This window comes from Scyliorhinus torazame, chromosome 19 (assembly GCF_047496885.1).
Source record: "Scyliorhinus torazame isolate Kashiwa2021f chromosome 19, sScyTor2.1, whole genome shotgun sequence".
NCBI classification, from domain to species: domain Eukaryota; kingdom Metazoa; phylum Chordata; class Chondrichthyes; order Carcharhiniformes; family Scyliorhinidae; genus Scyliorhinus; species Scyliorhinus torazame.
In genome coordinates, this window is record NC_092725.1 from 112,098,667 (window position 1) to 112,242,845 (window position 144,179).

A 144,179-nucleotide genomic window follows, 5' to 3' on the forward strand; every position below is an offset into this window, starting at 1 on the left:
GTTCCTGGCATATCTCAAATTACCCGGGAAAGACCAATATGGCTGGATTCTATGGTTCTCCAGCTGCATGTTTCTCGGTGGTATGCCGTTCGCTGGCTGCAGGATTCTCTCTTCCCGCCGCTTTCCCATTGAAGCCACCCCAAGCCATCGGGAACTCCGCGAGCGTGTTTTGTTATGCTCTTGACGTAGCATAAGCTGCTTCCTTGATGTGCACTCTGACAAAGGGAGGTTCAGACTTGGAGATAGCTTTAACACGTTTATTAAACTATCAACAATTCTCTAACTTGGATTCAACTCTACTGTTAATCCTTTTATAGCTACTCAGACTGACGAACCAGTCTGCTACAATCCACGTGGTGCGAGTGATGTTCAATCAATCTTGTGTCTGTACTCACTGAGTGTCTCCACTGGAAAAAGACTGAGCATGTGTGATATGTCCTTTTATATGGGTTGGGGTAATGCCCTCCTGTGGTAGTGTCACCTCTGTGTGTATCGTGACTGCCCATTGGTCGTGTCCTATCTTACTGACCTATTGGTTGACTGCATGTGTGTCATGTCTCTGGTGTTCCCTCTAGTGTCTAGCTAGGTGTAGTGAATGTACATTAACCATTTGTGTACTTACAGTGATGTATATCACCACCTCCCCCTTTTTTCGTGTTACATATTTTCTGTACAGTGTTAAAGAAAATTGAACAAACTAGGTAGATAAGTGATACTCTGTACAAGTTATGATAACAGTGATCATTAAACAATAAGTCCAAATCATATGCATGAGTCCAAAGTTCATTAATTATTATGGTCGAGTGGCTTTCTTGTTTGGCTGGTGAGTTGGTGATGTTGATGGTGGCATTGCATTGTCAGCACCATCAGAGTCCCTGTGCTGAAGGAACCAAGAAGTGGTCAAATCACTTCGTTGTCGGATTTGGACTCTTTTTTTCTTCTTTCGATGCTTGTGGTAGTAACTCTTGATGGCATCTGTCCTGAAAGCCAGGTTGCCTGTTGTTAGTGCAGCAAACGTGAATTGGTAAGATGCATCATCCTGCCATGGCATGTCATTGTAGTGAGCTGAGCAGTAACAATGTCCCTCATTTGCACAGTTGTACCATGTCGTACCAGTCGTTGTTCCAGTGGCATTGTGCTTGTCGTGCTTGTTGTCGACGTTGTTGCCTTTGGTACGCTTCTTGCTATTGTCTTTGATGTTGTTGTTGTGTTGGTTGGTTTTGTTGTCGTGTTTGCTGTGCTCAAGGACCACACTCTGTGTATAATATGAGTCCTTCACACAGTTACTCGTGTCAGCGTCCTTTGTGGCATCTGCTGTCTCCTTGAGCGTGCCGTCACTGAGTCTGCGGCACTCCCCGTCTGGAGTCATGTCCGGCTTACTTGAATCAGCTTTGGCTTGTGGATGCTCCCCATCTGGAGACTGGGCTGTTTCACCTAAGTCAGTTTTGGCTTGTCGATGCTCCCCGTCTGGAGTCTGGTCTGTTTCACCTGAGTCAGTTTTGTCTTCTTGTTGCTCCCCGTCCGGAGTCATTTCAGGTTCACTTGCATCTTCTGAGGTCTCTTGATGCTCCACGTCCAGAATCATTTTAGGTTCACTTGAATCGTCTGACGTTTCGCGATGCTCCCCGTCCGGGGTTAAAACAGTCAGGAATGCATTGCTTGTGGAGAGGCTCGAGCGAGTGAGGTTTGAAGTAATGTGGTGTCACCGGAGTCACCAGTAGTCTCACTGTGATTGTCGAGGGCCTCTGTACATTCTAGCTGAGGTCTGTCACGTTGCACATCTGGTATGGGAAGTGGGATGCCGTCGTCACTGGTTGCACATACAGTGGGTCGAGCCTCAGTGTGTTCTTGTCGTTCACTTGAGCTGGGTAGACTGGAGAGCCTTCTTCTTGTTCACTGGAGCATGGTAGACTGTCATAGTTTGCTTGCTGTACACTTGAGCATGGCAGACTGTCATAGTCTTTCTGTTGTTCACTTAAGTGTGGCAGACTTGCATTGTCTGCTGCTGGTTGCTCAGAAGAGGTTGATAGACCCTCATGGTCTTGTTCATGCAAGGACTGTGCTTTGGAGTCTTGCATTGCTTCTATCGTGGAGTCTGTCCACAATCTCTCTGTGGGGGCTTGTGTCACTCAAGTCACTTCTTGTTCATGCAAGGACTGCGCTGTGGAGTCTTGCGTTGCTTCTATCGTGGAGTCTGTCCATGAGCTCGCTGTGGAGTCTTTCATCGCTCTCTGTGTGGAGGCTGGGACTCTTTGTGATGCGTGGACCACTCTCTGTGTGGAGTTGGGGACCCTTCGCGGTGTGTGGACCACTCTCTGTGTGGCAGCAGGCTGCTCTCTGTGGGCTTGTACCGCTCTCTGTCTCTTGGTGTCAGGCCGCAGCATAATCCTGCACTCACGAGTCGGGATGTCATATATGCTGGGCTGAAGATTCCCCAATCCGAAGAACTCGTCATCGGTGTCGTCAATGTAAAACACTTCTAGTTGCGGATCGGATTTGGTACTGGGGTAGCCTCCCAAGGTGAAAGCTTCGTCTGAGTCATTGTCTTCCAAGACCATATCATCACGTTTTGTGTTGGTGCTGGCATTGGGCTCGCCATGTCCAAAGAAGAATTCAAGGTCTGAGTCACAGTCTTCAAGGACTATATCATCTCTTTGGGAGGTGCTAACTGCTTGTTGCAAGGTTCTGCTGAGGTTACCTTCAGCTACTGGTCGAATTTCAGGCATTGTGCTGTCGTTTCAGGTGAAAGAATCTGGTTTTGAGGCTTTAAATTATTTTTTCCGTGTTTTGGGACATTTCTCCTTTAAATGGGTGTGGTCCGGGGCCTCTGACATCATGACGCATGTGATGTAGTGCGTAGGAAGTGATTGCGCATGAGCAGATTGCTGTTCCTTTACTTGGGGCCTTGTTCTCAATTGGCATGCGTGGCTTCTCGCGCATGCGCAAACGGACCTTCCCGTTCTGTGCGCTCTTTGCGCAACTGTGCGTATGCAGCACCTTTTCCAAGATGGCTGCAATTCAAAACTGCCGTTCCCTGCTGCAAGCCTACCTCGCTGTGAGTTTTGGCGCTTCTTTTACCTTTTCTTCTTGTATGTTCCTCGCAGACGTCCAGGACTGCCTGGAATTCGCTCTTGTTTTGCCCCTTTGAGTATTTGTAGGTCTGGAAGATTTCAGCTGCTTCTGGACCCGCGATGGTAAGTAGAAGCTTTATTTTCTCTGCATCCGCCACGCCTTCTAGGTCGGACACCACCAGGAGATCTCGAATCTCTGCCCGAACCAACACCAGTTTTCACTGAGATTGCCTTGGTACCTGAGCTGCTGTGGAACTGGAATCTCAAACATCATCTTGCCTGGCTGCTGTTGCTGGTAGTCACTGTTTGCTGAGTTTTAACTATATGGATTGAAACAATTCACTCCTGGAACCATGTTTTGTTATGCTCTTGACGTAGCATAAGCTGCTTCCTTGATGTGCACTCTGACAAAGGAAGGTTCAGACTTGGAGATAGTTTTAACACGTTTATTAAACTATTAACATCATGCAAGCTTGCAAATGGACCAGAGACGCCACTTTCAGGCCCAAAATGTCCCTGGCATATCTCAGATTACCCGGGAAAGACCAATATGGCTGGATTCTCTGGTTATCCAGCTGCATGTTTCTCGGTGGTATGCCGTTCGCTGGCAACAGGATTCTCTCTTCCAACGCTTTCCCATTGAAGCCACCCCAAGCTATCGGGAATTCCGCGGGCGAGGTTGCACCATCAGCGGGAATAGAGAATCCTGACAGCCTGAGGATTCCAGACGTATCTAAAAAAAAATCAACAGCTTATGCAAACTATTTCATGCTACTAAGCAACGGCTGCATGCGTAGTATTTTGAATTACCAGATGTTTCCATCAGTCCAAAAAAAGAGTCTGCCTACCACACAATTGAGCAATGTTGTGTATGAATGTCAGGGCTAGTGTGATGCCAGGTGCACAGGTTGTACATCCCAGCGATTGGCTAATTCAATCAACCACCATGGGCTGGATTCTCCATTTCAGCGGCTACGTGCCGGCTCAAATGGAGAATTTGCTGGCATTCTACGACACCAAAATCGGTGCCAAACCCTCACCGATTCCGGGACTGGTGAAGGGCTAGCAGCAACACTGGGTGAAACTCCCAGCTCCCGCAGCGAAGCCAGCCAGAGAATGGCCAGGTCTCTGGCCGTGCCTGCAGATGGCGACAGCGCGCAGACGTTGCATCATACAACATGGTGCCGGCTGTGCGCGCACCTGACCTGCCATCCGCGGCCCCACAGGCCATTCCCTGGTCACCCTGCACCAGTTCCCCGAGCCCTTGCAGAAGCCCCCCCCCCCCACCAAGTCTGCAGCATGGATCCTGGCCGAGTGTGGCGCTGCTGGACACAGTCCACAACCGCCACATCGGATTCCCAACCGCTGAGAACACACATCAACCGTACAGTCGGGAACTCGGCCCATCAGGGGGGGGAGGCATCACGGGAGGGCCTTCTGATGACGCGCCAATGCCGTTGCAATGGCATGCGGCATGCAACGCGATTATGCCACTTCCGTGGGCCGAAGAATGGCTGACCAGCGTCAAACCGGCACCGGCCCCGATTTGGGTGTCGGAGCCCATTCTGCGCCCGATCACCTATTACGATATCGGTGTCGGGCCACGGAGAATAACGGCCAATGTTCATTTGGTTGTTTGTAATGTGCGAAAGCACAAATCGTACTCAACCAGCTGACTTTCAAAAGCATAAACAAAATGTCTGCTGTTACAGGTGATCCCAAGATTGGGCAGTATTGCTGAACAATCCAGAGTGCACCAACAGCTACACTAGTAACCAATTTAAGATAATCAATCAAGCTTGTAACACGGCTCATTTACGCTTGCTAGAAGCAGCATACATTCATGCACAGGGACATGTTCTCTGTGAATAAAAGGAAGGTGTTGCACCCTTTTGAACTATGCCAGAGCCTCATGTTCTCTGTTGCCTTCTCCATTGCGATTTGGCATGAAATCGGTGCTTGCCTTGATTTTGGCGTTGAAAACAAATCGCGTTTTTGCCATTCCGGCCTTGGCCGGCAGAGAATCCCGCCCCATGGTTTTGAGAGTACAGAATAAAATCCCCTATTTTTCAGTGAATTTTGTTAGATAAGCATATCCTTAAGATATAAACAATGACCTTATCATAGTCCCAATGACTAACTATAAAGGTGCTTAGTTTGCACATGCACTGCAGCTCAATGATAATGGCCCGTCTAATAATAATAATCGCTTATTGTCACAAGTAGGCGTCAATGAAGTTCCTGTGAGAAGCCTCTAGTCGCCACATTCCGGCGCCTGTTTGGGGAGGCCGGTACGGGAATTGAACCCGTGCTGCTGGCATTGTTCTGCATTACAAACCAGCTATTTACCCCACTGTGCTAAACCAGTCTCTATGCTGCCCCTCTGTGCTAGAGAAATACTGCATGAAAATGTGTACAAACTAACTGGAAACCCATGAAAGAGAATAAAGCAGAATAGCACATACCGAATTTTAGGAAGGAGGTGATCATATTTATACTTTAAAAAAAAAAATTTGCTCCTTTCCTGTCCAACAGTGAAATGAATTATAAGATGCATGCAACTCTATTAATAACTTACATACATTTCAAGAAATATTAATAATAAGTTACATGTTCTACCGTCTAACATGTTAAGTAGCCACTGATTACAATGTAATAGAGATATATAAGGTAACGCAATTGCTTAATGCAGTAATCGATCAAAAACTGATTGGAAAATACACTTTCATATTCTTGTATTTCTTTGAATTGTACATTTATGCGGTCATGAATAATATTACCTATTACATAAACTTCTCATGCAGCAGACTTGGTAATGCGTTCATCCACATATGTGGTTAAATTCTTTATGTTTCCGCCACATATGCAGTTAAATTGTTTAATTTTTTGGCTCTGCATAAGGTAAAAAAATTCCAAATGTAACTTTTATGAAGTAGAATCCCTGCAGTGAGGAAGGAGGCCATTCGGCCCATCGAGTCTACACCGACCCCTTGGAAGAGCACTCTACCTAGGTCTACTCTCCCGTCCACACAACCCTATCCCCTGCAACCTAACCTGCACAGCCCTGGACACTAAGGGGCAATTTAGCATAGCCAATCCACCAAATCGGCACATCTTTGGGCTGAAGGAGGAAACCGGAACAGCTAGAGGGACCCCATGCAGACATGGGGACAACGTGCAAACTCCACACAGTCACCCAAGGTCGGAATTGAACCCGGGTCCCTGGCGCCGAATAAATTGAAAATTGGCTAATAACAGTATTAATACTAGGGAAAAGAGTTGTTCCCTTCAAGTTGGTTCTTTTTTCCGATAGGTCTATAACTATTGATTCACTATTTCTATAAAGTATAAATTCTTGAAAGTTGATCCGCTAGTTTTATAATTTCTTTTCTCAGCCTCTCTTCGCTCCAAATGACAGCTGTTTATGCTGGAGCATCTTCACATGCATCAACAATCCTTGGTCATTCTTCTTTGGTGTTGCTTTAGACTGTGTGGGGGTATAGGCCATTTGATCTTGTGCAATATCACATCCAAGTGAGATTTCCTGGCTCAGTAAACACACACTGGGATACAATTGTTCATTGAGCTGTCTGAACATTCGAGCTACACTTTGAAAAGGAGCAACATAATGACTGTTTAAGTTTAGAACAACATGAATAAGCAAATAGCAGTTTGTTTGGATTGGCACAGTAGAGCTGAGCTGCTGATTGGCTGTTGCAGGGGAAATTTGCATACGCCGTTGTGCTCACCCTACCTTGAAGGTGTACCTGAGCAAGAGACCCTAGCTGTTCAAGTGAAGACAAGCATCCAGCAGAGGGCAGTAGAGCAGATGTTGATTGGCTGTTGAGGGGTAAATTTGCATACACCGTTAAGCTCACCCTAACTTGAAGGTGTACCTGAGCAAGAGATCCAAGCTGTTCAAGTGAAGACAAGCATCCAGCAGAGGGCAGTAGAGTGGAGCTGCTGATTGGCTGTTGCGGGGGAAATTTGCATACGTCATTGTGCTCACCCTAACTTGAAGGTGTACCTGAGCAAGAGATTCCGGGCGGAATTCTCTCCCCCCCCCCACATCAGGTGGGAGAATCGCCTGGGTGCTGCACGAGTCCCGCCACGCCGTCACGACACCCGCACGCGATTCTCCTACCCCCCTCCCAAACCAGCGCGGCGCGAATCACGGCTGGCTGCTGGGAGAATCGGCGCTTGCCGTTGGTAATGGCGAGCGGCAATTCTCTGGCCCGGATGGGCCGAGCAGTCTGCCCAACATGACAGGTTCCCGCCGGCGCCATCCACACCTGGTCGCTGCCGGGGGGAACAGCGCGGGAACGCTGGGGGGGGGGCCTGTGGGGGGGGGGTGAGGGGGGGGTTCCTGCACCAGGGCGGGGGCTCAAAAGGGAACTGGCCAGTGATCGGTGCCCACTGATTGGCGGGCCGGCCTCTCTGAAGGAGGACCTCCTTTCCCCCGCTGCCCCGCAAGATTGATCCGCCATCTTCTTGCGGGGCGGCCGGCAACCACGCATACGCGGGTGATGTCATTTACGCGGCGCCGGTCGCGTCATTTATGTGGCGACGATTTTACACGGCGCCAAGGCCCGGTGCGCGTAAATGACACGGCGCCGCTCCTAGCACGCCGTGGGCGGGAGAATAGGGGGCTGGGAATGGCCTCCGACGCCAGAGTGAAACACTCCGGTTTTCACTCCGGCGTCGGAACTTAAGTCTCCCGATGGGAGAATTGCACCCCCTAGCTGTTCAAGTGAAGGCAAGCATCCAGCAGAGGGCAGTAGAGTGGAGCTGCTGATTGGCTGTCGCAGGGAAATCTACATACGCCGTTGTGCTCACCCTAACTTGAAGGTGGTTTGTGGAGGAGCTGTTGTCAAGTGACACTTAAACCCGAAACACTTCTTCAGTGTTTCCCTCCCTACCTCCTCCTCTAAAAAAACAACCGCTGTAAAGATCAAGAGGAAGGCTCGAGGGCAGGTAGTAGAAAGAAGTTGAACTGTGACGTCACGGCCTGCAGGTAAGGGATTGGCTGGTGACTGGTAGTTAGTTTTTCTTTTATTTCCCCTCAGGTGTTATCGTGCGGGGCGCAGAGGTTGCTGAGTGAGTGCTTGCTGAGAAGGGGAGTGAATAACAGGTAAGCTCTTTCTTTCTTGTTTTATCTAGAGGGGATGGCAGGGAAGGTAGTGCAATGTTCCTCCTGTAGAATGTTTGAGGTGAGGGATGCCGTCAGTGTCCCTGCTGAATTCATCTATGGGAAGTGCACCCATCTCCAGCTCCTCAGAAACAGTGTTAAGGAACTGGAGCTGGACGAACTTCCGATCATTTGGGAGGCAGAGGTGGTCATAGATAGAAGCTTCAGGGATGTAGTTACGCCGAAGAATAAAGATAGATGGGCGATGGTGAGGGGGCCTGGCAGGAAGCAGTCAGTACAGGGATCCCCTGTGGTCATTCCCCTTAGTAACAAGTATACTGCTTTGGATACTGTTGGGGGAGGGGGGGGGGGGGACTTACCAGGGCTAAGCCATGGGTTACAGGTCTCTGGCACAAAGTCTGTCCCTGTTGCTCAGAAGGGGGGGGGGGGGGAGAAAAGAGAGGAGAAGAGCATTAGTCATTGGAGACTCCATAGTTAGGGGGATAGACAGGAGAATCTGTGGGAACGAGACTCACGGTTGGTGTGTTGTCTCCCAGGTGCCAGGGTGTGTGATGTCTCAGATCGTGTTTTCGGGATCCTCAAGCGGGAGGGGGAGCAGCCCCAAGTCGTGGTCCATATAGGTACCAACGACATAGGTAGGAAAAGGGATAGGGATGTAAGGCAGGAATTCAGGGAGCTAGGGTGGAAACTTAGATCTAGGACTGAGTTATCTCTGGGTTGTTACCCGTGCCACGCGACAGCGAGATGAGGAATAGGGAGAGAGGAGTTGAACACGTGGCTACTGGGAAGGTTTCAGATTTCTGGATAATTGGGGCTCAATCTGGGGTCGGTGGGACCTCTACAAACAGGATGATCTACACCTGGACCAGGGGGGTACCAATATCCTGGGGGGGGGGGGGGGGGGGAATTTGCTAATGCTCTTCGGGAGGGTTTAAACTAGTTCAGCAGGGGCTTGGGAACCTGAATTGTAGCTATAGTATACAGGAGGTTGAGAGTAGTGAGATCATGAGTAAGGTTTCAAAGTTGCAGGAGTGTACCAGCAGGCAGGAAGGTGGTTTAAAGTGTGTCTTCTTCAATGCCAGGAGCATCCGGAATAAGGTGGGTGAACTTGCGGCATGGGTTGGTATCTGGGACTTCGATGTTGTGGCCATTTCAGAGACATGGATAGAGCAGGGACAGGAATAGTTGTTGCAGGTGCCGGGGTTTAGATATTTCAGTAAGCTCAAGGAAGGTGGTAAAAGAGGGGGAGGGGTGGCATCGTTAGTCAAGGACAGTATTACGGTGGCAGAAAGGACTTTTGATGATGACTTGTCTACTGAGGTAGTATGGGCTGAGGTTAGAAACAGGAAAGGAGAGGTCACCTTGTTAGGGGTTTTCTTTAGGCCTCCGAAAAGTTCCACAGATGTAGAGAAAAGGATTGCAAAGATGATTCTGGCTAGGAGAGAAATATGGGCGACTTTAACTTTCTAAATATTGACTGGAAACGCTATCGTTCGAGTACTTTAAATGGGTCCATTTTTCTCCAATGTGTGCAGGAGGGTTTCCTGACACAGTATGTAGATGGGCAACGAGAGACGAGGCCATATTGGATTTGGTACTGGGTAATGAACCAGGACAGGTGTTAGATTTGGAGGTAGGTGAGCACTTTGGTGATAGTGACCACAATTTGATTAAGTTTTCTTTAGTGATGGAAAGGGATAGGTATATACCGCAGGGCAAGAGTTATATCTGGGGGAAAGGCAATTATGATGCGATGAGGCAAGACTTAGGATGCATCGGGTGGAGAGGAAAACTGCAGGGGGTGGGCACAATGGAAATCTGGAGCTTGTTCAAGGAACAGCTACTGCGTGTCCTTGATAAGTATGTACCTGTCAGGCAGGGAGGAAGTGGTCGAGCAAGGGAACCGTGGTTTACTAAAGCAGTCGAAACACTTGTCAAGAGGAAGAAGGAGGCTTATGTAAAGATGAGACATGAAGGTTCAGTTAGGGCACTCGAGAGTTACAAGTTAGCAAGGAAGGTCTTAAAGAGAGAGTTAAGAAGAGCCAGGAGGGGACATGAGAAGTCTTTGGCAGGTAGGACCAAGGATAACCCTAAAGCTTTCTATAGATATGTCAGGAATAAACGAATGACATGGGTAAGAGTAGGGCCAGTTAAAGACAATAGTGGGAAGTTGTGCTTTGAGACCGAGGAGAAAGGAGAGGTGCTAAATGAATATTTTTCGTCAGTATTCACACAGAATAAGACAATGTTGTCGAGGAGAACACAGAGATTTAGGCTACTAGACTAGAAGGGCTTGAGGTTCATAAGGAGGTGTTGGCAATTCTGGAAAGTGTGAAAATAGATAAGTCCCCTGGGCTGGATGGGATTTATCCTAGGATTCTCTGGGAAGCTAGGGAGGAGATTGCTGAGCCTTTGATATTTAAGTCATCTTTGTCTGCAGGTTTAGTGCCAGAAGACTGGAGGATAGCAAATGTTGTCCCCTTGTTCAAGGAGAGTAGAGACAACCCCGGTAACTATAGATCAGTGAGCCTTACTTCTGTTGTGGGCAAAATCTTGGAAAGGTTTATAAGAGATACGATGTATAATCATCTGGAAAGGAATAATTTGATTAGTGATAGTCAACACGGTTTTGTGAAGGGTAGGTCGTGCCTCACAAACCTTATTGAGTTCTTTGAGAAGGTGACCAAACAGGTGGATGAGGGTAAAGCAGTTGATGCGGTGTATATGGATTTCAGTAAAGCATTTGATAAGGTTCCCCATGGTAGGCTACTGCAGAAAATACGGAGGCATGGGATTCAGGGTGATTTCGCAGTTTGGATCAGAAATTGGCTAGCTGGAAGAAGACAAAGGGTGGTGGTTGATGGGAAATGATCAGACTGGAGTCCAGTTACTAGTGGTGTACCACAAGGATCTGTTTTGGGGCCACTGATGTTTGTCATTTTTATAAACGACCTGGAGGAGGGCGTAGAAGGATGGGTGAGTAAATTTGCAGATGACACTAAAGTCGGTGGAGTTGTGGACAGGGCGGATGGATGTTACAAGTTACAGAGGGACATAGATGAGCTGCAGCGCTGGGCTGAAAGGTGGCAAATGGAGTTTAATGCAGAAAAGTGTGAGATGATTCATTTTGGAAGGAATAACAGGAAGACAGAGTACTGGACTAATGGTAAGATTCTTGGCAGTGTGGATGAGCAGAGATCTCGGTGTTCATGTACATAGATCCCTGAAAGTTGCCACCCAGGTTGAGAGGGTTGTTAAGAAGGCGTACGGTGTGTTAGCTTTTATTGGTAGAGGGATTGAGTTTCGGGGCCATGAGGTCATGTTGCAGCTGTACAAAACTATGCTGCGGCCGCATTTGGAGTATTGCGTGCAATTCTGGTCGCCGCATCATAGGAAGGATGTGGAAGCATTGGAAAGGGTGCAGAGGAGGTTTACCAGAATGTTGCCTGGTATGGAGGGAAGATCGTATGAGGAAAGGCTGAGGGACGTGAAGCTGTTTTCGTGAGAGAGAAGGTTAAGAGGTGACTTAATTGAGGCATACAAGATGATCAGAGGATTGGATAGGGTGGACAGAGCCTTTTTCCTCGGATGGTGATGTCTAGCACGAGGGGACATAGCTTTAAATTGAGGGGAGATAGATATAAGACAGATATCAGAGGTAGGTTCTTTACTCAGAGAGTAGTAAGGGCATGGAATGCCCTGCCTGCAACAGTAGTGGACTCACCAACACTAAGGGCATTCAAATGGTCATTGGATAGACATAGGGACGATAAGGGAATAGTGTAGATGGGCTTTAGAGTGGTTTCACAGGTCGGCGCAACATTGAGGGCCGAAGGGCCTGTACTGCGCTGTAATGTTCTATGTTCTATGGAACTGAAACAATGCAAATCCTCTGAAATCACTTTCAATCATATTACACTAATTTATCTACAATTTAGATTTTATATAATACAATAATAATAATCTTTATTGTCACAAGTAGGCTTACATTAACACGCAATGAAGTTATTGTGAAAAGCCCCTAGTCGCCACATTCCAATGCCTGTTTGAGTACACAGAGGGAGAATTCAGAATGTCCAAATTACCTAATAGCATGTCTTTCAGGTCTTGTTGGAGGAAACCGGAGCACCCGGAGGAAACCCACGCAGACACGGGGAGAACGTGCAGACTCCTCACAGTGACCCAAGCCAAGAATCGAACCTGGGACTCTGGCGCTGTGAAGCAACAGTGCTAACCACTGTGCTACCGTGCCACCCGGTAATTATAATAATTTATTATAATTATAGCAGTTATATGCAAATTGCATCTGAACGTCACAACATGAGTAAAATTCACAGATTAACAAAAATTTGACAAGGGCAAAACAAACTGTAAATGATTTATATTTTTCTATTAATGGTTGACTGAAAAGTTATTCGTTAAAAATCTCATTTATAAAACACAATAATAGTGGATTCTTTGCAACTAGGACTTGTATAATAATGTTAATAAATCTTCTTTACAAATTAATTGTCACAGTTATTAGGAGGTCTGGCATTTTCTCAGAGATTTGAATAATATCGATTCCGGTTTTGAAAATCTCTGTATGCGTATTTTGCATCCTTTCTATTGTGTGGAATTCTTCCAAAAGGTTCATGATCATTAAAGCAGGTATTGAAAACTGCATCAACCGCTTTTTCTGCAGTTTCTTTATTGACATTGCGAACAGCTAGTATGGAACGAAGGGCTCGTTCTCGCACGCATTTCTGTGTGGAAAAGCAGAGACTAATTTTAGAGTCTTATTCTAAACCAAGTCTGTGATAATTACGCAGCAAATTTAAGAAAATACTATTCATAAACTGAATCTCTTTTCTTAGCGACTAAATTAACTGTTTGGTATTATGTTAGAAGGTATTGCACCTCTCTTTAAACAACTTAAAGGTTTGTGGATTCATGTTCCGTCCGCTCTGAACACGTTGCAATTTGTACAATGGTAATGCTCACTCTTTATAGCACCAAACTTTCCTTGACCCAGAGAAACTGACCAGCATACAGAACGCTTTTCTACCCAACACTCAGTGTACAAGAGTGGCCAAGAGTGACAAAGCTCAAACCCTTTGCTCCATCAGAGAGCAAGCAGCCAAGCCTCTTGACACCACTTTTCTAATTAGGCTACATAATATCCACAATGTTGTGCCAGCATTATTTTGAAATACAGGTATATATAAAACTATTATATGTAAAATATTGATTCTCCCTCCTCCCGAGTTCTATGTTATGGCACATAACAGTCTAACACGTGGATCAAACATATTTTGTTACCAGGTGAAGAGCCAAAAGTGGACAGGAGTGTTTCTCTTTCCTCTTGCCACAATCCAAATACATACGGTAGAAGAAGAGCATTCTAAATGTAGTTGTTAAATAGAGTTGCACTGAATCATTGAATCCCTACCGTGCAGGAGGCCATTCAGCTCATCGAGTCTGCACCGATCCTCTGAAAAAGTACCCTACCTAGGACCACAGCCCCACCCTATCCCCACCTAACCTGCACATCTTTGGACACTAAGGGGTAATTTAGAATGGGCAGTCCACCTCAGCTGCACATCTTTGGACTGTGGGAGGAAACCGGAGCACCCGGACGAAACCCACATAGACACGGGGCGACCATGCAAACTCCACACAGACAGTCACCCAAGGCTGGAATTGAACCCGGGTCCCTGGCGCGGTGAGGAATCAGTGCTAACCACTGTGCCACCAATACTCATGAGAATGTATACAATTAATCCCTTGCAAATGTTTCATCACTTGGGGTGATTTTGCGCCTGTGACTGCCGTCAGTAAGAACGGCGATGCGATTGCAAAATCTCCCGAGATTTGGGAAACGAGATTCTCGTCGGTGACATAACTAGTTTCTCACCCACAAATAGAACCCGATTTTAATAGTCGTACATGAATTTAATCTAATTACCAAGCTCCCTGCCACATTATTCCCCCTCACTGAATATTCAAGCCTCATCGACATGATGGTCTACAAGTTTGGAAAAACGGGAGACATCGAGGGGATCCCCCTTGGGGTTGCAAAGGTAAGTATAGACCCCGCGCCGGGGGGGGGGGGGAAATGGACATGCCTGGGCAGTTCAGTTCCACCCTGGTAGTGCACCTTTGTGCTGGAGGAAATGCCAGGACGGACCCTCTGGGGAGCCTGATGCTGGTGGTTGGGGGGAGATGGGTTTGAGAGCCCCTGATGTTTGTATGCGGAGTTATTTTCTGTGTTGACTAGCCTTTCCGGCTCTATTAGGCCCCATCCCGCCAGTGACAACATGAACGATGCCCGCTAAATCCCCCCCCGCTCAGAGTGACTCAAAATCAAGATTGAAAGCTTGGCTGTGCAGCTGGAGAGCTACACACTGGGTTCAGAGCCTGACACTCGAACAAATATGGGAAAATTCCATTCACTGAGTGCAAGCATCTTTAAAGACTAGATGTCAGGGATTATATTTAAATATCAACATGATTCCATGGGGATTTTCCCGACTGGCCATCACAACCATAATATCGGCAGACAAGTGAGCTTCTGTCAAAGTTACAATGCTCAACTGGAAAAATCCTTGCTGAAATTCTTAGCGAAGTGCTATACAGGGAAAATCCATGATGAAATTCCTAACAAAGTGGTATACTTTATTTTCATACTCACTTGATGGTGTTGCTTTAGACCAAAGTTAAATCTACACACTTCATTCACAAAAGCACATTCACCACTGAGATTAGCAGCTCGTATCTGTTGAAAATGTAAAGGTCAATCCATTTGAACATCCAGATAATAGAAGTCTATCACCAAGCATGCCTGTCATTCGCTAAAATATCACATCTGCAAAGTGTATTTCACATCTGCACATGTTCAGTGCAGACATACTTAAAACAGCAGATAAGGAAGCTTAGCATCTAACAAGTAAATGGTTTTTTTAAAAAATCCATTCTCACTGTTCCTTTTCCGCTTTAGTAATCTGTTCTCTCACAGAAGGAGTAGCAATCTAGTAATTTTGAATCTAGAGCATCAAGAAACCAAGAATCATTTCCTTCTTTTCAATATCTGGAGGAAGGCTAGCATGGCTTGGTCACATTTTATTTCAGACAAACTTTCCTAGTCAAAAGTAATTCACCTCTAATTAATCTTAAGATGTGCAGATGTGCCTTTTGGAGAATTGCTGAAAAAAATACCTTTCGCCGAAGCTTTCCATCTTTCACTTATCAGGACACACGCAAGAATACCAATTGCAGGGAAAACAACTTTGACAATCCGCTACAAGATTGGTCCTATCGGCAACCTTGTAAATAGGGCCCAAGCCATTTTCTCATCATGCAATCTTGATTCTGAAATAGGGAGCATCAAAGATATCCTGTGGGAGAATGGCTACCCTATTCAGATCATTTTGAGCTGTAAATAATGTAAATTCATGAAGGGGTTCCAACATCATCACTTTTGGCCCTGAAAATGCCCAGTCTACCTCAGATGACCTGGAAGGGCACAGTAGCACAAACATTTGTGTAACAGGTGATGCTAGCTGTTACACGCTGGTACTAGGCAGTGGTATTCGCCACTAACAGGATGCTGCCATCCAATCATATACATTCTGCCTGGCACACAAATTAGTAATGTGGGATATGAATTTCAGTGTCCGTGAGATGCTTGGTATGTAGACCGGAAGTCTCACAGACTGGTGGATCGTATTAATTAGCCTGTGCCTTCCGCGGTTTGCAATGGGAAAGGTACAGACTGTACTCAAAGAGCCCATGCCTGTTAAACTCAAAGCACAGTGTCCAACATTAGATGTGATTCTGCGATTGGGCAACATTTGCTAAATTATCCTTACTGCGCTAAGAATTACACTGACAACCAATTTAAGATTGTCAGTTTGGCTCGCAGTGTGGCACATTAGCGCGTACTGGAAGCTATAGATTAATACACAAACAATTAATTGCAGACAAAAGAACATGTGTACACATTGCGCATGTTTCAGCTAAACAAAATAAGTGATAGCCATTCACTGGTTCATTCTACAGGGCAATGCCTTGACCAGAGTCAAGCAGCCTTGTGCAAATTGTTAAACAATGCTTGGCAGTTAACTGTTAAGTCACCATGAAGTGGTGAATAATCCATGGCACCACCTCCACCAATCAGTGTCCATCTGTCAACCAATCAGCACTCTCTCCTCATACAGTATAAAGGGTTTCCCCTGACATTGGTATTCTTGTGCTTGTCCTGATGAGTGCAAATCAAAAACTTTGGCAAAATGTCTTCCTCAGCAATACTCAAGTTCTGCACTGCTAAATGAATATTTAACCCATTGCTGCCAGTTCAGCAGGTAAATCAAATTTCTGTTGTATTGTGGGTTGGTCAGTTAAGAGAAACTAAATGTCCCCTTTGAAACGGTTGCCACTAATAGTCCACAATACACACAAAAAACAAGACTTTAAAGGAAAATCACACAAATTAAAATGACGTTTAAACATTTATTTATTTTTCTTTTTAAAGAGTTCCCAATTCATTTTTCCAATAAAGGGCCAATTCACCTACCTGGAGATCTTTGGGTTGTGGGCGCGAAACCCACAGAGAATGTGCAAACTACATACGGACAGTAGCCCAGAGCCGGGATCGAACCTGGGACCGTGGCGCCATGAGGCAGAAATGCAGACCACTGTGCCACCGTGCTGCCTAAAGTTACATTTCTGATGGTATGTTTCAGTCCCATATTCCTCCCATTCATGGAAGGCAGATTCAGGAGCCATGTGCTGAACCTTGCCTACCTGCGTGAGCAGCCTCTGAAATCAGGCAGGTTCACTCACCCGTACGGGCTTTCAACCTCACCTTAAGGTCTCTGATTAACGCCCTCTCACAACCCCATTCCCCCCTCAGCCTCTGATTCTCCCAAACCCCGATCGCTCATCACCACCTCCAACTCGCTCTCCCCCCCCTCCCCGCTACAGGCACAAGGCCTTTGAGCCTCTAATCTCTGTTCTTCTCCATCAATTCCTTTCCCCAGGCCCCCAATACACCCAACTCCAAATTTGGTAATCCACCCATCACACTATCTCCTCTCATATACATTGAATTGTGAATGTGAATCAGCCCCATTGCCTGGTTGGGCCTTAGCTCCCCAACTTCCAATCCACCCCCTTTTCCGCCATTGATAAACTCCTCTTCCAGTGCCCATGTGGCCATCGCCAACCAACTCAACATCTGATCCAAGCAAGCCTATCAACTAAAGAGGTCTCTGGGCAGAGAACAGCTTGATGCCATGGACACCCTTGGAGGAATCCAGAATTCTATTTCCCCGCCACCTTTTGACTCACCAGCTCCTTGCAGGTCAGATAAATAAAAATTCAGCCCCAAGATAAATCTGGTTTAATGAGATACCATTCATAATAGATATATTTTTATCCTGCCCTCCCCAGGGATATCTTACCTCCGAGCAGGCCAGGTGTTTTATATTGCGGAACCAATCAACGTGTGCCCGGCAATGATCAAATGTGTGTATTAACTCGTGGGTCACCACCCGATTCATGTGCTGTTGCTGGTGGATATTGTTCTGGCATAAAACAATCTGGAATTCAAAAACACAAGACAGATTAGATACAAAGCACAATAATACCACAAAATGGTGATATAACTTGTTGAATTATTGGTTATGAATTTTTGAATTTGTTACATGACGTACAACATCCAGGACTTTTGAAATGTAATCCATGACAATATTGCTGTGCTTCAAAAATGTGAAAAGTTAACACAAAGTTTCAAGGTACAAAAATAAGTTGCAAATCTTTAAGGTTATGTGCATTGGAATTATTACAATTAAGACCCAAGTTACATACAAACATAAGAATTAAGAGCACGAGCAGGCTACTCGAGCCTGCTCCACCATTCAATAAGAACAAAGAAAGAAGAAAAATTACAGCACAGGAACAGGCCCTTCGGCCCTCCAAGCACTGATCCAGATCCTCTATCTAAAACTGTCGCCTATTTTCTAAGGATCTGTATCCCTCTGCTCCCTGCCCATTCATGATACATCTTAAATGACGCTATCGTGCCCGCCTCTACCACCTCCGCCAGCAATGCGTTCCAGGCACCCACCACTCTCTGCATAAAGAACTCATATCTCCATTAAACTTTTCCCCTCACCTTGAACTCGTGACCCCTAGTAATTGAGTCCCCCACTCTGGGAAAATGCTTCTTGCTATCCACCCGGTCTATATGTCTCATGATTTTGTAGACGTCAATGGAGGTCCCCCTCAACCTCCGTCTTTCTAATGAAAATAATCCTAATCTACTCAACCTCTCTTCATAGCTAGCGCCCTCCATACCAGGCAACATCCTGGTGAACCTCCTCTGCACCTTCTCCAAAGCATCCACATCCTTTTGGCAATGTGGCGACCAGAACTGTACGCAGTATTCCAAATGTGGCCGAACCAAAGTCTTATACAACTGTAACATGACCTGCCAACTCTTCTACTCAATACCCCTTCCGATGAAGGAAAGCATGCCGTATGCCTTCTTGACCACTATCAACCTGCGCAGCCACCTTCAGGGTACAATGGACCTAAACACCCAGATCTCTCTGTACATCAATTTTCCCCAGGGCTTTTTCATTTACCGTATAGTTCGCTCTTGAACTGGTTCTTCCAAATGCACCACCTCGCATTTGCCCGGATTGAACTCCATCTGCCATTTCTCTGCCCAACTCTCCAATCTATCTATATTCTATGTATTCTCTGACTATCCCCTTCACTATCTGCTACTCCACCAATCTTCGAGTCATCTGCAAACTTGCTAATCAGACCACCTCTACCTTCCTCCAGATCATTTATGTATATCACAAACAACAGTGGTCCCAGCGCGGATCCCGGTGGAACACCACTGGTCACAGTTCTCCATTTTGAGAAACTCCCTTCCACTACTACTCTCTGTCTCCTGTTGCCCAGCCAGTTGTTTATCCATCTAGCTAGTACACCCTGGACCCCATGAGACTTCACTTTCTCCATCAGCCTACCATGGGGAACCTTCTCAAATGCCTCACTGAAGTCCATGTATATGACATCTACAGCCCTTCCCTCATCAATCAACTTTGTCACTTCCTCAAAGAATTCTATTATGTTGGTAAGACATGACCTTCCCTGCACAAAACCATGCTGCCTATCACTGATAAGCCCATTTTCTTCCAAATGGGAATGGATCCTATCCCTCAGTATCTTCTCCAGCAGCTTCCCTACCACTGACGTCAGGCTCACCAGTCTATAATTAACTGGATTATCCCTGCTACCCTTCTTAAACAAGGGGACAACATTAGCAATTCTCCAGTAACTCACCCGTGTTCAAGGATGCTGCAACGATATCCGTTAAGGCCCCAGTTATTTCCTCTCTCACTTCCCTCAGTAACCTGGGATAGATCCCATCCGGACCTGGGGACTTGTCCACCTTAATGCCTTTTAGAATACCCAACACATCCTTCCTCCTTATGCCGACTTGACCTAGAGTAATCAAACATCTATCCCTAATCTCAACATCCGTCATGTCCCTCTTCTCGGTGAATACCGATGCAAAGTACTCGTTAAGAATCTCACCCATTTTCTCCGACTCCATGCATAACTTTCCTCCTTTGTCCTCGAGTGGGCCAACCCTTTCTCTAGTTACCCTCTTGCTCCTTATATATGAATAAAAGGTTTTGGGATTTTCCTTAACCCTGTTTGCTAAGGATATTTCATGACCCCTTTTAGCCCTCTTGATTCCTCATTTCAGATCGGTCCTACATTCCCGATATTCTTCCAAAGCTTTGTCTGTCTTCAGTCGCCTAGACCTTATGTATGCTTCCTTTTTCCTCTTAGCTAGTCTCACAATTTCACCTGTCATCCATGGTTCCTTAATCTTGCCATTTCTATCCCTCATTTTCGCAGGGACATGTCCGTCCTGCACTCTGATCAACCTCTCTTTAAAAGCCTCCCACATCTCAAATGTGGATTTACTTTCAAAACAGCTGCTCCCAATCCACATTTCCCAGCTCCTCCCGAATTTTGGTATAGTTGGCCGTTCCCCAATTTAGCACTCTTCCTTTAGGACCACTCTCGTCTTTGTCCATGAGTATTCTAAAACTTACGGAATTGTGATCACTATTCCCAAAGTAATCCCCGACTGAAACTTCAACCACCTGGCCGGGCTCATTCCCTGACACCAGGTCCAGTATGGCCCCTTCCCGAGTTGGACTATTTACATACTGCTCTGGAAAACCCTCCTGGATGCTCCTTACAAATTCTGCTCCATCTAGACCTCTGACGCTCCATCTAGACCTCTGACACTAAGTGTATCCCAGTCAATGTTGGGAAAATTAAAATCTCCTATCACCACCACCCTGTTGCTCCTACATCTTTCCATAATCTGTTTACATATTTGTACCTCTATCTCACGCTCGCTGTTGGGAGGTCTGTAGTACAGCCCCAACATGGTTGCCGCACCCTTCCTATTTCTGAGCTCTGCCCATATCGCCTCACTGCTCGAGTCCTCCATAGTGCCCTCCTTCAGCTCAGCTGTGATATCCTCTCTGACCAGTAATGCAACTCCTCCACCCCTTTTACCTCCCTGTCTATCCCGCCTGAAGCATCGATATCCTGAGATATTTAGTTGCCAATAATGCCCGTCCCTCAACCAAGTCTCAGTAATAGCAATAACATCATACTCCCAGGTACTAATCCAAGCCCTCAAGTTCATCTGCCTTACCTACTACACCTCTTGCATTAAAACAAATGCACCTCAGACCACCAGTCCCTTTGCGTTCATCATCTGCTCCCTGCTTACTCTTCCTCTTAGTCACGCTGAGTTCATGATCTAGTTCCTTACAGGCTTTAGTTTCTACCTCCTTACTGTCCACTAACCTCCTCATTTGGTTCCCACCCCCCTGCCACATTAGTTTAAACCCTCCCCAACAGCGGTAGCAAAAGCACCCCCAAGGACATTGGTTCCAGTCCGGCCCAGGTGTAGTCCGTCCAATTTGTAGTAGTCCCTCCTACCCCAGAACCAGTCCCAAAAATCTGAATACCTCCCTCCTGCACCATCTCTCAAAACACGCATTCATCCTGTCTATTCTTTCATTTCTACTCTACCACGTGGCACTGGTAGCAATCCTGAGATTACTACCTCTGAGGTCCAACTTTTTATACTTGGCTCCTAACTCCCTAAATTCTGCTTGTAGGAACTCATCCCGTTTTTTACCTAGATCATTGGTGCCTATATGCACCACGACAACTGGCTGTTCACCCTCCCCCTTCAGAATGTTCTGCAGCCGATCTAAGACATCCCTGACCCGTGCACCTGGGAGGCAACATACCATTCGGGAGTCTCGTTTTCGACCACAGAACCACCTATCTACTCCCCTTCCAATTGAATCCCCTATGACTATAGCCCTTCCTCTCATTTTCCTGCCTTTCTGTACAGCAGAGCCAGCCACGATGGCATGAACCTGGCTACTGCTGCCTTCCCCCGATAAGCCATCTCCCCCAACAGTATCCAAAACGGTATACCTGTTTTGGAGGGAGATGACCGCAGGGGACACCTGCACTGCCATCTGCTTTTTCTCTGCCTTTTGGTCACCCATTCCCTTTCTCCCTCAGCAATCCTAATCTGTGGTGTGGCCAATTCGTTAAACGTGCTATCCACGACCTCCTCAGCATCGCTGATGCTCCAAAGTGAGTCCATCCGCAGCTCCAGAGCCGTCATGCTGTCTAACAAGAGCTGCAGCTGGACACACTTCCCGCACGTGAAGGAGCCAGGGACATCAGCCACGTCCCTGAGCTCCCACATTGAGCAAGAGGAGCATAACATGGGTCTGAGATCTCCTGCCATTTTTAATCTTAAACTTAACTTAGTCCAACTATAATATCAAATAATAGCTAAATGAAAAAGGAAAAAAAAAAAGAAAAATTGTTACCAATCAGATGGCTGATCTGATTGTAACTTCAACCCCACATTCCAGCGTAGCCCGATAACCTTTTATCTCCTTCTAAATCAAGAATCTATCCAGCTCTGTCTTAAAAATATTCAAAGACCCTGCTTCCACTGCCTTTTGAGGAAGAGAGTTCCAAAGGCGCACAACACTCAGAGGAAAAGATTCTCCCTGTGGGAGAGTCTCGGACCAGAGGGCATAATCTCAAGAATAAAGGGTCGCTCATTTAAAATGAGACGTGGAGGAATTTATTCATTCAGACGATAGTGAATCTGTGGAATTCTTTACCACAGATTGCTGCAAATGCTGGGTTGTTAAGTATGTTCAAGGCAGAGATAGACAGATTTTTAATCAGTAAGGGAATCACGGGTTATGGGGATAGCGGAGGATTATCAAATCAGTCATGATCTCATTGAATGGCAGTGTAGACTCAATGGGCCAAATGGCTTACTTTTGCTCCCCTGTCTTAAGGTCTTACCAGCAAAATCCTTTTTTCAAAAGTTATTACCTTTCTTAGCTTTACCTAGGGTGTACATTTATTTTAACTTGAAAAAATACTGGGCTGGAAATGAGAAGCGATGATTTTTTTGTTATATACCTTGTTGTACTGGGAATCCCACCTCGTTCAAGCATAAATTACATAAAAAAATTGAAATACAAAATCTGGGTGGTTTAGAAAATCTTTTGAACTGGTGAGTGATGTAATTTTCATATCTATCACTACTTTGATTTTGCAATTTTACTTCAAGGAAATTAAATTATATTTCTTTTTTGCTCAGTGTTATACTAATTTAACACCCAGTGGCTTAATATGCTCGAGGTCATCAATCCGAGATTCAATTTAAAGGAAACAGGTTAATGACTTTGCTAAAAATACCAAGAGAACATCCCTTGGAATTCTTGGCCAGTTCATTAAAACTTGTGCACGGAGGAATACCTACCTGATAATTCTAAACCTATTTCTTTGATATTAATGTGATTAATACTGCATTTAAATTAAAGTTTGTTTTAACATAAATAAATATGTTCAGAGTCATCACTCCTGGGTGAAATATCTTTTTCTCAGTTATACAATAAGAAAAGTTATTTGGGGTCCTCGTCAGGTATCCTAACAAACATTGGGGTCTGGTCCGATATCCTAACAATATACATTTAAGGACCTCATCCTGCTTTCACTGGTCTTAACCCAGTGGCGGGCAGGGGGTCCAGTCTGTGGTGAGCATAACAAGTAAGCCCTGGCATGTCCGCACGGGCTGGGGAGATGATCCTTCATTCAAAGGCATTCAGAGCCTGATCAATGGACCCAGCTTTAGAAAGGGGGGCCCGGTGAGATATACCCCTTTCCTGTAGACTCCCACCACCCACCCCTCCACCCTCTCTCATCATCACTCGCCTCTGGTCTGGGATCCAGTGACAATCCTAGACCTCAGGTGGGTGTTATGCCAGTAACAGCCGCTGTCTCCCTAGTGGCACTGCCATTGAGTAGAGCTATCAGCCTCCGATTTCCTAGCAGTTATCGGCGTGCAGGACCTCCCTGGGTTCCTTGATCCGGGAGACGGGCCTACTGCTTGTCTACTAAGTGCCTGATGCAATGGATCCCCATGAAAAGAGGCAATGCGGAGCTCTTGTTGGCTCTCCAGTGACGGCCAAGGCTCCTGTTGCTTCCATAAGATTCTAACTTATATAACTTGAAAGAAATTACTTTCAGTACTTCTGTGAAATATGTACTTAGACCACAATATGTGAGGTGCTAAACAAATTGGATGGACCACAGCCAAACTCACATCTAGCAGTCGATCAGCAGCTTGACAGTTCTTAAGAAAATTAAACTAAGATAATAAGAACATAAGAACGAGGAGCAGGGAGGAGGCAATTCAACCCCTCAAACCCGCTCTACCGTTCAATACAATCATGGCCAATCTTCTCTTGGTCTCAACTCCATTTTCCTGCCCGTTCTCCGTAGCCCTTCAACCCATTGCTAATTAAAAATCGGTCTGTCTGCTGCTTAAATTTACTCAATGTCCCGGCAGAGAATTCCACATATTCACATCTCTTTGAGAGAAGTAATTTCTCCTCATCGCGGTTTTAAATCTGCTACCGCTTATCAAAAAACTATCACCCCTCGTTCTAGATTTCCCCCAAAAGAGGAAGCATCCGCTCTACATCTAATTTGTCAATACCCTTTATCATTTTATATACATCTCAGCAACTCACCACTCACTCTTTTGTTAGACAATGCAAAATGTCAAAATTATAGTTAAGAGTGCCGAAACACCCGTTTCACATATGTGCCAACATTTACCATAGCCATAGCTGCCACAGAATTTACAGTGCAGAAGGAGGCCATTCGGCCCATCGTGTCTGCCTTTTAGATGCCACGGCCTTAACGATATCAGAGATGAGGGTGTGGGGAGACCATAGAAGCTGGGGTTGTTCTCCTTAGACCAGAGTTTAATAGGAGATTTGAAAGAAGTGTTGAAAACCATGAATGGTTTTGATAGAGAAAGAAAGAGAAACTGTCCAGAGGCAGAAAAGTCAGTAACCAGAGGATACAGATTTAAGGTGCTGGGCAAAAAACGGTAACATGGGGGAAAAAATTGCGCGCGTGTGCAATGAGGGATTTGGATAAAGGTGAAGGGGAAATGTTTACAGGGACAAGAGGAAAGGAGAAAATAGGTTGCTCTTTCAAAGAGCCAATGTTGATCTGATGGGCCGAAAGGCCTCGTTCTGTGCTGCATCACAATATGATACAAGGCTCATGACCCACCTGTGATATTTCAGCATCAAAACCTCCACTGACAGTCCCATCACAATCTTCACAGGAAAAGTGACGATCCTTATAAACCGCGCTGAAGACACAAAATATTGTAAACATCATTTAGTTGTTCTTGCTGGAGGCATCTGACGGAAAAGCAAAAAGGTTCTGTGGAGGTTGGAAATCCGAAGTACTGGAAACACTCAGCAGATCAGGCGCGAAAGAAAAACCGAATTAACGGGCGAGATTTTAAACTTCCCCCACCCACTCGTACAGTGTTCAAATCTGGCCCACTTTCCAGCTCGATGAACTTTCACCTGGAAGATGTGAGGAATGAAAAGATATTTAAGCAAGTATGTATCCGGAGAAAAAGATGGTGGGGGGGGGTAACTATTCTGTGTAACAGTTTCTAGTTCCTCTCGACCCCTGCAATTTCTATGGTGAAATAATGACAACATTCTGAAGAATTTTGTTTATTCGGCTGCGTAGATTTTCTTGAGCTCCAGGAATTCCTGTACATGGTTACAACCTAAATGGGCTTTCCTGGTCAATATTATACTGTGTCATTGTCCTTTGTTTAAAGGAAAAGAATTATCATAATGAGAGAAAGTATAAACATCCAGTCTGAATAAGTTAGTAACAACTGGAGGTATTGATGATGATCACCCTGCCATGTGTACAGAAGGTGATAAGGTAGTATCACAGAATCTCAACATTACAGGTCATTCGGCCCATCGCTTCTGCACAGACCCTCCGGAAGGCCACCCCCCCTTATTCCCATAACCACACCTAGGGACAATTTAGCATGGCCAATCCACCTAACCTGCACATTCTTGGACTGTGGGAGGAAAGCGGAGCACCCAGAGGAAACCCACGCAGACACAGGAAGAATGTGCAAACTCTTCAGTTACCCGAGGTCGGAATCGAACCCGGGTCTCTGGTGCTGTGAGGCAGCAGTGCTAACCACTGTGCCACCCCTAATGAATCAGACAGCCTGAACAGATGGCCTCCCATTGCTCCTCTTAAATGCCACTACCTACATATGCCTCCCGAGGTTGGCAGCTGCTCAGTAACCTCAAAAAATTAAAACACAACAGTTTCATTTCAGAATGGAGGCTGGCTAAGGAATCTGCCAATGTAATCAGGAGCTAACGTGCTATTGATGCATTATTGCCACAAAAATTCCTTCATGATTCGCATCTTAACAGTTAATCTATACTCCCGTCTCTTTGCAATTCGATGCTTTTGCGTAGTAAACAGAACAGGATCAACTTAATAAGGCATAAACAATGGTTAAAAAGCAAATATCTAGTATACGTTTAAGACAATGTAGACACCAAGAGCTTGATGGATGTTAACAATCTTAAATTGGAAGATTAAACTTACCATCCTGAACCTTTCATGGCATCTACCAGGAGCTTTGCATACGGACCTGCAGAAGTCAGATTACAATGTTGAACATGTATTTAAACTGACCATTAACAGAATTAGAAAATTTACGCAAATTGATCAAACTTCATTTCTAAACAAAGTAGGCCTCAGGAGCTACAAAATTACAGCAAATCAATGGGAGGCAAAATTAATTACATGTAAATTTCAGAAGAAACAATGAGTGACATAAGTACACTTGGATGACATTCACATACATGTCTTTCAACTTCAACCTTGGCTTAATGTTTCAATGGCTTTGCTAGCTGTATGCAACACCCCATCCTCCCCAACCACCCGGGTCACTCACAATGGCACCTCCTAACAGCCAACAAGTTTGCCTTTAACCCACCATTCACCAAAATACTTCTGCAGCCACTGATTGACCCACTCATGCCCTAATCCTCTACCTTCCATACCCTTGTCCCCTTACTCTCTCCAACACTTATCATTCGTCTAGGGACAGCCATGGTATCATCTTCACTCAAGTCCAACAGATGTAGATTTGAACAGCTACAGAGCACAATTGGGTGGCCATCCTTGCATCATGCAGAGATTATCCTGACATCTCTTTAGCCTCGACAGGATGCCACACAGATTGAACAGAATGATGATGGGCCTAAAAGGGCTTCCCAAATTGTGGGTCAATGGGGTTGAGATGAGATTTGGGGGTTAGAACCATAGAAGTGATACAGCACAGGTGGTCCTTGACCATTTGGCCCAACTTGTTCATCCCCATCCAGAGACACCCTTTCTAATCACATTTCCTGCACACGGCTTGCAGCACTTAAGGTGCCAATCCCGGTACTTTTAAAAACAAAATAAAGAGTTTAGGGTCTCTGCCTCCACCATCAACTCAGGCAGCGAATTCCAGACACCCACCACCCTCTGGATTGCAAGCTCACAGGTAGTCATGGTCGGCATGAAGCTTGAACTGATTTCTGACAGCTGCGAGGCCCCTCTACGTCCTCCCATTTGCAAAAAAAAAAAGCCAATGGAAAGATAGGTGTTCAGTTTTTTTGTAGAAAGCCTGCCTTTCCAAACTGCCTCCATGCTCGACTCCTGTTCTTCCCACTTCTCCACATCAAGATCTAAAGACTACCTTCCCCACCTCCCCACTAAACAACTTCCAGACCTCCAAGTTTTCACTTTTGCATCACACAAACTCTGACACATTAAAATTGGGTCACACCAAGAAACAGTTTGGGGAGCATGGGGTTACATTTTGAGAAAAGCTTGCATAGATTAGCTTTTCACTCCCACATAGAAGATTAAGAGATGGTCTGATTAAGATGTTTAAGATGATCAAAGGTGTTGATAAGAGTAGATACAAGGAAATTATTTCCTCTGGTGTGAGGAACAAGGGGGCATAATCTAACATAAGTGCCAGGCCGTATGGGGATAATGTCAGAAAGAGTTGCTTTCACACATGTAGTGGAAACCTCCTCCAAAAAGCTATGGTGGGGTTCAATGGAAAATTCAAACCGAAATTGACAAGATTTTTTTGTTAGGCATGGGGATAAGGATTTCGGGAACCAAGCTAGATAGACGGAGTCAAGATACTGATTATCCTGGAGAAGTACAGGCTCAAGGGGCTGAATGGCCTACTCCTATGTTCATAACTAGCGAGTATCTCCTTCAATAAAAATATAATCTTTATTAGCGTCACAAGTAGGCTTACAAGTAACTACACTGCAATGAAGTTACTGTGAATATCCCCTAGTCGTCACACTCCGGTGCCTGTCTGAGTACAATGAGGGAGAAGTCAGAGTGCCCAATCCACCCAACAAGCACGTCTTTCAGGACTCGTGGAGGAAACTGGAGCACTCGGAGGAAGTCGCTCCTCCACCTCCACACACCTCCTCCTCCTCCGCCTCCTCACTCCTCCTCCACCTCCGCCTCCTCACCCCCCTACTCCTCAACCGCCTCACCCCCCCCCTCCTCCTCCACCGCCTCACCCCCCCCTCCTCCACCGCCTCACCCCCCCTCCTCCACCTCCACAACCACCCTCCTCCACCTCCTCACCACACCTCCTCCACCTCCTCACCCCCCCTCCTCCACCTCCTCACCCCCCTCTCCACCTCCTCACCCCCCCTCCTCCACCTCCTCACCCCCCCTCCTCCACCTCCTCACCCCCCCTCCTCCACCTCCTCACCCCCCCTCCTCCACCTCCTCACCCCCCTCCTCCACCTCCTCACCCCCCTCCTCCACCTCCTCACCCCCCCTCCTCCACCTCCTCACCCCCCCTCCTCCACCTCTCACCCCCCTCCTCCACCTCCTCCACCTCCTCACTCCCCTCCTCCACCTCCTCACTCCCCCTCCTCCACCTCCTCACTCCCCCTCCTCCACCTCACCCCCCCCCTACTCCTCCGCCTCACCCCCCTTACTCCTCCACCGCCTCACCCCCCTCCTCCACCTCCACAACCACCCCCTCCTCCACCTCCTCACCACACCCTCCTCCACCTCCTCACCCCCCCTCCTCCACCTCCTCACTCCCCCTCCTCCACCTCACCCCCCTACTCCTCCGCCTCACCCCCCTTACTCCTCCACCGCCTCACCCCCCTCTTCCACCGCCTCACCCCCCCTCCTCCACCTCCTCAAACCCTCCTCACCCCTCCTCAACCCCCCCTCCTCACCTCCCCTCCTCCACCTCCTCACCCCCCCTCCTCCACCTCTCACCCGCCCTCCTCCACCTCCCCTCCTCCACCTCCACACCCCCTCCTCCCCTCTCTAACCCCGTCTCTCCACCCCTACACCCCACCCAACCCCCCTCCCCCCACCCTCCCCTCTACACCTCCAACCCCCTTCCCCTATACACCTCTAGCCCCCCGCCCTCGACATCTCCACCCCCCATCCCCTCTACACCTCCACACCCCTTGCCCCACTACAGCTCCACTCCCCCGCCCCTCTACAGCTCCACTCCCCCGCCCCTCTACAGCTCCACTCCCCCGCCCCTCTACACCTCCACCCCCCCGCCCCTCTACACCTCCACCCCCCCCGCCCCTCTACACCTCCACCCCCCCGCCCCTCTACACCTCCACCCCCCCCGCCCCTCTACACCTCCACCCCCCCGCCCCTCTACACCTCCACCCCCCGCCCCTCTACACCTCCACCCCCCCCGCCCCTCTACACCTCCACCCCCCCGCCCCTCTACACCTCCACCCCCCCGCCCCTCTACACCTCCACCCCCCGCCCTTACAGCTCCACCCCCGCCCCTCTACAGCTCCACCCCCCCGCCCCTCTACACCTCCACCCCCCGCCCCCTCTACACCTCCACCCCCCCCGCCCCTCTAACCTCCACCCCCACCCGCCCCTCTACACCTCACCCCCCCCCGCCCCTCTACACCTCCACCCCCCCCGCCCTCCTCTACACCTCCAGCACCCCGCCCGCTACACCTCCACCCCCCGCCACACTTCCACCCCCCCGCCCCGCCCTCTACACTCCACCCCCCCCGCCCCTCTACACCTCCACTCCCCCGCCCCTCTACAGCTCCACCCCCCCGCCCCTCTACAGCTCCACCCCCCGCCCCTCTACAGCTCCACCCCCCGCCCCTCTACAGCTCCACCCCCCGCCCCTCTACAGCTCCACCCCCCGCCCCTCTACACCTCCAACCCCCCCCCTCCCCTCTACACCTCCAACCCCCCCTCCCCTCTACACCTCCATCCCCCCCTCCCCTCTACACCTCCAACCCCCCCTCCCTCTACACCTCCATCCCCCCCTCCCCTCACACCTCCATCCCCTCTACACCTCCACTCCCCTCTACACCTCCACCCCCCTCCCCTCCCCTCTACACCTCCACCCCCCTCCCCTCCCCTCTACACCTCCACCCCCCCTCCTCCTCCACCTCCTCACCCCCCCTCCTCCTCTACCTCCTCACCCCCCCCCTCCTCCACCTCCTCACACCCCCCCCTCCTCCACCTCCTCACCCCCCCCCTCCTCCACCTCCTCACCCCCCCTCCTCCTCCACCTCCTCACCCCCTCCTCCTCCACCTCCTCAACCCCCCTCCTCCACCTCCTCACCCCCCCTCCTCCTCCACCTCCTCACCCCCCCCTCCTCCTCCACCTCCTCACCCCCCCTCCTCCTCCACCTCCTCACCCCCCCTCCTCCTCCACCTCCTCACCCCCCTCCTCCACCACCTCCTCCACCTCCTCACCCGCCCTCCTCCACCTCCTCACCCGCCCTCCTCCACCTCCTCACCCGCCCTCTCCACCTCCTCACCCGCCCTCCTCCACCTCCTCACCCGCCCTCCTCCACCTCCTCACCCGCCCTCCTCCACCTCCTCACCCGCCCTCCTCCACCTCCTCACCCGCCCTCCTCCACCTCCTCACCCGCCCTCCTCCACCTCTCACCCGCCCCTCCTCCACCTCCTCACCCGCCCTCCTCCTCCCTCCTCACCGCCCTCCTCCACCTCCTCACCCGCCCTCCTCCACCTCCTCACCCGCCCTCCTCACCTCCTCACCAGCCCTCCTCCACCTCCTCACCCCGCCCTCCTCCACCTCCTCACCCGCCCTCCTCCACCTCCCCTCCTCCACCTCCTCACGCCCCCTCCTCCCCCTCCTCACCCCCCTCCTCCACCTCCACAACCCCCCCCTCCTCCCCTCTCTAACCCCCGTCTCTCCACCCCTACACCCCTCCCAACCCCACTCCCCCCCACCCTCCCCTCTACACCTCCAACCCCCTCCCTATACACCTCTAGCCCCCACCCCTCGACATCTCCACCCCCCATTCCCTCTACACCTCCACACCCCTTGCCCCACTACAGCTCCACTCCCCGCCCCTCCTACAGCTCCACTCCCCGCCCCTCTACACCTCCACCCCCCCGCCCCTCTACACCTCCACCCCCCCGCCCCTCTACACCTCCACCCCCCCGCCCCTCTACACCTCCACCCCCCCGCCCCTCTACACCTCCACCCCCCCGCCCCTCTACACCTCCACCCCCCCGCCCCTCTACACCTCCACCCCCCCCGCCCCTCTACACCTCCACCCCCCCGCCCCTCTACACCTCCACCCCCCCCGCCCCTCTACACCTCCACCCCCCCGCCCCTCTACACCTCCACCCCCCCGCCCCTCTACACCTCCACCCCCCCGCCCCTCTACACCTCCACCCCCCCGCCCCTCTACACCTCCACCCCCCCGCCCCTCTACACCTCCACCCCCCCGCCCCTCTACACCTCCACCCCCCCGCCCCTCTACACCTCCACCCCCCCGCCCCTCTACACCTCCACCCCCCCGCCCCTCTACACCTCCACCCCCCCGCCCCTCTACACCTCCACCCCCCCGCCCCTCTACACCTCCACCCCCCCGCCCCTCTACACCTCCACCCCCCCGCCCCTCTACACCTCCACCCCCCCGCCCCTCTACACCTCCACCCCCCCCGCCCCTCTACACCTCCACCCCCCCCGCCCCTCTACACCTCCACCCCCCCGCCCCTCTACACCTCCACCCCCCCGCCCCTCTACACCTCTACACCTCCACCCCCCCCGCCCCTCTGCACCTCCACCCCCCCGCCCCTCTGCACCTCCACCCCCCCGCCCCTCTGCACCTCCACCCCCCCGCCCCTCTGCACCTCCACCCCCCCGCCCCTCTGCACCTCCACCCCCCCGCCCCTCTACACCTCCACCCCCCCCGCCCCTCTACACCTCCACCCCCCCGCCCCTCTACACCTCCACCCCCCCGCCCCTCTACAGCTCCACCCCCCCGCCCCTCTACACCTCCAACCCCCCCTCCCCTCTACACCTCCAACCCCCCCTCCCCTCCACACCTCCAACCCCCCCTCCCCTCCACACCTCCAACCCCCCCTCCCCTCCACACCCACTCCCCTCTACACCTCCACCCCCTCCCCTCCCCTCTACACCTCCACCCCCCTCCCCTCCCCTCTACCACTCCTACCCCCCTCCCCTCTACCCCCCTCCCCTCTACCCCCCTCCCCTCTACCCCCCTCCCCTCTACCCCCCCCCCTCTACCCCCCTCCCCTCTACCCCCCTCCCCTCTACCCCCCTCCCCTCTACCCCCCTCCCCTCTACCCCCCTCCCCTCTACCCCCCTCCCCTCTACCCCCCTCCCCTCTACCCCCCTCCCCTCTACCCCCCTCCCCTCTACCCCCCTCCCCTCTACCCCCCTCCCCTCTACCCCCCTCCCCTCTACCCCCTCCCCTCTACCCCCCTCCCCTCTACCCCCCTCCCCTCCCCTCTACCCCTCCACCCCTCCCCTCTACCCCTCCCCTCTACCCCTCCCCTCTACCCCTCCACCCCTCTACCCCTCCACCCCCCTCCCCTCCCCCTCCCCTCTGACCCTCCACCCCCCCTCCCCTCTACCCCTCCACCCCCCCTCCCCTCTACCCCTCCACCTCCCTTCCCCCCTCCCCCTCCCCCCCCCTCCCCTCCCCCTCCCCCCCCTCCTCTCCCCTCCCCCCCCACCCAACCCCTTCCCCCCCACCCAACCCCTTCCCCCCCACCCAACCCCTTCCCCCCCCACCCATCCCCTCCGCTCATCTCCACCCCCCCAACCCCTCCCCCCCACCCACCCCCTCCCCCCCACCCACCCCCCCCAACCCCTCCCCCCCACCCATCCCCTCCGCTCAACCCCCTCCCACCCCTCCCCTCATCTCCACCCCCCCACCCATCCCCTCACCCCCCCCTCCCTCTACCCCCCTCCCCTCTACACAACCACCCCCCTCCCCGCTACACCTCCACCCCCCTCCACCTCCACCCTCCTCCCCTCTACACCTCCTCCTCTACCGCTACCACTCCTCCCGGCTACACCTCCACCCCCCTCCCCTCTACACCTCCACTCCGCCTCCCCTCTCCTCTACACCTCCACCCCCCCTCTCCTCTACACCTCCACCCCCCCTCCCCTCGACACCTCCACCCCCCCTCCCCTCGACACCTCCACCCCCCCTCCCCTCGACACCTCCACCCCCCCTCCCCTCGACACCTCCACCCCCCCTCCCCTCGACACCTCCACCCCCCCTCCCCTCGACACCTCCACCCCCCCTCCCCTCGACACCTCCACCCCCCCTCCCCTCGACACCTCCACCCCCTCCCCTCGACACCTCCACCCCCTCCCCTCGACACCTCCACCCCCCTCCCCTCGACACCTCCACCCCCCCTCCCCTCGACACCTCCACCCCCCCTCCCCTCGACACCTCCACCCCCCCTCCCCTCGACACCTCCACCCCCCTCCCCTCGACACCTCCACCCCCCCTCCCCTCGACACCTCCACCCCCCCTCCCCTCGACACCTCCACCCCCCCTCCCCTCGACACCTCCACCCCCCTCCCCTCGACACCTCCACCCCCCTCCCCTCGACTCCTCCACCCCCCCTCGACACCTCCACCCCCCCTCGACACCTCCACCCCCCCTCGACACCTCCACCCCCCCCTCCACAGGTCCCCCCCCCTCCACAGGTCCCCCTCCCCCCTCCACAAGTCCCCTCCCCTCCACAAGTCCCCTCCCCTCCACAACCCCCCTCCCCTCCAACAACCCCCCTCCCTCCAACAACCCCCCTCCCCTCCCACAACCCCCTCCCCTCCACAACCCCCCTCCCCTCCACAACCCCCCTCCCCTCCACAACCCCCCTCCCCTCCACAACCCCCCTCCCTCCACAACCCCCCTCCCCTCCACAACCCCCCCTCCCCTCCACAACCCCCCCTCCCCTCCACAACCCCCCTCCCCTCCACAACCCCCCTCCCCTCCACACCTCCACCCCTCCCCTCTACACCTCCACCCCTCCCCTCTCCACCTCCACCCCCCTCCCCTCTCCACCTCCACCCCCACCCCCTCTCCCCCTCCACCTCCACCCCCCTCCCCCCTCCACCCCCCTCCACCCCCCTCCCCTCTCCACCTCCCTCCCCTCTCCACCTCCCTCCCTCTCCACCTCCACCCCCCTCCCCTCTCCACCTCCACCCCCCTCCCCTCTCCACCTCCACCCCCACCCCCCTCCCCCCCCTCCCCCTCCTCCCCCCTCCACCCCCCTCCCCACCTCCACCCCCTCCCCTCTCCACCTCCACCCCCCTCCCCTCTCCACCTCCACCCCCTCTCCACCTCCACCCCCTCTCCACCTCCACCCCCCTCCCCTCTCCACCTCCACCCCCCTCCCCTCTCCACCTCCACCCCCCTCCCCTCTCCACCCCCCTCCCCTCTCCACCTCCACCCCCTCCCCTCCCCTCTCCACCTCCACCCCCCTCCCCTCTCCACCCCCCTCCCCTCTCCACCTCCACCCCCCTCCCCTCTCCACCTCCAACCCCCCTCCCCTCCCCATCCACCTCCACTCCCCTCTCCACCTCCACCCCCTCCCCTCTCCCCTCTCCACCTCCACCCCCCTCCCCTCTCCACCTCCACCCCCCTCCCCTCTCCACCTCCACCCCCCTCCCCTCTCCTCTCCACCTCCACCCCCCTCCCCTCTCCACCTCCACCCCCCTCCCCTCTCCACCTCCACCCCCCTCCCCTCTCCACCTCCACCCCCTCCCCTCTCCACCTCCACCCCCCTCCCCTCTCCACCTCCACCCCCCTCCCCTCTCCACCTCCACCCCCCTCCCCTCTCCACCTCCACCCCCCTCCCCTCTCCACCTCCACCCCCCTCCCCTCTCCACCTCCACCCCCCTCCCCTCTCCACCTCCACCCCCCTCCCCTCTCCACCTCCACCCCCCTCCCCTCTCCACCTCCACCCCCCTCCCCTCTCCACCTCCACCCCCCTCCCCTCTCCACCTCCACCCCCCTCTCCACCTCCACCCCCCTCCCCTCTCCACCTCCACCCCCCTCCCCTCTCCACCTCCACCCCCCTCCCCTCCCCACCTCCACCCCCCTCCCCTCTCCACCTCCACCCCCCTCCCCTCTCCACCTCCACCCCCCTCCCCTCTCCACCTCCACCCCCCTCCCCTCTCCACCTCCACCCCCCTCCCCTCTCCACCTCCACCCCCCTCCCCTCTCCACCTCCACCCCCCTCCCCTCTCCACCTCCCTCCCCTCTCCACCTCCACCTCCCTCCCCTCCCCACCTCCACCCCCCTCCCCTCTCCACCTCCACCCCCCTCCCCTCTCCACCTCCACCCCCCTCCCCTCCCCTCTCCACCTCCACCCCCCTCCCCTCCCCTCCCCTCCCCTCTCCACCTCCACCCCCCTCCCCTCTCCACCTCCACCCCCCTCCCCTCTCCACCTCCACCCCCCTCCCCTCTCCACCTCCACCCCCCTCCACCTCCACCCCCCTCCCCTCTCCACCTCCACCCCCCTCCCCTCTCCACCTCCACCCCCCTCCCCTCTCCACCTCCACCCCCCTCCCCTCTCCACCTCCACCCCCCTCCCCTCTCCACCTCCACCCCCCTCCCCTCTCCACCTCCACCCCCCTCCCCTCTCCACCTCCACCCCCCTCCACCTCCACCCCCCTCCCCTCTCCACCTCCACCCCCCTCCCCTCTCCACCTCCACCCCCTCTCCACCCCCCTCCCCTCTCCCTCTCCACCCCCCTCCCCTCTCCACCCCCCTCCCCTCTCCACCTCCCCCCCCTCCCCTCCTCCACCTCCCCCCCCAACACCTCCTCCACCTCCCCCCCCAACACCTCCTCCACCTCCCCCCCCAACACCTCCTCCACCCCTCCCCCCCCAACACCTCCTCCACCCCTCCCCCCCCCCAACACCTCCTCCACCCCTCCCCCCCCCAACACCTCCTCCACCCCTCCCCCCCCCCAACACCTCCTCCACCCCTCCCCCCCCCCAACACCTCCTCCACCCCTCCCCCCCCCCAACACCTCCTCCACCCCTCCCCCCCCCCAACACCTCCTCCACCCCTCCCCCCCCAACACCTCCTCCACCCCTCCCCCCCCCAACACCTCCTCCACCCCTCCCCCCCCAACACCTCCTCCACCTCCCCCCCCCCCAACACCTCCTCCACCTCCCCCCCCCCCCAACACCTCCTCCACCTCCCCCCCCAACACCTCCTCCTCCTCCCCCCCCCAACACCTCCTCCTCCCCCCCCCAACACCTCCTCATTCCCTCCCCCCACTCATTCCCTCCCCCCACTCATTCCCTCCCCCCACCTCCACTCACTGGTATCCAGGGTCACCTGCAGCATCACCCGGCACCTATGGTTAAACGTTAAAATGCTTTCCGCCATCAGTCCTCTGTTTGGTTTCCCGGTCTTATGTTCTGGAAATAAACTATAGCCGTAATCCTCCTCTTTGTCCCGGCCTTTATCCATGGCTGAGATGATTCGATTTCCTCTCGAGGTCGACTACCGGCCACCATTGAATGAAAGGGTGAAAGGTCAAACCTGCTCCGGAATTTTACAACAAAATGCTAAATTATCGAAAAGTTTATTGAATAGATCCAAGCTATAACTGAAAGTGATATATTTGCAAAGAATGTTTTTTTTAATGTAATTTCAAATTAAACTTATACCAAATGCGCATGCGTATGATTGTAGAGTGTTTTGGGCTGTAATTGGCAGCGATGCAGCACGTGGTCTGGTGACGTCACCCAGTGCCCCCGAGACAGAGCACTTTCAGGATGACGTGCGCAGCGAGGCATGTTGGGACAGGAGGCCACCTTGTAAGTTGATCAGGAATTTCATTGCTCTACAATTTCTCCTTTAAAACTCTGTCTGGACTGTTCATGTACTTTTCATTTGTTGGAGCTCCACAGTTGCTACTACTGAACCCCTATATAAACAGCACTGTTTGGATATCATAGAATGTTACAGGACAGAAGGAGACCATTCGGCCCATCTACCCTACTTACTGTGCCCACCCCAGTCCAACACTGGCATCTTCACGTCATAGAACATAGAAAAATAATACTGCTTATATTCCGCGATGTTCCTTTATCTCTCAATTAGCAGTAATAAAGTAGCAATTTTTAAAAGTGGACATAATATGCACCATGCATGAATTTCCTTCCGAGGATGTTTCATTGTCTTGGACACGTTTCCGTCACCCTGCTGAATATTGCGATTTCTAAGATTATGCAGATTTTGCAGTAAGATTATGACCCCTTGTTACTGTATCTACTAACCACAGCAACTATTTCATGAGTTAAACATCCTTTTGGGATGCTCCAAATATTCATGTTATGTGAATTGTACATTTGATTGCTATCTTAATATATCAGCCATGATGTGGAGATGCCAGCGTTGGACTGGGGTGGGCACAGTAAGAAGTCTTACAACACCAGGTTAAAGTCCAACAGGTTTGTTTCGCATCACTAGCTTTCGGAGCGCACTCCTAATGAAGGAGCTGCGCTGCGAAAACTAGTGATTCGAAACAAAACTGTTGGCGTTTAACCTGGTGTTGTAAGACTTCTTAATATATCAGGCCCCTATTGCACCAATTACTTCATTTTTCCCTGCAGAGGAATTATACTTAGAAATGTGACAAACATTTAATGATAGATAACTATCTGTGAAAATTGATAGAAATTGTAATTTAGGATGACTTGCTGGCACCATAAAAATATGCATTTAAGGAATATGCACTCTGCCAGAGTGTAGGAAAAGGTGTAGATCAATTAGCCCTGCAAACCTATTAGAATGATAGAATCACAGAATGGTTACAGCACCAAAGAAGGCCATTTCGCCTGTCATACAAGAGCATTTCACTCAGTGCCACTTCCCTGCCTTTTCCTCATAGCTCTGCAAATGTTTCATTTTCAGATTATGAAACAATTCCCTTTTGAAAGTCATGCTTGAATCTGCCTCTACCGCACTCTTCGGCACTGACTTCCAGATCCTAACCGCTCACCTTATAAAAGGAATAAACTCTTAAGGAGGCGTAAAAATAAAGTTGCCTCGGTGTATATGTACATAAGTCATTGAAGGTAGCAGGGCATGTTGAAAGGGCAGTTAATAAAATAAATGATATCGTAGATTATTATTAATAGGGGCAGTGAGTACAAGAGTAAAGAGCTACACAAATTAAGCAGATTAATAATCTTTATTGTCACAAGTAACACTGCAATGAAGTTTCTGCGAAAAGCCTCTAATCGCCACATTCCGACGCCTGTTCAGGTACACGGAGGGAGAATTCAGAGTGTCCAAATTACCTAACAGTCTTTCGGAACTTGTGGGAGGAAACTGGAGCACCGGAGGAAACCCATGCAAGCACAGGGAGAATGTGCAGACTCCGCACAGACAGTGACCCAAGCCGGGAATCGAAAGTGACCCTGGCGCTGTAAAGCAACAGTGATAACCACTGTTATGCACCATTATAAGCAGTTATAATTAAAATAATTATAATAAGAACAATTAATTATAATTATAACAAGAGCAATAATAATAGGGGATTCTATGTCAAGGGAACAGACAGGCACTACTGTGGCCGTCAATGTGACTCCAGGATGGTGTGTTGCCTCTCTGGTGCCAGGCTCCGGGATGTCATTGAACGGCTGCAGGGCATCATGAAAGAGGAGGATGAGAAGGCAGAGGCTGTGATACATGTTGGTACCAATGACAGGTAGAAAGAGGGCAGAGAGAGAACAGTCCAGATAAGTTTAAAAGGAGAAATTGTGTTTCAGTGAAAGTCCTCATCAACTTCTTACAAGATGGCCTCCTGTCCCAGTACGCCCCACCACACGTCAACTCAAGAGCATTTTCTCTGATTTGTATTTGAATTCCCAAGAATAGGACCTTGTTCAACTTCTTGTGCTTTGTTTTTATGACTTAACTGTTTTCCTATAACATTGTTTTGTCCGAACTCCCTGGTTTCTGGACTTTCTTTTGTGAAGTCTTCTTTCTGCAGCTCCTTGGTCCTGTCTAGCTTGTCTTTATCCAGCTTACAACTAACTCAAAAGCTCATTCTATCCTCGGGTGGCCCTTGGTTGCAAAGCAACAACCTAGTTTTCATTTAAGCCCTGTTTGCTTTAACGCCGTAAACTCTTATTATCATACAGGCACTTAAAGCAAACTGAAGTCATTACCCCATTCAAATACAGAAACAGATTGAACAAGCTTAAAACTATGCCCTGTTTCTAAAACCCACAAATATACATTATTTAAACCTATCTCTATTTTCTGATATTCCCTGATGAGGGATTTCAACCCTTCACTTTCTAAGATCTTGCCTCTTAATTCTCTCAAAAACTACTCCAACCCTGACTTCCTCAGTTTGTCGATGTCTTCTCAGGAATCTTCTCCTGAGACTCTTGTTCCACAGGATTCACAAAGCTGTTCTCACGCCTCCAATTACTGGCACAATTTCAATGCTTTTGAAAATTGCTAGCTTCACTAAGGTGGCACTGCCCCTGGGTTTCTCTGAACTCCAGTCTCCCAGCTGCACTAAGGTATAATTGGCCCCCAGGGTTTCCCTGAGCCCTAACTGCGTATATCCTGTTAACAGTTCCCAAGGCTCGTCTATGAGGTGTGAAACACATAGGGCACGATCCAACAACCACACTGCTACATAGGTGCCACAGGCTGGGGTGCCTTGCATGGGTGTTCGGGGGGTGGGGGGGGGGGGGGGTACCCTCCCATATTGCATTCAGGCTTGGAGGGAGGTTGGGGATTGTTTTGGGGGCCTTGAAGTTTGGAAAGCAATTTATAAATGGCATCCGGATCTCTCGCTACAATCTGGAGTTCTGGCGAGTGGAGCTCCCCATTGTACAAAACAGGGCTAAGGCCAGCCTCGGCCAGACGTTCCCCATTTAGGCCCCTTATTCAATACGAGACGCATTGAATAGTCATTGTCATAATATACACCAGTATATCATGGTGCATATACACACACACTGATGGACACGCTGCGGGACCAATCAACACACACAACACTGTAGCCAATCACCAGTTAGAGCACACTCACTATAAAGACAGGGGGCATCAGAGTTCTAACATTGATAGGATGCAGAGCTGGGTCGAAAAATGGCAGATGGAGTTTAACCCTGATAAGTGCGAGGTGATTCATTTTGGTAGAAAAAATTTGAATTCGGATTACAGGGTCAACGGCAGGGTTCTGAGGAATGTGGAGGAACAGAGAGAGATCTTGGGGTTCATGTCCACAGATCTCTGAAGGTTGCCACTCAAGTGGATAGAGTCGTGAAGAAGGCCTATAGTGTGTTAGCGTTTATTAACAGGGAGCTTGAGTTTAAGAGCCGCGGGATTATGCTGCAACTGTACATGACCCTGGTGAGACCACATTTGGGGTATTGTGTGCAGTTCTGGTCACCTCTCTATAGGAAGGATGTGGAAGCAGTGGAAAGGGTGCAAAGGAGATTTACCAGGATGCTGCCTGGTTTGCAGGATAGGTCTTATGAGGAAAGGTTGAGGGAGCTAGGGCTTTTCTCTTTGGAGCGGAGGAGGATGAGAGGCGACTTAATAGAGGTTTATAAGATAATGAGGGGGTTAGATAGAGCGGACGTTCAGAGACTATTTCCTCGGGTGGATGTAGCTGTTACAAGGGGGCATAACTATAAGGTTCAGGGTGGGAGATATAGGAGGGATGTCCGAGGTAGGTTCTTTACTCAGAGAGTGGTTAGGGTGTGGAATGGACTGCCTGCTGTGATAGTGGAGTTGGAGTCGGACACTTTAGGAACGTTCAAGCGGTTATTGGATAGGCACATGGAGCACACCAGAATGACAAGGAGTGGGATAGCTTGATCTTGGTTTCGGACAATGCTCGGCACAACATCAAGGGCCGAAGGGCCTGTTCTGTGCTGTACTGTTCTATGTTCTAACTGTACCAGCTTGCTCTAAGCCACGTGCTGGGATGTGATGCTGCTGATCAACCCTGTCTAACTCTTTAGATGTCTGTCTGTGGAAAGAGGCAGGGTGTGAGTGCCTCATCCCTTTTATAGTGTTTATGTCATGCCCCCTTGTGGTGATGCCACCTCTGAGTGTCCTGACTGTCCATTGGTTGTGTCCTATTCGGAGTGTTAATTGGTTGCATGTTTGCATATCATGACATCTCCCCTTTTATTTTTTTTTATTTTTTAGATGTATATACATGTGAATGTGTCTGTCTAATGTAACTTACTGAGGAATACAGAACAGAACAAACAAAACGAATGCTCATAAGTTCAGTCTCTGAGGCTTGCGTCTGATCCTGGTCGACCGCCGGAGAGGTGGTGGAGGGGATGACGGTGTCTTGACAGGCGAGTGGGAGGCACAATGGTGGCCTCGTGGTTCGAGGTGTCTGGAGGTGGCAGTTCGACCTGTGGAAATGGAAGGGAAAGTGGTTGTGGGCAAGCAACTTTTCACAGTGCCCTTCGACTCCTTCGCACAATGGAGCCATCAGCCATACGTATGACATAGGATCTGGGCGCGGCCTGTCGAACAACGACAGCCAGAGCAGACCACCCACCATCCAGTATCCTGATCCTGACCGTGTCTGCCGGGGATAGCACCTCCAGATTGGTGGCATGTGCATCATAGCCCTGCTTCTGGCTGTTGCGAGGCTGCTGCATCTTCTGCAGCACCGGGAGGTGATCAAGGTGTTGGGCAGGTGTATGGCTGGAAGCATCGTCCGCAGATCCCTGTTCATCAGGAGTTGAGCTGGCGACATGCAAGTGGACAAGGGAGTCGCCCGGTACGCAAGTAGTGCAAGGTGTATGTCGGAAGGGGAGTCCGAGGCCTTGCGGATGAGCTGCTTAACACTGTGCACCCCTTTTTCGACTTTGCCATTGGACTGCGGATAGTGCGGACTCGAGGTGACATGTCTGAAATTGTAGCTCTTGGCAAACGTAGACCATTCTTGACTGTGGAAGCAGGGGCCATTGTCGCTCATGACGATGTTCGGGATGCCATGCCACGAGAATGCTTTGATGACGGTCCGTGAGGTGAGATCTGGCAGCTTCAGCACCTCAGGATAGTTCGAAAAGTAATCGATGATTAAGATATAGTCGCGACCATTCGCGTGGAATAGGTCAATGCCAACCTTGGACCACGGAGGGGTCTCTTGGTCATGCGGTTGGAGCGTCTCCTTGCTCTGCGCTGGTTGGAACCTCTGACAGGTTTCGCAGTTCAGGACCATGTCCGTGATGGCCTGGTTGATGCCGGGCCAGTAGACAGCTTGCCGGGCCCTGCGTCTGCATTTTTCTACGCCCAGGTGTCCCTCATGAATCTGCCGCAGCACCATGCTCTGGAGACGTAGCGGGATGGCTATCCTGTCCAGCTTTAGCAGGATGCCGTCGATCAGTTTCAGGTCGTCCTTGATGTTGCAGAACTGAGGGCATTGCCCTTTCTGTCAGCCATTGCTCAGGTTGTAGATGACTCGCTGCAACAGGGGGTCTTTGGCCGTCTCTTCTCGGATGAGAACGATCTTCTCATCTGTTGCCGGGAGAGTGCTTGCACACAGTTGTACCTGCAATTCAATGTGCTTGATGATCTCCAGTGGTACACTGGGTGAGTTGACGGAGAGGGACAATGCATTGGCGATGATGAGCTCCTTGCCAGGTGTGTACACCAAATTGAAATCATACCTCCGGAGTTAGAGCAGAATTCTCTGCAAATGAGGCGTCATGTCGTTCAGGTCCTTTTGGATGATGTGGACCAGAGGCCTATGATCCGTCTCAACAGTAAATGTTGGCAAGCCGTCGACATAATCATGAAATTTGAGGATACCGGTGAGAAGACCTAAACACTCCTTCTCAATCTGCGCATATCTGGTCTCAGTGGATGTCATTTCCCATGACATGTATGCTACTGGTACCCAGGATGACGTGTCGTCTCTTTGAAGCACACCACCCCAATGCCATCCTGACTCGCATCTGTAGATATCTTGGTCTCTCGGTCTGGGTCAAAGAATGCATGGACGGGTGCAGTGGTGTGCTTGGCTTTCAGCTCCAGCCACTATGTTTGGTGCTCCGTCTTCCACTCAAAGGTGGTTGATTTTTTCACCAGGTTGCGTAGGGCCGTGGTGTGTGTGGCCAAATTCGGGATGAACTTGCCAAGGAAATTGACCATTCCCAGGAAGCGCAGTACTGCCTTGTTGTCCTTGGGGACTTTCATTGCCTCGATGGCTTTAATTTTGTCTGTGTCTGGGCGCACACCGTGTTGCGAAATCTGATCGCCCAGGAACTTCAGCATGGATGTTCCAAAACAGCACTTGGACCTGTTTAGCTTGAGACCATGTTCATATATGCGTCGGAATACTTTATTGAGTCGCGACATATGTTCTTCTGGGGTTGTGGACCAGATTATGATATCGTCAAGGTAGCCACGAACCCCTTCTATTCCCTCCATCATCTGTTCCATGATGCGATGGAAACTCTCTGATGCCGAGATGATGCAAAATGGCATTCAGTTGTATCAGAACCTGTCAAAAGGCGTGTTGAAGGTGCAGAGCCTTCTGCTGGATTCTTCAAGTTGGATTTGACAAAATCACTCGTGATTTCTTCCCTCTTCGGGATGGGGTAATGTTCCCGCATAATGTTTTTGTTTAGATCCTTGGGGTCAATGCAGACGCGTAGGTCCCCCGAAGGCTTCTTAATGCACACCATCGAGCTGACCCAGTCGGTCGGTTCAGTGACTTTGGAGATGATGCCTTTTTGTTGTCGACTTGTGAGCTCTGCCTTCATGCGGTCTCTCAGAGGACCAGAGACTCGTCGTGATGCGTGGACCACTGGCTTGGCATCAGGCTGCAGTAGAATCTTGTACGCGTACGGCAGCGTGCCCATCCCGCTAAATGCATCTGGGTTAGGATGTCGTCAATGCTGGCCTGAAGATCTAAATGGGACGGCGTTGTGGTGTAGACCCTTTGACTGAGGTTCAGATGCTTGCAGGCGTGTGCACCTAGCAGGGACGCCCTGTCTGGTTTAACAATCTCAAAGCGTAAGCTTGCTTGTGTCTCTCTACTGGACACCTGCAAATGGCACGACCCCAGTGCCTTGATTGCGTTTCCATTGTAGTCCAGGAGTTTGCAGGCAGCTGGAAGGATTGTGGGGGGTTTCTTGATTCTCTTGAAGTCCACCTGCGAAATCAGGTTGGTGGGGGCACCCGTGTCCAGTTTGAACTGGATGGGGCAGTGGTTGACCTTCATCACTGCAAGCCATTCGTCCTCGGAATCCACGGCCAGGTTTGATTGGACTTGCGATGTGTCCGGTGTGGCGTATTCGCACTTAGTAATAATGCCCACTCGGTAAGTGTTGTCCAGGTATTCATCATCTGGATCCGTCGCACTGCCTGGATCAGAGGCATGCATTCGGTGTTGCACACTTCTGATGTGCCGCTGTCGGAATTGGGAGCGCTGGCTCCTGACTGGTGGTGCAGATCAGCACAGGGCTGCATAGTGATTTGGTTTCCCACAGTTTTAAACAGTGTTTGCCTCTTGCAGGGCAGTTTTAAAAAAAATGGGTGGTGCTGCAGTTCGCGCACGTCATGACATCAGCGTTGTGATGCTCAGTGCGTCGTTGTGCATGCGCGGTGCGGTTCTCGGACGTCTGCACCTGCGCAGTGCAGTTTTCGGCCGTTTCGTGTTCCCGATGGCATTGCGCATGCGTCGGGCGAAGAGCGCGCAAAATGGCCACTTTCGTCAATGTGGAGATGCTGCATCCAGGAGATGGCCTGAACACTCTCCACCTCGTGGGAGGCTTGTTTTTCACTTTCTGCCGTTTTCTCATATATATATTTCTCATATAATTTACAGTGCAGAAGGAGGCCATTCGGCCCATCGAGTCTGCACCAGCTCTTGGAAAGAGCACCCTACCCAAGGTCAACACCGCCACCCTATCCCCATAACCCAGTAACCCCACCCAACACTAAGGGCAATTTTGGATACTAAGGGCAATTTATCACGGCCAATCCACCTAACCTGCACATCTTTGGACTGTGGGAGGAAACCGGAGCACCCGGAGGAAACCCACGCACACACGGGGAGGATGTGCAGACTCCTCACAGACAGTGAACCAAGCCGGAATCGAACCTGGGACCCTGGAGCTGTGAAGCAATTGCGCTATCCACAATGCTACCATGCTGCCCTGTGTACTGTGAATAGCGATTTTTAGAGTGCTCATGCACAGTACACGTTTCAATCGCGACTGGCAGGGTCATGTGCTTGATTTTCAACAATTGCTCGCGCAGAGAATCAGAGTGGACTCCAAAAACGAATTGATCTCTGATCATGGAGTCAGTGATATCATCAAAGTTGCAGGATTGTGCTAGCAGTCTAAGGTTAGTTAGATAGCAGGTGAAAGATTCGTCCTTACCTTGCATCCTCTGCTTGAAGATGTAGCGCGCAAAGATTTTATTGGTGTCCACCTCGCAGTGGCTGTCGAATTTGTCCAGGATGGTTTGGTACTTTGTTTTGTCCTGCCCTTCGGAAAAGTGAAAAGAGTTGAAGATCTCTATTGCATGGTCACCAGCAGTGGTGAGTAGAAGAGCTATCTTCTGCGCATTGGTCGCGCCATTGAGGTCAGATGATCTGGCGGTAGGAGACGGGGTTCTTCTAAAACTGGACCGCATTGTCATCCCACATAGCATGCGCCAGTTTGTCCTGGAACAACTACAGGAGGACCACCTTGGCGTGGAAACGTGCCGCCGACGGGCCCGAGAGGCAGTGTACTGGCCCGGCATTAATGAGGACATAACCAACACAGTGCTCAACTGCCCCACTTGTCAGCGCTTCCAGCCGGCCCAACCATGTGAGACCCTGCAGCCCCATGAGTTGGTCACGTCACCATGGACCAAGGTGGGCATTGACCTGTTCCATGCGCTGGGTAGAGATTATGTCCTGATTGTGGACTACTTTTCGAATTACCCGAAGGTGATACGGTTGTATGACATCACCTCGTCTGCAGTCATTCATGCATGTAAAGAAACCTTTGCTCGACACGGCATCCCGCTCACGGTTATGTCGGACAATGGCCCCTGCTTCGCCAGCCAGGAATGGTCCAACTTTGCCAGGCGGTACAATTTTTACATGTGACATCCAGTCCCCTGTACCCCCAATCCAACGGCAAAGCGGAGAAGGGAGTACATATAGTCAAACGGCTCCTATGCAAGGCTGCCGATGCTGGGTCCGATTTCTACCTTGCCTTACTGGCCTATCGCTCCGCCCCGCTGTCCACTGGCCTGTCGCCAGCCCAGTTACTCATGGGTCGTACCCTGAGGACGATGGTGCTGTACATCCATGTCCCAGACCTCGACCACGTTCCGGTGCTTCGCCTGATGCAGCTGTCTTGTGTGCAGCACAAGGCGGCTCATGATTCCCGTGCAGCTAATCTCCCTGCTTTGGCTCCAGATGACAATGTCCGCGTCCATCGTCCCGATGGTGGCTGGTCTGCAACCGCTGTTGTCCTTCGGCAGGTGGCCCCTCGCTCGTTCCTGGTTCGTCTACCGGATGGCTCTATTCTGCGCCGCAATCGACGCGCCCTTCGTCTCGTTCCATGCTCGCCACGTGATCCTCCACTGTCGCCACGCCCTCCTGCTGACCCTGTCACGGACTATGCAGAGCTCCCTGTCACTCTGCATCCCCCTGACTCTGACGCAGTCCAACCCGCTCCTGAAACGGCGGCTCTCGACCCACCCTTGAGGCGGTCAACCAGAATTTGTCGCCCACCTCAGAGACTTAATTTATAAACTTTGCGGACTTACAGACTCTCTGAATTGTTTGGTTGTTTTGTTTGATCGTTTCCCTGGTTTGTATATAGTGTTGATCTCGTTATTCTTGTTGCATATTGCTTCTCTGCACCAGGCACCTTCCCATGTAAATAGCTTAGCTCTCATGTACGTAGTCCTGTAAATAGGTCTTCACACCCCACACGTAGTTAGGAACATTCTCACCATACATTATTTATTGCCACACACATACATTCTTTTATAAAAGGGGGGGATGTCATAAAAAAACACCAGTATATCATGGTGCAGATACACACACACTGATGGACACACAGCGGGACCAATCAAAACACACACCGCAGCCAATCACCAGTTAGAGCACACTCACTATATAGACAGGGGGCATCAGAGTTCCCGCTCATTCGGGATACTGCCTCCTAGAAGGACAGAGCTTACAGCACAGATCTTCACCATGTGCTGAGTGCATAGACTGGTTAGGACAGGCATAGGTCTTTAGTTTAATCTAACATCGTGTTAACCCACAGTTAAAGTATGTTCAACAGTTTCTAACTTAATAAAAGTGTTGCACTATTTTAAGTGTTGGTGGCCTGTATGCGTTCCACGGATCCAGAGCACCCAACACATCAGTCATGTGTTTCTCAGCCGGGGAACACGTGGCTAAATGCGTTCGCTTGGGGACTTTGTTCCGTTTTAGGAAGATCGTGCCCAAGAAGGTCTAACTGCATAACTGCAACCCCCCGCCCCCCCCCCCCCCCGCCCCCAGCTGCACCAATGCCCCTAATGCTTCTTCGAGCCTGAAATGCCTGGAGCTTGCCAACAACAGCACCCTTTCAGTACTCAGCCTTTTTCCCTACTTCAAAACTCTCAGATAAAATGAAATGGGAGCACCCTCCACCTACCTCCATGACAACATAGTCTTCCACATCCCAAAACAAAACATCTCTCTGGCCTGCACTCCTTTGCAAGCAGTGTGGACACTGTCTCCAGCTAAGTAAACCCACCTGCTGTTTTGTAGCCCCACCTCTTCTAGCCTGACTTTATTGAACAAACTGTCACGGTCCACAACCCACCCATCCTGCTCATATGCTGACCAGCCAACACCCTTCAGTCGAAGTGTCCCTCATTTTATTTCATGAAAGCTGGTCAAATTAACTTACTCTGACAGACGTCTGCACACTTCTGCCATTGACAGAGCTTTAGAAGATGCAAAAGCATCACTACTTTGGGACAGAGACAAGCACTTTGTTCCGACTCTCTGTGAAGCAGACACCACTCACACTCGGAAGCGGCAGCCTTTGACCATTCGGACATTGGAGAGATGAGGCTCTTTGTGTGGGTTTCTGCCTCACCAAGAAGGCGGCAATGTCTGTTTCACCAGGATGGCGAGCATTCCCTCCCTCAACAATGATGTGCGGCCTCAACCGGGACCTGGGATTCATGTCACATTACATTACATTACATTCATCCCCCACCATCTGGCCTGCGAAATCCTACCAACAGTCCTGGCTTGACACAATTCACACCTCTTTAACCTGGGGTTACCCCATCTCTGGATCTGTAAAGATTTAATCACCTGCTAATGCTCGCATTCCAAGCATTGTTTGGCATCTTTGAATTTGTCTATATATGTGTTTCTGGAACATACCTCTTCATTCACCTGAGGAAGGAGCAGCGCTCCGAAAGCTAGTTTGACATCGAAACAAACCTGTTGGACTTTAACCTGGTGTTGTAAGACTTCGTACTCCCTCAACAAGATGGCGATCACTGCTTCCTTCACCAAGATGGCGGCACTCTCTCCTTCAACAGGATGACGAGCATGCCCTCCCTCACCAAGATGGCGAGCCCGACCTCCTTCACCAAGATGGCGTCCCCCGGGCGGTGAGCTATTTCCGCCGCCGCGCGGTGCAGGTCGGGCCTGGTGCCTGTGACCGGTAGAAGGTTCCAGGATCGGGCACCATGTCGGGCATGAGCAAGTCGATGGAGCTGCAGCTGCAGGTGCGGCACCAGTCGGAGGAGCTGCGGGATTTTATGCGGGAGCTGGACGGCTGGGAGAACGACATTAAGAAGAAGGACGACGAGCTCCGGCGACAGAGCGGCGCGACCCCAGCCCTGGACCCGGTGGGTGACCAGGTCCCTTCCTCCGGAGCCGGTTCCCATCCTCTGCAAACTGCCCTCCTCCAGCCAGAGCTTCGCTTGGGGTTATTAAACCTGTCTCTAAGGGTTAACTCCAAGTTGATCCCATCTCCCACTTTTCCTAGTTCTTTTGAAATGTTAACTCTGACTCTCCACAGACCTGCTGGGCGTTTCCAGAAAGTTCTGTTTTTAGTTCAGATTTCGAGCTTCTGCAGTATTATTCTTTGACCAGTTTTTTTTGTCCCCTCTCCCCCGGCTATCAGATGTCGTTAAAAAGAAAGAATTTGCATTTGGGCAATATCTTTGGTAGACCCAGGATGTCCCAAAGCACTTTAACAACCTGTGACTTACTTGTGAAATGTATAATGTAATGAAGAGAAACTCTTGTCAAGATGTGCGCAGCCAGTGCCCACAAAACCTTGCCACCATGCCCAGTTAATTTTTCTTTTTCAAGTACATTTGATTGAAGGAACTACATTGGCCAGGAGACCCGCGCACAACTTCCCTGCACAATTTATAACTAGTGCAAGGACCTACAGGGCGTTAATTTCATCTTTCTGAGAAACAACACCTCCAATAGTGCAGCACTGCCTCCCTACAGTGCTGAAATGCCACTTAGGATTTTGTGCTGGACTCATTTACTTTTGAACTGAGTTTAGACTTAGTGGTGAGGGTGCCTACCACCAAGCCACAACTGATGCTTGGTGCATTATCTTTTGCACTATCTGAATAAGGGTATGTAATGCATAATCTGTAATCTACATGATTCAATTATCAAGATATAATTAATACCTGCTACGCATGTCAGAACCATTTATTTGGGCTTTTCCATATGTTGCGGTCTGCAGTGCTATACTTGTACCATTGACAGAATTGTAGAAACTGCAATCCCCCTAGTTATAGCATTATTGATGAACTCGGAAATTCACTCTCTCCTAACCTTGCATTCGGCGATGCTATGATTCGGAGTGCCTTGCTTTAGCGATCCAAGTTGGTATGAGTCGAGCTATGTTGACGATTCTGTGTGGGTTGCTGGTTAGTGAGAATTTGCTCACTAATACATAAATGCTGGTTAAATTTAACAGCTTGATGAATAGTAGATAGTACTCATTGCTCTCTCGACTATAGGAATTGCCTTGTGCCTGAGTTACATTGTTGTTATTTATCAACATGAAATGAAAAGTGACCTTGTATCAATATAACGTGCAGAATAAGTAGAGTTTGTGTAATTGGTTAAACAAAGCTGATTGTACTTCTACATTTTTCAGATGTTGCCACCTGTAAGAAATCGGAATTATAAAAAAAATACAAATAAAAAGACTGTTTCTCGGAACAATAGAAAAAACAAAGAAAATAAAGCAACAAGAATAAAATCTTTTGACTATAAGTCTTGGGAAAAATTTGATGTGGTAAGTTTTCAATATGAATTTGATACCATGATGTATTTTGTTTTAGAAATTTAGAGTGCCCAATAATTTTTTTCCAATTAAGGGGCAATTTAGTGTGGCCAATCCACCTAACCTGCTCATCTTTGGGTTGTGGGGGTGAAACCCACGCAGAAACTGGGAGAATGTGAAAACTCCACATTGACAGTGACCCAGGGCCAGGATTCGATCCCGAGTCCTCAGCGCCGTAGGCTGCAGTGCTAACCACTGTACCACGTGCCACCCTGCCGTGATGTATTTTACCATAATTTCCAGTCTTGCTTCATCTGCCTGACAAACTCTTGCTTAGGGGCTTGTTTAGCACAGTGGGCTAAATAGCTGGCTTGCAATGCAGAATAATGTCAGCAGCGTGGGTTCAATTCCCGTACCGGCCTCTCCGAACAGGCGCCGTAATGTGGCGACTAGGGGCTTTTCACAGTAACTTCATTGAAACCTACTTGTGACAATAAGCCATTCTTATTATTATTAATAAACTCTTCCATTGTTTTGAAAATCCTTTCTAATTTGTATATCCAGTGCAATGTGTTACATGGCAGACAACTTGTAGACTTGTTTAAATTATAACAAAAGTTACAAATAAGCAAACAGCACCAAGAAGTAATACAACAGAACTTTTAACTCCCTTTGACATGAGTATGAAAAGATTTGATCTATTTTCATGGGATGTGTGTGTTGCTGACAAAGCCATCATTTGTTGCCCATCCTTAATTGCCCGAGAACTGAGCAGTTGGGATTGCCATTTCAGAGGGCAGTTAACAGTCAACCACATTGTTGCGGGTTTGGGGTCACAGGAAAGCCAGATCAGGTGAGGCTTCCCAAAGAATGTTAGTGAACCAGATGTATTTTTACGTCAAGCTTTCAAATTCCAAATTTACTTATTGAATTTAAATTCCCCAGGGAGTTTGTCCGGGCCTTTGGATTGCTAGTCCAGTGACATCGCTACAATGCCACTGTCTCCCTCTTTATGCACGAGATGGCCCTTGGGGCTACCTGGAAGGATCTCCACATGATCTGTAGTATTTTTGGTGAGCAGGGTCTTTGGGATTAAAATATTCCCTTTCCATTCTGAACTCAGGAGTCCAAAGAATAAATGATAGGCAAGTGACTTTTGGAGACAGCTGTATCTGTCACTGTGATGGTTGGTGCCTTTTCTAAGGTACTTCTCTATAGATAGAGTGGGAACTTTGTGATTCCTTGTTTTATCTTCCTTGCTCTCCATAACCCCCAACCTTGGAATGCTGAGTCCAGATATGGTGCTTCATAAGAATTGGGAGCAGGAATAAGTCATTCGGCCCCTCTAGCATATTCTGCCATTCAATAAGATTGTGGCTGATGACGTCAACTTCACTTTTGCCGCGCCATTGTGATTATTTTAAGTTCCTTCCTTTTAAGTCTTGATTTTCAAATACACATGTTTTTTTTTAGTCTTCTGCTGTGAACACCGACTCAGAATACCTGTTCAGTGCTGCAGCCCATTTCCTTGTTTCTCATTATTCATTCCCTTGCCTTATCTTCTAGGGACTGATGATTACTTTTGTTCTTTTCCTTTTCCAAAACTTGTAGAAAGTCTTACTATCTTTTTTTATTCTGAGCTAGCTTTCACTCGTACGTTAATTTATTTTTTTACGTAATTCCGTGCTGATTTCAAACATCGGTCCAATTTTCAGCCAAACACCCATTTTTGCACTATTGTAAGCTTTTTCTTTTAACTGATACAATCCTTAACTCCCTTAGTTAACCATCGATGCTGCATCCTTTTCATAGAATTTTTTCTTCATGAATATGTCTTTGCTGAGAATATCTCCTTGTATATCTACCACCTTTTCTCTACTGTCCTACCTTTTAATATATTTTCGCAGTTCAATTTAGCCAACTTTGTCATCGTACTCCTGTAATTGTCTTTAAGTTTAAGACACTAGTCCTGTACCCACACTTTTCACCCTTAAACTGAAGTTAGAGCTAGCTCAGGTTGTACCAAGGATCAAACTAGAGATTATTCTGGCCCAATTTATCAGGGCCACACTACATAATACATTTATACACCAAGATATTTAATCATCTTTATTATTGCCACAAGTAGGCTTACATTAACACTGCAAAGAAATTACTGTGAAAGTCCTCCAGCGCCAGTTCGGGTTAAAATTCAGAAAGTCTAAAATGTAAAATACCAAATATCCACATACTGTGGTATTCTTGTTAATGATTTTTGTTTTTTAAGCTATGTTGTGATTGTCAATTACCCTGCTATAAAAAGACAAACATTGTGATATTTATTTTTTTAAACTTCTATATATAATTCTAACAGGACTGACAGACTAGATGCAGGGAGGATGGTTTCCCTGGTTGGGGGACACAGGGCAAACCATTTAGGACTGAGATGAGGAAAGATTTCTTCACTTAAGGCGTCGTGAACCTATGGACCTCTCTACCACAGGAAGCTGTGTAGACCAAATCAAGAAGTGTGATTTTTTTGTTGTTGATTAATATGGCATCAAGGGGTGTGGGGCGAAAGCAGGAATATGGCATTGAGATAGCGGATCAGCCATGATCGTATTGAATATCGAAGCAGATTTGAAAGGCTGAATGGCCTACTCCTGCTCCTAGTTTCTATGAGTATGGTGAAATGAGCCCATATTAACTGCTTTTGGGGTTAAGGAGGAGTAAGTTCATCTTGCATATCTTCTATTGCGTTAGGACAAAGTACTGGAAGAACTGGATAAAAATGACAGCTCTCCAGAGCCGGACACAGAAGATGAAGAAATAGATGCAGAGAAAGCTCTTTCAGAGAAAGAAAAGGTATGTGACTAAGAGGGCAGCTAATGGGGAGAAATGAAGTTCTGCTGGATGAATGTCATCTGCAATGTCATGTATGTGTGCTTTACATTGTTTCAAAATATTTCAACTGCGAGGAATACTTTGAAGATCATTGTTAATCAGGATTACAAATGAGTGCAGCTCAATCTTAGTTGTTTTTTTAAAGTGAAGGGAATCTACACTTGCAGTGTATTAGACCCTTTTAACACTGAGACCTCTCTGGGTGGAACAACAGCAAAAAGTCATTTGTTTAAAAAAAAAAGTAATGCGTCATTAATGAAACATAATAGAAAAACATATTTCAGGACACTAAGAAGTGGAGTTCATAGGGAGCACAGACCAGGAACTGGACAGAAAATCACAGACTTCTATTTCCCAACCTGTGCTTCTTGCAAATGCTATTCCTCAATGGGAATATTTGATCACTGATTATCTTCTGTTAGGTCTGGAAAGATTTGCTTGGCAGATCTTTTATGTCTAACAGCAATGTGGTTCATTCCACCTTGCTCAATTAGGGACACTTAGTGGTCAAGCAAATGCCACCCATTCTCTTAATCATTACCCACTGCAACTTTAATATACGTAAGATTATACAACTCAAAATGAATAAAATCAAATTGGCACATGTCTGTGGCTGATTCACCACGTGTGAAGAGCATATTGGATAACACTGTTGTAATGTGGGGAACGCAGCAGTCAATTTGCACAGCAAAGTCCCAGAAACAATAATGTGACAACAAATCATTCATTTTTTTCAGTGCTGTTTACGTCACCATTTACAGCCCCAGAAGTTTAAGAAACTTGGGCCCACTCACTGCTTACAATATAAGATGTCTAAATTGAGCATATTTTTACACCGAATTTCAGTTCCCAATGCAATTCTCCTGATATGGTATGTAATATTAAAAATGTGTTGGGCAATTAATACTACACCCATCAGGGATTGCGTTTTCTTTGAAGTCATAATGCACTAAATTATCCGTAATTTTTCTATCTTATATTTTCTGACACAAAGCCGATTTTTTGGAGTTAGATGTTAACAAGAAAAACATTAGTTCTAAGTTGCAGTTAGCCTCTTCATGTGAATGAATACTTTCAATCAGTTTGGCCACGGCCTTATATGTGGAGATGATGTATTGTTATCCTCCCTTGAGTGGATCAAATAAATCTGATGCTGAGTATATTTGATTTTCCTTATGACAGGGTAATAATTACTTCAGAGAAGGGAAATATGATGAAGCAGTAGACTGTTATACCAGAGCCATGACAATGGATCCGTATAACCCAGTCTTCCCTACAAATCGTGCATCGACTTTCATAAAAATAAAAAAGTAAGTATAGCAATAAAAGTTATAAGAAGGAGTTTAATTTATTTATAAAGAAATATTTTCTACTCCACATGGCTGTTTCATGAAACAGAGCTCTTCTTATTTAAGATGTGGAGATGCCGGCATTGGACTGGGGTGAGCACAGTAAGAAATTTTACAACACCAGGTTAAAGTCCAACAGATTTGTTTCAAACACTAGCTTTCGGAGCACTGCTCCTTCCTCAGGTGAATGAAGAGGTATGTTCCAGAAACATATATATATATATATAGACAAATTCAAAGATGCAAGACAATGCTTAGAATGCGAACATTTGCAGTTAATTAAGTGTTTACATATCCAGAGTTAGGGGCAACCCCAGGTTAAAGAGGTGTGAATTGTCTCAAGCCAGGACAGTTGGTAGGATTTCGCAAGCCCAGGCTGGTGGGGGGGTGAATGTAATGCGACATGAATCCCATAAAATCGGGGGGGGGGGGGGGGTTGGTTTGCACCATCACTTTGATGGAGTGGGGCCTGAGAGAGCAAGCCTGGCTCCACAGGGATCGGGGCACCATCTTTAATGGGTGCTTCCCCCCCCCCCCCCTCCTCCTCCTAACAGCCATGTTGTTGCAATAATGAGGTACTTCTTTGAATACCTCACTGTTTAGATATTGAAGGGAGTAGTCTATAGACTCCCTATAGTAGCTGCACTGTAGGACGGAGAATAAATCAGGAGATAATAAAGGCTTTAAAAAAAGCAGTACTTCAATCATGGTGACTTTAATTTTCATGTAGATTGGGAAAATCAAATTGACAGAGGTAGCCTTGAGGTAGAATTCAGAGTGTATTTGGGACAGTGTCCTAGAACTGTCCAACCAGGGATCAGTCTGTTTTTCATTTGGTAATGTAATGAGGCGGGTTTAATAAACAATCTGAGTAAAATATCCCCAAGGAAAGTGACCAGACCACGGTACAATTTAGCATTCAATTTGAGAGTGAGAAACCTGGGTCAGAAACACCTGTGCTACACTTAGGGCAGTTATAAAGGGATGAGAGCAGATGTGGCTGGAGTGGACTGGGAAGGTGTTTAACGGGAAAGACGGTTGATTAGCAATGACAGAGGTTTCTAAAAATAGTTCATGACTCACAACAAAAATGTATCCCAGTGAGGAAGAAGGATTCTAGGAAGGGGATAAATCAACGAAGTGAAGGATAGTATTAAACTGAAAGAAAAACATGTAATGTGGCAAAGATTAGTGGTAAGCCAGAAGATTAGGAAAGCTTTACAAACCAACAAAAGATGACCAAAATTAAATAGAGGGAGAAGTTAAACCATGAGGGTAAACTAGAACTAATATAAAAACGGAGAGCAAGAGTTTTTATAAAAAGGAAGAGAGAGGCCAAATTGAGCATAGATCCCTTAGAGGATGGGACTGTGGAACCAGGAAATGGCAGAGGAGTTAAACAAATACTTTGTGTCAGTCTTCATGGTGGAAGGCACTAATAACATTCCAAAAATAAATAATCAAGGGGCAGAAGGGGAGGAAGAAATAGATACAATAATAATCACTAGGGAAAATTGGATTTTGCTAGGAAAAATGGGAAGGCAACTTATTATCTAAAGGAGAAGATACTTCGGGGTGCTGCATTGTAGAGGGATCCAGGGTCCTTGTTCATGAGTCACAGAAAACTAGTATGCAGGTACAAATAATAAAAATAGCAAATGGAATGTTGACATTTATAGCTAAAGAAATAGAGTATAAAGGTAAGGAAGTGTTGCAACTATATAAGGCATTGGTGAGATCACACCTGGAGTATTGTGCACAGTTTTGGCCCCCTTATTTGAGGAAAGATGTTGTGGCATTAGAGGCAGTTCAGAGGAGATTCACTAGGTTGATTTCAGCGATTGAGTTTGTCGTATGAAGCGAGATTAAACAGTTTAGACCTAGAGTTTAGAAGAATGAGGGGAGATCAAATTGAGGTATACAAGATGACAAAAGGTATATATAAAGTAGACGTGGAGCGGGTGCTTCCCCTTGTAGGGCATTCTAGAACAAGAGATCATAGTTTTAGAATAAGAGGTAGCAAATTTAAAACTGAGTTGAGGAGAAACGACTCCCAAAATGTTGTGAATCTGTGGAATTCACTGTCCCAGTGGATGCTGAGTAAATTTAAGGAGGAGTTAGATAGATTTTTAATTGGTAATGGTTTGAAGAGTTATGGAGAACGGGCAGGACGGTGGAGTTAAGGCCAGGATGAGATCAGCCATGATCAAATGGTGGAGCAGACTTGATGAGCCAAATGGCCTAATTCTACTTCTATATCTTATGAACTTATAAAAGTACATGCGAAACACATGGGGCTAAAGACCGATTTAAGTCTCCTGGAACTGATGGGTTGCATCCCAGGTTATTAAAGGAAGGAGCTGCAGAGATAGTGGACCCACTGGTAGCAATCTTCCAAGAATTTTTAATTTCTGGAAAAGCACCAGAGGATTAGAAAACTACCAATGTAACACCTTTATTCAATAAAGGAGGGAGACAAAACACAAGTTACTATGGACTGGTTAACTTCTGTCATAGGGAAAATGTTAGAGTCCACTATAAAGGATATAATGGCAGAGCATTTAGAAATACATAATATAATCAAGCAGAGTTAGCATGGCTTCATGAAGGGGAAATCATGCCTGACAAATCTGTTAGAATTCTTTGAGGTGGTAACGTGCAACATAGATGAAAGGTAAGCATTCACTAAGGTACCATACAAAAAGCTACTTAATAAGATCAGAGCCCATAGCGTTGGGGTACTATATTGGCATGGATAGTGGATTAGCTAACTGATAGAAGACAGAGCATTGGGATAAGAGGAACATTTTCAAGATGGCAACCTGCAACCAGTGGAGTGCCACAGAGATCTGTGCTGGGGTCACAATATATAATGATGACTTGGAGGGAAGTGAATGCACTATTGTCAAGCTTGCGAATGGCACACAAATAGATGGGAAGGCAAGTGGTGAGGATAACACAGTCCACAGAAGGATATGGACTGGGTAGGTGAGTGTGCAAAAACCTGGCAGATGAAATATCATGTAGGAAAATGTGAAGTTATGCAACTTGGTAGGAAGAATAAAGGAGCTGAATATTATTTAAATGGAGAAAGACTGCAGTACGAGGAACTTGGTGGTCTATAAGACATAGGAGCAGAATTAGGCCACTCGACCCATCAAGTCTGCTCCGCCATTTAATCATGGCTGATATTTTCTCATCCCCATTCTCCTGCCTTCTCCCATAACCCCTGATCCCCTTATTAATCCAGAACCAATCTATCTCTGTCTTATAGAGACTCAGTGATTTGGTACCACAGCCTTGTGCGGCAAAGAGTTCCACAGATGTACCACCATCCTCATCTCTGTTGCAAAGGATCGTCCCTTTAGTTTGAGATGGTGTCCTCTGGTTCTCGCTTCTCCTACAAGTGGAAACATCCTCTCTACATCCACTCTATCCAGGCCTCGCAGTATCCTGTAAGACTCAATAAGATCCCCCCTCATCCTTCTAAACTCCAACGAGTACAGACCCAGAGTCCTCGACCGTTCCTCATACGACAAGTTCTTCATTCCAGGGATCATTCTGGTGAACCTGCTCTGGACCCTTTCCAAGGTCAGCACATCCTTTCTTAGATACAAGGCCCAAAACTGCTTACAACACCCCAAATGGGGTCTGACCAGAGCCTTATACAGCCTCAGAAGTACCTTCCTGGTCTTGTATTCTAGCCCTCTTGACATGAATGCTAACATTGCATTTGCCTTCTTAACTGCCGACTGAACTTGCACGTTAACCTTAAGAGAATCGTGAACAAGGACTCTCAAGTCCCTTTGTGCTTCTGATTTCCTAAGCATTTCCCCATTTAGAAAATAGTCATTGCCTAAATTCCTCCTTCCAATGTGGATAACCTCACACTTTTCCACATTGTATTTCATTTGCCACTTCATTGCCCACTCTCCTAGCTTGTCCACATCCTTCTGCAGCCCCCTTACCTGTCCCTCTACAAATCTTTGTATCATCTGCAAACTTGTATCACTTCAGTTCCTTATTCCAGATCATTAATGTATATTGTGAAAAGTGTGGTCCCAGCACAGACCCCTGAGGCACACTGGCTGCCAGCCTGAAAAAGATCCCTTTATCCCCACTGTCTGCCTTCTGCCAGTCAGCCAATCCTCTATCCATGCCAGGATCCTACCCTTAACACCATGGGATTTTAACTTATTTAACAGTCTCCTATGCGGCAACATGTCAAAGGCCTTCTGGAAATCTAAATAAATCACTTCCATTTGTTCTCCTTTGTCTAACTTCCTTGTTGCCTCCACAAAGAACTCTTAACAGATTTGTCAGACACCATTTCCGTTTGACAAAGCCATGCTGACTCAGTCCTATTTATTTTTTGTTTAATAAATTTAGGGTACCCAATTCATTTTTTCCAATTAAGGAGCAATTTAGCATGGCAGATCCACCTAGCATGCACATATTTGGGTTGTGGGGGCGAGACCCATGCAAACACTGGGAGAATGTGCAAACTCCACACAGACAGTGACCCAGAGCCGGGATCGAACCTGGGACCTCGGCGCCGTGAGGCAGCAGGGCTAACCCACTGCGCCATCGTGTTGCCCTTAACTCAGTCCTATTTTAACCATGCACTTCCAGTACTTTGCGATCTCAACTTTAATAACTGACTCTAAAATCTTACCAATGACCGAAGTCAGGATAACCGGCCTATAATTTCCCGTCTTCTGCCTCCCTCCCTTAAACAGTGATGTTACATTAGCCACTTTTCAGTCCTCTGGGACCCTTCCTGCCTCCAGTGATTCCTGAAAGATCATCACCAATGCCTCCACAATTTCCTCAGCTATCTCATTTAGGACCCTGGGGTGTAGTCCATCTGGTCCAGGTGAATTATTCACCTTCAGACCTTTCAGTTTCCCCAGAACCTGCTCCTTAGTAATGGTCACTGCACTCACCTCTGCCCCCTGGTTCTCCTGGAGCTCTGGCATCCCACTGGTGTCTTACACTGAGAAGACTGATGCAAAGTAAGTATTCAATTCTTCTGCCATTTTTTTGTTTCCTATTATTACTTTTCCAGCCATATTTTCCAGTGGTCCAATGTCTATTTTTGCCCCTCTCTTACCTTTTATATATTGAAAAAAAACTTTTCCTGTCTTCCTTTATATTACTAGCTAGCACTCATACTTCATCTTCTCCCCCCTTATTGCTTTTTTAGCTGTCCTCTGCTTGCTTTTAAAGGTTTCCCAATTCTCTGACTTCCCACGAATATTCGCCACTTTGTATGCTTTTTCTTTTGCTTTTATGCTGCCCTTGACATCCCTCATCAGCAATGGTTGCCTTATCCTCCCCTTAGCATATTTCCTCCTCCTTGGGATGAATTTCTGTTGTGCCTCCCTAATTTTTTTTTTTCTTTTCCTTTTTTTTTCTTTTGGGGTGGATGAGGGTCAGTGGGGTGGATGAGGGTCAGTGGGGTGGATGAGGGTCAGTGGGGTGGATGAGGGTCAGTGGGGTGGATGAGGGTCAGTGGGGTGGATGAGGGTCAGTGGGGTGGATGAGGGTCAGTGGGGTGGATGAGGGTCAGTGGGGTGGATGAGGGTCAGTGGGGTGGATGAGGGTCAGTGGGGTGGATGAGGGTCAGTGGGGTGGATGAGGGTCAGTGGGGTGGATGAGGGTCAGTGGGGTGGATGAGGGTCAGTGGGGTGGATGAGGGTCAGTGGGGTGGATGAGGGTCAGTGGGGTGGATGTATCGGAGAGGGTGAATGAGGGTCAGTGGGGTTGATGTATCTGAGAGGGTGGATGAGGGTCAGTGGGGCGGATGAGGGTCAGTGGGGCGGATGAGGGTCAGTGGGGCGGATGAGGGTCAGTGGGGCGGATGTATCGGAGAGGGCGGATGAGGGTCAGTGGGGTTGATGTATCGGAGAGGGCGGATGAGGGTCAGTGGGGTTGATGTATCGGAGAGGGCAAATGAGGGTCAGTGGGGTTGATGAGGGTCAGTGGGGTGGATGAGGGTAGTGGTGCCTCCCTAATAACCCCCAAAAACTCTTGTAATTGCTGTTCCACTGTCTTCCCTGCTAGGCTCCTTTTTTAAATCAACTCTGGCCAGCTCCTCCCTCATGTCTTTGTAGTTACCCTTATTTAATTGTAATACTGTTACATCCGATTGCAGCTTCTCCCCCTCAAACTGCAGGGTAAATTCTATCACATTGTGGTCACTGCTCCCTAAGGGTTCCTTCAACTTAAGTTCCCTAATCTAGTCTGCCTCATTACACATCACCAAATCCAGAATTGCCAGTTCCCCAGTAGGCTCTGTCACAAGCTGCTCCAAAAAAAACATCACTTAGACATTCCACAAATTCCTTTTCTTGGGATCCACTACCAACCTGATTTTCCCAGTCAACCTGCATATTTGAGTCCCCCATGATTATTGTAATATTGCTTTTTTTACATGCCTTTTCTATCTCCTGATTTATTTTCTGCCCCACATCCTGACTACTGCTAGAGGCTTGTACATAACTCTCGTCAGGGTCTTTTTACCTTTGCGATTCCTCAACTCTACCCACAGAGATTCTGTGCCTTGTGACCCTATATCGCTCCTTGCTATCGATTTAATGACATTCCTTACTCACAATGCAACCCTGCCCCCTTTACCCATCTGCCAGTCCTCTCGATCGGACGTTTATCTTTCGATATTTAGATCCCAACCCTGATTCCCTCGCAGCCCATCTCTCTGATGTCCACAACATCGTACCGGCCAATTTCAATGTGCGCAACAAGCTCATTTACCTTGTTTCGTATACTGCGCGCATTTAGGTACAACACCCTCAATCCTGCATTGACCATCTCCCCTTTCATACTCTCCTCAGTCACTGTATCCTGTACTGTGGCTCTTTTTTGATTTTTGACTATGGCTTCTCTGCCTTAAACTTTCCCCCTTACTGCTTTTTGTTTCTGGCCCCGTTTTACTTCCCTCCGACTTCCTGCATCGGTTCCCATCCCCCTGCCACATTAGTTTAAACCTTCCCAACAGCAACCCCCCCCCCCCCCCCCTCCCCACACATCGTTCCAGTCCTGCCCAGGTGCAGACCATCCGGTTTGTCCTGCTCCCACCTCTCCCAGAACCGTTTCCAATGCCCCAGGAATTTGAATCCCTCCCTCTTGCACCATCTCTCGAGCCATCCTTGACCCTTGCACCAAGAAGGCAACATACCATCCTGGAGTCTCAATTGCGTCCGCAGAGCCGCCTTTCTATTCCCCTTATGCTTGAGTCCCCAAACACTATTGCCCTGCCATTATTCTTCCTGACCTCCACAGCAGAGCCAGCCATGGTGCCATGAACCGTGTTGCTTTCCCCTGGTGAGCCATTTCCCTCAACAGTATCCAAAGCGGTATATTTGTTTTGGAGGGAGATGACCACAGAGGACACCTGCACTGCCTTCCTACTCTTGCTCTGTCTTTTGGTCACCCATTTTCTATCTCCCTCAGTAATTTTCACCTGCGGTGTGACCAACTCGCTAAACGTGTTATCCACACGTTTCCCCTTGCATAAATCAGAAAAAAGCTAGCATGCAAGTTCAGCAGGTAACTGGGAAGGCAAATGGAATGTTGGCTGTTATTTCAAAGGGAATGGAGTATAAAATAGGACGTCCTGCTAAAACAATACAAGGCACTAGTTAGACCACACCTGGAATACTGTGAACAATTTTAGTTCCCTTATCTAAGGAAAGATATACCAGCATTGGAGGCAGTCCAGAGAAGGTTCAGTAGGTTGGTCTGGGTATGGAGGGATTTTCTTGTATGGTTTGGTTAAGTAGGTTGGACCTGTACTCATTGGAGTTTAGAAGAATAAAGAGGTAGGTGACCTTATTGAGACATAGAATTCTCAGGGGGCTCAACTTGGTAGATGCTGAGAGTATGTTTCCTCTTGTGGGACCACAAAGTCTAATCTTAGAGTAGAGAGTTGAACATTTAAGACTGATGAGGAGGAATTTCTTCTCTCTGAGGGTAGTGAATCTGTGGAATTCTTTACCACGGAAGACTGTGGAGGCTGGATCGTAAAGTATGTTCAAGACTGGGATAGACAGATTTTTGATCAGTTTAGGAAATTACAGGTTTATGGGGATAAGGTGCGAAAGTGGAGTTGAGGATTATATCAAGTCAGCCATGGTCTAATCATCTAATGGTACAGACTCTGGGCTGAGTGGCCTACTTCTGCTCCTCATCTTCTGGTCTGTTGGCCTGTTGATCCACCCTTTTCAACTTTGTGACTGAGATTAGTAACTTACTGCATCGGGAAGTTAGCATACTTCATTGCGTGTTGACATTTGGGAGCAGTGTCACAACGTTGTCTCATTTGAATTTTTGCTCTTAAACCTTTGTGAAGGAACACATTGCGGCGCAAGCTTCAGTGTAATTGATTTTTTTTTTGGTGCAGGTATGCCGTTGCAGAATCAGATTGCAATTTGGCTATCGCACTGGACAGCTCCTTCTTGAAAGCTTACCTTCGAAGAGGTGCTGCTCGTATGAAACTGCAGAACTTTCATGGTGCAAAAGAAGGTTGGTGATTTAGAACAAATTGGATGAATTGCTGTGAAGCTCTTCCTTATTCCATTCACCATTTAATTATTTGTGGACTGAAGTATTAGTACTTCCTGTGCAAAAAATAAATACTGATGTCAAGCTGCCAAGACCCACAGGACAGACCGCTCGGAGTCGTCGGTCGGTGATTTTAATTTCAATATTAATTTAAAAAGCTGTTTAGTCCTGTGATATTTTTAGTTTAAATTAATAAGATCATTTCCTTTCCCTAACACTTCAGATTTTGAAATGGTGTTAAACTTGGATGCACAAAATGTTGAAGCGCAGAATGAACTCCGAAAAGTAAATGAGGTAAAAATGTAATTCTTTCATTCAAACATTCTGTCCATGTTTGAAAGACATTCTATTTTGTTAATTTTCTGAATTATATGTAGTTAACCTTTAAGTAAATTCGTTTTTCTTGTGAGTACTGGAAAACTGAAGAAGGTTAAAGTTGTCAAAAATGATTTAGTATATTTGTTAAAGTAATAGGCTGCGAGGATTTTAAGCAGGTGGATTTTAAAATAAGCAGTTAAACTCTGCGGTTTTTAAGCTTAAAAATTGTGGGGATTCAGGACAGCAACTGGGAATAGATAAGTAGTTACCTGATAGGTAGGTAAACTGCAGATGTTTAAAGGAATTACGATTTGGAAGGGGGGGGGGGAATGGACCAAATGTAGTAGCCTAAGAAACTGAAATAGAAACTCCTGGAAGTGCTCTGCAAGTCTGACAGCATCAGAGAATGTGGAGAGAATTACAGAAAACAGAATTAACAATACAGATCTGTGACCTTTCATCAGAACCTGAGTTACATACTGATTTTGTGCATTATGATTCAATGTCAGTGTCTGCTAAAACTCAGGTGCTTGAGCTACTGCATTCCCCTGGTTTTATTGCACACTTGGAGGCAAAACCAATGTATTTGCATCACTTTGCATGTCACATTGTGTTGCGGTTTTCTGAATACAACAGTACCTACCTAGAAGGGCCTGTACTGTGCTGTTATGTTCTATATGGATGTTGTTCTGATTAACTTTTCCCCCTTGTTTATTGAGCTCACTACTTTCTTAAATAAGTTGGCCATACAAAGCACCAGCTGAGCCTAATACTAAACATTACCTGCCACCCACCTGCACAGTTGTTATATGCCCAATAGAGTTTAAATATTTTTATTCAAATAAGGATATACATACAATCAATCAATAACAAAATACAATTCTCCTAATTTGAGATGTTTTCTCTTGTTTCCATCAAATCTTTGCCTCAGCTCATCTCCCCTACGCCCCTCCCTTTACCCGCTGGCTACAAACCGATCTGTAAATAGAGACAAGAACAGCTTCCATCTCGTCCAGAATTCCCCACCTGAGCCACGAAAGGCAAACTTAATTTTCTCAGGTTTAAGGAATTCTGCAACACCCCCAAACCATATCGATACTTTTGGCGGATCTTCTGACTTTCATTCTAATAAAATTCACCTCCGAGCAGTCAATGTGGCAAAGGACACCAAATCGGCTCCTTTCCCTTCTATTAGTCCTGGTACCTCCGACACTACAAGAATTGCCTCCAGAGGTCCCCGTGATATTTCCACCTCCACAATTTTTGATAATGTTTTAAATACCGGGTCCAAAACCTCACGAATCGTGGATAAGGTTAGCTGGTCTTCCTTTACACCTCTCATATTTATCTTCTACCTCTGTGAAGAAACTGCTCATTCATTCATGTGTCATATGGGCCCTATGTACTACCTTGAATTGTATAAAGCTCAACCTAGCACACGGAGATGTAGTATTGACCATGTGCATAAATTTCACTCCATACTCCCACTCCAATTCTGCATAATATTAATAATCTTATATCCAATGCCTCCTCCCACTTTTGTTTTATCTCCTCAATTGGTGTTTTCTTTGTGTCCATCAACAATCTATAAATCTATGATCTGCACATTTTTTAAAACAGGAAATTATGATTAGGAGTCTCTTTTACTTGTTAAATTGAGGTGTCACTGCGTCAGACCTCAATTCTCTCTTCTCTTCACCCCCCCTCCCCTTTCCCCAATCCTTTTCTTACTTACCTTAGACATTTAATTTCTTCCTGACCTGTCATTTTCAAGTGGGACCTTTAAAGTGGCCATAAAAAGATGCTGTGCCTTCCGTCGCTCCAAATCTGTTTGATTTCAATGCTGGGCCCCAGTGAAAGCTGTGCTGTGTGGTTCTCTTCTGGCCTGAGCCAGGAAGATCAGGAAAGACTGTCATTGAAGAACCTTGGTGTAGTTAAATAATTGGCAAGTAATGGTAATCTGACGCTGATTGCTACTCCGCGGAAGTTATGACATAGACTGTAAATGAGGATCTGGTCTCTTCAGCTTTTGCCCAGCAAAAGTTCCATACTTAAATGTTTTAAAAGTTGCTCCAACTGTCCTTCTGTCCAAATATTAAAACAAATGAATAAAGTTATTGTGCTATACTGGTAAGCTACTAACCCTGAAGCTACAATGATGAGATGGAATTGTAAAGGTCAGCAGTAATCACTTTTTATATTGTCCAAAGTGCTACCCTTGTATGCGTGTTTAGAAGGGTTTGCTATTACAATGGTAATGACTAAAAACCCAGAGGTCATGTTGAATCCCCCCTCCTCCAAGAGATTGAAAATCAATTCAATAAAGCTGGCCGTTTTGGACTGGTGTTTTTGTTTCAAAAAAATTAATTCTCTCACTATTTTCCTTCTGGGAAGGCAGTTTGACCACTCTTACTTCATTGTGTTTGGTTTGATCATAGAATCCCTCCAGGGCAGAATGAGGCCATTCGATCCATCAAGTTTGCGCCACCCCTCCGTAAGAGCACTCTATTCCGGTCCACTCCCCCCGCCACCCCGTCCTATAACCCCACTTAACCTGCACGTATTTGGACCGTGGGAGGAAACCTACGCCGTCATGGGGAGAATGTGCATACTCCACACAGACAGTCACCCAAGGCCAGCATTGATGTGATGCACTTTAATGTCACCTGAAGTGCCCTGGCAAGCCATTCAAGAAGAACATCACTTTCTCATGGACTTTCCCGTGACTCAACCAGTAGTAATATATTCTCTGATACATAACACCTGTCCCACTTGCTTCATTAGTGCAACAACAATTAACATTTATACACCGGACCTCCTTATGTGTTATTTCTATACATCTGTACAATTCAATAAGACAGTCTCTGTGGTAGACATCTTTTTGGTAGGGTTCAGCTTTTGAACTTGACTACTTGCGCCTTCTGAAGTGTCCTATGGTACTTCTTTGAATAGTTATTTCAGTATCTGCCCCTATGGGCACTGAAAAGTCCTCATAAACTGTCTCTGATCTCTTTTCTAAAGTATAGCTCTCGAGATCTTCTAAAAACAGAACATCTTGAGAATTTTCTGCAAGCTCACTTCATGCAGCAAGTAACTGATCGGCATGACATCGCCAAACTCTACACCATCCGTTTGTATGGTGTATGATATTGGACCTGTCTTTGTTAGGATCATAGCTGTTACCTATTTTTCGTTGTTGTGTAACTTCTAGCTGACACTCTCTACACGGTTGAATAGTTTCTTTTTTTATAGAGATTTAGAGATTTTCTCCCTCCTAGCAATTTGTGCTTGTTGTTTGACAATCCCTGAAGTATCAGGTGGAGTAATTTCCTTTTGAACTACAGCACTGCATGTGAAGTTTGAGTGATAGCGTGTAATGTTCCGGTAAGATAGACGGAATTTGTTTGCTCTTCTTGAGAATGTCTCTCTTGGTCCTTTGACTCTTTAATGATTTCACAAAACATTCGGCCAATCCATTTGTTGCTGGATGATATGGAGCTGACTTGATATGGTGTATGCCATTCCCTTTCAAGTAATCCAAACTCCCTCGAAGTACCACCATCACTGGCAATCTGTTCTGGTGTTACAAATCTTGCGAATATTTCATCTAGTTTCTCAATAGTCTGCTCAAGTCGTCGTTGACTTAATTATCACGACTATTGGCCATTTCGAGTGTGCGTCCATAATCACTAAGAACATGTGACCCTCCAGTGGACCGGCATAATCTGCCATGGCTGTGTAAGCCATTTCCACAGATGTAATGGTTCCAATGGTGCAGTGTTCCTTAGTTTTACACACGATTGGCATTGCCCGACTTTCTCTTCAATTTGAACATCTAATTCTGGCCACCAAAAATAACTGTGTGCCAATTCTTTCATCCTCACCACACCAGGATGTCCCTCATGCAGTTGGTCAAGGACTCTACTACGCAAGCAAGGAGGAATAAGCACACGGATTTCCACAATAGAACTCCATTCTGTACTGTCAGTACAAATATTCATGTGATGTAGTGTAAGATCTGGATTTTTCCTATGAACATCTGACAGCGTTCCTTTTTGGACCAAGTTGATCACCTTCCCCATCAGTGGATCGGTTCTTGTATATCTTTGAACTTGAGATAAAGTCACAGGTACACTATCCATGAGTGAGAAATACAAAATATTGACAATGTTCTTCAGGGTCATGCTTGACTTGTAACAGCAATTGTGAGAAACCATCAGCATTTGCATGCTTCTCTGACTTGCAATACTGGATATCGTAAGGGTGTGCCGACAATATCAATGGCCATCTTTGCAATCTACTAGCTGCCAAACAAGATATACCTTTATATGGCCCAAAAATTGTAGTCAAAGGTCGTTGATCCGTCAAAAGATTATAAAGGTGCCCATAAAGATAATGGGAGAACATTCTTACACTGAAAATTATGCTCAAAGCTTCTTTTTCTAGCTGAGTGTAATTCACTGTTGTGCTAGTAAGAGTGCTTGAAGCAAATGCTATAGGTTGTTCCTCTGCTGAATGCATAATGTACGAGATGACTGCACCAATTCCATAGGGAGAGGCATCGCAAGCAAAGTGCAATTTCATTTGGGATTATAATGAACCAACAGCTTTGCCTGCTGTGCAGCTTCTTTCACTTAATTGTATGCCTCCTCACATTCTTCTGACCAGTGCCATGCTTGTTTAACACAAAGTGTGTAAAAACTTGAATCATGTTGCTAAATTTGGAACGAACTTGCCATAATAATTGATCAATCCTAAAAACAACCTTAATTGTGTCATATTTTGAGGAAGTGGAGCTTCAAAGATTGCTGACATTTCTTCAGCTCTTTACGTAAACCATCTTTGTCGATAATATGACTTGGGTAATTTGTGGATGACTTGAAAGTGGCTCAGTTTTCCTTTTTAACTCAGTTTCAGGTTGCTTCCAAATGTGTTCCTATTCACTCGAACCAGTGAGGAGTATATCATCTAAATAATATTGCACTCCATTCAATCCACTTTTGGTCCATGGATCGAAAGAGAAGGTGCAGATGTCATTCCAAAAGAAGTATTTTGTAACAACTTCCTTTGTGTTTAATGATGGCGAGTAGTGGCTGTGATTCAACAGCCACGCTCATCTGCAGAAATCCCTGTTAAAGATCAATTTTACTGAATCTCTGCCCTCCAGCAAATCTAGCAAACAAGTCTTCAATCAGTGGCAGTGGATAATGATCTACGCAAAATATTGAGTTAGTAGTTTTAAAATCTCCACCAATTTTCACTGAGCCATCCCGTTTTAATGCATGAATGATTTGTGCTGCCCAAACGTGTCTATGGTGCTCTTTTTCTAGCCATTTTTGGATCCCGGCTCCGAGAGTCCACACTTCTTCCCTTCCGATTTTTAATAGCAAGTATGGCACAACAATCCTTGAACAAGCAACTAGGAATTCTTTCCCCTTTTGCCTGATTATATTTTGATTTCCCCTTCCCCCAAGTAGTGGCCCTCCAGAGTCGGCAGACTTCAATATCCCCATAGCCCATGTAGTTTAGCCATGTATGTGGTCCCTGCGGCCCAGACCCCTCTCACTTCAACGCAAGAAAGTCTTCTCCAACAGTCGGTTGTCTTATTCACAGTTGTGATCACAAAATTTGTTTAAACTTTCTGCACCAGCGGCAGTGTTTCGCCCGATGTCTGTGTGCTTGTCTGGTCCCGAGAATCTACTGCTCCTTATCATGTCCCACAGTTAGTTGATTAAATCCTCCTTTCATTGATTTTTCTGTAATCCTCGTCGCCAAAGAACAAAGAAAAGTACAGCACAGGAACAGGCCCTACGGACCTCCAAGCCTGCGCCGACCATGCTGCCCGTCTAAACTAAAATCTGCTGCACTTCCGGGGTCCGTATCCCTCTATTCCCATCCTATTCATGTATTTGTCCAGGTGCCCCTTAAACATCACTATCGTCCCTGCTTCCACCACCTCCTCCGGCAACGAGGTCCAGGCACCCACTACCCTCTGTGTAAAAAAACAAAAAAACTTACCTCGTATATCTCCTCTAAACCTTGCCCCTCGCACCTTAAACCTATGCCCTCTAGTAATTGACACCTCTGTCCTGGGAAGAAGTCTCTGACTATCCACTCTGTCTATGCCCCTCAATTTTGTAGACCTCTATCAGGTCGCCCCTCAACCTCCTTCATCCCACTGAGAACAAACCAAGTTTATTCAACCTCTCCTCGTAGCTAATGCCCTCCATACCAGGCAACATCCTGGAAAATCTCTTCTGCACTCTCTCTAAAGCCTCCACATCCTTCTGATAGTGTGGCGACCAGAATTGAACACTATACTCCAAGTGTGGCCTAACTAAAGTTCTATACAGCTGCAACATGACTTGCCAATTCTTATACTCAATGCCCTGGCCAATGAAAGCAAGCATACCGTAGGCCTACTTGACTACCTTCTCCACCTGTGTTGCCCTTTTCAGTGACCTGTGGACTGTACACCTAGATCTCTTTGACTATCAATACTCTTGAGGGTTCTACCATTCACTGTATATTTCCTACCTGTGTTAGACCGTCTCAAAATGCATTACCTCACATTTGTCCAGTTTTCCCTTCTGTTATATTTCTTCATTACTGCAAAGAGAAAAGGTATGGGTCGTGCCCACACTCTGCATTCTTGTAAAACACGATGAGAGGTTGATTAAGGATGTTGCTCACACAATCATTTTGGTAATCTGTTCAATGTCAGCACAAATATTAGCTATTAGAATAGATGGCATTGAGGTACGAAGGGAAGAGGTGTTGGCAATTCTGGACAGGCTGAAAATAGATAAGTCCCCGGGGCCTGATGGGATTTATCCTAGGATTCTCTGCGAAGCCAGGGAAGAGATTGCTGACCCGTTGGCCTTGATTTTTATGTCATCATTGGCTACAGGAATAGTGCCAGAGGACTGGAGGACAGCAAATGTGGTTCCTTTGTTCAAGAAGGGGAGTAGAGACAACCCCGGCAACTATAGACCGGTGAACCTCACATCTGTTGTGGGTAAAGTCTTGGAGGGGATTATAAGAGACAATATTTATAATCATCTAGATAGGAATAATATGATTAGGGATAGTCAGCATGGCTTTGTGAAGGGTAGGTCATGCCTCACAAACCTTATCGAGTTCTTTGAGAAGGTGACTGAACAGGTAGACGAGGGTAGAGCAGTTGATGTGGTGTATATGGATTTCAGTAAAGCGTTTGATAAGGTTCCCTACGGTAGGCTATTGCAGAAAATACGGAGGCTGGGGATTGAGGGTGATTTAGAGATGTGGATCAGAAATTGGCTAGCTGAAAGAAGACAGAGGGTGGTGGTTGATGGGAAATGTTCAGAATGGAGTTCAGTTACAAGTGGCGTACCACAAGGATCTGTTCTGGAGCCGTTGCTGTTTGTCATTTTTATAAATGACCTAGAGGAGGGTGCAGAAGGGTGGGTGAGTAAATTTGCAGACGACACTGAAGTCGGTGGTGTTGTCGACAGTGCGGAAGGATGTTGCAGGTTACAGAGGGACATAGATAAGCTGCAGAGCTGGGCTGAGAGGTGGCAAATGGAGTTTAATGTAGAGAAGTGTGAGGTGATTCACTTTGGAAGGAGTAACAGGAATGTGGAATATTTGGCTAATGGTAAAGTTCTTGGAAGTGTGGATGAGCAGAGGGATCTCGGTGTCCATGTACATAGATCCCTGAAAGTTGCCACCCAGGTTGATAGGGTTGTGAAGAAGGCCTATGGAGTGTTGGCCTTTATTGGTAGAGGGATTGAGTTCCAGAGTCATGAGGTCATGTTGCAGCTGTACAAAACTCTGGTACGGCCGCATTTGGAGTATTGCGTACAGTTCTGGTCACCTCATTATAGGAAGGACGTGGAAGCTTTGGAGTGGGTGCAGAGGAGATTTACCAGGATGTTGCCTGGTATGGAGGGAAAATCTTATGAGGAAAGGCTGATGGACTTGAGGTTGTTTTCGTTAGAGAGAAGAAGGTTAAGAGGAGACTTAATAGAGGCATACAAAATGATCAGGGGGTTAGATAGGGTGGACAGTGAGAGCCTTCTCGCGCGGATGGAAATGGCTAGCACGAGGGGACATAGCCTTAAACTGAGGGGTAATATATATAGGACAGAGGTAGGTTCTTTACGCAAAGAGTGGTGAGGCCGTGGAATGCCCTACCTGCAACAGTAGTGAACTCGCCAACATTGAGGGCATTTAAAAGTTTATTGGATAAGCATATGGATGCTAATGGCATAGTGTAGGTTAGATGGCTTTTGTTTTTTGACTTCCCATGTCGGTGCAACATCGTGGGCCGAAGGGCCTGTACTGCGCTGTATCGTTCTATGTTCTAAATGCTATTGGTGTCACTGCATATCACATGATGCATAACCACCAGGAATGTATTCTCTGATACAGAACGATAACATATATAGCTTTCTTGTGTTAAAAGCCTACCTCTGTGAAATATAAATAATACCTTTTTTATTACAGAGTAGTTCCATAAGCATGGAGGGCTGATGACCATTGACCGGCACCCGCCCAGTTTTCTCAATAGTTCTCCTTCCCTCATGGCAGTTGAAGTAGAGTCGGCAGTTTGAGTTGTCTTTTATTTTCTCATGTTTTATTGCACGTGGATTTATGTAAATTGAAAAAATGTACTTGTCTTTCTTCTCAGGCTTTAGCGCCAGAGCAGTACGGTAACAATCCAAATCAATTGAACAAAATTGAGGAAATGGATACCAATGATGAAGAGAAACTGACTGGATCACAAGCGAAACAGCAGGCAATTTTCGAGAAAGACTTGGTATGTCTGTGCCTCATAATTAAATAGGTTCAAAGTGCCAGTTGGAATCAGATACAGATATGGCTAGAGTTAACTGGTCAGGCAACCATAATGCCTGGGTTTTGCTGAATTTTTGTTTTGGGCTAGTTAGCTTAGAAATAGAATCAGAAAATGCCGGAATGACTAGGCAGGTCAGGCAGCACACAGTTAACGTTTAGGTCACTGACCCTTCAGAAATCTGCTGCAGTTTGGTGTAGTGTCAGCTGTAGATCAGTTGGTAGTACACCCACCTCTGAGTCATAGAGTTCTCAGTTCAAGTTCCATTCCAGGACTTGAGCACAAGTTAAGGCTGACACTGATTCCATATCGAGAGAGTACTGCAAGTTCGGAGTTGCTATCCTTCAGATGATACACTAGAAAGAGGTAAAATATCCAATTGCTGTATTTCTAAGAAGATCAGGGAAATTTCTGGGGTCTTGGCCAATGTTTGTACCACAATCAACACCATTAAAATAGATTATCTGGTCATTATCATCACATTGCCATTGGTGGGAGTTCGCTATGTGCATACTGGCTGCTGAGTTTCCTACATTTCAAAGTAACTACCCTTCAAAAAGTACTTAATTTAGTGCTTTGAGATTGTTTATGGTGGTCGTCAATGCTATATAAATTCAAATCATTTTTTCTTTTCTAATTTGCAATGGAAAGCATTGATTCATGAGTGTTGAATCTGCACTAGTAAAGATATCAAATAATTATACTGGCTTCAGGCTGATGGTAACAAAACAAAATCACAAGTGCACAGTGTAATTTAGCTCTGCTAATCTACCCCCTACCTGTTCATTGACCTTGTGACAGTTGAAGTTATAGGAAAGCTTGGGCAGAGTTATAGTGTTTAATAGCATCCTTCGAAAATGTCAACTATTATACAGTTTTAAAAAATCATGCTAATTCTGCCCATTCCCACTGTTAAAAATGATCTTCTAAATCATATAGTGTTCAGCTTAGAAATTTACTGCTTTCATTACAGGGCAATGAGTACTTTAAGGAAGGAAAGTATCTAGAAGCAATTGAATGCTATACCAGAGGGATGGCAGCAGATGGGACCAATGCACTTTTACCAGCAAACCGGGCCATGGCTTATCTTAAGCTTGAAAAGTAAGTTTGGTTTTGGAGGTGCAGGTTATCACTGAATTTAATTAATTATGTGTCACATTTTACGAAAAGCTCGAGGGATGTGATGGTTGATGCGATCCCCTAGTTGTATGGCCTACATACACCGGCATTGAAATTCAATCTGTCATTACAAAGCTCAGAACATGGAATCACATCTAATGTTGGATGCTGTGTTTGGGCAACTCTTTTTTTTTTTTTGTTTTAGCACAATGAGGAGTGATTAGTTAATTCCCTGTGGCAATGCCATGACAATGGGAGTTAACCTGCCTGGTTTAAATTTAAACAAAAGCTTGGCAGTTAACTGTTTCCTGTTGCATTCTCTGGCAACACTTCTACCAACCAGAATCCACTTGCCAACCAATCAGCACCACCTTCTCATGCAGTATAAACTGCTGGTCCCTAGAGATTTGATATTCTTGTGAATCTTCCTGATGAGTACAAAATGAAAAGCTTCAACAGCATGTCTCCTTTTTCAGCAATATTCAATGTTCTGTACAAAGCAACAATTTATATAACCTTTGTCCCGAGCAAGACAGATTTTAGTCGCAACACATGCACTTTTAAATTTGTCCATTGTAGCGAACCATGGGGCAGAACTTTTTTTTAATTCAGAGTGCCCAATTCATTTTGTTTACAATTAAGGGGCAACTTATCATGGCCAATCCACCTACCCTGCACATCTTTGGGTTGTGGGGGCGAAACCCACGCAAACATGGGGAGAATGTGCAAACTCCACACGGACAGTGACCCAGAGCCGGGATCGAACCTAGGACCTCGGCGCCTTGAGGCAGCAGGCTAACCACTGCACCACCGTGCTGCCCCATAGGGCAGAATTTAATGCTCTATCCTGAGACAAAGTTGGAGGCAGAGGGCATTTATTTGGGTGGGAGGATGCTGGGTAGGGAATCACATGCTTTCCCTCCTCTGATCTGATTAGGTTTGGACAGGAAGACGTGCGAAAGACCTTCCCATTCTGCTACCAATTGATTGATGCCCTTCAATGAGCAATGGTATTCAATCATCAGGTGGGAAACTTCCAGGGAAACCTGAAAAGCAAAACCATGTCGGATTTTCTTGTGGCCTCTGAGAAGCATGCTTGCTGAGAGCCAACCCCTGCTCTTGCTGCTGAACCCCTTCTTGCCACCCTCTGATGGGCACTTAATTTCCCAAAGGAGCCAATTTGGGGCTCTGTCACCTATGTTAAATACTACCCAGAGTTTGAAGCCAAGCTTGTCTTGTGCTTTTGAGGACCACAATAGTCACTAGATTACTGTCTAAATTCTATTATAATTATATTTCCAGCTTCATAAAATATGCCAATAAATTGTGCCTTAAAAAGTTGTTGCAAGTCTGTAGAAACCGTTAACTTTTTAAAAGAAAGGAATCCCCGTGACGTCACCAGAAAGTTAACCGATGGACAGGATTTCACTTTTTAAAACTGTTTCTGGAATAATGAATCAAAAATCAATGCAATTTAAACATTGATTAACAGACAAGTTATACTTCAAATCAAAAGGTAAATTTCACTTTAAATAGTTGATGCAACAAAGATATGCCTCTACCAGTTATAAGCATTTCTTGTACAATTGTGGCACCATGTGCAATCTCAGCAGTCTATTTTTACTTCACCTCTGGCATGTAGGATCTCTCACTACACTCTCAATGGATTTGGCCCTTCAGTGAATCTGTTTCACCGGCAGCCATGTTCCATCCGGAGTTCCCGGGTGCATTCGACACCCAAACAGTACACCTCTGCAGAACCTTCTTACTGGTCCACAACAGTCTTGATAGCATAGAACCTCCAGAGACTCCCTTCTCTGACTTCTAAACTCTGTTTGGCTGTGGAAAAATAGTAACAGCAGCAGTGGGGATCTTGTCCCATCCACAATCGCTGTTCTCCCTGTCTTAATCTCTATGGGCTTTCCAACTATATAAAACATACCACATCCATTTTCTGTTCTATTCTGAGTATTCTCTCTGCTTTTTCACCAGGATCTGCTCTGAACTGTAGGGTAGTCGATCTGCAATTAGTTGTGTATCTACCCTTTGTTTATTGATTTTCATCCCAATAGCAACCACGGGTCACGTGCGCACTACTTGGACATCTAACAACCTTACCCCCAGGAAAACCAATTGCCTCTATTTAGAATGCTCTCAGTTTCATTTTGGCCTTCAAAGGGACCACCCCAAAAAAAAAACCGGTTTTCCCCGAAGCACGTGTGTCATCGTACAGTGAACAAGACTATGTAAACATAATCATAGAATCCCTACAGTGCAGAAGGAGGCCATTCGGCCCATCGAGTCTGCATCAACCCTCTAAGAGCACCGCAACCTAGGCTCAATCCCCCACTCTATGCTTGTAACCCCACAATTTAGCATATCCAATCCACCTAATCTGCACATCTTTGGACTGTGGGAGGAAAACCATGCAGACACGAGACAAATTTGTAAACTCCACACAGTCACCCGAGGTAGGAATCGAACTCGGGTCCCTGGAGCTGTGAGGCAACAGTGCTAAACACTGTGCACCGTGCCGCCCCAGAATATTGAAATGAAATGTGCCAAGCACAGAAATTGACTACCTTGGCTTATGCATTATGTTTCTAATGTGACGTTAATGAAAGCAGTGGATTTCCAAAACCAATTGTTCATGACAGCTCTGAGCCAGTTATAAATATTTTAGGTTTTCAGAAGCAGAAGCTGACTGTAGCCAGGCAATCTCACTGGATAATACTTACTCCAAAGCATTTGCTCGAAGAGGAACTGCCCAAATGTGCCTAGGGAAGCTGAAGGAAGCGAACGAAGGTGAGATTGGTATAAAGTTTGTAGAACAGAATTTTTTTTAAAAATTGTTGTTGGAGAAAATCATGTTCCATTTGTAACTTTACATTTGATTATTATTTTGAACAAAAAACAGTAGTTAGTCCAGGCTGGTGGGGTTGGGATGATGGGGTAGGATTTAATACTCTGACGAGGAGAAATGCTTTAAAATGAATATTGTTATTTTGCACCTGTTCCTCAAATTGGTATAATTTTGAGTAATGGAGGCTGACAGAAGCTTTTGTACACGTCCTAATAATAATAATCGCTTATTGTCACAAGTAGGCTTCAATGAAGTTACTGTGAAAAGCCCTTAGTCGCCACATTCCGGCGCCTGTTCGGGGAGGCCGGTACGGGAATTGAACCCGCGCTGCTGGCCTTGTTCTGCATTACAAGCCAGCTGTTTAGCCCACAGCTGTCAAAATGTAGTCTAAAAAGACTAATGTGTAAACAGTATGACACTTGCACAGAGCTCCTCTTACCTAAGTCTAAATTGTGATTACATTTTGAAGAGTTGAATGTCCCCTTGGCTCTGCACTAACATTCATATCTTTTTCTGTAAATGTGTTTCTTTTAAACTGCCTGAGCACTTAATGAAATAATCTAAACCAATCAGCTTAGAATTGTAAATGCATGATGATAAATCATTCAGGCGAATAATTGTTTTGTATCTCTAATAGAATGAAAACATAATTTTTCCTATGTCTCATATTTTATGACCATGTGGTTGAAGTATAATCAGTGATGTTTGCTATTATGCCCATAAATTTTAAGTTTTTAATTTTCTTTTTGTTGTTCTAGTCTGAAGCAGCATTTCATATAAGTTTAGCACCATTTTGGGTAATATTTTGCTTCCTTTGTTTTATTTATTAATATTGAACCAAATATGGGCAGCACGGTGGTGCAGTGGTTAGCTCTGCTGCCTACAGCGCAGAGGGCCTGGGTTCGATCCCGGCCCCGAGTCACTGTCCGCGTGGAGTTTGCACATTCTCCCCGTGTCTGCGTGGGTCTTACCCCCACAACCCAAAGATGTGCAGGGTAGGTATATTGGCCATGCTAAATTGCCCCTTAATTGGAAGCAAATAATTGGGTACTCTAAATTTATTTTAAGAAATATTAAACCAAATATTTGTCCGTGAATGATGGGGGTCGTTTAGCTCAATTGGCTAGATGGATAGTGTAATGCAGAATGATGCCAATAATGCAGGTTGAATCCCTGTCCCAGCTGTGGTAGTTCATGGAAGCCTTGCCCCTTCCCTTGGTCCATGTACACAGAGTGCTGTCCCTGAAGCCACATAACCAAAAATGGAGAGCAATGCCTGTGGTCCTTTGTGGACTATGGCTAATTTCTGTTGCCCGAGCGATTAATACTTGTGCTCGCCTGACTGAACAAAGAAGATTGTTCCCTTGACTTCATTGGATATCAAGTGATTTTAACAGTCTTTTTTTGTATTGTCTTTTAAAAAAAATTTGTGTTAGATTTTGAAATGGTGCTGTTGTTGGAACCAGGAAACAAGCAAGCATTAACTGAACTTGAAAAAATTAACAAGGTAAATATAAAGTATTCAGTAGCCTTGTTCATATGGGCGAACAAACTGATTTAATAGGAGCATTTTGGAGCTAGCACCTGTTATAGTAAAATAAGGAGCAAAGAATAACAAGATTAGAAATCTACTGGATCGGTTGAAAACTCTAGAACTCACAGGCAGAATTTGACACTCCCAACCAGGTTTGTTGGTTGGAGGGTTTGCTATGAAAAACCATTTCCCAACACCTATTGGCTGCCTCTGCCCCTACCAGTGTTGCAGTTTTATGAGCAGCAGAGGAGATGTCAGGTGTCCTGCCTGTCATTGTGCCAAATGAGGCCCTTAAATGACCAATTCCTGGGTGGAATTCTCCGTTTCTGAGACTGCGTGCACTTTTACAACAGAAAAACCGGCACCGCACCTGAACCGATTCTGCTACCGTTGAGGGGCTAGCACCGGATTCCAATGAATAACAGTGCGGAATTCGCCGGTTTTGTGATTGACACTCTGGAAGCTGACGAGCTGCAGCCGCACATACACATTACAATCACCACACACACTCATCCCAGCCAACAAGATGGCACTGGCTGTGCTGGAGCACATCCATACAGCTGATGGATTGGCCGGGGCCAGAGGTCACCCAGAGGGGTGCCCTGGGGGGACATCTATAAGACCCGTCACCCTGTCCAAAATGGGCTGTTAGCGGTGTGCGCAGCCGCATGGCTGCCTTGCTGGCTCCAGCAATGGTGTTCCGTGCCCGTCCGCACTGACCCCACAGCCCACCTGGCAACTCCCCACTTCTCCTCCCGGCCCTGACTGAAGACCCATGGCGAGCAGCACAACTCATCAAACTATGGCGATTTGGACACCTTCCTTGTCCTTTCTCTCTCTCTCTCTCTCTCTCTCTCTCTCTCTCTCTCTCTCTCTCTCTCTCTCTCTCTCTCTCTCTCTCTCTCTCTCTCTCTCTCTCTCTCTCTCTCAGCTGCCCCACTGGTTTCACAATTTTTAAAAGCACAAGTGAACCACGCCATCGGGACTCGGCCCATCAGAGGCAGGGAATCGCAGAAGCCCCGGAGAATACCGGGTCAGGCCACCTAATGATATACAAACGGTGTCTACTGTACGTGCTTTCCAGAATGCATTGGTGCCGCTGTCGAGGTGCTGGAGAATTGCGATTTGTCGTCAAATTGACGCCTGCCGCGATTTCGGCGACTGAACCAATTCTCCATTCAATTGCCTTTCCCAATTTCGGCAACAGCCAACGCAGAATCCCGCCCCCTGTCTGCTCTTATTTCTATTTCACATGCGGTCAGCTGAAGCAAGTGATGGGTCATAAACCCACAGAAAACACAGCTTGGGCCTCAGGTGGAAAAGGGGTGAGTTGCCACTCTTATAAGACCCCTGTTTAAATAAGAAATACCCTCCAAGCTTTAAACAAGCCCACCTCCCCAGCCCCATCCACCCTGTCTCCCCCTCCCCACCCGTCTTTATAGGGGACTGGCAACCCAGCCCCTGTACTTTGCATCCGTCTCCAGAAACAATTATTTCTGGTGGCTGGGTGCAGGAGTGGTGGGCAATGCTGGGAGCTCTTGGCAGTGGGACTTTCTCCCCAGATGAGAACTGAAGTCTCACCTCAAGATAATTCGGGTCCCAATGGATGTGACTGGCAGGCGCAGAACAAGAAGGTCTGCCCAATTCCGCCTCTTCGACCCACTCACTGGATGTAACATCCACTTTTATTGACAAGAAAAGGATCCCTCTTGCCATTGTTTCATTTCCAGAACTAGGGGTAATTGTTCAAAAATAGTAAGTCACTCATTTAAGACTGAGATCAGGAGAATTTCTTTCTGAGGGCCGTGAGTCTGAAACTCACTTGAAACCCAATTGAAACAAAAAGCAGTGGAGGCAGAATCTGTGAACATCTTTAAGGCAGAGCTAGACGGATTCTTGATCAACAAGAGGGGGGGGGGGGGAATGAAAGGTTATGGGGGTAGGCAGGATTATGGGATTCAGGTTACAATCAGATCAATTTATAATCTAATTGAATGGCGGAGTAGGCCTCCTACTAGGTGCCGAGTGGCCTACTCCTCCTAATTCCTGTGTATGTTCACTATATGTTAAAATAACTGCTTTGGGAATGTGAACACGGGCAGCAGTATTAGGTTAAATCTATTTCATCAGAATAGAAATAGGATTCTGAATAAGATATTGTTGGACAGGAAGGAGAAAAGTTAAGCATGATCAGCAGATAAAAGCTCACTTCAAAACATCAAGCCTCCCTCTTTGGTCACCTGACCTAAAATCTCTGGCTTGATGCCATATTTTATTTCACAATGGGACAGTTTATTATGCTAAACGCCTTATATAAATACAAGATATTGACTGGTGAAAATGATAATGCTTCAAATTCATTAGAAACAGATAAAGAAATGATTTGTTATTTGAGCAAGGTAAAACTAATTTTACTGCAATTGTGTAGGTATAGGGCATTGGTGAGGCCACGCCTGGAGTATTCTGTGCAGTTTTGATGTCCTTATCTGAGGAATTATGTTCTTGATATGGGGGGGGGGGATTGTAGCGAAGGTTTACCAAGCTGATTCCTGGGATGGCGGGACTGTCATGAGGAGAGACTAAGTTGCTTGGGATTATATTCATTGGAGTTTAGAAGAGTGAGAGGGGACCTTTTTTTTTTTTTTTTTGTTGTAAATTTAGAGTACCCAATTATTTTTTTTGCAATTTAGTGTGGCCAATCCACCTACCCTGCACTACTTTGGGTTGTGGGGGTGAGACCCACGCAGACATGGGGAGAATATGCAAACTCTACACAGACAGTGACCTGAAGTTGGGATTGAACCCGGGTTCTCGGCGCCTTGAGGCAGCAATGCCAATCACTGTGCCACCCGAAACAGGATTAGACAGGGTAGATTCAGAAAGAATGTTCCCGATGGTGGGGGAGTCCAAAACATGGGGTCATCGTTTGAGGATAAGGGGAAACCTTTCAGGACTAAGGTGAGGAGAATTCACCCAGGGTGGTGAATCTGTGGAATTTGCTACGACAGAAAGTGGTTGAGGCCAAAACATTGTGAAATTTCAAGAAGGAGTTAGATCTAGCTCTTGGGGCTAAAGGGATCAAGGGACATGGGGGGTTGGGGGGTTGGGGGGGGGGGGGGGAGGTGGCATCAGGGTATTGAACTTGATGATCAGCAATGAGCACAATAAATGGCGGATCAAACTCAGGGCTGAATGGCCTCCTGCTTCTATTTTCCATATTTCTATGTAATTCACCTTGAATTCCCAAGTTGGCAGACTGAGAGTTTGCTGTGCATTGATCAAGTCTTTAATTATAACGGTAAAAATACATATTTTCTGCATAGAATTGTCCAGGAACATGCAAAGTAGGTAGGTTGAAACAAAATTACAAAGAGAAAAACAGAGTTTATTTTTTGACGGAAGACTTAAGAATTGTGTAGTAGTCTTGTGGGAACAGAACTAGACTCGCAAGTTTGAATTTAAATACCAGCAGACCACATTGTGAACCTGAATTCAGTTAATCTGATAAATACTGGGCTTGCATCAGAAAGCATGGCCATGCAAATTGTCAGGATTGGTGTAAACCCAATTGGTTGGTAACGTGAACTTCAAATATTTATCTTTCATGTTTAAGGAATTGGCTTTGCAAGGGGTCGCCACCCACCAGAAATCTTCAGAAAGCAAAGAAGGTCGGAGACTAATCAAACCAATCGATAAACCACCCCATCTAAGATCTACTGTAAGTCTTAAACCATCCAAGTTTAGTTCAAAGGTATCCATCCTTATTGGCTGTTCTATATGCATGCATTATGAGTGCACATGGACCAACTTTGATGTGCACAGAACACACAACTTGCAGAGCAAATCGATTGCTGAGAATTCTAGAAAGCTACCCAACATGGAAACAGTGCATCAAAAATTTACTTGTAAAGTTACCCTTCATGATGTGCCTTTTGTTCCAGGCAGTTTTCTTTCGTTTTGAAATACGCGACGAGGTTTTTGATTTATGCAAGCAGGAAAAAATGGAGATGGATAAACTATTTTGACTGTGTTGCGAAGGAAGTTCAAAATAGAAAAAAATTAAAGATTAGTTGTATTTAATTAATTTCCAGCAGACTTTTGATTGCTAATTAAAGTGTGTGCTCCCCCCCCCCGCCCCCCCCCCCCCCGTGCAATCCAAAACCAACAGCTAATTTTGACGCACAAATTCATTTTTTAACCCAAAACGTACCATTGCAATTGTTTGGGTTGCTTGTGTTGTGAAAAGTTTATGTCGGCAGATGTCATTGTTCTTTTAATTACATGAATTAGAATTTTGCGCATCCTTCAAAATGCTGATTCAACTGTAAACCATTAGTGCCCATTAGCAGCACATTTTTAGGGGTTGGGTTTGCTCCCTTCATATAATGTTTATTTTTCAATTTCACCATTAATATTTGTTCTAATGTTAGTTTAAGAATCTAAAATATTTTAATTTTTCTGTATTCCATGGACAACCATTTCCCCCAAACCCATCTCAGCAATTGCTTTCTTTTCTTCACACTTTATGGCAGCATTTTCTTCCCCATCCTGGTCCACTTCCCCCATATCCATAAAAGCTACCTTAATGTCCATTATTCTTCAAAAGCACCATTTCGCGACTACACTCTTTCTCCAATCCTCACCGTTCTGTTCCCAAAGGTACACCCTTTGCTTCCACCTTGCTCACTTTTTTCCTCATAGTTCTCTCCTTTTGTTCTTTCTGCCATTAGTTCGACGGGGCTCTCTCTCTCTCTCTCTCTCTCTCTCTCTCTCTCTCTCTCTCTCTCTCTCTCTCTCTCTCTCTCTCTCTCTCTCCGACTTACCCACTCTAAACCACAAAGTTCATAGACGCTGCACTTTCTTAGTGGCCTGCAGTTTTTTATTGACACAGGACCTTCTGATACTGCACATTATCAGATTGGTCACTTTGCTGCAAGTGAGAATTCCTGATTTATCCCAAGCCTAGAAATTCCCACTGGGAATACAGAATTTAGTTCCAACACAGCAACGATATCCGATGTGATTTTCAGCCAAGGACAACAGCTGGTCCATGGAACCCAGTGACTTTGCCACCATGTCCTCTGGGGCTAGCATTCATGCTGCCAAAAGAAATTGAGCTACCACAGTGATTTGCCTCTGCATAAAATAAATCAATTTATTTGTGTAAATTGTCTGTGTTGCTAAGTAACAAAACATTTTGCAGAGCGTCTTTTTCACTGAAGTAATTGGGATTTAACTTCTATTGTGGTGAAATGCAAGAAGGGTATCTTTCTTCCTATGTGGTCTCTTTCAGTTTGAAAGTCTAAATCAATTTATCTTCATTACTCCAGATAAATTGGATTCAGTCAAATTAATGTTGGGCATCTATAGTCCTGATTGTAAATGCTGATGCTCACATTTTAAAGTGCCTTGGTAATCCTGTTTGCTGCTTTTGCATCGCTAAACGTTAGTTTGTCGACCCTGATATTTCTCTCCAGCTGTATTTTGGGACACCCCACACAGTAAAGGCAATCTGTTTCCCATTTTGATGTCCTAAATCTGGCACCGTTTGCTGCCTATGCCCCACATGCCCAGTTCTTTAGTTTCTCCACCATGTTTATTGTTTACAAACTCTCAAAACATTTCTGTCTGCAATCTGCAGAGAGTCGATGCCTAGAAACGTGCTTAGTTATAAGGAAGGCACGAGGTGACATAGCTTTAAGTTGAGGGGAGATAGATATAAGACAGATGTCAGAGGTAGGTTCTTTACTCAGAGAGTAGTAAGGGCGTGGAATGCCCTGCCTGCAACAGTAGTGGACTCGCCAACACTAAGGGCATTCAAATGGTCATTGGATAGACATATGGACGATAAGGGAATAGTGTAGATGGGCTTTAGAGTGATTTCACAGGTCGGCGTAACATTGAGGGCCGAAGGGCCTGTACTGCGCTGTAATGTTCTATGTTCTATCATAACAGGCAAAGAAGGGTTAAAAATGGTACTTTTTAAAACCCTCGCTGGCACTGCTCAGATGTGAGATTAATACTGTGTTTATCTCGGATACAAAACTTCACAAGGTTTTTGAAATCGATACTTTGACCGTCTATCTCTGATGGCCCTAACTCACTCTGGCACTCACTCTTATCTATCTTGTGCTGTACAATTAAGTGGGATGCTCTTGCTGAAGGGCCAGAGCGATATTTGTTTTCATATTGATATTTTCACGTTAATGAAACCTATTTCCATGTGGAGGCTTTTTGGCAGGTTGGGCGCAACAGAGTGGCATCTATGCAGACGGGCATATTGCATTGGCAGGAGACACAGTACTTAAATTTATAGTTGAATCATCCTGTATTATAGTTGAATCATCCTGTATCCAAGTTGCAACAAAGCTGCCTACTGCAAAAATCCATAGAGCTTACCTTTTGTTAAAACAATTGCAGATGTACAGACTGTTCTAGACTTGTCTTCATTGTAATGCTGCTATTATAATATTTTGGCAACGGTACAAAAGACTTGAGAAATGTTTTTTTTTCTTTCAAGCTTTAGTGTCTGCCGTTATAGCAGGAGGTGCATTGAACCGTACAAATCTTTTTTAAAAATAATTTTAGAGTACCCAATTCATTTTTTCCAATCAAGGGCCAATTTAGAATGACCACTCCACCTACCCTGCACATCGTTTGGGTTGTGGGGGCGAAATCCACGCAAACACGGGGAGAATATGCAAATTCCACACACAGTGACCCAGAGCCGGGATCGAACCTGGGAGCTTGGCGTGTGAGGCAGCAGTGTTATCCATTTTGGAACCGTGCTGCCGTGAACCTTACCAATCTGGAAAGTATCACTGCTGAGGAGTTGGGTGTCCATCTAGGCTAGGATTTGCTAGGGTTTGCAATCTAGAAAATGCTGTTTGTTGAACAACATGTAAATAGACAGTAAGGATAAGATTGTGCACAATTTGGGCATTTTGATTTGATTGAACAACTGATGTGTGCTACCCAGGTCCTCTTGGGGAATAGTTACTTGAATGACACGTTCCAAGGCATTTGGCACTTGTGAAATCAAAATCTGTTACCTTGTGATAGAGGTCACTGAACTGGTAATCCACAAACATAGAGGTTTCAGGCTTAAATCCCGCCATGGTAGATGGTAAATCATCTTGTGGCAGGCGTGGGTGAGCTGAGAAAACAAAATCTGTTATTAGGGATGAATGGGAAAAAGAGAAGAAATAAGGATTTTAAAAATGTCATTGGAGAAATTGAAAAAGATGTGTTGCATTTAAACATGAATCAGCAGTGAGTCCAATTGAAGCAAAGCTGTTCAGAGATTTTACTTTCTTCGTGAAAAAATAGGATTGGTGTTACAAAATACAATGGTCTGGCTAGCTTGAGCGTTTTGTGAATTCTGGATACCTGGAAACAGCATTAATAAATTCTGACTTTCCACAGCTAACATAGTTTGAGCAAATTGGCAATAAGGGTGTTTAAGCCCAGCCACCCATATTTGGAAAATGAAAAGATCAATACATACATGCATCAGAGAGGGCGCTGAGAAGGAGACCCAAGATTAATCCCAATTGTAAGGAATATAGGCTTTTAGAAAAGAAAAGAAGCTCTAGCTTTGCAGTCCAGAAGACAGTAATTGAGGCTGACTTTGCAGTGATGCAAAGAGCACTGAATTGCCCAGCTAATGGGAATTAAAATGTTGTTTCAAATTAAGTAGGGAAATTAGGATGAGATGACAAATTTATATTGGCAAACGAAAATCGAAAAAACAATAGATTTATGTACTATTATTTTTCCCTGCAAAACTAAGGAGGAGACATAAGACTGGTGAAGTTTGAAAAGGTAAGGTTGATACTAGATGGATGAGCTTTGTTGGCAGGGATATTATTGAATTTTCTTATGTTTTTGTGTACACAACATTCTAATAATGTTAGGACACATCTAATGCCGGTGAGAACTGGAAACCTGTACCGTGGGCACTGGTTATTGGAATTATTGATAGGATTATCAATCAGTGGTAGTTAACTTTGGTATCGCCACATTTATTTTATGGAGCTTCCTTTTTGATTTCCATGGATGTCAATAGTGGAAATTAGTGACAATCAGTTGACTTGCTGATAAAATATTAAACGTTAATGAACTGGAAAAATATTTGCATATTAATTTACATTAGAGACAACTGGCCTAGTCTTGTGGTACAAACAGTCAAGTTCTTTATTGACAACAACTTAATACTTTTGCAACTTTTAGCAGAAGAGGGAGGTAGAGAAATCTCTAATGTTGGTCACTGAATATCATAATAGGATGGAGGCAAAGGTCTTGCCGAACCCAAGTTACAATCACCATTTTCATTATTTTTATTCTGCTCTATAGTTTAATAGTGACGATTAACCCCAAGATTGTATCAGTTAAATATGCAATTAAATCCAGAAATAAGGTGTAAGCATCAGCTAATGGTAGCATTCTCTCCTCTGAGTCAAAAGGTTGTGGGTTCAAGTCTTTTTTCAAGTGCCTTTAAAGCACTGGACTGTTCTGTGCTTTGAGAGGCGTTCTATAAATTCAAATTTCTGTTTCTTTCTCTCTTCCCTTCCTGCCTTCCTTCCCTGAGATTAACATTTTATTCACAAAATTAATTGCGATGCATTTTTTAAAATCACAACAATCCAAGTGGACTTTTTTGCAATACAAATACACAACTAATTGATCATTTAAATATAGGCTCAGAATTGGCTTAAATTTAATTATTCTTGTGTATGCTAAATGCCAATGAAGTCTTTCATTTTCACTATGTGGTCCTTTACAATGTCAAAAGCTGCACGTGATAACTGCAGTAATTTATTTTAATCCAATTTTCTATGCAAGATGGATATATTTTAACTTTGTTTCTGTCAGTAAGCTCATTTTTGGTGTTGCATAAATAAATCAAAGTCCCAAGTATTGAGGGAAAGTTGCATGTACGGTGGGTCAGTGTGTTATGCGGGTTATATTTCTCCCATGTTGAACACACAACATACAGTGCAGAAGGAGGCCATTCGGCCCATCGAGTCTGCACCGACCCACTTAAGCCCTCACTTCCACCCTATCCCTGTAACCCAATAACCCCTCCTAACCTTTTTGGTTACTAAGGGCAAATTTATCATGGCCAATCCACCTAACCTGCATGTCTTTGGACTGTGGGAGGAAACCAGAGCACCCGGAGGAAACCCACGCAGACACTGGGAGAACGAGTTAGTCTCAGTATCCACCAATTTCCACTTGGAAACAAGGGTAGTTGGAGAGTTCTTCATTCCCAGCTTGGGAACTAAATAATCTAAGATACTTAATGTTTAGAAGAATAGGGAAAATGAAGGGGGTAGAACTGATAAAGGATGGGATAAAAGCAGTAGAGAGAAAGGATCTTTGCTCAAAATCAAGAAGAATCCTTTTGGATTGAGCTAAGAAACAGCAAAAGGCTGAAAACATGGAGAGTAGTTTGTAGGCCCTCTAACAATAGTGAGTTCTTGGAATGTATGTGCTAGTTTTCTAGATCAATGTACAAAGGGAACTCTAGGGAAGAGTGAATTGTACATGCGATTGAAACTGATCTTAAGCCCAAAACTAGGGTCTAGAATCTAAACAAACTGCAGAGATATGAGGGGCAAATTCAATAAATTGAGAAGCTATATTAACCGCAGTGATGGTAGCCAAGTAATACTTGGCATTTAACAATGATCACAATTTGCAACAAATATACATTCCTTTCAAGTATGGATAACGAGGAACTAGAGGGTTGAAATGTTTTTTTTTCCAATTAAGGGGCAATTTAGCGTGTCCAATCCACACCCTGCACATCTTTGGGGTGTGGGGGTGGGACTCAGGCAGACATGGGCAGAATGTGCAAACTCCATACAGGCAGTGGCCTGGTGCTGGAATCGAACCTGGGTCCTCGGCGCCATGAGGAAGCAGTGCTAACCACTGCTCCACTGTGCTGCCCTTAGAGAGTTAAAATGTTGTCCAGAAACTAGTAAGTATGAAGATCAGGAGAGGATGTTAGAATTCAGCAAGAGTAGGCTAAGAATTCAGCAAGAGCAGACTAAGAAATAGATACGGAAAGAGAAGATTATGTGAGTAGTATAGCAAGAGACTGTTTTTATAGGTATGTGAGTGGGAAGGGATTAGTGATCGTAAAAGTGGATGCTTGATCATAAAAGTGGATCGAATTGAGGCAGAGACATTAAATTGTAATAGAGAATATGGAAATCACACACATTAAACAAATGCTGAAAAAGACAAAAACATTCCAAAAATAATGAGCAACCAAGGATATAGCAAGAATGAGGAATTAAAATCCGCATAAGAAATGGTGTCAAGAGTTGAGTGGTGACGAAACTCCCCGACTTGATAGCTTGCACCCTACAGTTTTAAAGGGGGTAGTTGCAGAGAGAGTGCAAAACGTTGTTTTTCAACTACCTGAATTTTTAGATTCTAGATCAGTCTTCATTGGAAGATAGCAAACATAACCTCATAATGTAAGAAAGGATGGGATTGGGGCAATGGGGAAGAAAAGCCATGGTCTTATTGATTGGTGGCGCAGGCTTGAAAGGCCGGATTTCTCTAATTTCTATTTCGTATTCCTTATAATCTTGTGCGTATCTTTCACCAAATCTGCAGGAAAGTCGACCTTATCACTCAATATTTGCACACGCATTTGTCCCTGAACTATAGCAGTTCACTCTGCTGGCCAGAATCTGTTCAGCATGGAGAAGCATTTATAGACCCACCAATAAAAATTACTCCCATCATCTGATAGTAAAATATATTTGTTTAATTCAAATATCAGCAATAAATGTTGCTGAGTAAGGAGATTGATACAAGAAACATTTTTCTCTGAATTATTAATACATATACTGTACCAGTTTAGTATTTTCAATTAAAATGATTTCAATTCTTTAGAACACGTCTGGAGGTGGATTTTGAAACACTGAAACTTATTGTCCTGGGAGTTTAAAGGAGATAAACAGTGTATTGTGAGAAGCTCGAGCTACCAGTTTAATCCAGTGACTTATAAATTATATGAAAGCAAAATACTGCGGATGCTGGAAATCTGAAATAAAGCCAGAACATGCTGGACAAACGCAGCAGGTCTGGCATCATCTGTGGGGAGAAACAGAGTTAATGTTTTAAGTCCATGTGATCGTTCAGAACTGAAAAGGGGTAAAAACGTAATGAATTCTAGAGTTGGAGAGGCGGGTGGAAGAGGTGGGGAAGAATAGAAGGGCAGGGATAGGTTGGAGCACAGGAGAGAGTGACAAAGGTGTCACGGACATGAGACAAAGGGGTGTGTTAATGGATAAATTAGAATTCCTTGAATATGTAACCAAGTTAATAATTGAGGTTACTTGAGATTGCTTTACTAAAAGGCTTTTATAATGAAGATAACAAGGGGTTGGACATTTTTGCCGAAGGTTGAAGTATCTTGTATCAGTGCAGTACAAAAATGTCTTCCCTCTTGTAATTGTAGGGAAGATTATTGTCATTGTGTGTTCAGGTTAAATTAGTTGACCAAGTCTCATCACAATGCCATGTATTTAATTTGTCTTTGTTTATTTTGTATGTTTTTTACAAGAAACCCCTGATAAGAGTTGCTATCGAAGAAATTGGAGATCCAATGACTGATACCAAGACAGAGGCAGCTGCAGTCAATTTCCCTTTTGATCTTGCAACAAAGCAACCATTTGTGTTATCGCCTATTGAAGAGGCAAATAAGATTCAGGAAAACATCATCCATGGTGATTCCTCTGTGCCAGTCGCTGAAGCGCCCAATGCCAAAATACTTAAATTTGAAGAGAGGTATGCCGGTGTTTACTCGATTTAAAAACTTCAGTACAATATACTTTTGAAGATTTTATATTAAAGACAGCAGCTTTTGCTGGTGTGATGTTCATTGGGAATTGGTTTCCTTTTCTTCCCAGTTTCTCATTCAAATGGATATTCTTCATGTTTGTCAAGAACCATAAGAAAGAGGGTGTTCAAAAGGCACTTGCCTGTAATAGCTGTCAAAGCTGAACCAGATTTTGTACTGCTTGATTCCATTTGTGCTTTCCCAGCAAAAATAACAGGGTTGTGACAACTCTATTATCCTACCTACTCCCTTTTCAACTTGAAAATTCTGATCTTGCGTAGTACTGCACTTATTGCAACTAGACTACACCCCTGGCACAGCTCAGCTAAAGCACTAGACTGGAGACTCTAATTCGGTTCTATATAGTTCAGTGTACACTTAACCAGTCAAATTTCTGAGAAGTGATGTAGATTGATTTTTAAAAGCAAACCTGTGTAGGATGCCATCTAACAATATGGTTATTGTGATACCATCTTCATGTTTCATTAAAGATTCTTGAATACATAAACTGGGTTAGCCCTTGAAGCAAAAAAATTCAACCTTGCATTTAAAATCTGAAATCTGATACTTTGTCACGGCATAATTTATTTTTCTGCCTCTTGAACTTTGAAAGAATGGTGAGAAAATCTAATCAAAAGCATTCCTTGTAGGGAATTCAATTTTCCTGTAATGACACATTGATCAAATTACCAGCTCAACTTCCTCCATTATTTTATATTTTGCATGATTTTAATGTACAGCTAAGTAACAGATTAAATGAAATAGGTTTTTTAAATTGGCAAATGAGCATATTTTAGTGCAATGTTGCAACTTATTGATTTAATAAAATGACAAGTGATAGCACTATGAATGTAAATAATACAGTGATGCATAGTTGCATAGTAATTGCGTAAGTAATGCTGCCGGCACATAGAATTTTCAGCAAAGTTTGTTTTTAATTCACTGTCGTCCTTTTAGTTTTTCTCAATACAGCATTGTGCAGCCTGGATGTTTTGGTTTCCGGTATCTCGGAAAATTGCAATCTATCTAAGGCACTAAAAAAAATGAATCTCTGCCTGCCTGCCTTTTACATTCTGATGAAGGATCTCATTTGCAAAATGAAAACTTAACAGATGTTGATATACATGTATTTCCAGTATTTTCGGTCTTCATAATGTATAAGCTGCTTTGTTTCAAATCTAATTTCTGATGGGATATCTCGAGAGAATAGTGCCATAACACAACTTTTTGAAGAAAAGATATGTTTATGTAATGTAATTGGAAAGAAGGATTTTGCACATACACTAGTCTCGAAGGAACCCATCTCCATTCTTTCAATTTCCTAATCTCTTCATGTTCTGTAACTAACCATTCGGAATTGTATTCCTAATGGTTCCCTATCCCTGCCCCATTCCTGCCTGTGGGGAAAATCAGAATAAATAACAAAGAAAATTACAGCACAGGAACAGGCCCTTCGGCCCTCCCAGCCTGCGCCGATCCAGATCCTTCATCTAAACCCGTCTTCTATTATCCAAGTATCTACTTCCCTCTGTTCCCCGCCCGTTCATATATCTGTCTAGATGCATCTTAAATGATGCTATCGTGCCCACCGCTACCACCTCCGCTGGCAAAGCGTTCCAGGCACCCATCACCCTCTGCGTAAAAAACTTTCCACGCACATCTCCCTTAAACTTTCCCCCTCTCACCTTGAAATCGTGACCCCTTGTAATTTACACCACCACTCTTGGAAAAAGCTTGTTGCTATCCACCCTGTCCATACCTCTCAATTTTGTAGACCTCAATCAGGTCCCCCCTCAACCTCCGTCTTTACAACGAAAACAATCCTAATCTACTCAACCTTTCTTCATAGCTAGCACCCTCCATACCAGGCAACATCCTGGTGAACCATCTCTGTACCCTCTCTAAAGCATCCACATCCTTCTGGTAATGTGGCGACCAGAACTGCACGCAGTATTCCAAATGTGGCCCAACCAAAGTTCTATACAACTGTAACATGACCTGCCAACTCTTGTACTCAATACCCCATCCGATGAAGGCAAGCATGCTGTATGCCTTCTTGACCACTCTATCGACCTGCGTTGCCACCTTCAGGGTACAGTGGACCAGAACTCCCAGATCTCTCTGCACATCAATTTTCCCCAGGACTCTTCCATTGACCGTATCGTCTGCTCTTGAATTAGATCTTCCAAAATATATCACCTCGCATTTGCCTGGATTGAACTCGATCTGCCATTTCTCTGCCCAACTCTCCAATCTATCTATATTTTGCTGTATTCTCTGACAGTCCTCTTCGCTATCTGCAACTCCACCAATCTTAGTATCATCTGCAAACTTGCTAATCAGACCACCTATACCGTCGTCCAGATCATTTATGTATATCACAAACAACAGTGGTCCGAGCACGGATCCCTGTGGAACACCACTAGTCACCTTTCTCCATTTTGAGACACTCCCTTCCACCACTACTCTCTGTCTCCTGTTGCCCAGCCAGTTCTTTATCCATCCAGCTAGTACACCCTGAACCCCATACGACTTCACTTTTTCCATCAACCTGCCATGGGAAACTTTATCAAATGCCTTACTGAAGTCCATGTATATGACATCTACAGCCCTTCCCTCATCAATTAACTTTGACACTTCCTCAAAGAATTTTATTAGGTTTGTAAGACATGACCTTCCCTGCACAAAACCATGCTGCCTATCTCTGATAAGTCTATTTTCTTCCAAATGTGAATAGATCCTATCCCTCAGTATCTTCTCCAACAGTTTGCCTACCACTGACGTCAAGCTCATAGGTCTATAATTCCCTGGATTATCCCTGCTACCCTTCTTAAACAAAGGGACAACATTAGCAATTCTCCAGTCCTCCGGGACCTCACCCGTGCTCAAGGATGCTGCAAAGATACCTGTTAAGGCCCCAGCTATTTCATCCCTCGTTTCCCTCAGAAACCTGGGATAGATGCCATCCGGACCTGGGGACTTATCCACCTTAATGCCTTTTAGAATACCCAAAACTTCCCCCTTTCTTATGCCGACTTGACCTAGAGTATTTAAACATCCATCCCTAGTCTCAACATCCGTCATGTCCCTCTCCTTGGTGAATACCGATGCAAAGTACTCATTAAGAATCTCACCCATTTCCTCTGACTCCACGCATAAATTCCTTCTTTTGTCTTTGAGTGGGCCAATCCTTTCTCTAGTTACCCTCTTGCTCCTTATATACGAATAAAAGGCTTTGGGATTTTCCTTAACCCTGTTAGCCAAAGATATTTCATGACCCCTTTTAGCCCTCTGAAATAGTTTCCTTTTGAAGTTTTAGTTGAGGATAATTACATCAACTAAAATTATATTTTAAATAAATGCGAAGCATGTTCTTGCATTTTGTGAACGGAAGCTGTATCTTTGAGTATTGCATTTAAAGTACCCAATGGTGACATTTTAAATGAATGGAATCTTCCAGCTAAACAAGGCTTCTCTTCTACAAGGGAATTAATTTCATGAGAGTTGAGTTTTAAAACCATCTAATCAAGTTACACAATCAACTGATCTTAGGAGAAGTGTAGATTTGAAGGGGAGTTAGTTTGCTCTGATTTTTTTTATGTTTAATAATTAATTGAGAACTATGTTCTTTAAAAGTGGATATAATGAATAAAAATAATTCCTTGCACTTGTGCGCACATCTCGTGTGTATCACCAAGACTTTAATGGAGACGTAAATCATCTGAACTGTCATGTCAATTGCAGTGCACACCGCTGGTTCCAGAAACAAAGCCTTGACTTGCTGATTACTAATCGAGGGGGGGGTTGCGACCTTCTCATTGTCATTCATCTTTGCATATATTAACATTTACTCTTCCCATACTTAACCTGCCCCCTTGCATATCTCTCCAGAAAACTAGAAAACTTATCATGAAGCGTAATGGCTTTAAAAATGTTTTAATGCATACTTTGAGGAAATAATAGTGTCCTCTTCTAGCAGACACTTTCTAAGCTCACGGTATTTGCTTTACTGCAGATGTCCAATCGTTTTTCACCTTAACATTCACCCATTAGTAACCTTGAATCCTCCATGCCAAATTGTTGGCATGAAGTGGGAACCTCCGAGAGAGATTCCCTAGCACATATTTGGCTTGCGTACAATCCTATACTGAGGAACCAGCCAATTATTTTCTTTGTGGCTGGTTCCAGTCAATGATAAACTCCAGAATGCTGATTAATCATGTTAATTCCATTGAATGGCATTGCTGAGGTAGTTAAATTCTCCTGCTGGAGATAGTTATTTCTTCTCATTTGCATGGTGCAAAATATTACTTAATGCTACTTATCAGCGTAAGCCTGAATGTCAGCTAGATCTTTCTGCATGCAGGCATGGAATGCGTTATTATCTTGGGAATTGCAAATTAATTGAACACTTTGCAATCATCAATAAACATCCTCACTCTGATCTTATAATGAAGGGAGGGACGGACGTTAGTGAAGCAACTGAAGATGTCTGGGAATATGATGCTGTCCTTCGGAACTCCTGCAATGATTATCTGCTCGGGTTACTTATCGGTGCCCTTTGTCATCGTGCCAGTCAAAAGAAAACCAATGATGTCTGGGTCACATTCTGGTGTGTGAGCTCCTAGCCATACTTTTGAATGACATCTCCAGCTAGCTGTTCTGCTTCGTTTTAAACTTTTTACACAATTCTTCTTTTGTTCTGCTCCTGCAAGCTTGTCCATGCCCTCGCTGAAAATAAACCCTTGTCTGTTGCACTTGCAGAATTTCTGCACTCAATGACAGTAGCATATAGGAGAGATTTGAAGGTATAAAGACATTTTTTTTTAAACATAGCCAAGCAGAAGAATCATTTGGTTTCTGGTCTTTCAAATTTACTTTCTCCATTTTCTCCCTTCATTGTTATTTTTCCCCTTTTAAAAAAAAATGGTAAATGTATTCTCCTTATGCTGTTCTCTGTTGAGAGTTGTTGCTAACTTTTGCCTTAGTTTAATTGCTCTGTTTTATCACCTTTGCTCTTGAGTCGCCAGGTATCTTTATGATACCGCCACGTGGTTCAAGTCCAAGTAATGATCAATAATCCAATACACCGCTTAGTAAGATTTAAATCAAAGCACATTTATTATACACAGTAATCACTACTCATGTACAAATTCTACGTCTAAGCTACTTCTACAGCTAACAGGCCAATACTTAACTTGGAACTGGCCCACCAGGTCAGGGAAACAAATGGCCTTTCGTTCGGGTTCTGAGCCTGCGGGATTCGGAGTTGGTACAGATTGGTAGCTAGGAGCGCCTATCTCGTAGCGAGCGTTGAAGTAAGACTTACTGGATATCGGTGGCGGCTGAACCGGTCACTGTCAAGGGTTGGTTCGCGTTGCTGAGTGACCCGGTCAAGAAGAACGATTTGAACTTGGGCTTAATTCTTATAGTCCCCAGGGGCTTCCAGCCTTTCGGGGCGGACCCTGTACCTGGTTCCAAGTGATTGGACTTTGTCCCAATCACTTGGTTCGATTTTCTCCAATGCTGGAGCGGTACCCTGATCGATGGGTGGTCCTGATGTGGTCGTTCACCTCCTTTTGTGTAGGCTTCTGCCGGCGCCAAAGAGTCTGGTTTTGCTTTGTGTCTAAATGTTGCTCATTGTTCCTGGGGATTGCTCATTAGTATGCAGATGGCTGTGTTTTGTTATGCTGATGGTTGCTGGTATCGATCTTGTCTGGCCTTTCCAGAGGTAAATACACAGTCAACCTGCAGCTGCTCGTTTGTGTCCTGTTGGCTGACTTTCCCATCAGCCTTTGCCGTTCGCCATTTTAAATCGGGAGTTAGCCATTTTAAGTGGCTACAGAGTGCAGCCAAGAGCCTACCACAGGGTTTTAGCAACACAGCTTTTGGACCAGCGCTGGAAAGCTTCAAATGTCTAGGAGGACGGCTCCTGTTTTTATTTGCTGCTTTTTCTCCTCTTTGCAGTGTACACTGAGGTTAGGAAGTTACTGAGCAGGGAGTCATGGACATGAATCTGCATGCTCCCACTCAATGCTGTATGTTGACTTGGTTAGATTAATGTTAAAAATCTATTTATAAACTTTGATTTAAAATGACTAGCTAAGCAAACTGTGGCCCCAACTGCTTTTCCCTGCATGACTGTATCTTCCACATCAAAACCAAACAACTAGTATCAAACCAACTGATATTTTCTTCCTCTCTTTCCTTGGGTCTGTTCTATCATTGCCTATTCTATCCTTGTGTCTTTACCCCCTACCTACATAGTGCTCTGATTACCTCTGCCTTTCGTTCATTAAAGAGATCATAGAATCATTACAGTGCAGAAGGAGTCTATTCGGCCCATTGAGTCTGTACCGACCCTCCGAAAGAGCACCCTACCTAGGTCCACGTCCCCACCCTATCCCGTAACACAGTGAGTCCACCTAACCTTTTTGGACACTAACGGCAATTTAGCAGTGCCAGTCCATCTAACCTGCACATCTTTGGACTGTGGGGGGGAAACTGGACAACCCTGAGGAAGCCCAAGCAGACATGGGGAGAATAGGCAAACTCCACACAGTTACCCAAGGTCGGAATCGAACCCGGGTCCTTGGTGCTGTGAGGCAGCAGTGCCAACCACTGAGTGATTATCATTTTCAATTGTTTTGAAATACTTTAAATGAAAATAGATTAAGTGGTATGAAACCTGGTGGTATGGGTTTAATGGACTATTGATTTCCAAACAGTTTTGCTCCATAAAACGAGTGACATTCTTTTTTCAGAGCACATCCTGCTGTGTCAGATGAGCAATCAATTAAAGCTGAAACTACTGCTATAGAGAACTTGGCAGAAATGAAGAAAGCTGAAGCGCCGCTGTTTTCCCATTCTGTGATTGTTCCTCGCGCCCCTGCAAACTCTTTTCAACTTGAAGCAGACCTCCGGAAACTGAAAAATTATCCAGAAATGTTACATAAATACTTAAAGGTAAACCCAGAAGCATTTAATCTATCTGTTGTGAAACTGTGTTTTGATTTTCACTTTAGAATATCTTCCAGCGTAATTCTTTTGAGAAAATGTAGCTGTAATTGACAAGTATAAATCCGTTTCTGAAGAGACTTGAGGGTGATCTTCGCAAGTACATCAAAGTTACAAGGATTTGTGACGGTGAACAGTAAACTATTGCATTTAATCGGTGACAACCACATGTAAATTTAGGATTAGTACTTGAAATGTTTTAAAGGGTTTCTTTTAATCTCAGAAACTTGGTATACATTACCACAAGTTGAAGCTAATTCATCAAGTTTAAGAGGGAGTTGATAAACACATTTTAAAAAATTAAGTTGTGTGGAAATGTGCAGGAAAATGGTACTAGGTAGCTGGAGTGTGGAGTTAACCGTGGAACTGACATGGCTGTCATTCTTGCTCAAATTTATTTTTGATTCTTCAACTTGTTTTCAAATTCAGTACATTTTGTGTGTAAAACGTCAGTTGCTGAACAGCATATTACATTGGTTGATTGTTCCATCACTTTTCACCGTTTTAATTAAAAAGCATCCCTTCATATTTATGTTTTGGAGATTGTCCCTGTGTCTGATCAGGAGGTGTTGCTTTACTCAACAGTATCCATTGGTGCCGGGGGTTCTAGGGCAGATCAAGTCATGACTTTGTCAGCTTGAGCCTGGATTTTCCACAGGCCCCGATTCCGTTCTTCTAGCCAACAACTGGTCTGCATGTCTCCTCCAAATAACCTGATCCCTGATCTGGACAGTATAAGAGACCGGTTAAGTGCAAGGATTGTGGCTGGAACCCATTTTTCCCTGTGGAGTAATTCCTAGTCAAAACTCCTGTCTGTGGTGGAAAACAATGCTTTGCCTTTTCCGCCATTCCCTTTGTACTTGCTGTTGTACAATTTCTTTAATTTTCGGAGGTTTCAACAGATTGAACACAGAAGGTAAATAGCTGGCTTTTAAAGCAGACCAAGGCAGGCCAGCAGCACGGTTCAATTCCGGTACCGGCCTCCACGAACAGGCGCCGGAATGTGGCGACTAGGGGCTTTTCACAGTAACTTCATTTGAAGCCTACTTGTGACAAGCAATTTTTATTTTTTTTATTTTAAAAAAAATTTTTTTTTCATTTCATTTATTTTCGTCATTAGTAATGCAGGAGAGGTCTTGATTGTGGTATGTGCAGTATTCCTCAACACCAGTAGAAAATTGTTAAGATATTTGAGCAGCAAACGTTGTTCTCTGGTTACTGTCAAATAGTTTGGACAAAATGTTCTGCGACTCCACGAATAGCAGGGTGGTACGGTAAGGACACAATACATTGAATGACAGTCTCTTGTAAGAAACGTTCGAATTCTTGAGACAAATTGTCGCTTACCAGTTGTTCAGGGAATCCAAAACAACTAAACACTTCTAGTTTCTCTGAGGAGGTGGATTTCATCACAATGACCTCTGGCCATTTAGTGTGAGCATTGACCATTTCCACAAACAGGTGATCTTCAAAATATCCTGCAAAATCCACACGCATGCATTGCCAAGCCTCTTCATTCCCATGGATGCAGCAGTGCTAAGAGTGGCAGCTTGTAAGGTTCCTTACAAGTTCTAGTTTTGTCTTCATTTTCATGTCTAGTCCATGCCAGCAGAAGTAGCTTCCCGCAATATCCTTCATGCCTATGAATCCGCAATGACCCCCGTACTTATCAAACACCTGTTTCCTCAATGGTGGTGGAATAATCACTCTGAGCCCCCATAGAAGTAATCTTGACTGTACTGACAGCTCCAATTTCCTGGCGTAGTAGGGTTTCAGATTCAGTGCTATTTTCGAGTCGTCCATCGTAATAACATATCATAACTTCTGAGAGCATCGGATCGCTCCGAGTGTGTTTCCTCATTTGTTTAGAAGTGACTGGTATGTGGAGATATTCCATTTGAGCAGTCTTGACTATCTCGCAGTGGTAATCTTTAAAGTCCCATCTGCATTACCATATGGGCTTGACTGTTGGCACTTAATGGTCTAAGTATGTGTGAACAAAAGCAATGCCCATCTTTGCATTCTGCTTACGGAATTCCCCTGCGTGGTCCAAAAATGGTAGTCAATGTATGGTTGTCCGTCAACAATTTGAACTTCCTTCTGAACAGGTATTGATGGAATTTCTTTACTCCAAAAATAATCCCTATACTTCCCTTTCAATCTGGAATTACTTTCAACTTTGCTTTGGCTTCTCGGCCTAATTGACTTGAGCAATGGGTCTTTCTTCACCCGATGGCATGATGTGAGAGACCACTGTTCATCCAGCATTAAGGAGATGCATCGCAAGCCAGCTGTAAGGATAAAGTAGAATTAAAATGCGCGAGAAATGCTTCTTTGGCTTGCACGAAAATATTATTGCATTGATCCTTCCACTTCTTGTTCTGGTTATGTAATGGTTTCAGAATTGTTGCCAAGTTTGGGACAAATCGTCCATTGTAGTTCAACAATCCCAGGAAGGAGCATAACTGGCTAGCATTCTGAGGTGCAGGCACCTCTGTCATGGTTTTAACCTTTGAAGGAGAATTGTGAAGGCCAGTGGGTAAATCACATGTCCCAAATACTCAACGGAGGATTGCAAGAACTCTCTTGTCTTTTTGGACTCTCAGACCATAGTCTCTCAATTTCTGAAGAGTGTCACCCAGATTTTGAAGTGTTGTTCCTCCTCTCTTCCAGTGACTAGGATGTCGCCCAGATAACACTCGGGATCTGATCTATTGCTCTTTGAAACATTGCAGTAACTGATTGACACCAAATGGCAAACTTTGGTACCAGAATAAGCCTTTGTGTCACAATTGTCAGAAACTCCTGTAATTTCTTGTCCACATTCTTCTATAAGTAGGCTAGGCTCAGCTCAATTTTGCTGAAATGCTGGCCTGCTGTCATCATGCAGGTACAACACCACCTGGCACTGCATCTCTTTTATTGAATTAGTTTTTTTTTTATTTTAAATTTGCAACTGTTTTTAGCCTTTCTAGTCTTTCATTTTATTTTCTCTTTTCACCTTTAATCTGAAAGTAATTTAGAATAGGTAATGCAAATTAGCGATTACTTACCAGCCTACGTTTTCCTATGATGTCACTCCAGGATTGTTTTTCGAACTCCGCCCGCTGCGTGTTCCTCGCAGTTCCCGCTCTTGTTACATCTCCGCTCCCACTCTTGCCTTGACTCTTGGCACTCAGAGCAAAATGGCACTCCATGCGAGGCACTGAACAAGCTGTTTTTATACCTCAGCCTGAGCTTCCCCTCCTTAAAGAAACAGGTCTGAGCTGGTTTACTAACTGTCCTAATTGACTTTCCTGGCTAGTCCCACCATGGAGCCTTCAAGTAATTTATGTTAAATATAAAAAAGATTAAGGTGACTTCCGGTGGCATGGGCGAGCAAGGCGACCGCAACAACAAGAGCTCCCACCGGTGGCTGCGATACGCGGCGATTTTGGGGAAATCCCCGAGTTCTCGCGCACTCCCCGACTTTCGTCGGCCTTTGGGGCCACCACGAGCAGCCAGCGGGGCCAGTTTAAAAATCGGTGAAGAACCCCGCGCGGGTGTCGGGCGGCGGGGGCTGAGGCGCCGGGCCCGGCGCGGCAGGTTAGAGCAGTGGGGGCGGAGCTACGAGGAGGCCGAGTTGGCAGGCCCGAGGCCAGGGCACTATGTAGGGAGGGTGCTCCACGTCGGATGGCTCCCACCTAGGAAGAAGAAAAAAGGTTGAAGCCTGGTCTCATGGGAACTCTGGGTGAATGCAGAGGAGAAAGAAAGAAGGTTTAAGGAAGTTTGGTAAGTTGTTTTTTTTTTTTTTTTCTCTTCCCTTTTTTAAAAAAAAAAAGAATGTCAGATTGATGAAGGACAGGAGGGGGAAGGGGGAGAGAGGAGAAAAGAAAGAAGATAAAAAAACAATAAGCCGCTAAAGGATGCGAAGAGCAGCGTCGAAGAAAGGAGGAAACGCGGGTTCGCCGCCGAAGGAGAAGACGAGCAAAAGTGTTGACAGGATGGCGGAAGCTGAACTGCAAGGTGGAGCCGCACTACTTACGGTGGAGAAGATGACCGAGGTGATGGCGGTGGAGCTGGAAAACAGTTTGTGAGGCACATGGAGGCCTTGAGGAAAGAGACGGCGGTCGTGTTGAGGTCATTGGCGGAGGAGACAATCGGCCCGATGAGGGTGGAGGTGGCAAAGGCATCGGCCGAGGTGAGAGAGAAGGGTGAGAAGATGAAGGAGGTGGAGGAGGCCTTGACACGACACAGCGACCAGGTCACCTCGATGGGGGACGAGCTGCGGAGGGTGGTGGAGGTTAACAGAGGACTCCGAGCAAAGCTGGAAGACTTGGAAAACCGCTCCAGGCGGCACAATTTGAGAATTGTCGGCTTGCCCGAAGGAACAGCGGGCCCAAGGCCAACGCAATACTTCGCTAAGAAGTTGGCAGAGCTGATGGGGGGAGGGTGAGAGCCTCACCCTGTACGAGCTAGACCGAGCTCACCGGTCATTAAGGCCGAAGCCCAAAGTGAATGAGCCGCCAAGGGCAATAATTATCTGCTTCCATAAGTTTTGCATGAAGGAGAAGGTATTAAGCTGGGCGAAGCAGGAGCGTGAGCTGCTGTGGGATGGTACTGCGGTTCGGATCTACCAGGACTTGACGGTGGAGTTGGCAAAAAGACAAGCGGCGTTTGGGCGAGTGAAGACGGCTTTGTACAAGAAGGGGGTGCGATTTGGTGTGGTGTACCCGGCAAAGTTGAGAGTAACATATAACGCCAAAGACTTTTATTTTGAGACAGCAGAGGCGGCTGAGACGTTCGTGAGGGCAGAAGGCTTGGGACAGATGTGAAGAGCGGAACTGGAAGAGAGACTGTGGACTGCGTTTGAGCGGCTGGAAAATGTACAAATGTTACAACTTTCTTTTTACTGATTTGTATTGAAATTTACTTCTCTTTGCATTGTTAGAGTTCAAGTTAATGGCGTTCTGTGTTGCGACGGTTAAATGTTATGTTCGTGAATTGTAGGGGTTGGATTGTTGGGTTTGTTTTGGTGTTTCTTTCTCTGGGACTGGGTGGAAGGGGGCGAGAGGTCTTGGCGGGGGGAGCCACCTCCGCTAGCTAACTAAAGTCAGTTAGTGAACAGGGGTGAGGTAAGAGGAGGGCTGTGGACGTTGGAGCCTGGATAGCAGGCTTCAATGGGCCTACGAGGCGAGCAAGAGGGGGTGGAGGGATGGATGTTGGGGGATGTTTTTGTAGGGGGGGGTTCTTGGGAGGGGGGGGAGGGGTTCGATGTTAACAATGGACAGGGGCGGGTCAGGCTTATGGGACAGGGCCAGGTGGTATGGTGATGGTGGATAAGAAAGGTGGGGGGGGGGGTGAGAGACCCCAGTAAGGATAGTCACGTGGAATGTGAGAGGGTTAAGAGGTCCGGTTTGAAAGCCGATGTGGCAATGCTGCAGGAGACTCACTTGAGGGTGAAGGACCAGGTGAGACTTAAAAAGGGCTGGGTAAGCCAAGTGCTTCACTCTGGATTTGATGGAAGGGCTCGAGGGGTAGCGGTGTTGGTCAGCAAAAGGGTACGCTTCCGGATGGAGAAGGTGGTGGCAGATCAGGGGGGTAGATATGTGATTGTGGCAGGGGCGCTGGAGGGGAGATTAGTGGCGCTGTTAAGTGTATACGGTCCCAAATGGGACGATGTGGGATTCGCGAGGAAGGTGTTTGGGGCTATTCCCGACTTGGACACACATGAGCTGATTGTGGGGGAGGACTGGAACTTGGTGCAGGAGCCAAGGTTGGACAGATCACGGCCGCGCTCGCTGGTCCCATCAGGGTGGGCGAAGGCACTGGCTGGGCTAATGGTGGAAATGGGAGGGGTCAACCCTTGGAGGTTCCTGCACCCAAGGGAACGGGAGTACTCGTTTTTCTCAGGGTCCATAAGGTATACTCGCGGATCGACTTTTTTGTGGTGGGGAAGGCTTTGCTGGCTGGAGTTAAGGGGTCGGAATACTCTGCAATTGCAGTGTCAGATCACGCTCCACATTGGGTGGATATGGTGCTGGAGAAGGGTGCAGCGCAGAGACCGGGGTGGAAACTGGATGTGGGGCTTTTGGGGAACCAAGTGTTCTGTGAGAAAATTGAAACGGTAATTAAGGAATATGTAGGTTTCAATTGTACGGGTGAGGTGTCGAAGGCAGTCGTCTGGGAGGCTCTAAAGGCGGTGGTGAGGGGTAAGGTAATTTTGTTTAAGGCCAGGGTGGAGAAAGAGGAGAGGTTGGAGTGGCAGAGGGTAACAGATGAGATGTTGGAGGTAGATAGGAGGTATGCAGAGGATGGGGACCCGGCGAAGCTGGAAAAGAGGAAGGAACTACAGGCGAGCTTCGACCGACTGTCCACCAGGAAGGCGGTGCGCCAACTGAGACGAGCAAGGGGTGCAGTTTATGAACATGGAGATATGTTAGCAGGTCAGCTCCGGAGGGAGGCAGCTGCAAGGGAAATTCTTCAGGTGAAGGATAGGGCAGGGAAGTTGGTGGTGGCTCCAGTGCTGATGAACAAGGTTTTTTTATGAAGGGTTGTACAAGTCAGAGCCACCCGAGGGAGACCGTGAGATACAGGAATTTCTAGATGGGTTGGAGTACCCGAGGCTAGGGGAGGGGAACAGGGCCACATTAGAAGGAGCAATAGTGGAGCAGGAGATAAAGGATGCGATTGGGAGGATGCAGTCCGGGAAGGTGGCAGGGCTGGATGGGTTTCCGGTGGAATATTATAAGAAATTTAAGGATAGATTGGCACCCCTGATGGTGGGGATGTTTCAGGAGGCGATAGGGAAGGGGGGTGTTGCCGCAAACCTTGGGGCAGGCATCGATTTCACTGTTGCTAAAATAGATACGGATCTGATGGAGTGTGGGTCGTATCGGCCCATATCACTTCTGAATGTGGACGCAAAAGTATTGGCGAAGGTACTGGCGGGTAGGCTGGATGAGTGCCTCCCGAAGGTGACAGGGGAGGATCAGACGGGGTTCATGAAAGGGAGGCAGCTGTTTTCGAACATTAGGAGGGTTTTAAACGTTGATGTGGCACCGGCGGAAGGGAAGGAAACGGAGGTAGTTGTGGCATTGGATGCCGAGAAGGCGTTCGATCGGGTAGAATGGGGGTACCTGATGGCAGTGCTGGAGCGGTTTGGGATTGGACCAAGGTTTGTGAACTGGGTAAAGCTATTATATAAGGAGCCGAAGGCGAGTGTCTGCACAAATAATATCAGTTCAAGATACTTTTCTCTCCACCGTGGGACGAGACAGGGATGTCCTCCATGCTGTTTGCACTTGCAATTGAGCCGTTGGCCATCGCATTGAGAAGTTCGGGAGCATGGAAAGGAAGAGTGTGGGGGGGGGATAGAGCATAGGGTGTCCTTATATGCTGACCACTTACTGCTGTATGTGTCGGAACCGAGTGCGTCAATAGGAGGAATATTGGAGTTGCTGCGGGTATTTGGGTCTTTCTCAGGGTACAAGTTGAACCTGGACAAGAATGAGTACTTTGTGGTGTCTCGGTCGGGGGTGGGGGCAGGGGTGAGGGGCCTGCCATTCCGTAGAGCAGGGACTCATTTTAGGTATTTGGGGGTGCAGGTTGCCCGGGAGTGGGGGAGGCTTCACTGGTACAACATCACGAGTTTGGGGAGAGTGAAAGCCGATCTGGTAAGGTGGGACGGCCTTCCTCTGTCACTGGCGGGTCGGGTACAGGCGGTTAAAATGAATGTGTTGCCGCGATTCCTGTTTATTTTTCAATGCCTACCGATTTTCCTGCCAAAGTCTTTTTTCAGGGAGATTGAGGGAAGGATTACCTCATTCATATGGGGAGGGAAGGTGGCCAGAGTGAGAAAGGTGCTGCTACAGAGGGAAAGGCAGGCAGGGGGTTTGGGTCTCCCGAACCTGTTGTACTACTACTGGGCGGCTAATGTGGAGAAGGTGCGGAGCTGGGTCAAAGGGGTTGATTCTCAGTGGGTCAGAATGGAGGAGAGTTTGTGCAGGGGGTCGGGGCTGAAGGCACTAGCAACAGCGCCGCTCCCGATAGCTCCGGGGAAATATTCAGGGAGTCCGGTAATAATGAAATGAAATGAAATAAATCGCTTATTGTCACAAGTACGCTTCAATAAAGTTACTGTGAAAAGCCCCTAGTCGCCACATTCCGGCGCCTGTTCGGGGAGGCTGGTACGGGAATTGAACCGTGCTGCTGGCCTGCTTGGTCTGCTTTAAAAGCCAGCGATTTAGCCCAGTGTGCTAAACCAACCCCTAGTGTCAGTTTCGCCAACACTTCGGGTTGGGTTTAGAGTCAAGGGAAATGCCGATTCGGGGGAACCACAGATTTGAGCCAGGGAGGTGGGATGGAAGTTTTCGGAAATGGGGAGAGAAGGGGATTAAGACGCTAAAAGATTTGTTTCTTCGGGGTCGGTTTGCAGGATTGAGGAAGCTGGAAGCGAAGTATGGGCTAGAGCAGGGAGAAGTGTTTAGGTACATGCAGGTTCGGGATTTTGCCAGGAAGGAGATACAGAGCTTCCCAGAGGAACCGGCCTCCACATTGCTGGAGGAGGTGTTGACGACAAGGGGACTGGAGAAGGGGGCAGTGTCAGCGGTGTGCGGAGCTATTTTGGAAGAGGATAAGGCACCACTGGAAGGGATCAAAGCAAAGTGGGAGGAAGAGCTGGGAGAGGTTATAAAGGAGGGGGTCTGGTGTGAGGTGCTCCGGAGAGTGAATGCCTCCACCTCATGTGCGAGGTTGGGACTGATACAGCTGAAGGTGGTATATAGAGCGCACCTCACGAGGGCGAGGATGAGCCGATTTTTTTGAAGTAGAGGATGTGTGTGAGCGTTGCGGGGGCAGGCCCGCTAATCACGTTCATATGTTTTGGTCCTGTCCAAAGCTAGGGGAGTACTAGAAGGAGGTGTTTAGGGTAATTTCCAAGGTGGTGCGTGTGAAACTGGACCCGGGTCCCCAGGAGGCCATATTCGAGGTGTCGGACCAGCCAGGGTTGGAAATGGGTGCGGAGGCAGATATCATAGCCTTCGCCTCGTTGATTACCCGAAGGCGGATCCTGCTGGGATGGAGAGCAGCCTCTCCACCCAGTGCCCTGGTGTGGTGAGGGGACCTGTTGGAATACTTGACCCTTGAGAAGGTTAAGTTCGAACTGAGGGGAAGCTCGGAGGGGTTCTACAAGTCATGGGCACTATTTATTATGCACTTTCAAGAACTGGACAACATCGAACATTAGTTGGGGGGTGGGGGCGGGTAGGGTGGGGTGGGGGAGGGGGGCTGTGTAGATTAAGGGCGACTATGGGTAATCCCTGATTCCTTTTTGTCATTTGTTTATGTAAACATGCGGGCTGATGTTTGGGGGTTGGTGGGCGGATGGGACCGTTGTTATTATGGGGATTGACATATCTTGCTGATTATTGTTTATTGTTGATGGGTGTAAATGATGGAGAATAAAACATTTAAAAAAAAAAAAAGATTAAGATTAATTCTCTGAAATTCCTACTCTTACCTTAACTCTCAGCACTTGGAGTAAAATGATGTCACTGCCGGTGATACATTAATGCAACAGAGCTTCACTTGAGCTAATAAGAATTAATGTAAATGCATAACATGTATAAATGTACATGTATCTTATTGTAATACTGGGCATTAGAGAATTTAATGTTCCAAGTACACAGGAAACATGGATAAGGGAGGCTGCTTCCAGGTGTGCCCTATGTTACAATTTCAGGCTGCCGAGTGAAAGATGACACTAGCTTGCATAATATGCTTGTAGCCATATAGCCTCATTTCAAACTTATTCCAGTATTGGGAATTTGCTGCTTTTGGATTAATGGAGTTAAAACTTCAATACAATAATGTGGCTCATCCAGCACCAGTTCTGGTTGAGTACAGCAAATGTGTAGTTTTATTCAGATCTTGAAAGCATCCTTTAATGATTCCCTGGTAGAAAGTTGAGTTTGAAAAACCAAAACGCGTAATAAGCCCGTTTGTTCCTAACCACGCTAAGCTCCACTAGCTCCTATACCCCAACTGTAAAATACTCATCTTCTCTTTCAAATGCTTCCTAAGTCTTGTCCGAGCAGATTTAATCAATTTCTTACAGCTTCATGTTCCTGCATGAATCCTGTGCACGTCTGGAGCCGTACTGTTTTCATGCTTTTCAATGAGTAACTACCCCATTATCTTCAATAACTGGGCTACCTGGGAATCTCTGCTCTCTTCATACGTGTCACTTCCCTCCCTGATTTGAAAAGCTTCTTGAAACCTTGTCTCTCAAACTGTTCCTAAACCTTCCCCGGCCCCAATCGTCCAATTCAAATCTCCTTTGTATTTCTTCCTCTTCTGCTTGTGTTTTACTTAGATTTTAAGGTGTGTTGCTAACTTTTGGTTGGTTAAATTGGCTCTGTTTTATAACCTTTGCTCTCGAGTCGCCAGGTATCTTTATGATTCCGCCACGAGGTTCAAGTCCAAGTAATGATCAATTGCTCAATACACCGATTAGTAAGATTCAAATCAAAGCACATTTATTATACACATTAATCGCTACTCATGCACAAATTCTGCGTCTAAGCTACTTCTACGACTAACAGGCCTATACTTAGCTTCGGACTGGCCCACCAGGTCAGGGGAACAAATGGCCTTTTGTTCGGGTTCTGAGTCTGCGGGATTCTAAGTTGGTACGGATTGGTAGCTAGGAGCGCCAATCTCGTAGCGAGCATTGACTTGAGACTTACTGGATCTCGGCGGCAGTTGAACCGGTCACGGTCAAGGTTGGTTCGCGTTGCTGAGTGACCCGGTCAAGAAGAACGATTTGAACTTGGGGGCTTAACTTTATAGTCCCCAGGGGCTTCCCGCCTTTCGGGGCGGACCCTGTACCTGGTTCCAAGTGATTGGACTTCGTTCCAATCATTTGGTTTGATTTCTCCAATACTGGAGCGGTTCCCTGATCGATGGGCAGTCCTGAGGTGTCCGTTAACCTCTTTCGTGTTGGCTCCTGCTGGCGCCGTGGAGTCTGGCTTAGCATGTTTGTCCCAAATGTTGCGATTGTTCCCGGGGATTGCTCATCAGTATGTAGATGGCTGCTACATTATTATGCAGATGGCTGCTTGTATAGATGCTGTCTGGGCTTTGCAGAGTTTAATACACAGTAAACTTGCACCTGCTGGTTTCTGCCTGTGTTGGCTGAATTTCCCTGCAGCCTTTGCTGTTCTCCATTTTACATCGGGAGTTGGCCCATCCAGATGGCTACAGGGGGTAACCTTAATATCATGTATTTGATAATTGTGTGTACTTAATCATTTAGTTTAGTGATTTTTAATTAGTTAATTATGAAAATGAACTTTATAACTTCTGAGATGAACAATAATTTTTGCTTTGATTGGAGGAGTTGAAGAAACTAGATCTTGTACGTGAAGAACTGAATGACTAATCAGGAAGATATTTTTTTCTCCCCTTCACAATTTGTTACCCTCCCTGATTCCTTGCAGGATTAGTTCTAAGGACAGGGATTCCCTTCATTGATATATCCTACTGTGTGACAGGTTTTTGTGCATGGAAATTCAGCCATCTCTATATCCAAAGCAAAATTATGAAAGTCGTATGAAAGCCTGAATTGTGAACATTGGGAAGTAACAGCCAGAGGTGTACACTGGGTAGGCCGAGTGCTGGATCCCAGCACAGCCCAAATCTTATTTGACATCCATCATATACGCTTTCTGAAGCGGTTATTGAATAACCATCAGAAGCGGAGTCATATCTTCTCCCCTCCCTCAGATTAGATATTGGGCATCCCTGCTCTATAGCACTAAGTTGCTCATGAGATAAACCTTTGGAACTATCAAGATGCCGAGTGTTTTCTTTATGCTGCCAGTTGGCAAACTTTTATTTTCGTCAACTTGGTTTAAACTTCAAAAATTAAACTGTAACTTTTTAAGAAGACTTTTAGAACTTGTGCAAATGTTCACTTTCTATCCAATACAATATTCTGATTTTTTTTTCTTCTCCTTCTTGCTCCTGTGAATAGCAAATTGAGCCCTCTTTTTACACACAACTGTTTCAAAAGTCATTGGAACCTGATATTTTAAATCACATTTTAAGAATCCTTCATGTTTCATATATCAGGTAAGCAATGTTTTAAGTTCTCAGTTTACCAGTGAGAATAGATTAGTGTTGTTAGACTGTTACATGATATTGAATATTAATGCAGGCATAAGTATAGTTAGAAAATGCGCTCATTTCACAATTGACCTGAATATTGTTTTATCACTTGATATAGTATTGCTTGCACTTGTTTGTAGTGAAAAACCATGAGCTGGATTCTCCGTCGATGGGATCTCTGCGTTGCTGGCAGTGCACTCATGCCTGCGGATTTCTCAACGCCATGTGCCCATAATGGGAAACCCCATTGGCCGGCTGCCGGGATGGAGCATCCCGCTGCTGGCAGGGCGTGCCGCACCGCACCAGAAAACAGATGCAGTGGAATGGAGAATCCCACCCCACCTCTTTGGTCAAGCTTTTAGACACCCTTTCCAATATCTCCTTCGTTGGCTTGGCATCTATTTTTGTCTGATTATGCTTATTATAATATTCCTTGGGACAATCTTCAATGTTAAGATCACTGTATGAATGCAAGTTATTGTAGTTCATTCTTGTGCCTTGCTAAATGTGTGTGCGTGTGTGCGTGCGTGCGTGTACGCACAGTTTTCCACATTATTCCTGTTGAATGAGATAAATCCAGCAGATAATTACCACGTGCAGGTTATTCGTCTTATGTTTGGGAAAACAGTTTCAGTGAAGGTAACATTTTCGAGTTTTGGATCTTAACCAGCTGACCTTTTTGCAATAACTGATTATCGACAGACAGTATGGAGCTGGGTGTTGCTGTGGTGGTAGCTTTGCGTCTTTCTCTGGTTATTGTCCTATGGATATATCATTCTTTCCCTTTGATGTTACCCACCTTGTCGATCTGGCTTTTAGTATACACTTGTCAATTTCCTTATCCCTCCACTTTGAAGTTATCTCTTCTATGCCCCATTGTTTCCCCCAGTCACATTTTTTCTCATTGATATGCTAATTTGGAGATCTAAATCCATTCTGACAGCTACCTTTATCAACTCCCTATTTTGTTTTATCCTGATTCATCTCTTCATCTTAATTCTCCCCAATTCTTAATATTTTATGTTACAAAGCAGCTCCTTATCAAAATTGACATAAAAGCAGCTTCAAATGGATTCTCATTCCCCTGGTCCCAAAACATGTAGTGTCACTCCAGGAGATAGTCTTATTACACTCGTAGTTCACACCTGGTTTTAGTGGTTCCGGCAGCATCCCACCAGCACTTGATGTTTTAATATTACCCACATAGTGACTTGCTGCCAGTTGGCAATGATATTACTGTGAGCTGATGCTTGTCCAGCTGGTTCACGATTTAATGGAACAATCCAGTTTAGTGGTCACACTAAGTTGCCATTTTTTGGTAAAGGAATATTGAACAGAGTTAAATCGCACAGTTTAAAAATTTATTTACTGGATGTAAATGTTAATTGGAGCATCTCAATATCTCAGAAATATCACCCATGATACCAACTTGGAAAAGCTTTCTACTGCATTTCTATCTCTCACACCAACTATTGTGGTCTCTCTAGAATGATAATGTAATGCTATATTAGCGACAGTTGTTTCATTTGAACTTGTGTCCTTTTCAGGGTGGGTGAAGAAAATGTGAAAACTTATGTGACTGAAACATTTCCAAATGCAATTTTTTTAATGCAAATTAATTGGAGCAGCAGGAAAGCTGCAAAGATCTTGTAGTAGAAGAAAAGGTGGACTTTTCAGTATCCTTTCATGCACTAATTTTGCCTTCACACCCAAATATGACAAAACCAGTTCAGCGATGATGCCAAAAATTTGTAGTCAAGTGGATGCATGCTTAACTATATGACCACTTGCTACTTACAGCAGCTAAATCAAAGAAAGTACTTTCAAGGACCCACTTAGCCATTTGTTCCAAGTTAGTAACTGGTTTCTTAGACATCATTGTACATCCTTGGTTAATTACTGAGTGTGCATTACATCTATTGGAATTTTTGTCACTGAACAATCAGGAGGTATAAAAACACAGCACTACATGGGCACAATCTTATTTTGAACAGTCTTGTACGATTTTATCAGTTGGCAAATAATTTGGTATTTTCGATCAGATCACTCGTGCTCCTTTCGAACTGAGTTGGGAGTCAACAGTTTTTATGTTGAAATTTTATCAGCAAAGCACAATGGTGAAAATTTGTGCTGATTATGGGCAAAACTTTAATATACATTTAGAAATATTTTTAGGAGAGTTTCAATGGCAAGAAGATTTTTTAAAATGCATAACCATAATGTGAATCTTCAGTACTTTGGAAGATTTATTTAAAAATAATTAAATTTAAGGCTGGAATTCTTTCAATAAAGCTGAGCCACCGTGACTGCAGAAAATGACCCAACGTTCCAGCCAGGTTGTGAAGATCTGAAATCGAAATGCAATTTTCAAAGCCTTTTCAAATCTTTAATTGCGATTGTTGTATGACTCTTCTAATCAAACATAAGTCACATGTGCATTTTGCTTACAGCACTTGTGTGACTTACGAATTAGCATAAACTAAACCATGGATTTATTTTATTTGGTGCCAAGATACTCCATGTCTCAGAATACCCAAGCAGGTGTAGATTTTATTTTTATGCTTGATATGTCAGAATCTAGAATGGTGAATTCACCTTTGGGGGGGGGAGGGGGGGCTATTCTAGTCCCTGCACAATGAACCCGAAGGGCATATGCAAATTATAATGGCAGTTAAAACCATAAATAGGAACTGGAGTAAAACTGCTTATCGTTTTGGGAGTGATCATTTCCAGACAATTATTGCTGTTTTGTTCCATTTGCCTGTTGTGTGTTTACTTTTTAATTTGCAATAAAAAAAAAATAGCATTTGGAAATTTTTCAGTCACATGAGTTTTCACATTTTCTTCACCCACCCTGAAAAGGGCACAAGTTCAAATGAAACAACTGTCACTAATATAGCATTACATTATCATTCTAGAGAGACCACAAGAGTAGTTGGTGTGAGAGATGGAAATGCAGTAGAAAGCTTTTCCTGAAGTTGGTATCATGGATGTTACATCTGAGATGTTGTGTTTCAGACAAAACTTGTTCAAATTTGACTCTTTCCTGCACAAATGTGATTAACTGAGAAGGCAGGTTCTAGTGTAATACGAAAACTTGCCCGTGAAAATAATGATACCTAAATGCCTTAAATCTTTAGAACTTTCAACCCCGCCCATTCACTCTATTTGATTTGATCAACGGAGAATTCCTCCGAAATGTTTGCCATTTCAGATCTTAAATTTAGAATTCTTTTGCAGCATGTCCTGAAAATTAGGCATTGATACCGCACACATTGCATGTTAATGTACAGATTTTTCCTGGTTTTGTTCACATTGTCATGGAACCTTTACGCCTTTCACTCTCAAATGACCAAAGTAACTTATCCAAAGACCTTTTATGAAAAATTTAGAAACACTAAGTACAGTTTTAACTTCAAAAGATGTATTGTGGCCACCCCCGCCCCAAAGAACACTGCAGTTGACCTCCAAGGGCTATTTCTTGGAGATTTTGGAGGAAGGTTTTATTGAATATGCAGCACTGAATATACATTAACAAAGTGGAAGGCTGCGACATACTGAATTTTAAATAATACTGCATTTTGATTTCTAACAATGTTCTAATGAAATCATGTCATACATTTTACATTCATCGAATAATTTTAATTCAACACAGAAATATTACCATATGCTCCTGAGGTTCTAGTCCAAATATGTGCAGGTTATGTGGATTGGTCATGCTGAATTGCCCCTTAGGATCGGGTTGCAGGAATACGGTGGGGGATTTGGCCTAGGTAGGGTGGTCTTTTGAAAGGTTGGTGCAGACTCGATGGGCCAAATAGCCTCCTTCTGCACTGTAGGAATTCTAATCATGCCGATTAATCAAATTGATCCTCTTGCATTGCATTTTATAGGTTTGAGGAACCTTCCCTAATCCTAGATGTCCTAAGGAACTTGGAAAGTGTGAAGAGGTTTGATATGGCAGTAATGTTTATGTCTGAATCGGAAAAAAAAGGTAAGTTGTAGTTGATCAACTACAATTTAAGAAACAGTCATTGTGATTCAGTTGCTCTAGTATATGATGATTTGGTCACAATTAAAGTTCTTTGCATGATGTGCTACTAGCCTTGGTATCTCCCTTGACAGTTTGGTCAGATGGATACTAAGCTTTTCCTCACAGCTATCTGGTCTTTAGCATCTCCAAGCACATTATTACAAAATAACTCAGTCAGAGGTTTGGGATGTGAGAGGGCAGAAATCAAGTGCACACCCTTAGGAAAAAAAGGAGTAAGAATGAAAAGGCTGTTTAAAACCGACAAATTACTTTGGTTTGTCCACCTTTAGGTAGCAATTATTTTCTGTTTAGACCTCTTCCCTTGAGCACCCTTTTGGATTATAATTACAGAATGCACCAAAATTAAGCAGTATGGAACATGGCTCCAGAAATAGTGTGACATTGCCTTATTGTGAAAAAGCAGATCTCGTGCTGGTGCTGTTCTAAAATAATAAGTAGGTATTGGTGGAGGTTTTGTACCTACCTAGTGCAACACATGACAAGAGGACGAAAATCAGTGAGGTGCAACTTGTATTATTGTCTGTGCTTTACACATCTGAACTGAGATTGGTGGTACTGTATAATGAAAATCATAAAAACAGTACCCAACTTTATTCATTTGTTTTCTGCACAATAGAAATATTTCTAATCGGTGAACATGGATTTTAGCCCACTCGATTTTGTATAATCCAATACCAGGATTATTTGCTGCCTTTTGCTTTTGCACATTGTGTCAATCATTTGACAGCATTATCCCATTGGTAGACAAACCAAAGATGTTATAGAAATTACGCAGAATCAAAGCACTGGTGCGGTAGTGGCCAAACATTGGCTATCCCTCATAATTTTATCATTTTTTTGGCTCATCATCTGGTTGACATTTATGCCTTTGTTAGTATTACAGCAGCGTAATGTTATGTTACTGGACTAGCAATGCAAAGAGCTCAAATCCCACTGTTGCAGTTTTAGAATTTGAATTCAGTTTTAAAAATCCAGATTAAAAAGCAGACCTCCGTATAATTGAGCATGAAATTGCGAGATGAGAATGAAAGTAAACTGATTAACTAGAACCCAACTCGTTCACAAGTATCTTTTCGTAGTGTTCTTCCTTGAAGGCAACTGGAAAGGCCACTGAATGTTGGTCTTGCCAGCGATGCCAATAACCTGAAAATTATTTTTGAAGTACCTTGCGGCATTTGTCTGCACTTGAAGGCCCTCTATAAATACAAATGTTCTAAGTGATTAAAAATTTGTTATAGCCACATATTTTGTCAATTGCACTAGTTCATATTTTGCAATATCTTTGGGCCCATCCGTTACTGTTGATGTGCATAAACTGTGCCATGATGCTTTATGATTATTAATATAAAACAAATAATCGATTTTTTCTTATTCTGATTCCAGTTGTAAAAGATTTATTTGAGCATCTGCAGAAATCTGGCATTGAAGAAGAATCGCTTAATACGTTGAAGAGCAGATACAGTGTTTGAAACGTCCCTCTGGCCCAAAAATAAGTAGAGTAAAGGACAGCATTTGTACCGTGATTTACCCAAATTCCGGAAACTGATTTTTTTTTTTGTATATTTCCCTCGGCAATTAATTTAATATAAAGTATTGTCCCATGTGTGTATAGAATTTCCTTTCTTCAGCGGTAAGAATAGATCATCTATGCTTTACAGTTTATTTTATCACTAATAATGCCACTGATGAATTAGAACATAGAACAATACAGCGCAGTACAGGCCCTTCGGCCCACGATGTTGCACCGAAACAAAAGCCATCTAACCTACACTATGCCATTATCATCCATATGTTTATCCAATAAACTTTTAAATGCCCTCAATGTTGGCGAGTTCACTACTGTAGCAGGTAGGGCATTCCACGGCCTCACTACTCTTTGCGTAAAGAACCCACCTCTGACCTCTGTCCTATATCTATTACCCCTCAGTTTAAAGTTATGTCCCCTCGTGCCAGCCATATCCATCCGCGGGAGAAGGCTCTCACTGTCCACCCTATCCAACCCCCTGATCATTTTGTATGCCTCTATTAAGTCTCCTCTTAACCTTCTTCTCTCCAACGAAAACAACCTCAAGTCCATCAGCCTTTCCTCATAAGATTTTCCCTCCATACCAGGCAACATCCTGGTAAATCTCCTCTGCACCCGCTCCAAAGCCTCCACGTCCTTCCTATAATGCGGTGACCAGAACTGTACGCAATACTCCAAATGCGGCCGTACCAGAGTTCTGTACAGCTGCAACATGACCTCCCGACTCCGGAACTCAATCCCTCTACCAATAAAGGCCAACATTCCATAGGCCTTCTTCACAACCCTATCAACCTGGGTGGCAACTTTCAGGGATCTATGTACATGGACACCTAGATCCCTCTGCTCATCCACACTTTCAAGAACTTTACCATTAGCCAAATATTCCGCATTCCTGTTATTCCTTCCAAAGTGAATCACCTCACACTTCTCTACATTAAACTCCATTTGCCACCTCTCAGCCCAGCTCTGCAGCTTATCTATATCGCTCTGTAACCTGCTACATCCTTCCACACTATCGACAACACCACCGACTTTAGTATCGTCTGCAAATTTACTCACCCACCCTTCTGCGCCTTCCTCTAGGTCATTGATAAAAATGACAAACAGCAACGGCCCCAGAACAGATCCTTGTGGTACTCCACTTGTGACTGTACTCCATTCTGAACATTTCCCATCAACCACCACCCTCTGTCTTCTTTCAGCTAGCCAATTTCTGATCCACATCTCTAAATCACCCTCAATCCCCAGCCTCCGTATTTTTTGCAATAGCCTACCGTGGGGAACCTTATCAAACGCTTTGCTGAAATCCATATACACCACATCAACTGCTCTACCCTCGTGTACCTGTTCAGTCACCTTCTCAAAGAACTCAATAAGGTTTGTGAGGCATGACCTACCCTTCACAAAGCCATGCTGACTATCCCTGATCATATGATTCCTATCTAGATGATTAATTGACGGAACCTGTCCAAAAGCAGTAGCTTGGAACTTGAGGGAACTATTTGAGGGTACGATATCGGCTGCTTGATCTACCAAGTCACACTTTTTTGTTGTTGTAGGAAAGTTTTGTTCTTGACTTTTCGTGATTAGATTTTCCTTGGGAAATTAAATCCAAAATTGATTATTTATTTTCCTGTTTCATCTGTTATATTTCCATGTACAGATTTGTGTGAGATCGTATTATGCATTTGAGTATTTGAGAGACTGGTCAAAATATAATTGCTAATAAACTTATTTCCAAGAACTTTTGTCCAATAATAGCAGGTATCCTGCCAATTATTTTATGTAAGTAAAAATATACAAACCATGCAGTAGTTGCCCCAATTTGACAGATTTGTAACTGAGCATTATTCTTCAGTTAGGCTGCATCGTATGTCAAATGTTCATTTGAAACATACAAACACTTAATTGTTTTGATGTACTTAACGCATATTTTATTTTCCATTCCTTTGCAATTGTTCTTGCCCACTTAGTTATAAAAGGGGTTTGAATTAAAAAAAATACTTTTTAACAATTCCATCCAGTAATTATATAAGCCAGTGGACCGTCTATTAAATGAGCCAGATGGTAGAGTGAGTTAACAATTCCTAGAGGTATTGTGGCGATCAGGATAAAACATGATAGCAGCCTTGTCAAATATTCTACAACAAGATAATTTTGAATAATCCTGCAATATTAATAGGAAGTAATTTGATGGTATTAAATATAACATTCATGAATGTGAATACAATAACAAAAATAATGCCATGCTTAATGGTAGTATTGAATGTGTCAGCGAACTCTGGGCTTATAAACTCAAGTATTTCTAAAACTAGCTTGAATGTTAATTAACACAGCCATTCAGGCAGCAAGTCACTCACCAACCTAACTTGGAAATATATCGCTGTTCCTTCACTGTCACTGGGTTAAATTCCTGGAGCTCCCTCCCTAATAGCACAGTAGGTGTACCTACACCACTTGGACTGCAGTGACTCAAGAAGGCAGCTCACCACCACCTTCTCAGGGGAGATTAGGATAGACAACAAATTCTGGCCTAACTGGTAAAGCCCACATCCTGTAAACAAAAAAAAACAAAAAAAAAAATTTTAATTAATTTTTTAAAAATGCTAATCTGCTGTTGCTGGGACAGACAGGTTTGGGTGGACCCTCCATCACCTGCTTTCCTTCGATGCAAGTGTTAATGAGGGTAGTCGTGTGCCTCCCTCTCGCCCTCAAATAACTGATGGCTGATGTATTGTGACCAATTCCTCTGACTGAAAATTATTTTCTTGGGAATCTGCAGATATTTGCCTGCTGTGGGGCCGGGGTTCAATGCCAGGTGGCTACTTCTGTCTGTCAGACAACTGGCTCTCTGCACAAACTGCAAGAAATTCTCCTCTGCCAACCAAACCAATCATCCTTGATTTCTCTGTAGCAGCACATGGTGAGCTGGACCCTGATTTAGGCAAGTGGAGAATTAAAGGTTGATGATAGTGGAAGCCTGGTGCCTCCTGTCTGCAAGGTGTTTGATGCTGTCTTGCTGCCCAGCACAGGTGAAGGTGATAAAGTAAGGGAACCAGTCAGCAAGGAACAGATATCTTAAGACTAGGAGTCTCACAATGTAGAATCTTTGAGCTACTTTATCTTCCCAGGGTAATTTGAGGCAGTGCAGTTTTCAGATGTGAAGTGGCAGTCTTTGGCCCATTTGTGAGTTTGCACGATGCATAGTGAACAATGATTTGGAAAGATCAAAAATCTCATAAATTTGAACACGTTAAGTAAACTATTTCACTCTGCTACTATAGTGACTGCGCAGGTGATATTTTCCAGTTACATGCTGTCGTCAGTCCAAAAGGGCGATCTGCCTACCACACAAATGGAACAACATCATGTATGAATTTCAGTGTCAACATGATGACAGGTATGTAGGTCACATGATCTGCCGATTGGCTGATCAAATGAAACAACTGGGACGCGGTTCTCCACTCCCACGCCGGTTGGGAGAATCGCCTGGGCCGCCAAAATTTCCGGGGACGCTGGTCCGACTCCCTCCCGCGATTCTTCCAAGCGGCGGGAACGGCCCGGTCGAGTTTCGCAGGCCGGAGAATCGCCGGAGACACCCAGAATGCCGATTCTCCAGCACCCCCGCTATTCTGAGGCCCGGATGGGCCGAGCGGCCAGGCCAAAACGGCGGATTCCCCCCGGCGCCGTCCACACCTGGTCGCTGCAGTCGTGGGCGGTGCGTGAACGCTGGGGGGGCAAGGGGGGATCCTGCACCGGGCTTCACCTGGAATGTGGGGTGGCCCGCGATCGGTGCCCACCGATCGTCGTGCCGTCCTCTCTGAAGGAGGACCTCCTTCCTTCCGCGGCCCTGCAAGATCCATCCCCCATCTTCTTGCGGGACGGATTTAGAGAGGACAACAACCCGCATGCGCAGGTTGGCGCCGGCCAACCCGCGCATGCGTGGATGACGCCCGTTATGCGGCGCCGGCCGCGTCATCTATGCGGCGGCGCTTTTACGCAGGTGACAAGGCCTGGCGCGTGTAGATGACGCGGCCCCAATCCTGGCCCATTGTCAGGGCCTGAATCGGTCGGGACCGGGGTCGTTCCACGCCGTCATGAACCTCAACGGCGTTCACGATGGCGCGGCCATTTCAACGTGGGAGTGGAGAATCCCGCCTCTTGTTCCTTCAGTTATTCATAATAGACAGACCACTCAAGCAGCCCACACTTGTAAAACCTAAAATGAAAATCGCTTATTGTCACAAATAGGCTTCAAATGACGTTACTGTGAAAAGCCCCTAGTCGCCACATTCCGGCGCCTTTTCGGGGAGGCTGGTACGGGAATTGAACCGTGCTGCTGGCCTGCCTTGGTCTGCTTTCAAAGCCAGCAATTTAGCCCTGTGCTAAACCAGCCTCTTGCTAAACAAAACATCTAATATTTTGATTTGATTTATTATTATCACATGTATTAGTATACAGTGAAAAGTATTGTTTCTTGCATGCTGGACAAACAATGCATACCATACGTAGGGAAGGAAGGAGAGACTGCAGAATATAATGTTACTGCTGCTGGTCGCTGCGACTGCAAATTCCTCAGGGTTCATGAGGCACTGCATTGCCTGCATGGCCATCTTTCCTATCCGACTGCTTCGTTTAAATTTGGAACAGGGGGCTAAGGCGGTGTTGTAGATGCGGGTACGGCTTTCGCTAATTTCCGAAAATACAAGACTTTGACGCAACAAAAATCGTATCAGTTTTACCTTATAGCCCTGTTAGTTACGCATGCATGCACACACTTCCGTATTATGACTATTAATCAGAACCGCTTGAACACTTGTGGTTTTCGGTTTCCAATTCTAGCAAGGTGTAGAGAAAAGATCAACTTAATACGAGGTAGGTCCATTCAAAAGTCTGGTGGCAATAGGGAAGAAGCTGTTCTTGAGTCGGTTGGTACGTGACCTCAAACTTTGGTATCTTTTTCCTGACGGAAGAAGGTGGAAGAGAGTATGTCTTGGGTGCGTGGGGTCCTTAATTATGCTGGCTGCCTTTCTGAGGCAGTGGGAATTATAGATGGAATCAACGGATGGGAGGCTGGTTTGCGTGATGGACTGGGCTACATTCATAACCTTTTGTAGTTTCCTGCGGTCTTGGGCAGAGCAGGCTCCATACCAAGCTGTGATACAACCAGAAAGAATGCTTTCTATGGTGCATCTGTAGAAGTTGTTGAGGGTTGTAGCTGACATGCCAAATTTCCTTAGTCTTCTGAGAAAGTAGTCGTTGGTGGGCTTTCTTAACTATAGTGTCGGGATGGGGGGACCAGGACAGGCTGTTGGTGATCTGTACATGTAAAAACTTGAAGTTCTCAACCCTTTCTACTCCGTTCCCATTAATGTAGACAGGGGCATGTTCTCCACTACGCTTCCTGAAGTTGATGACAATCTCCTTCGTTTTGTTGACAGTGAGGGAGAGATTATTGTCGACGCACCAGTTCACCAAATACTCTATCTTATTCCTGTACTCTTGTCTCGTCATTGTTTGAAATCCAACCCACTACGGTGGTGTCATCAGCAATTTTGAAAATTGAGTTGGAGGGGAATTTGGCCACACAGTCATAGGTGTATAAGGAGTATAGTAGGGGGCTGAGGACACAGCCTTGTGGGGCACCGGTGTTGAGGATGATTGTGGAGGAGGTGTTGTTGCCTATCTTTACTGATTGTGGCCTGTGGGTTAGAAAGTTCAGGATCCAGTTGCAGAGGGAGGAGCTGAGGCCAAGGCCACGGAGTTTGGAGATGAGGTTTGTAGGAATGATAGTGTTGAAGGCTGAGCTGTAGTCGATAAGTAGGAGTCTGACATAGGTGTCTTTGTTATCTAGTTCCAGGGTAGAGTGCAGGGCCATGGAGATGGCGTCTGCTGTGGACCTGTTGCAGCGGTAGGCAAACTATAGTGGATCAAGGCAATCCGGGAGGCTGGAGTTGATTTGTGCCATGACTAACCTTTTGAAGCACTTCATGATGATGGATGTCAGAGTCACTGGACAATAGTCATTAAGGCACGCTGCTTGACTTTTTTGGTACAGGGATGATGGTCGTCATCTTGAAGTAGATTGTTGTAAAGAGAGGTTGAAGATGTCTGCGAATACCTCCGCAAGACCCGAGTGCTCGTCCGGGTACCCCATCCGGGCCAGTGGCTTTCCGTAGGTTGACCTTCGAGAAGGCTGCTCTGACGTCTGCAGTGGTGATCTCAGATACAAGTTCTTCTGGGGCGGAGGGCTCGCTCTCGCTGACCTCTTGCTCAAAGTGGGCATAGAATGCATTGAGATCAGGGAGGGGTGCGTTGGAGCCGACGATTTTACATGCCTTAATCTTGTAGCCCGATATGTCTTGCAGACCTTGCCATAGACGGCGGGTTCCGTGTGGCTAGCCTGGGTCTTGAGCTTGGTCCGGTACTGGCTTGGCATCTTTGATGGATTTCTTTAGATCATATCTGGCTTTCTTGTAGAGGTCAGGGTCGCCTGACTTGAACACCTCAGACCTAGACTTCAGCAAGCAGTGGATATCTCTGTTCATCAGGGTTTCCGGTTGGGAAACATGCGGATTTGCTTCTTTGGCACACAGTCTTCTACACACTTACTAGTGAAGTCAATTACTGTAGTGGCATACTCGCTCAGGCTGGTCGCAGAGTTTTTAAATACTGGCCATTCCACTGACTCTAAGCAGTCCCGTAGGAGATCATCCGATTCCTCAGACCAACAATGCACTACTTTCTTTGACGGATTCTCCCGCTTCAGTTTTTGCTATAAGCCGGGAGCAGGAGCACAGCCTTGTGGTCAGATTTGCCATAGAGGGCGATAGAGCGGTAGGCATGATTGATATTTGTGTAGCAGTGGTCCAGGATGTTTGGGCCTCTGGTGGAACAAGTGACGTGTTGGTGGTAACTTGGTAGTACGCTCTTGAGCTTGGCCTGATTGAAGTTCCCAGCTACAATGAACAAGGCCTCGGGATGTTTTGTTTCAAGGCTATTTGTAGTGGTGAATATTTCGTCCAGTGCGATTTTCACGTTCGCGTGGGGTGGGATGTAAACTGCCGTCAGGATAACGGAGCTGAACTCCCGCGGAAGGTAGTAGGGGCGGCATTTTAGTGTCAGGTATTCTAGGTCTGGGGAGCAGAAACTCGGCAGTGTTGCTACATCTAGGCACCAGGAGGTGTTGATTAGGAGGCAGACCCCACCTCCCCTTGCCTTGCCTGAGCCCGCCGTACGATCCAATCGGTGGATTGAGAAGCCCTCTGGTTGTAGGGCACAGTCCGGTGAAGCAGGAGTGAGCCATGTCTTCGTGAAACAGAGCACACAGTCCCTTAGTTCTCTTTGAAAAGTGAGTCTGGCTTTAAGTTCGTCTAGCTTGTTTTCTAGAGATTGGACATTAGCTGGGAGTAAGCTAGGCAGAGGGGCTTTGGGGCCGCGTTGTTTCATTCTCACCTGCAGGATTGTACATTTTCCACGCTTCCTGGAGTGACTACTTCTTTTCGAGCCTGGGAGACGGTGAGAGTATGCAGTGTTAAAGGAATAGTTGTGTCCAATGAGGTTATTCACTCTGGTCGGTGTGTGGATGGAGGTTTTGTTGCCTTGCTTGCGGTTCCTGCGTCGGTTGGTGCGTCTGCGTGGTCGAACGATCCGGGTCGCTGTCGGGCTGCGGGTCGTCTTCACAGGTTGGTGGATGTCCAGACCACGCTCCGGCGTGGATGGTGTGAAGGCTAGTAAGTGAATGACGTCTCTTGGATCACGGTTGCGGATGAGGCGATGGCCGGGTCCGTGTGTTGGGGTCCGTAGTGTCCTTTCCAGATCGCGATCTTCCTTCAGAGGACTGAGGATCTCTAGACCTGCAAGTAAATTTAAAAGAGCAGTATTAGTGATTGTTAGGCTGTGGGAGTTGATTTTTAGGAGTGTGGGGCGACTGTAGAGGGGAAGTGGAAGGAGTGCTTTGGGCCTGCAGGGGGTCACAGCTCTCCGGTGCGGTTGGAAGCTGGGGGGGGGGGGGGGGCAGCAGCTGCTGCGGTGTTGGTCTGGTCGTTGGAGAGCAGCAGAGTGAAGGTCCCGGCTTCTGTGGTGTTTTCCAGGTCTCTGGGAGCTTGTAGAGTGAAGGCCCTGGCTTCTAGGGCGTTTTCCTGGTCTCTGGCAGCCGCTGTAGGGGAATTCCCAGGCCTGGGACTGCAGCTCCGGCAGCTACTCACATGTGGTCGGCTGGTCCGGGTTGATTTCAGGTCGTCAGTTTTAGGTGTCTCCAGGGTCCTAAAGATCACTAAATCTGTAACTAATTGAATTAGAACAGTGATAGAGAGTTTAAAAGAGTTAGAATGAAGTTTTAGAAGCATAGAGCGAGAGTAAAAGATCAGAGTTAGAGGGTATGCTGGGCACAGCTTGCAAGATGCCGCCTTGCTCCGGCGCCATCTTTCAATGTTGGATGTAATTCTGAAATTGGGCAGCACTTACTGAAGAACCCTGACTGCATAATAGCTCCACCAACAACCAATTCAGTTGAGCTCATAATGTGGCTCATTTACCTTGCTAGAAGCAATATACGTTAATGTACAGTGACCTGTTCTCTGCAAGCAAGGGCTATGTGGAAGTCAGGTGCCTTTTTTTTTTTAATTACGTGGGAGCTTGGGGTTCCTAAAGGCCTTTTTTTGGCAATCGCGCAACCAATCAGTCAACTTCCCAACTATTCAGCACCCTTTTATTCCGAAGCATTGATTGTTTGCAATTTTACATTCTTGCAATATTGAAGACAAATATTTTGTCCAGATGAAGACAAAACAAAAAGCTTCGGCATCATGTCTGTTTTCAGCAATATTCACTTGTGACAAGGGCTGTGCCCTCATAAGCCAGTGAATTAGAACAAAGAACAAAGAAAAATTACAGCACAGGAACAGGCCCTTCGGCCCTCCAAGCCTGCGCCGATCCAGATCCTCTATCTAAAACTGTCGCCTATTTTCTAAGGATCTGTATCCCTCTGCTCCCTGCCCATTCATGTATCTGTCTAGATACATCTTAAATGACGCTATCGTGCCCGCCTCTTCCACCTCCGCCGGCAATGTGTTCCAGACACCCACCACCCTCTGCCTAAAGAACTTTCCACGCGTTTCTCCCTTAAACTTTTCCCTTCTCACCTTGAACTTGTGACCCCTGGTAATTAAGACGCCCGCTCTGGGGAAAAAGCTTCTTGCTATCCACCCTGTCTTTACCTCTCATGATTTTGTAGACCTCATCAGGTCCCCCCCTTAACCTCCGTCTTTCTAATGAAAATAATCCTTATCTACTCAACCTCTCTTCATAGCCCTCCATACCAGGCAACATCCTGTTGAACCTCCTCTGCACCTTCTCCAAAGCATCCACATCCTTTTGGTAATGTGGCGACCAGAACTGTACGCAGTATTCCAAATGTGGCCGAACCAAAGTCTTATACAACTGTAACATGACCTGCCAACTCTTGTACTCAATACCCCTTCCGATGAATGAAAGCATGCTGTATGCCTTCTTGACCACTCTATCGACCTACGCAGCCACCTTCAGGGTACAATATGCCTTCTTGACCACTCTATCGACCTACGCAGCCACCTTCAGGGTACAATGGACCTGAACACCCAGATCTCTCTGTACATCAATTTTCCCCAGGGCTTTTTCATTCACCGTATAGTTTGCTCTTGAATTGGATCTTCCAAAATGCATCACCTCGCATTTGTCCGGATTGAACTCCATCTGTCATTTCTCCGCCCAACTCTCCAATCTATCTACATTCTGCTGTATTCTCTGACAGCCCCCTTCACTATCTGCTACTCCACCAATCTTAGTGTCATCTGCAAACTTGCTAATCAGACCACCTATACCTTCCTCCAGATCATTTATGTATATCACAAATAACAGTGGTCCCAGCACGGATCCTTGTGGAACACCACTGGTCACAGTTCTCCATTTTGAGAAACTCCCTTCCACTACTACTCTCTGTCTCCTGTTGCCCAGCCAGTTGTTTATCCATCTAGCTAGTACACCCTGGACCCCATGACACTTCACTTTTTCCATCAGCCTACCATGGGGAACCTTCTAAAATGCCTCACTGAAGTCCATGTATATGACATCTACAGCCCTTCCCTCATCAATCAACTTTATGACTTCCTCAAAGAATTCTATTATGTTGGTAAGACATGACCTTTCCTGCACAACTATGTTGCCTATCACTGATAAGCCCATTTTCTTCCAAATGGGAATAGATCCTATCCCTCAGTATCTTCTCCAGAACCTTCCCTACCACTGATGTCAGGCTCACCGGTCTATAATTATCTGAATTATCCCTGCTACCCTTCTTAAACAAGGGAACAATATTAGCAATTCTCCAGTCCTCCGGTACCTCACCAGTGTTCAAGGATGCTGCAAAGATATCTGTTAAGGCCCCAGCTATTTCCTCTCTCACTTCCTTCAGTAATCTGGGATAGACCCCATCCAGACCTCTGGGGACTTGTCCACCTTAATGCCTTTCAGAATACCCAACACATCCTCCCTCCTTACGCCAACTTGACCCTAGAGAAATCCAACATCTATCCCTAACCTCAACATCCGTCATGTCCTTCTCCTCGGTGAATACTGATGCAAAGTACTCGTTAAGAATCTCACCCATTTTCTCTGACTCCACGCATAACTTTCCTCCTTTGTCCTTGAGTGGGCCAACCCTTTTTCTAGTTACCCTCTTGCTCCTTATACATGAATAAAAGGCTTTGGGATTTTCCTTAACCCTGTTTGCTAAAGATATTTTATGACCCCTTTTAGCCCTCTTGATTCCTCGTTTCAGATTGGTTCTACATTCCCGATATTCTTCCAAAGCTTTGTCTGTCTTCAGTCGCCTAGACCTTATGTATGCTTCCTTTTCCCTCTTAGCTAGTCTCACAATTTCACCTGTCATCCATGGTTCTCTAATCTTGCCATTTCTATCCCTCATTTTCACAGGGACATGTCTGTCCTGCACTCTAATCAACCTCTCTTTAAAAGCCTCCCACATATCAAATGTGGATTTACCTTCAAACAGCTGCTCCCAATCCCCAGCTCCTGCCGAATTTTGGTATAGTTGGCCTTCCCCCAATTTAGCACTCTTCCTTTAGGACCACTCTCGTCTTTGTCCATGAGTATTCTAAAACTTACGGAATTGTGATCACTATTCCCAAAGTAATCCCCAACTGAAACTTCAACCACCTGGCCGGGCTCATTTCCCAACACCAGGTCCACTATGGCCCCTTCCCGAGTTGGACTATTTACATACTGCTCTAGAAAACCCTCCTGGATGCTCCTTACAAATTCTGCTCCATCTAGACCTCTGACACTAAGTGTATCCCAGTCGATGTTGGGAAAATTAAAATCTCCTATCACCACCTCCCTGTTGCTCCTACAATTAGTACGGCAACCTTGGAGAGTACTGGAGTTAATGAGGCATTGTCCTAGAATTGTCATAGAATTTCTACAGTGCAGAAGGGAGGCCATTTGCCCCATTGAGCCTGCACCGACCCTTTGAAAGAGCATCCTACCTTGTCCACTCCCCCTATACATCCCTCGCAATCCCTGGAATCTAACCTGCACATCCCTGGACACTAGGGCAATTTAGCATGACCAATCCACCTAACTTGCACATTTTTGGACTGTTGGAGGAAACCCACGCAGAGACTGGGAGAACGTTCAAACTCCATGCAGACAGTGACCCAAGGCCGGAATTGGATCCGGATTACTGGCGCTGTGAGGCAGCAGTGCTAACCATTTCTTAAGCACCCCAATAATCTACTTAATGATACTCCATATGAAATGAAATGAAAATCGCTTATTGTCACAAGTAGGCTTCAATGAAGTTACTGTGAAAAGCCCCTAGTTGCCACATTCCGGCGCCTGTTCGGGGAGGCCCGTATGGGAATTGAACACTACTGCTGGCCTGCCTTGGTCTGCTTTAAAAGCCAGCGATTTAGCCCAGTGTGCTAAACCAGCCCCTTATGGCAGAACCATTTTCATTATATGTATGTTGGCCATATATGGGGTTGCAGTGGGTTTTCATTCGCTGGAGATAGAGTTGATAGCCAAGGTCACCCAAAATCTATGGTTTTAAGTGGTAGCTAACGAGTATGATTGTCCAAGTAAGAAACTCTGTGTCACTGGTCATGGGTTCTGTGGGTCCTTGCGTGGCTGATGAACCTGATCCAAGAGCTACGTCTTCGACTGCACACTTGGCAGGTGTTTCTGGGAAGTGGGATCAGTCCTCGGACTCTAGATTGCTGGTATTCCTTTGTCAGGCTTTTTTTCTGGGGTTTCTCCTGACCCCGGCTGTACTCGAAGAATTGTGACCCTTTAATTAGGATCTTCCGCCAAGTAGGTTGCTTCTCCCAGGGATTGACGTCTCCCAGGAATTAAAAAAAAATAATTTAGAGTACCCCATTAATGTTTTCCAAATAAGGGGCAATTTAGTGTGGCCAATCCACATACCATGCACAGCTTTTGGGTTGTGGGGGTGAAGGCCATGCAAACACGGGGAGGATGTGCAAACTCCACACTGACAGTGACCCAGAGTCGGGATCGAACCTGGGACCTCGGCGCCGTGAGGCAGCAGTGCTAACCACTGCACCACCATGCTTGCCTCTTCTCCCAGGCATTTACGTTTATGTTGCATTTCTTGAGATAAGCCTTCAGGGTGTCTTTGTATCGCTTCATTTGTCCTGCTCTTGTTTGGGAGCCTTCCTTCATGTGGGTGAAGATTTGCTTTGGCAGTCGGGACACTTGACATCCTAAGCACATGTGGGACCCAGCAGACCTGGTTTTGGATGATCATGGCCTCCATGCTGGTGCTCTTGGCAACTCAAGGATGGTCACTGATGTCCTCACAGCTGATGCAGAGCTAAAGTACATTTGGATTTTGCAATGCATTTTAAGCTGTGCTGTTTGAGTCTCCCTAATGTAATATAGGTCCTTACAAGCCCTTAAAGATAGATAGTTTTTTGAAGAATGACGGGATTAAGGGTTATGGTGTTCGGGCCGGAAAGTGGAGCTGAGTCCACAAAAGATCAGCCATGATCTCATTGAATGGCGGAGCAGGCTCGAGGGGGCAGATGGCCTACTCCTGCTCCTAGTTCTTATGTTTTTATGTAAGCCTCAGTGATTAGTTCAAATGCCTTAGCAAAGTTTAATGGCTTAGTTCATAGAATCTCTAGAGTGCAGAAGCAGGCCATTCGACCCATCAAGTTTTCGCCGACCCTCAGAAAGAGCACTCCACTCAAGCCCACTCCCCACACTCACCCAATAACCCCTTAACCCCAGCTACACTAAGGGGCAATTACGAATGGCCAATCCACCTAACCTGCACAACTTTGGATTGTGGGAGAAAACCGGTTTACCCAAAAGAAACCCGTACAGACACAGAATGTGCAAACTTCACACAGTCACCCAAGGCTGGAATTGAACTCGGATCCCTGGCGCTGTGATGCAGCAGTGCCAAACTTTGTGCCACCATGCCCCCCCCCCCCCCCCACCCCAATGCCACAGATGTATGAAAAACTCCTGTAAGCTCATGTGAACTGTCTCTTGGGCAGGTATTGCAAAATCCATTGCAGATTCAAAATCTGGAGCCGGCTACATGTCCGCCTGGTGGGGAAGTGAATCACCTTGAGAGTGTACAGGCAAAAGACGTCATATGGAATGATGTCAGAGGTGATGTGTGCCAGGAGACTGCTTCAGCATGGAATCAATGGGATGCCTTTGTTAAATGTTGAAGGAAGACCTGAAGCCGAACTCAAACTGCTGCACTGCCTTAACAGTGAAGATGAACTCGCAACAGTTGTAGTGTGTTGTGCATTGCATAACTTTGCCCTTCAGCATGGACTTAGCATTCATCCGGAAGATGATTTGCCACCAGAAGTGGAGGAGGGCAATACGGAGCTTGATACAGACATACCTCCAGGTGCAGGTTTGCAAGCCCAGGCTCCAGGTGACAGAAGGGCAGTTCGAGTTTGCCTGGCAGTTGCTGCTTTTGGACATTGAACCTCCCTCCCTCCCCCACTCCTCCGCCCTCCCTCTATTTACAGAAAGACAACAGAACCATTTTGCTCAAGTAAAAAATATATTTTATTGATCATTGTGTTGAAGTGAGAAAACATTTTATTCCAAGGAATTTGGAAAACTTGAGACTGTTATTAAATGAAATGTACAGCAGCTTCTAATGTTAAATGTTGACTTATAATGTTATATTTGATAAATGTTTTCCATTAAACTTTACAAACTTCTACAAATGCTTTAATGAAACATCAAAACTGAATGGTAGCATTGCGGATGGCACAATTGCTTCACAGCTCCAGGGTCTCAGGTTCGATTCCGGCTTGGGTCACTGTCTGTGCGGAGTCTGCACATCCTCCCCATGTGTGCGTGGGTTTCCTCCGGGTGCTCCGGTTTCCTCCCAGTCTAAAGATGTGCAGGTTAGGTGGATTGACCATGCTAAAATTGCCCTTAGTGTCCAAAATTGCCTTTAAGTGTTGGGTGGGGTTACTGGGTTATGGGGATAGGGTGGAGATGTGGACCTTGGGTGGGGTGCTCTTTCCAAGAGCCAGTGCAGACTCAATGGGCCGAATGGCCTCCTTCTACACTGTAAATTCTATGATCTATGATTTGTGAGATAATTATAAATGAATAAGATAATTGAAATAAACAAGACAATGATGAACGCAAATCAAATAAATATCAGATGTTACAAGGACAGTTTGAGTTAAAAGCAAAAATCCATGGAACAATTTTTCAATCTTATGACCAGGTAAGAATCATCTTGTAACAGTTTGTTATGCCTCTTCTGAAGGGCTGTAAGGAGACAGTGTTATTTACATTTTCTCCTGCTTCAAAAGTCTTCACTGTTCATGGTCTGAGAACTTCTGGCTTCTCTTCTTTCCAGTTAAATTTTCAGTTGCCATATCCTAAATTAAAACATGATCACTTTTAAGCATGCCACATGTAAAGTTATACAGTGCAGATTTGAGTATTTTCCCAGATTTTAAACAAATAACAAAACCTATGTTAACCATAGAATCCCGACAGTGAGGAAGGAGGCTGTTTGGCTCATCGACTCTGCATCAACCCTCTGAAAGTGCACCCTACCTAGGCCCATTCCCCCGCCCCGTTCTCATAGTCCCCATAACTCTACCTAACCTGAACATCTTTGCACACTAAGGGGCAATTTAGCATGGCCAATTCACGTAACCTGCACATCTTTGGACTGTGGTAGGAAACTGGAGCACCCGGAAGAAACCCACACGGACACGGGGAGAATGTACAAACTCCACACAGTCACCCAAGGCCGCAATTGAACCGGGGTCCCTCTGGACTTCAGCTATAGACTGAAACCTGAAACTATTGAATGCATTATCCAGGTTTTTGAGCCAGTTGAGTGGTGTCACCCCACTTCCTCCATCCTGATTTCATCCCCTACGCTCCTGTGCTTGGGTTGTTCCAGCACTCGCACATTCTTGCAAAACCTGGTAAATTTATTTGTGTTTATTTCATTGAAGATGGCTCAGAACTATGTGGTAGTAAAATATGGAAGAACCATATATCTTGATGATGTAGCATCCATGGTAAAGTGATTCTAAATTCATAAATCCTCGCCACCCATGTTCACATTATATATCTTGGATACTGTTCTGTCTTTCAGCACCTTTGGAGGAATGCTAAATACCACAAGTGAACAGACGATGGCACCAGAGGGTTTTAGTGAAAGCACGACAAAGGAGTCTGCAATATACAATAGAAGATGTTTCCGACACTCTGGTGTCCAAGAGCCTGTTGTGTTAGCCAGTAAGATCCAGCATAGTCATATTGAAATATTGAGATAAGGGGTTAAATCCAATGCAGTTGTATTTGGTCAGTCTTTCATAGCTGAAGACTGGATCTTGCCAAAATCTGCTGTTTGTGATTAAAGGATAAGTTGAGGTATTGAAGAGTGGTTGGGATCACATCAACTACAGGAGGCAGTGCCTTCAGCAAGAATGTACAAGTAACAAGGTTGCTTTGACCTTTTGTACCATTTTCTCCGTGTTTTGGGTTCCTCACTTTGAGACTGCACATGAAGCATGGTCATGTTTGATAATTTGTGAACAATTTGTGATCTTTGTTTATTTTAATAATGCAACCTAATAGTACCAGTGATGAAGATTTCCTATTCTTTCCTTTCTACCTTGCACCCACCTTTGAAGTCCATTGACAGTATAAGTATCGAGGTTTCATTAACTTTCTGATTAGAGAGGCAGCCTCTTTAGAGAGGTATTGCAGTCCTGGTGCAAATTCTTTTGTTATTTCTAAAGGTACAATGGCCCCATGGAGTTTCAGACTGCATATATTTATCAGTTAATGCCCTTGGTTTCCCTGACAGGATTTGCTGGGCAACCTTCAAGAAATATGGGAGTGCTGTGCAAGTCCTGTTTAATCACTGAAACACCATTAAATTACAGTGGGTTTACGAATAATTGATGTCAAGAAGTCCATTAACGAGCCTAATTGTCATCCCACCACCAGCAGATGGGATTCCCATGTTGGGCCCTTTTTGCCCCAGCCTTAATTTGGGGCAGTTCTCCTGGCACCAGAAATCCCAAATGGGGACCCTTAGCCAATTTTATGCTCCAATTAAGTTCTGCCCAATGTCTGATTCCTCCGCCAACCCCCCCCCCCCCCCCCCCTCCCTTGCATCCCTGGCTGCCACGCTAGTAAGGGCAGTGGGTGAAGGAAAGTAACATTTCATTCTTGCCTAGAGTGTCTCCTGCCTTTGTGCAGTTCCTCAGCGCTGTCAGAAAGACTTATCAAGACTACAAATTTGGGAGTCATATGATGTGAGCGTGGGAGCGGCTGGGTCTTCACGAGCTCTGGCTCCACTCATCTTGTAATCCTTTGTCTTACGCTACTGCAGAATCCATAATTATCTTTTTTTGGGATACATGTCCTGTTTATGTCCTTGGATGATCCTGGCTGGAGTTTGGTGGTGAAGAGCCGAGTTGAATCAGGGAGAATCCTCGTATGATTGGGACGGTCGGAGATGGCTGGGGCGGGGCCCAGCTTGCAGTGGTGAGCAGGGCCCAAGCCTCGGTGATGTTGTATGCATCGGGATGATGGCCGCCAATGCGAATGATGTTTTTGGTGATGGTTATGGCTCGGAGGTGCAGGCTTTTGGTGCTCACATTGATGAACTGCAAAGTATTCTCGAGAGAAGGTTTGACAGAGCACATTGTATCTGTTCTTCGAGGCCTGGAGTCGGGTGGAGGCCCTGACCATTGGTCTGATGCTGTCCTGTCCATGATGCTTATCCTGAGGGGTTGGAGGTGGCTGGCCATGTCGAGTCATCTCCTCCTGCCGGGGTCTGGGTATCTGGCCACTTGGTCGCCGGGCGATAGTGCAGCGATGGTGAAGATGCTTTGTTTGATGGAACTTTTGAGAGATCCTGAATGTTGATCGATGATCCTGTCATGGCCTTGACCTTTCCAAGTGACATTAATTGTGTTATTATTCTGCAGTTCTTCAATAATCCTGCACTTTATTCCCTTGTGATTATGCTATTTATTTCATGTTGTTGTCGTTTATCCTGTCAAGGTTGTACGATGTTTGAACATGAGGACGAGGGTTGTTTGTTATCCTGTTTTAGCAAAATTCATATTGAATCAGTAAAGTGATATGTGGTTTGTGCACAGTCTTATCCATTATATATGTGCTGAAATCCTTGCATCCTTGACAGGGAGTGCATTTCAGACACCCCTTATCTCATTTATAGAGATGATGAGTGAAGCCACAGCCGGGTGCAGGGTGGATGGTTGGTGTGGTGGATGGTAGGGTTAGTTTAGTCCTGACTTGGATTGAGGATAGCTCCCAGTTACAGCTAACTATCGGGTTTTCATTTTGCTATTTTCTTGTTGCTTTGAATCTGTAGTTGTCTCCTTCGAAGGCCTGTGTAGATCAGGTATCGTGGAGAGGACTGGGCTCCTTCTGATTCTTTATTGTGGTTGGCAATTTTAGGGCTATTGGGGTAGGGGGAAATGAGAGATGACGCGTGCCTGTCTGTAGTCACTTTAACCCTGTTTGATTTGTTGAAGTGAGAGTCTGTGTGCTACATCTCTACATTGCCAGAGCCCTTCTTCGGTTTGGGGGTAGGTTTGATGGGGGAGTTAGGCGCCCTCTTCTGGGTGGTCTTATTTGTTGTTTTCCTGAATGTCCCCCTCATTGTGGTTGGGTCTTCATGGAGGAGGCAGTGTATTTGGCTCTGTTGGGGCAGTGCTGCCCCGCCCCTTATAGTCTTCCTGCAAGAGCATCCAATGCTAGTCTGTGTCTAATGTTATTGGGGGATTTTTCTTCTCTTCACCTGGGTGAGCAACGTGCTGTTATGAGCCTTGTTTTGGTCGGTGGGTTGGCGCGATGCCCTGTGTGTGGATAGTGAGGTGCAGGGCCTGCTGGGTGGTGGGTCCCGGCATCTGCTGGGTGTCTTGGGGTATTGACTCCTTTGTCTTAGAATGTACTGGATTAGACCAAGTCTGGTGCTGTGATTGATATCCTGCTGCCCTCTTATATTAGGGTGTCCCTTCTCGGAGGCACTTATTAGGGACATCCTGAGATACTGAGGTTTTTGATGTGCTTGAATACCTTTAGTTTATTGACTCCTAAGTGCAAAAGGGTGTGTGGTTGTGCTGGGTTGTGGTTGGTATCTTGTGGTTGTGGTTGGTATCTCTCTTATGGTTGGGACATTCCCTGAAATGAACAGACAACTTTCTCTCCTCTTCATCCTTGGGGGTGAGTATGCACAGGCGGACTTATGGTTGTATCTTGGTCCTCTTTTACCATGAGAACTTTTGCTCCTGGTAGCTCTCTCTTTTTTTTATCCTGTGCTGGGAAGCACTGACTGCACTGATCATAATCCAAAATGTTAGCTTCTGGTCCCCTCTATAGAAACCTGTGGAATGATGATCATTCTGTACTGTGCCTGAGGCTGGTGTTGTGTAGTATATGTAAAACATCCTTCTCCAGCTGGGGTTCTCACATGTTTTCTTTGTATTTTTCTATTTTTGTTATGGTGGGGTTTAAGAAACTATGATTGGCTCCTGAAGGGGTACAGATGAGTCTGACATCTGGAGGGTGGGGGTTAAGGTGTGTCATTGGTGCCTCTGCTGTTGCTGGAGTTGTGGGAGATATGTTCTGCTGCATGCCCGAATCTGGTGCAAACAATTTATCCTGAACTCTCGTGGTCATTGGGAGCAATCACCGTGCAGGAAGGAGTGCATCGCTTTGCCATGTTTTCATGCCCTTACCCTTCTCGCCCTTGTTCTCTGGTGGTGCGTATGGAGGCACCAAGTTGGGTTTAATTATTGTACTGAACCAATTAATTATATTGCTGTTCTCCATATACGTTGAGACCTTTTTTTTGTGCTGCGCTGTACCATTCCTGTGGTTTTGTCGTTAGAATGAAAAACTTCAGTAAAAATACTTGGAAAAAAAGCACTGCAAATGTTTTGTGTTTTGTAGAATCTTCTTCCTGCGGTCTATCTCAAAGCACAACCCCCCGTACCATAGTCAGCCCCAGTGAAGGAGAAAGTCTCTTGTGGTAATGCTACAAAGGATTGCCTTGCTGTTCAAAACCATTGCCTGAGGGACTAAGCGATATGGGCATGATATATTTTGGAGAAAACAAATAAAACTTAAGGGGACTACTTAAAAAGGTAATGTCATTAGTTTTTATAGGTACAGATGGATGAATGCAGTCCACATAACCGTTGGGCCGGTTGAAAGTTTAATGAAGGTCAGGCAAAAGATTCTCGAAATACTGATTCTAAGATCTTGCATTGCTTTCAACAGGTATTAAAAACCACCCCAAGATGTTGGGGTAATCATGTTGGGGGTAGAAACTGTATTCTAGCAGGTAAATGTAGATATTATAGAACCATGGAATTTCTACAGAACAGAAATAAACCATTTGACCCATCAAGTTTGTACCGACCAGCTGAAATATCACCTTGTCTAGGTCGACATCCCCACCCTATCCCAGTAACCCCACCTACCCTGCACATCTTTGGACAATAAGAGGCAATCCAGCATGACCAATCTACCTAACCTGCACATCTTTGGACTGTGGGAGGCAACTGGAGCACCCAGAGGAAACCCACGCAGACACGGGGAAAACGTGCAAACTCCACACTGACAGTCACCCAAGGTCGGAATCGAACCCGGGTCCTTGGCGCTGTGGTGCTACAATGATCTGTAGTATATTTGGTGAGCAGGGTCTTTGGGATCGTTCTGAACTCAGGAGCCCATGGAATAAATGATAGGCAAGTGACTTTGGGAGAAAGCTATATCTGTCACTGAGATGGTGCCTTAGAACATAGAACATACAGTGCAGAAAGAGGCCATTCAGCCCATTGAGTCTGCACCGGCCCACCTAAGCCCTCACTTCCACCCTATCCCCGTAACCCAATAACCCCTCCTAACCTTTTTATTTACTAAGGGCAATTTATCATGCCTAACCTGCACGTCTTTGGACTGTGGGAGGAAACCGGAGCACCTGGAGGAAACCCACTCAGACACGGGGAGAACGTGCAGACTCCGCACAGACATTGACCCAACGGGGAATCGAACCTGGGACTCTGGCGCTGTGAAGCCACAGTGTATCCACTTGTGCTACCGTGCTGCGCCTAACAAAAGTCCTTTTCTAAAGTACTTCTCTAAAGATGCAGTGGGAACTTTGTGATTCCTTGTTTTATCTTCCTGCTCTCCATAACCCACAACCTTGGAATGCGGAGTCCAGATGTGATGCTCCATAAGAATTGGGAACAGGAATAAACCATTCGGCCCCTCTAGCATGCTCTGCCATTCAATAAGATTGTGGCTGACCTGATTTTAACTTCAACTCCACTTGTCTATTTGCCACACCCCTTCCCCCCACCACCACCACCCACAATCCTTGAATCTCTCATCGATCAAAAACTAGCCAACTCGGCTTTGAATATATTCAATGGCCCAGTTTCCCCTGATCTCTCAGAAAGAGAATTCCACTGACTGATGCCCCTCTGAGAGAAGAAAATTCCCCTCTTATCTGGTAAGTGGGAGATCAGAAACATGAGACCCCTAAATTCTAAATTGTCCCGTGGTTCTAGACTCCCTCACAAGGGGAAACATCCTCTCTGCATCCTTGCTGTCAATTTCCCTCCAGGTCTTGTATGTTTCAATAAGATCACTTCTCATTCTTCTAAACTCCAATGGGTAAAGACCCAACAATCTCGACCTTTCCACATAAGCCAATTCATCCCAGGAATCAATAACATTATCCTCCTGTGAGCTGCTAATGTAATCAGATCCTTCCATAAGCAAGAAGACCGAAGCTCTGCACCGTTCACCAGATGTGGTTTTGCCAGTGCCCCGTAGCAACACTTCTCCACATTCATACTTAATTCCCCTTGCAAAAAAACATCAATATTCCATTTGCCTTCTGAATCAATTGCTTGACCTGCACACCAATTTGATTTTATGATTCATGCACCAAAACATTCAGATCCCTCTACAGTGGACTTCTGCAGTCACTCTCCATTCGAGTGATGTACAGCTTTTCTATTTCCCCCACCAAAGTGGACAAGTTCACATCTTTCCACATACTCCATCTGCCATGGCGCTGTGAGGCAGCAATGCTAGCCACTGTGCCACTGTGTCGTTACAAAGGCAAGAAAACAAATACATGTGCAAAGTTTCAGAGTTTAATGAGAAGAATAACTACTTCTCCTTATAACAAAGGGAAGTGTCATTTAGAATTTTCCATTAACGATACACCAAACCAGAACGTTCTTTGAGAAGAAAACTTTTCTTCCAACTGCTGAACCCTTGGTATTTTGTTACCATTTTACTTCAGATATTGGGGGCTCTTGTGAACTGCAGAATAAAATAATGCATGCATGTGCCATTTCTATTTTGTCACACAGAGTTACAGAGTGGCAATTAGACTGTAGGTGTGCTTTTGAGGATTTTAGAGCGTGACTGCCATCTCACCCATCAACCTATCTTGCAGTACTTTTGAGAAAATCGCTATGTGCAAACAGTGCCTCCTTAGTTTACCATCCTGGAGGGTCAATGAAGCTATTGAAATCCTCCTGCAAATGAGAGTTCAGTCAATCATTTGGCCTTTGAAAGTTAGTTTCATTGTTTGTAGCAGTGAAAGCAGAAGCAATTAGAGCGCATGGCATGGATTTTGAATTTAGCGTGGTTTGACGTGAATCTTGTGATCAGCAATGAAGGAACAGCATTTGCGACTCATTACACTTATAGTTGCCCATTTGAAACTCGTGTTTATTGCCAATCCTTTTCAGTGTAGCACCCTCTACAGGGGATCAGTTTTGCACATGAGCAGTGAAAGCATCCTTCAAACAATCTGATCGAAGAACACTGACTGAGAATGTGCAAAGCCTAAACTAGGAATGGGAAATTATAATATTTGATTCAATCTAAGATTTTGTACAGAAAGCATAATGGAGAATGACCATGTCTATTTATTAGTCAAATTATTTATTTATTGTTATGTGTTATTTAGTTCTTGAACCAGTAGGTAATTTGACATCTCCATTTATTAAATGTATTTATCGTGATAGATTAATTACTGTGATCAGTTATTAGCATGTTCAATTTCAGTTAGAATTTAAATGCTCAGCTTGTTTTCATTTGAGTTACACTTGCTTGCACTAATTTTAATTCTTGACTAACCCAGCGTAATCCTAACCATTAAAGACACAAAATACAAGAAGGGATATCTAGAAATTAAAAACATGAAAATGTTGGAAATACTCAGCAAGCTAGGCAGCATCTGCAGAGAAAGAAATTAAGTTAACCTTTCAGGCCTGTGATCTTTTGTCAGAACAGATGGAAGTTGGAAATGTATAGTTTAAAGCAAGTAAAAGGAAAAGGCCGACGGGTGCAGAGTTAGGAAAAGGACCAAAAGCGAAGGTGAAAAACGGGAGAAATTAAATGACAAAATGGCAAACGCACACCAATCAAAGCCACATGCAAATGATTCAAACAATGGCTCCAAAAATTATGAAACAGAAAATAGTTTTCATGTCAAATAAACCAGTCATGCATCATTAAATATTATGTTAGCAAAATGAAAATTACTGCACGCCTTTTCAGAATTGGTTTAGATCTTAAATTCCAACGTTTAAATCATAAGTTTGAATGCAATGAGGCTAGGGGTTACACTAGGAAGGAATTGGATGCAGGAGGCTTAACCTGCCTAGGGGAGGAGGTGGTGTAGTGGTATTGTCACTGGGTTAGCAATGCTCTGGGGACCCAGGTTCAAATCCCTGCAGATGATAACATTTGAAATCAATAAAAATCTGGAATTAGAAGCCTAACGATGACTATGAAACCATTGGTCGTAAAAACCCATCGTAAAATCCAAATGTATTTTAGCTCTGAATCAGCTTGGAAGACAGATGTGCTAAAATTAGTGTCCCTGAAGGAGTCAATAACACCAATATCGAGGCCATGATCATCCAAAACCAATTCCACTGGGCCGCCCATTTGCTCAGGATGTCAAAGCAAATCTTCTTCAACCAGTTCAAGGAAGGATCCCGAACAAGAGGAGGATAAAGGAAACTCTTCAAAGACACCTTGAAGGCTTCCCCCAATAAATGGAACATAGACGCCAATGCCTGGCAGAACCTTGCTCAGAAGAGACCAATTGATTGAAGGGACACAATTCTTCAAGAAAACCCAACGGCAAGATGAGGCCTGGAAAAGGAGCCTGACAAAGGAATACCCACGACTTCACATCCAAGGACCAATCTCACCTTTTAGGAACTCCTGCCAAGTGAGTAATTGAAGATGTAGTTCTAAGATTGGACTCATCGGCCACGCAAGGACCCACAGAACCCATGACCAGTAACACGGAGTATCTTAGATTGCATTCATTCCAAGCCCATTCTATCCATTATAGTTCCTTTAATCCTCATAATAAACTAAAGTTTAAAAAAAAATGTTCTTTTACTTTCAGTGACTCCAAACTCACTTCATACAGTAAAGTACCTTTTTAGTGGAATTACCAGCCTCATGTTAAACCAAAGTTTAAAAAAATATATATATCTTCCTTTAACTTTATAGCATTTTAAACATATTTATAAACACTAAACACTAATAATATAAAACATTAACCTAACCTACCAAACAAATGTCTCCCAATGTCTCCTGCCTCTGCTTGATCCTGGACCAAAAAAACGTGCAAATTAAAAAAGTGCAAACATTCACCTAACATCGGGGCAAGTTGACCAAGTTAGTGCTGTCCTTGGATTTTTCATCCGTCTCATCAGCACAGCGGTGAAAGGAAAGCACTTCCGGCTGGTCGCGCAGCGCATGTATGACGGACAATCGACTTAAGTCCGGGATCAGACAGAAAGTTACTACATTATCATAGTTCTTAGATCCATATGATGCAGTATTCTAATTTACAGACACTAATTAAAAAGTAATGCGAATAAAAGTCAAATAGCTGGAATCAACTGCACTGTAGTTGGAATTTATTGCTCATAGAAATCATTTGCATGAAGACAACATACTGGTTTTAATTCATTTACGATAAATATGCTTCAATCTGCCTTGAGCTTTATTACAAGACTTAAGTTTAGTATTTAGTTTCGCTATCTAGAGTCCAGTGTGCAAATTGTAGTCATGGATAATGCACTTGAACAATAGCTTGAAATATTCCCCTTTCGCTGATTGGGAATGTTTCGATGAAAGGGACATTTTTCTTGATTGTAGTATGCTTCCAGTATGCTCTCCCATCATTATTCATCTCCTGAGGGAAAAGGTCCCAAAGATCTCACTGCACTTCAAGGTAAGCACAGTAAAACAACTAGCTGGCATGCCATCTAATACATCATGCATTGTTCATGCCTGACTAACTCTATTCCCTGACGTGACATTTCAAAGGTTCCAGCAGTTCAGAAGCTATTTCCCTCAAGATGCTTTTCTTTAAAATATATATTTCATTGCCTTCCTAACTAAATACCCCTTATTCTTCCTTGTAGCTTCCTAATTTGAAATTTATTCTTTAGTATGTGCCTACCGCTCAATTTAAACCATTTGTACCAATCAGTAAAATTGGATCGCATGTCACTAGTTTCTTACATTGGTATTTATTAAATAAGTTAGCTCTACAGGTCTTAGACTGGATACCTTTGGTGAACAGTTAATTTTCATACTTAAAATACTTAGCTAGTTAGAATACTATCATTTATTCCAATTTAAACATTTTGGGCGGGATTCTCCGTTCCCCGCCACCAATTTCATAATCGGCGATCAGGTGGAGAATCCCTTTTTACGATGGAATCAGGGGCGACGCCTGTTTTTGGATGCTCCGCCCCCTCCAAAATGGCATCATCGAGAAGCACGCCACACCCCGTGCCTCAGGACATTACCTGAAGGCGCTCTCCCGATGCTCCACCCCAAATGGGCTAAGTCTCCGACCACGCGGGGGATGTGTGGTCTCAGCAGTCGGGCGGGTGGTGGGGGGGGGGGGGGGGGGGGGGTGGCCCGGGGGTGGCAAGGGGGTGGCAAGGGGGTGTCCAGGGGGGCACTATCTGGCAGGTCAGGTCCACGCACGGCTGCGCCATGTTGTACGGTGCAACCGCTGCAGGTCGTTGCCGTACGCATGCGCGGCCACGGACCCGGCAATTCTCCAGCCGTTTATATCGGGAAGACTAGCCCCTCATCGGTCAGAGGATGGGTGCTGGGGCCTCGATGATTTTTCCCACGTAAAATGCCACGGATTTTACCCCCAAACATCGGTCATAGCCCCAAAATCGGAGAATCCAGACCCTTGTTGTTTTAGAATGCATCATCTTAAATTTGCCCATATTTATGATACAGCTGTGTATTTTTGCAAATTCTCATCGGAACACCTGATTAGCACTCAGTGGCTGAAAGTCCATGTCCTGTTCCCACTTCATTGCAGTGTTAATGTAAGCCTACTTGTGACACTAATAAAGGTCACCCTGTTAGGGGTTTTCTATAGGCCTCCGAAAAGTTCCAGAGATGTAGAGGAAAGGATTGCAAAGATGATTCTGGATAGGAGGGAAAGCAACAGGATAGTTGTTATGGGGGACTTTAACTTTCCAAATATTGACTGGAAACGCTATAGTTTGAGTACTTTAGATGGGTCCGTTTTTGTCCAATGTGTGTAGGAGGGTTTCCTGACACAGTATGTAGATAGGCCAACAAGAGGCGAGGCCATATTGGATTTGGTACTGGGTAATAAACCAGGACAGGTGTTAGATCTGGAGGTAGGTGAGCACTTTGGTGATAGTGACCACAATTCGATTATGTTTACTTTAGTGATGGAAAGGGATAGGTATATACCGCAGGCCAAGAGTTATATCTGGGGGAAAGGCAATTATGATGCGATGAGGCAAGACTTAGGATGCATCGGATGGAGAGGAAAACTGCAGGGGATGGGCACAATGGAAATCTGGAGCTTGTTCAAGGAACAGCTACTGCGTGTCCTTGATAAGTATGTACCTGTCAGCCAGGGAGGAAGTGGTCGAGCAAGGGAACCGTGGTTTACTAAAGCAGTCGAAACACTTGTCAAGAGGAAGAAGGAGGCTTTTGTAAAGATGAGACATGAAGGTTCAGTTAGGGTGCTCGAGAGTTACAAGTTAGCTAGGAAGGACCTAAAGAGAGAGCTAAGAAGAGCCAGGAGGAGACATGAGAAGTCTTTGGCAGGTAGGATCAAGAATAACCCTAAAGCTTTCTATAGATATGTCAGGAATAAAAGAATGACTAGGGTAAGAGTAGGGCCAGTCGAGGACAGTAGTGGGAAGTTGTGCGTGGAGTCCGAGGAGATAGGAGAGGTGCTAAATGAATATTTTTCATCAGTATTCACACAGGAAAAAGACAATGTTGTCGAAGAAAATACTGAGATTCAGGCTACTAGACTAGAAGGGCTTGAGGTTCATAAGGAGGAGGTGTTAACAATTCTGGAAAGTGTGAAAATAGATAAGTCCCCTGGACTGGATGGGATTTATCCTAGGATTCTCTGGGAAGCTAGGGAGGAGATTGCTGAGCCTTTGGCTTTGATCTTTAAGTCATCTTTGTCTACAGGAATAGTGCCAGAAGACTGGAGGATAGCAAATGTTGTCCCCTTGTTCAAGAAGGGGAGTAGAGACAACCCCGGTAACTATAGACCAGTGAGCCTTACTTCTGTTGTGGGCAAAATCTTGGAAAGGTTTATAAGAGATACGATGTATAATCATCTGGAAAGGAATAATTTGATTAGAGATAGTCAACACGGTTTTGTGAAGGGTAGGTCGTGCCTCACAAACCTTATTGAGTTCTTTGAGAAGGTGACCAAACAGGTGGATGAGGGTAAAGCAGTTGATGTGGTGTATATGTATTTCAGTAAAGCGTTTGATAAGGTTCCCCATGGTAGGCTACTGCAGAAAATACGGAGGCATGGAATTCAGGGTGATTTAGCAGTTTGGATCAGAAATTGGCTAGCTGGAAGAAGACAAAGGGTGGTGGTTGATGGGAAATGTTCAGCCTGGAGTCCAGTTACTAGTGGTGTACCACAAGGATCTGTTTTGGGGCCACTGCTGTTTGTCATTTTTATAAATGACCTGGAGGAGGGTGTAGAAGGATGGGTGAGTAAATTTGCAGATGACACGAAAGTCGGTAGAGTTGTGGACAGTGCGGAAGGATGTTACAAGTTACAGAGGGACATAGATAAGCTGCAGCGCTGGGCTGAGAGGTGGCAAATGGAGTTTAATGCAGAAAAGTGTGAGGTGATTCATTTTGGAAGGAATAACAGGAAGACAGAGTACTGGGCTAATGGTAAGATTCTTGGCAGTGTGGATGAGCAGAGAGATCTCGGTGTCCATGTACATAGATCCCTGAAAGTTGCCACCCAGGTTGAGAGGGTTGTTAAGAAGGCGTATGGTGTGTTAGCTTTTATTGGTAGAGGGATTGAGTTTCGGAGCCATGAGGTCATCTTGCAGCTGTACAAAACTCTGGTGCGGCCGCATTTGGAGTATTGCGTGCAATTCTGGTCGCCGCATTATAGGAAGGATGCGGAAGCATTGGAAAGGGTGCAGAGAAGGTTTACCAGAATGTTGCCTGATATGGAGGGAAGATCGTATGAGGAAAGGCTGAGGGACTTGAGGCTGTTTTCGTTAGAGAGAAGAAGGTTAAGAGGTGACTTAATTGAGGCATACAAGATGATCAGAGGATTGGATAGGGTGGACAGTGAGAGCCTTTTTCCTCAGATGGTGATGTCTAGCACGAGGGGACATAGCTTTAAATTGAGGGGAGATAGATATAAGACAGATGTCAGAGGTAGGTTCTTTACTCAGAGAGTAGTAAGGGCGTGGAATGCCCTGCCTGCAACAGTAGTGGACTCGCCAACACTAAGGACATTCAAATGGTCATTGGATAGACATATGGACGATAAAGGAATAGTGTAGATGGGCTTTAGAGTGGTTTCATAGGTCGGCGCAACATCGAGGGCCGATGGGCCTGTACTGCACTGGAATGTTCTATGTTCGATGTTCTATTATTAAATCCACTTGGTCTCCAAATAAAAATCATGAGCAACAATTTCCCCATGGATTGTTCTTTAATAGGGTCTAAATGTCCCATAGCTCAGCAAGAATCCCAAAGTGATGCTGGAAGAGTAGCTAGGATCTGTTGTGATATTGTGTGAAGAGAGAATATGCTAATGGATAAATAGCCAAGGTACATAGAAACATACATAGAAAATAGAAAAAAACCCTAAACTTCAGCAAACAAAAAGAACGGAGAGAAAAAAAACACAGCAGCTGCATACCTTAATCTCTCATGGGACAAAGAAGATACAAATCCCCTACACATGGTTTAGCACACTGGGCTAAATCGCTGGCTTTTAAAGCAGACCAAGTAGGCCAGCAGCACGGTTCAATTCCCGTACCAGCCTCCCCGAACAGGCGGCAGAATGTGGCGACTAGGGGCTTTTCACAGTAATTTCATTGAAGCCTACTTGTGACAATAAGCGATTTCCATTTTCATTTCACATCAGCATTAGTAAAAGACAGGAAATATCTGGGAAGATAATCATTCAATTCCCCACCATGAGTTGTTAGGCCACAGATGTCCTATCTGAATTTAAGCTTTTTAAACAAAAGATGCAGCTATGTTTTTTGATTAATCCATCGAAGAACCAGATAAACTATAATTGAAAATAAAGAGGTTGCACTGAGTCAACACTTTGGGCCTACCTGAGGAGTATCAGAAGGATCCTGGCAAGAGTCGGAAAACATGCTGGAGGATCAGCTTCATGTAAAGATGAACTTTAGAATGCACCATCAAAGCTAATGACTTACAGACAACAGCCACACAAATCAATTGATAGATCATCAACAAGCGTCCTGGTAGGGGCAAGAACTGTGGTTTTTCATAAGTTGATTTGTCTGAACAAATAATGGAGCTGGTTATATCTTCAACACTAATTGAAGCTTTCCAAAAAGGTCTTTTGAAGAAAAGCAAAGTGACAATATTGCTAAAAGATGGCAGGAAACCTGAAGCTTTTGTAGTTGGACAACGCTTGCAAGGTACAACAACCTGTATTGACAGGGTAGTCAGGATGCAACAAGCAAGCAAGTCATGTGGGAAGTGAGGTCTGCTGCACCCACTTGCAT

The 144,179-nt window shown here is 45.9% G+C and overlaps 2 protein-coding genes across 2 annotated transcripts; one reads left to right on the forward strand and one right to left on the reverse strand.

Moving 5' to 3' along the window:
• Positions 1–12,159: 12,159 nt before the first annotated feature.
• On the reverse strand, positions 12,160–36,623 carry atp23 (ATP23 metallopeptidase and ATP synthase assembly factor homolog). Its single transcript, XM_072485043.1, has 6 exons — positions 36,404–36,623; positions 26,326–26,371; positions 24,952–25,033; positions 17,664–17,801; positions 14,894–14,977; positions 12,160–12,965 (listed from the first exon to the last, which is right to left on the reverse strand). Exons 1-6 carry the CDS (start codon positions 36,552–36,554, stop codon positions 12,762–12,764), a joined length of 705 nt encoding a protein of 234 aa, XP_072341144.1. The 5' UTR covers positions 36,555–36,623; the 3' UTR covers positions 12,160–12,761.
• Positions 36,624–48,771: 12,148 nt separating this feature from the next.
• On the forward strand, positions 48,772–116,238 carry rpap3 (RNA polymerase II associated protein 3). Its single transcript, XM_072485045.1, has 16 exons — positions 48,772–48,971; positions 50,255–50,395; positions 53,126–53,227; positions 54,449–54,576; positions 63,038–63,159; positions 63,422–63,492; positions 72,191–72,319; positions 73,329–73,456; positions 76,158–76,279; positions 77,774–77,844; positions 81,485–81,589; positions 89,459–89,682; positions 96,499–96,700; positions 108,768–108,865; positions 112,795–112,895; positions 114,339–116,238. Exons 1-16 carry the CDS (start codon positions 48,810–48,812, stop codon positions 114,422–114,424), a joined length of 1,992 nt encoding a protein of 663 aa, XP_072341146.1. The 5' UTR covers positions 48,772–48,809; the 3' UTR covers positions 114,425–116,238.
• Positions 116,239–144,179: the final 27,941 nt, after the last annotated feature.

What these genes read in the sequence shown, in the direction of transcription:
- atp23 (XM_072485043.1), bottom strand. Translation starts at nt 36,554, where the DNA reads ATGGATAAAGGCCGGGACAAAGAGGAGGATTACGGCTATAGTTTATTT. An exon ending in GCAGGTGACCCTGGATACCA is followed by an intron (nt 26,372 to 36,403) that starts GTGAGTGGAGGT and finishes TGACTTCTGCAG; the next exon opens with GTCCGTATGCAAAGCTCCTG. An exon ending in TTGATGCTGAAATATCACAG is followed by an intron (nt 17,802 to 24,951) that starts GTGGGTCATGAG and finishes TTTGAATTCCAG; the next exon opens with ATTGTTTTATGCCAGAACAA.
- rpap3 (XM_072485045.1), top strand. Translation starts at nt 48,810, where the DNA reads ATGTCGGGCATGAGCAAGTCGATGGAGCTGCAGCTGCAGGTGCGGCAC. An exon ending in ACTTTCATAAAAATAAAAAA is followed by an intron (nt 54,577 to 63,037) that starts GTAAGTATAGCA and finishes TTTTTGGTGCAG; the next exon opens with GTATGCCGTTGCAGAATCAG. An exon ending in GTCTGAATCGGAAAAAAAAG is followed by an intron (nt 112,896 to 114,338) that starts GTAAGTTGTAGT and finishes TTCTGATTCCAG; the next exon opens with TTGTAAAAGATTTATTTGAG.